Here is a 121896-nt window from a genome sequence, read left to right as displayed (position 1 = left end):
ATATAGTTTAAATTACTTTAAATATAAAATTCAATATAATATCTACCATACTCCTTCAGGATATATGGCTGAAAATATCTGAGAAACATTAAGCATAAGCCTTATCTTAGTTATTGTCACGTTAGTTGCACTGTTCTATTTAATTACCATTTTTACACAGTGCATAAATTCTCAGTACAATTTTGTCTTTTATTCCGTTCATCTTGCGGTGAACATGAAAGAAAATACCATCTCTTAGCATGTTAACAAACATCATATTGTATGAGAGATTTGTGATAATACCAGGTAATCTAAAAGTTATATACATTTCTGAAAAACTTTCCTTCAGGTTTATTTTTTAAGATTTTACTCCACAAAATACCAACCTGTTTGCCTTTTAACTTTAAACATTAAGTTATGTTGCTCAAATAAATGTGTAAACTTGAGTAAAAAACAATAAATTTTTCAAATTCTCTTTTTACATTATCCCCCACCCCCTCCAAAAAAAGGAAAGGATCACAAAGTGATGCCAGCCAATTTAAAAGAAAAAAAAATATATATTTTTTAAGCCTAACTCTCATCCAGATAGGTGTAGACACAACTGTCCCAAACAAGTGAGCATGGAGCCTTAAAGCCCTAATTCCGGTCATTTCCCATAGAAGTTATGGAGACCATTACACTCACTATGAACATAGGTAAATATATTATCCCAAAGTGCACTATATAGCATACCCCACATATAAAAAAGTATGTAGAAATGTATACTTGTGATGGTTTATACATTTTTCTAAAGTACGTATTCACATTCTCAGTTTTTTTCATTTTTCTTTGATAAAGTCCACCTCAGACGAGAAGCTCAACTGACTGTTGTGATGGCTGGAGTCTTTCCACCTTCTTCGCCTTCAGCCCCTGCATCCACCTGATTGAACTTACCAATCTTTTTCAAACTTTCTAATGCAGATTTGAAAGTGTCTGTCAGGCTCTGCTCCAGGAGCCACCCCTCGCTTTCACATTCAGGATCCTCAGGATTTGCGATGCTTTCCAGAGCGGTTTGCAAAAGACGCAAACCAACCATCACAGACACCTGCGTGAGATGCATTGGAAAAGGGCAATGAAATGCAGTAAACCCCTTCTACACCCATGCACAGCTGAATAGCTTCACCCTTTAGCACCACAGAAATAATATTCAACCTGTGAGTTGACTCTTGAGCCCTGCTGGTGGCATATGAGGCTCTGCAGAACTCAACAGCACTCCATTTTCTCTACCTGCATCTCAGCTGATGCCAGTGCAGTGCCAAGCACAGGAATGCTCTCTGACAGGCTCGAAAAGGCTGTGTAACCCAGAGCAGTGGTATGAGACTCTCCCAAGATTAAATGAGTTGCCTGAACTCTCCCTTCTTTTGAGTAGCTAGGAGGAAGAAGAAAGTGGAGAGATTCCCTCACCCCAAAGGGTCAGAAGCGGGAGGCAGGATGGTGTAGCAAGGAGTGGGAGGAAGAGTAAAGACCCCAAGGAGCAAGGTGAGGGAATGAGGCAGTAGAAAGGAGAAATTGTATTGCCTGGAATGAGGGAGGAACCACAAAATAACCACAAGATGATGTCCTCTGATCCATGGTTTCTGATATTGGCTCACGGATGGGGTGGTGACATGGAATCTTGCTAAGGGAATACCCACAAAGTCATGAAGCGGGTATTACAACATGTCAGGCTGCTGCCCAATGGTGGTTTTGTGTGTGTCAGAACTCAGCTTGTTATAAAAGTGACTCTCCATCTCATCAGACTGCTGATCTGTGGAGTATAGCCTCTCCAAAGGCAATTGAATGGCAAGTCCTCTGTCTCTGCACTAGACCTTAATAAAACTTTTATGAGCAACATCAGCTTTAATACCTTCAGTCTATTTTAACTAAACATAAATACTCATTTTCACACTGACCTTAATATCTTTGGCAAATACATTAATATATGATCAAGGAGATCGTCCTGAACAAAAAAATAGTCATGAGGTCCAGGACCCTACTGCATTTAGTATGTGGACCATCAGTTACTTCATTTGTAGTTCTATTTTCTTTTTATATTTAAAAAGATAAAGGCAACACAAGAAGCAACACCAGTGTATTTGTCACTATTTAAATCTGAAAAAAAAAAAAAAATTGGGTAAAGTATTTACCAGTTCCAGAAGCCTGCATCATCTATTTTCTATAGTATTAGGGTGGGTTAACACCACTGACACCCACGGAGGAACCCATTAGACCTCAACTCGGACTTCAGATAATACGATGGCTTATGGGAACCTTTTGTTGTTGAGTTCTTCGGTCTCCTCATGCTGTTCTGAACTGCTCAGCTTCCCGCTGTGCTGTATTGATGGGGAAGACTGAGCTGTCTGAGAGACACTACTAAGAGGAAGGAAGCACTGCCTTTAGAAGAGCCAATTTTATGTGGCATAATAGAAGAGCGGGTGGGCTAAAAAGAGGAAGAGAGCACTATAGGGTTAATTCAGAAACAAGGTCTAGTCCACTTATTAAAAAAATCTCATGGTATTGTTTGATAAGAGTAGAGTGTTAGCCCCATTATCCTGCCGAAATTCCAACCGCAGTAACTGCATTGTCTTCCGAAATTCCCCTGCCATTTCAACCCTGTACAGTATTCTTCTTCATCACTTCTTATCCTAAACAGTTATGTTGTGTTACTGTAGGCTGTTAACACATTAAATCCTAATGGCCATATTTCATTGAAGGGATTGCTCTCTGTCTACAGCACAGTTGTAACTTAATGGATATTGGTAAAGTACTTTGAGATTTTATGATGAAAGGAGTCATTGATGTGTAAATATTAGTATACATTAAGAGACACTTTAACTAGAGATAGGGGCAAGTTGCAACACTTCAATCCAAATTTACGTGATGGGAGTGATGAAGATCTGTGATTTGGTTCAGCCCTTTAGGATCAGTTGCAAAGTTCAGATCCAGATCCCTAGTTAAATAAGACTACTTTTAGTTACCCTTCAATTCCACCCTATAAACGCTGCAGGCAATTTTGTCTCCTCTTACTCAAGAACAGAAAGGGGGGAAAAATCTAACACAAACAGACTTCCCCAGCTACTTCACGCATCTCCATCCCCAAGGGCAGCTGGAAAGAAAGTTGGCTATGTACTATAGAGTGCCTTTCATCTCCACTTTAGAATAGGACTGTACAACAAAAAAGTTGCGCGTCATTGCCCGCTACAAATGCTTCCAGAACCTGCTCCTGGAAAGCACTGAGTATCTTCTCATGAATTCACAAAATAAAAACTTTAGCAACTGACACCATTTTATACCAAGATCAAAGTGAACGTTAATTTACTCAAATAACTCTTAGACATTAACTGATTTCTGTCAATCTTGAGGTCAATCCTTCCAATTTTGGATCCTGCCACCCTTACTCATGAAATTAGTGCCATTGCCATCAATGATTTACTGCTGTGAGTAAAGGTTTACAAGAGTGGACCCAAAATGTGGTCTTCATATAACTGTACAGCAAGTGATTTTCACTGTGCTACTCCATTGCTTATGAGCAGATGGTCTTTTATGGCTCGCTCATAAGCGTTCCCACCGTTTTATAGTGCACATCATTCTCCTCAACTGCTCTGAATTGTTTTGATATGGTTTTGGCAGCAGGGTCTCATCTAGTGTACCCGAAACAAAGTTCAGACAAGGTTCCCTATTACATCCCCCAATTTAAGACTCCCTTTTCTAACAAGGTCTGACTTTGTGGTTTTAAAACTCTAGTAATAAAATTCTGAGCCCCCAAACACTTCTCTGATCCGGACTGAGAGTGACTTGCGAAAGAGCCATGCAATTCACATCTCCTCCAGTGGCTGAGCCCACCTTTTCCACCACAGTTCCAGCCTCGACTGTCTCGGGAGCCGGAGGTTAATAGTTGAGAAGTGAACTTGTACGTCCTGTATGATAGCACAGATCAATGGTCCATCTCTTGTTAAACTGAACTATCTGGTAAATTATCTACCATACAGGAGCTTTTGTATAGCACCCATTAATATTATATCAAGGTGCTGAACAGAATGGTTAGTTCAAGTGTCTCTGCATATTCCCACTTATGGGCTCTGTGTCACCATGAGGTGCCTTGTGGTAGAGCCTTCTTTTAACAACATCAGCTAGAACACTCTTGCACTCCCCCCTCCTCTCTTCAGCGTCACTAGTGCTCTAAGGGAGATACTGTATAGGGAGCGGAGCACCCTTACCACCTCAGTTTCTTCCAACTGTGTGCCTGAACAGATGTGATCCTTTCCAGTCTCTTGAGAGCTGGAGCCTTTCTCTTCTAGCTAGTTAGTGATAGCTTTGTTAGTGTAGTGTCTCTTCCCAGTTCTGGGTAATGGTTGAGTCGAAGAAACAGAAAAAGCCAGGATTCAAGCATTGCCTTTCCTGCCCAGTGTCTTCCTGGCATCGGATGACCACAGGCAGTGCCTCAAGTGCCTGGGAGAAGGATACTCACCTTCTGGATGTTCGGTTTGTCGGACCTTTACTCCCAGAGCCTGCATGGGTAGGAGGATTTGTTTGCAGCTCCTCCTCCTCAAGAAAGCTCTTGATTCTAGATCCTCTGGATCTGATCAGTCCTCAGATCCAGGGTCTAAGAGGCCAGTCTCAGCTCCTGGGGCGTCCAGTGGCCCCAAGTGACTGAAGGATTCCAAGTAGCTGCAACCCCTGTTTGGGCCAGATTTGATTCCTGCAACTCCCCCAGTCATGCCCCTGAGGCTAACATGTCTGAATCAAGGGCCACGTGATTGGTTTGATTGCCCCAGCTCTGGAACGGAGGTTGAGAGATGGTTCGACCACTTTCACCAGAGCCATGCCTCACAACTATTCGATCGTGACAGAATCCCTGTGGCCGTGAGACCAGGGTCAGTTCCTACTTCCATTTCAGGATCCAGGATGAGTGATTTGAATGGTGTCAGAACCAGGGCTGTCAGCACCTTCGGTTCTGGCTGTTATGGTTCCAAAGAAAAGGAGACATAGGGACAAAGCAGCCACTGCTGGCAGTGCCAGCTCCCCTGAATCAGAGTTATCAGAGCCTTCCAGTTCTGACAAAGCAGTCATGGTTCCACATCCAGCTTCGGTAGCAAAGGAGATGGATTTGTGTATCATGTCAGATCCAATGTCGTCCAAATCTTCAGACCTGCTGACTATTCCTGCTCCAGTTCCTGGGCTGTTCTGGCCTCAGGCTCGGTTCTGTAAAGCTCTGCCACTGTGGCAGCCCACGTTCACCCTTTGGCTCTGGTTCATGCCTCAGATCCAAGTGTGAAATGCAACGATTCTAAAAGGAGGCATGTTTCCCCGGTTCTAAAGTCGTCTTCCTCATCTCCTGTTACGAAGAAGAGGCCAGAAGGTGTCATTTGCCTGTCCCCACAAAGTTGGATCTCCATACATACCTCTGGATCCATTGTTATCCCCAATGCATTTTATCTCTGATCCAGAGCAGGATCCTTACCAGGAGGAAAACAGGGGAAGAATGAACGTGGAAGAAACTTCTCACCTGGTATTTGATATCCTTGGTGCTACTTAAATACAGAATATCCCTACCAATTTTGGATGGTTTGCTACAGCTGGCTAAATCTGTGTGCACCATGCCTGCTCCTTGTCAAAATGTTTCTAAGAATGCTCACAAGTTGTATCATATTCTCTGAAGGGTTTTCCTGCTTTCATATGCACCCTAATTCACTGGTGGTGGCTGCTGCCAGAAACAGGAAAAATCTGGACAACCATGCTCCACCCCAGCTGGCAAGGAAGAGAAAAGATTGATCGGTTGGGGTGAAAGGGGGTCTTTTCATTGTCCTTTGGTATTACGACAGTGAATTCTCAGGTGGTCATGGCTTGCTACCAATTCCATCGATGGCAGAAGATAACATTGTTTTTACAAGAATTATCTGACAACAGAAGAAGGTTGGCAAATGTCATTTTAATGTAGGGCCAAAATGTAGCCAAGCATTCCCTGGGGGCCTTTTTTGATGCTTCAGACTCTGTTGCCAGGGCATTGGTGCCTGCTGTGACCATGAGGAGGCATGCTTGGCTTTTTTCATCCTCCCTAACTCTAGATACTAAGCATAAGCCGGAGGAACTCTCCTTTGAAAAGGGAGGATCTTTTCAGTGATGAAAAGACAAAACACATGCTGGAAATACTAAAGGACATGAGATTAGACGGCCCAGTTTCTAGGTAGATTCCCTCTGTTAGGAGGAGGCCTTCTACTCCTTTCTGGTACTAGAGACAGTACTCCCCAATCTTCATCTTACTTTTCATCCAATCAGAGATGTCAACAATACCAGCAGCCTTCTGCCTTCCAGAATCAACATAGAAAAAGGCCTTTGAAGCCATTGTTTAAATCTAAACCACGTGCTTCCTCATTAGTGTCTTTGTGGGGGAACAACAAGCAACATTTTTGATAAGATGATCAGGAGTCAAGAAGCAGCACATCAGGACCAAACAACCCCTTTCTCTGGAGACAGACTAGCCTACATTATCAATGCATCAAGGCAAGTTACATAGGATTTATGGGTACTAGAGAGTGTAGCCATACAGTTTGAAAAACTGCCTCTCCCCAATTCACCCTACCCTTCCCTCTTAAGGGACCCCTCTCATGGGACTATTCTTCTTGCAGAAGTAGAAAAGTTCCTATGGATAGGAACAGTTGAGGAGGTTCCCAAATGCTGGAGGGGTCAGGGCTTTTACTGCTGTTACTTTCTGGTGCAGAGAAATGTGTCAGACAAAATCTCTCTAGACTCAAGGGACTTGAATAAGTACATTCAGAAGCTTTGGTTCCATAGTACCTTTGCTGTCAGTCATGCAGGGCCAGCTCTAGGCACCAGCAAACCAAGCACGTGCTTGGGGCGGCACATTTTCAAGGGCATTTTTGTTTGGGGCGGCAAAAAACCTAGAGTCGGCCCTGCAGTCATGGATTGGTTTTCAACTCTTGATTTAAAGGATGCATATTTTCATATATCGATTCATCACAATTATCACAATCAAAGCAAATACCTTTGATTTGTGCTGGTTGAGTGCCATTTTCAATACAGGGTGCTCTCATTTGGTCTCTCCACATCACCTGAGAGGGAGTGAACTGAATGTTCTAATGGTTGATCCACCTTTCACTTCTTTTCCTAAGGCCCAGGTAGTTCTCAGACCTGATTCTAGATGCTTTCCTGAGCTGGTGTCTGATTTCAACATCAGACAATTAATTTGTCATTTTTTTCTTAAATTGCATTCCAATAGGAGGAATCTGTCCTACACATCTTGGATGCCAGAAGGGCCCTAGGATAGAACTACAAGTTTTTGTAAATCGTCTAGATTTTGTCTTATGCTAAACACCACATGGGTTATACAGTTCCTTCACAGATCATGTGTTACTGACTGTTACTAGCAAAAGTTCCTGTATCTACTTGGATTCCACTGCATTCCACTAGAGCTGTAGCTACTTCCTTCACTTCTCTTAGGCAGGTGCCAGTTGCTGAAATTTGAGGAGCTGCAGGCGGGACTTTGGTGCACACTTTCACTAAACACTATGCTTTGGACTTGGCCTCTAGGGTGGATGCTGGGTTTGGCAAGGCAATGCTTCAATCTATTGAATTAGGATCTGTCCCACCTCCAGGTTAAGTTCAAGTACTGTTTATCAGTCTGTCCCATAAGTGGAACTATGCAGAGCCACTGGAAGAAATTAAAATTACTTATTTGTAACTGGAGTTCATCAAGATTGCTCTGCATATTCACACTTCTCTCACCCTTCCTCTCTCTGTCAGAGTCTTTGTTGTTTGGTGTCTCTGGCTTTGTGGTGGAAAGTGGCAAGTGCGCTCCACACCCTATGTAGCCTCAGAATGTTGGTGATGCAGAGGGGAGGGGAAGGAGATGCGAGACCCTTCTAGCAGTGTCAGCACGAGTAAGGTTCTACCACAAGGTGACACAGTGCCCATAAATGTGATTATGCAGAGCCCTCTCAACGTACTCCAGTTACAAGAAACCAACCTTCATATCTCCATGCCAATAAAATGTTCATGTTATCAGCAAAATCAATGTAACTGGAGTAGAGTCTCAACTTCAAAAATACCCTTTTTGGTGCCTCACTGGTATACATTTCAGCTGTAGATCCTTGGCTTATTACAGTCCATCAGAGAAGTAGTGATTGTTGTGGTCTGAAAGCTTCATTGGTTTCATTGATTGTCCATTGCCAAGAGGAGATCAGCAAACATTTGTGATAAATATTAGTTTAATTAGCACCTTTGATGTCATGGATAGCAAAGCATTGTTAACTTGCTGCACGATCTTATGCCTAAAGCCATCCCTTGACTGGTTTTCTTGTTTCCTTTTTTAAAGTTCTGAGTTGTTTAATCACTGACTCTTTCATCTGGTCATCATATATGTGAGATTGCTCGGTGAGGAGGTGGGGATGGTCTTGGCTGCAATGCCATCAGTATAATGACAACATTCAGCTTTAAATCTTCTTTAATTCCAACTGTGCGGAGTCTCTTCTTTCTCACAGCGGTTGACTGAGCGAGAAGGCATACTCAGCTGACTATCACTTCAAATGAGATAGGTATCATGCTGGTGGGCAGGGGAAGTGTCACGTGGCTCTCATGATGGCAGGGCCGGCTCTGGCTTTTTGGCCGCCCCAAGCGAAGAAAAAAACAAAAAAAACCTGCGGCACAGCCGGAGCCAGGGTGCAGGGGGACTCCCTGCGCTGCAGACAAAAAGCGGCAGAAGTCGATTTTGCCGCCGTCCTCACAACGGGGTAAGTCGGCTGTAATACGTAGCTGAATTTGCGTATCTTAAATCGACTCCCCGCTGTAGTGTAGATGTACCCTCAGAGTCTTAGATATCAGTTGAGCCATCTCTGCTGGTAATCTTTAGTTTGCATTCCCTGGACAGTCCTTAGGTCTGGAAATTGCTTTGTGTACTGGTTAAAACAGGTAGGAAAGGTCACCAGAGTTTGCATTAGTTGACCTTTTAGAGGCTGCTTTTAATTTTGCTTCCACGGAGGTAAAGCCCATCGGTTTACCTGGGATTTATCCTGAAGCAGATTAGCCAGAAGGTGGTTTGAACTTTTTTTGTTACATTCAAGATTGTCAGTTATGTAGAGAGTCTAAATGTTCCCGGAGGTTATGGCATGTCACATGTTTTTATAAACAAAGGAGCTTTAGTACTTAACAATTTATTCACTCTTAGCTTCTAATGTTTCCCATAGAAGCTTGAAATCAAATGGTATTTACAGTACTTGCTAATGGTTCTAAAGACAAATGGAGTCAATGCTGCTTTGCTCTTTATTCCTCTCTCCGAGTACCAGTATCACTGATACAATCGGAGGGAATGCACACAGCTCTGAAAACCTGGCATGGTGCTTACTAGTTAGGTGCCGTTGCAGTGCAGCTAGTTTGAACTCTCACTGTTTCCAGGTACAAAGCAAAATAGGGAAGCTATGGTGGAGTTTTTATTTGGCTTCTCAGCCACCTTGGCGTAGATCAAAATGAAAGGAAAGAAATGGCTTTTGTAAAGGGAAGTCATGTCTCACCAATCTATTAGAATTCTTTGAGGGTGTCAACAAACATGTGGACAGTGGTGATCCAGTTGATATAGTGTACTTGCATTTTCCAAGCCTTCAACAAGGTCCCTTCCCAACAGCTCTTAAGCAAACTAAACAGTCACAGGATAAGAGGGAAGATCCTCTCATGGATCAGAAATTGGTTAAAAGAGAGGAAATAAAGGATAGGAATAAATGGTCCATCTTCCCCAGTGAAGAGAGGTAAATATCAGAGTCCCCCAGGCATCTATACTGTGTGACATTCGTAAATGATCTGGAAAAGGGGGTGAACAGTGAGATGGCAAGGTTTGCTGATGATAGAAACTTATTCATGATAGTTAAGTACAAAGCTGACTCTGAAGAGTTCCAAAGGGAACTTATTAAACTGGGTGACTGGGTGACAAAATGGCAAATGAAATTCAATGTTAAGTGCAAAGTAATGCATATTGGAAAACATAATCCCAACTATACATACAAAATGAGGGGTCTAAATTAAAAAAAAAAAAAAAAAAAAAAAGGATCTTGGCGTCACTGTGGTTAATTCTCTGAAACCATCTGCTCAATGTGCAGTAGCAGTCACAATAGCTTTACAATATTAGGAACCCTTAGAAAAGGGATAGATATGACAAAAACTATCCTAGTTCCACTATATAAATCCATGGTATGCTCGCATCTTGAATCCTATTTGCAGTTCTGGTTGCCCCATCTCAAAAAAGATATAGTAGAATTGGAAAAGGTGCAGAGAAGGGCAATGAAAATGATTAGGGGTATAGAACAGCTTCCATAAGAGGGGAAAATAAAGAGATTGGTACTGTTCAGTTTAGAATAGAGACACCTAAGGGCTGGGGATCTGATAGAGGTCTATAAAATCATGAGTGGTGTGGAGAAAGTGAGTAGGAAAATGTTATTTACCCCTTTGCATAATACAAGAACTAGGGGCACCCAATGAAGTTAATAGGCTGCGCATTTAAAAAAACAAATGGAAAAAAGTACTTCACGCAACACCCAGTCAACCTGTGGAACTCATTGGTGTCGGATGTTGCAAAGGTTCAGAAAGAATTAGATACATTCATGGAGGATAGGTCCCAGGGCCAGCTCTAGGCACCAGCGCTCCAAGCATGTGCTTGGGACGGCACTTTCCAAGGGGCGGTACTCCGGCTCAATTTTTTTTTTTTTTTTTTTTGCTTGGGGTGCAAAAAGCTGGGAGCCGGCCCTGAGCAGAGGTGAGCTGCGGCGGTGGGGGGCGCAGGGAGGGCCAGGAGAGGCAGAGGAACCACTCCCTCCCAGCTCATCTCTGCCATCTCCCCCGAGTATGCCGCCGCTCCACTTCTCCCCCCTCCCTCCCAGGCAAGGTAGGGGGGGAAATGCTACATGCCTGGGGATTTGGGGAAGGGGTTGGAATGGGGCGGGGAAGGAGCGGAGTTGGGGCGGGGCCGGGGGGGGCATGGGAAAATTTTTTTGCTTAGGGCAGCAAAAAACTTGGAGCCGGCCCTGATAGGTCCATCAATGGTTATTAGCCAAGTTGGTCAGGGATGCTACCCCATGCTGAATCCTCTGACTGCCAGATGCTGAGAATGGATGACAGAGGATGGCTCACCCAAAATTGCCCTGTTCTTTTCATTTCCTCTGAAGCATCTGGCATGGGCTACTGTCAGGATACTGGGCTAGATGGACCATTGGTCTGCTCTAGCATGACTATTCTTACTTAGAATTTGAAGGATAATTCCCTCTCTTGATTTCAGTTTGTAGGTAGGCTGAATTCTCACCTAAGCTAAGGGGTCAATGTCCCTTTAGTACTATTACTCAGTACAGAATAGTCTTCTCCTTATTTAATACTGACATGAATTTAAAGAAAGAACTGGCATATTATTGTATAAATTGGTGACTGCTTGTTTCCTAGATTGAACTCTTCTTTTAAGGACGCCATGTAACGATAGCCTTCCCTTTGCTAAGCAGGGGGATGATCATAAATGTGATTCTTCATCTGGTTAGACAGGGACTTAGTTCTTCCAGAGCATCCTGTTCTTGGTAGCAGAGGGAGCTCAAGACCCAAATCTGGATCCCCAGCTCTGACACTACAACACCAGGCCAGCCACATAGGAGGTGTCCCATCTTAAAACTATAAATAGAGCCCAGTATTGCCATTGCCCTCGGTTGTATTGTGAGTCTCACGCTGTTTGGTGTTTTTCAGGAGCCCCAGTTCCTGGCATCCTCTGATTGTATGAAAATCACACCTTTCATATAAAAAATGAAAGAAAAAACATTCCACCCCTTATTGCTACATAGAAAAGCTTGAAAATGTGACTTGGCTGCACCCTGAAGACCTGGAAACTAAAAAGCAAATAATGATTTCAGTCAATTTCAATATTTTTGGGGGCCTGATTCATGATTTAATTTATATTTAATTAGCATTACCATATGGTCTGCTCCTCCATCCTGTAATTCCCTGACTTTTTTCATATACATCAGTATAAATAAGAAATGTATTTCCACCCCCGTTTGGAAATGTCTCTTGGTTTTGATTTTCCATAAAGGTGCTGGTTGATTTCCCCCCAAATTATATGTTTTTACAAGGAGCGTCAATATCAGCCATGGGTGGTGATTGTTAGTTTAAAAAAAAAAACAAAAAACACTTCATGTTCTGCTTTTCCTTTGGTTATGCAACTAATTTTTAGAGGTATGAAGGAAATTGAAGGTTTCAACTGTATTTTCCAAAACCCAGCAAATTTAGTCTTTTAGAGAGGAAATAAAATATGTGCAGACGGCACACCACCACTTTACATTAGGGCTGTAATAAGTCTTTGATTTGTATTTATTTAAACTTAAAGTAACTCTGCATCGGAATGAAATATTTAAAATGGCTGCTCCTTGCTGGCAGCAGCCATTTTAGGTATACTGCAAAGTACGCTTCCTCATATTTCCCAACCTGAACTGCACCCTTCCCTGCTGACCTGGCTCCCTCCTGCTATCCTGGCAGACTCCATACCCACTCCCTCATACTAATTCCAGCTATTTCCATACCGTAGCCAATTAGCTGGCATTCACCCAAATGCAAATTCACACTACAGAATGTAGCTTAAAAACAAAACTCCACTACTGGGAATGGTGTCCAGTAATAATTGCAATGTGCTGTTTTTAGACACCTAATCAATACACGTTATGATTTTTAAAAGCAGAATGGAAATTAATTCCTGTTCTATATTTAGCCACTTCAACTAACCTATCCTTTATACCCAAGTAGTTTGATAGAATCAGTCAGGAGGCCTAAACAAAAATCCTGGACCTGAACACCACTGAACCTTGTGGTGTTTGGACTCTGAATCTGGCTCCAGATCCAAATGTTGGGGATGGCTTGATCTCTTCACTGAACGTTACTTTCAGTTTCTGCTCCAAAATACACTTGCCATTTTTGACTTATGGGTTTAATATTTTTGACTCTCAGTTGTGTGTGACTCTCTCTCTCTCTCTCTCTCTCTCTCATTATTTTCTCCTCAAACTGTATTTTGTATTGAAACAAAAAAGAAATCTGGTACCTTTTTCTTTCTGACTATTTGTGCGCTAGCATCTTCCATGATATCTCAGTACAACTCTGGGAAGAGGGGTGAGTGGTATAAATTAACCTGTTCCTCTGATGGCTGGCTAATTCTGATGCACAGCACAAAATATTGTAGGCCACAAAACAAGCATTAGCTATTATTTTAGTTTTGCTAGCTATAGATTGGTGGATTATTTATTTTAAATAGCTATTTTAAATGGGAAGTACATTTTTCAATGGATAACAACACTGTTTCTACAATCACTGTTCTAATCAAACAGACATAGATGGAGAAACTGCCATGTCAGCATGTTACCTCAAAAAGCCAGACAAAGAGGACAACACCACCCATGGAACTCATCATGCTGCTGTAGTAGAGCAGAAGTGCCTCCCTGCAGCCGCGGTTCCACAGGTTGAGCTCCTCTGTTTGGTAGTCGTAGCTGTAGTGAGCCGAGTTGTTAGTGACTTGGTACTGGATGCAGGGTCTTGGGGAACTGGGGTTGCAGCAACTGAAGGGGACTCCGTCAACCAAGTACCTTCCATCCACATTGCTTTTAATTCGACTATGAACAGGCAAAGGGCAGAAGAAAGTGTAAATACATAGATAATATTCAGCTGAGTGGTTCCCCCTTTCTCATGTATTAAAATTCTCAAAGGCAAGATAATTTCCCCAGAGTTTTATGATCATGCACTTTCTAAAGATGCTGCCTACATCCTCCATATATACACTCATGTACACTTACCATGAAAAGCCTGAACCTATTTTTCCTCTCCATAGACCTAGGCCTCTTGTTTGTTGAAATAGCAATATTCCAGCTCCAGTAATATGGGAAATTAAACAATGTTAAAGACAGAGGTAAATTTCATGAGAGGCAATCGAAAAGGATTACTACCATCCATGGCCATAGATAAAGATCTACCCCAGTCACTGGGGCAGTCGTACCCAACAAGACCACTAATCCATCATCTTTTCTTTGACAATGGCCAATAGTAGGGTATAGTAATTAACTTAAGTGAAAGTTACCCAGGATTTAAAATAAGTGTGCTTTAGCAATGAGATGCACAAGAGTGTTTGAAGTCTGTGCAGGAGCTATTGACCTGTTGTACTCCATTTTTGAGTTCAGCACTCAATAAAATAACCATTTCATCTAATTATTTGTGCCTCGGTGTGTCCAGCTAGATATTTATAGAGCACCCAATCACTGTAAATATCTGTGCCCATTTCCACCAAAAATTGAGAAGGGCAAAAATACTTTGAGGGCTGGGACTCAAGGTGGGGTTATTTGCTGATCTAACACCTTAACATTTGGTGCCCACATGAAACAGACTTTGACATGCGAAGTGTGTAAAAATCTTTTGGGAAATTTTAAAACCCTGAAATATCCTCCTCCATCACCTAAAACAGCCAATGAGGGCTATATTTTCATAGCTGTACTCCATGAGGGTGACTGCAAAGTGTGTGTGTGTGTGTGTGTGTGTGTATGTGTGTGAACTGACAGCCAAATGGGTAGCAGCATGCCCAAATGAATGGGTTTGTAGGTGCAAAGCTTTGAAACCATAGCCTAAATGTCTCTGAATACCAAACAGAATCCAGTTCTGAATGTAGCATGTTTAGGTTCTGTTCTAACTCCCATTGAAACGAACACCCAGAATCCTATTAATTTCAGTAGACCATGAATCATGTTTAAAAAGAAAAATCAGACGCTGTGTGAAATCCTAGCTCCATTGAAATCAATAGGAGATTTGCCGTTGACGTCAGTGAGGCCTGGATTTCACCCTAGATACACGTCCTGTGACTTTACTGAGTCCTCTGCAATACACGCTTCTGAATTAAAGATCAGAATTGGGCCAACAGACTCAACCTGGTGGGTAGCTGAATTCTTTTTTTAAATTATTTTACTTCCCACCTGAGTGTTGGGCAAGTCTACAAGACCCTATTTTTTAAACACAACATAATCCTGTTTTCTCCCAGTACTTTGCCCTTCTGTTGTTGATGGATTAAGTTACAGCTCACAAATCTTCAGATAATGCTAGCAGGGCGAACATCTCATTATGCTTTCAAGTAGTTATTTATATCTAAGGACATTTTCCGCAACTCAAAGTGCTCCCAGGTTAAACAACAAATAAAAAGTGTATTTGTTATAATGTTACAGTTCAAAATGCTACAGAATAATAGTTGTGTGTGTCTTCAAGATTTTAAAAAGCAGCCAAAATAGCAAGCAAGCAAACAACAGATCACTCAGGGATCTGGCTTGGTGCATGTGAGAATATATATATATTTTTTAAATCACTTCAGTCATTTAAAGTTACATAAATTATTTTTAAAAAGACTTTCTGGCTTAAGGCATTCTTTGTGAATCAGTAAAAGATTATAAATTGATTACATTTTAATGAAAATTCCTAGGCCACCATTCTTAAATATTTAACTTAGCAAAGAAGTTGCTGGGTGTTCACACTGACATCTTTTTTTAATTCAAAAGTTAATTTGTTTGCATTTTTTTTTAAGAGTGGAATTTATGTGCCTGAATTGATCTGGAGATTAAGACCTTCCTATACAGTGACCTCCAAGCCATGAAGGTGTTTCTGGTCAATAATCTGTTCCGTTTTCTATGAAATATTGGAGCCATATGAGGTCAACATGAACTTAACAGCAGTGTGTCGTATACGTTCACCGAGATCTCAAGGACATATTTATTTTATAAAAGAAAAACAGCAAACAACATTAAGGGCTGGTTGATTTTAGTTTTCATTTGGTCTGAAGTATCACCAAAGTCTGAAGTAAATTAATAAAAGGATTGCTGTGTCCTCATTTCAGATTCTTGGAGTGATCTCATGTAACTTTTACCAAAATTCAGTGGAGGTTGACAATTTACCCTAGTTGATGGTTTGCCCCCTGTACCAGAGCTGTAGCCATTAAAGTGCAGCACTGGGAACCCCAGACAACTGTATTCTACTCGTGGCTCTGCCAATGACTCACCAGGTGTCCTTTGGCAAGTCACTTAACCTCTCTGTTTCAGTTTCTATAACTATAAGTAAGGATTAATATTTCCAATTTATCCACCTTACTTGCAGGAATGGTGTGAAGGTAAACTCCCTAAGGTTTGCAAAAACAGTTTAAATACTTAGAGAGCTGTATAAAGTCTAAGAATTATTTAATCTTATTCTCTCCTCCAGTCATAAGGTTTTATAGGCTTCATTTTCTGTGCATCAAGAAAATCTGAGTACCTTCACTCTGATATTCTCACTTTTGTTTTGTCAGATACAACATGATACTCATAAGTTTTATATTTTAAAAGCATTACAGATAATGTTAATCATTGTATTCAGTTACCTATTTCATAAAGAATCCAGTAGATTTATTCTTTGTATTTTCCCTTTAATTTCATATAATCTGAGGGTGGGGGCAATTTGTTCACATATTAAAGCACCCACACACAAAGCCGACTAGTTGCAAGTACTTCTACTAAAGGACAAGCACCGAACCCCAAAAGTCGACAAAGGTTAATAGCACAACATTGTAGAGAGAATATAATAACCCATTAAGGGAAGTAAAAATTATAATGCTGAAGGGATAAACAACCTTGTAGTTTTGATTTTAAAAAACAGAGTTAATAGTAAAGGAAATAATATACTTCAGTTTGCTTTCATAAAGATGAAGTAGTGATACAATGCCAGAGTCTAACAATTCCAACAGTTCTGCAAGACAGGGTCCTTTTTAACAGTAAGTCAGTATTATTCAATGGAAATTCTCTTCAAGACAGAGTTTAATACTTTGTTATTCAGGTACCCGATTTTTGGAGAAGGCAGGGAAATGCTCTATGCACCTGGGTTTATGACGTGGAAGAGCTGAAATATACATAGGCTTGGAATAAAATGTCAGTAAACATTGATTTCACTATACACCCATCCACTGATGAAAAAATATTTCCATTTATAATAATCAAAATGTACAAAGAGGAAAAGTAAGAAATGCTGCCTGAGACCATGTTAGAGTTTGATTTAAGGATATTTATTTTGTATATTTTGACATGGGATGTTGACCATTTGTGTTCCAATGGTTATAAAGCTTTAACTTTTTGAATCAACATCTGTTATTAAATAATTATTGTCTGGCACCCCCGCATAATTTCCTGCAACTGTGAAAATTTAACTTTTTAAAAATGATTAAACCCACTATTTTGTGCAACTGTGAAAATTTAAAATCAATAAAAATGCTTAAAAATAAACAATTGATAAAAAAATAAAAAGTGAGTTCTTCCAAGCCTAAATATACAAAAGGAAAGCCTGTTGAATGGCAAATAAAACTTAAGATGTTTTTTATATGGTCCTTTTAATATTTAAGACTGTATAAGAAGAGGATAATATCTCAGAGTATTACGTTTTTATGTTCCAGATAATGTGGGGTGAACTTGTCAGGAGATAGTCATCTGTTTGAGACCTTGGAATACTGGTCTCCTGATTTAAAGTATAAATGGAGAGAAAACCCATCCTAACCAAAAGTAGTATAGCAACTCTGTACTTCCATCTCTGTTTCAATGTAGATCTTTTAAATGTGAGATGGATTAAATAATGCTAGAATGTAAAATAAACCACATTAAACAACTTACTCTTTCACTTCTTTGGAGCCAAAATCCAGGTATCTGTTGCTGATCCACTGAATCTCAAACCAGTCTCTGAAACCGTTGTTTCCACAGCATCTGAACTCAATTTGGAGCATGTCAATTGTCTTCTTCATAAAGCATCTTCCTGGGGTATCAGTATCCCTGTAGAACTTCATGCCATTCTTTAGCCCATATGCTAATGTTGTCTCCAGAGAACCCCTCATGAGAAAGCAAATCAGAGCAATGAAAAAAATGAAGAAGTTAAAAAAGAAACATAACACCAGGTAAGGTTTCAGCAAAGGCTTCCACTTCGCAAATTTAGTTGGATCTAGAGAATCATAGCAAATTTTGCCAGCAAGAGCATTGAAGGCGCAAGATAATATACCCATCAATATCAAAGAATTGGGCACAAAATGGCTTTCAGAATTGTCCATCACTTCACTTCGCTTCCGGAGCTCAATTTTGAGGAACAATCCCATGCTAAAAACAATGATTCCTGCAAACACTGAAAACCAGTTCATGAGCCATAGTCCCTGAGCTAGTTTTACCCTTTTCTTCTGGTTGAATTTGACTTTTAGTAATGCCATCTTTGTAATACTGGATATTGAAAGATTCCACGGTATTACTCCTTTTCTTGACTGTGAGCAAATTTAGAACTATTCAGGCCTTTAAAAAGACTCTGCGTAGCATATTTTTAAGTGAGCCATTTTTCGGTCCTTCCATCTTGAGCTCCCTAACCTAGGACCCAAGCAAGCAAATAACAAAAGTTTCAACTTAACAATTGCACATTAATAGAGATAATTTGCAAATAGCACCGACACCTATTTCTGGTGGTCACTTCCAGCCAAAAGAAAAACAGTCTCAAAATTTCAAACGAGTTGATCTGGATCTACAAGACGTCATTCTAATACCTTTAATCAGGTTGATCCAATTTAGAAAAATCTCTGCTAACAGATGAGCAGTGGAAATAATCCCTCATTTTATTATTTAGTGGATTTGTGCCTTCATATGATAGGTTACATTGTACTAGAATGTCAAAGCCCAGAAATATAAAGAGATGCTTGTTACCAGATGAATATAGATCCAAAAGAAAAAGCTGTATTAACAAAGAAAAGTATTTTGTATATGACAGTCTGAGTTACTTGTACCTACAGCTAGAAACACCATCCTAGTACATAGCCTTCTCTGTTCACCCTAAATGGCTTACATGTTTTGTTTTGGGAGCAGTTAAGGACATCATTTTCAGTCACCTAAAAGTTTAAGCTTGTGGAAGCCCTGAAAGAAAGTAGACTATAACTAGCCCTGACAAGATAGAAAAAAGCACCATCAAATACACTCACTAAATAAAACAGCCTAAAATCCAGGAACATTTGTTTGAGGCGTGAGCAGTTTACTGGCTAATCGTGATGGGCCAAGGTGTGGGAGAAAGATTTGTCAAGATGGCATGAAAAATAATTGCCTTTAGTGGAGTTACACCAGGGATGAATTTGGTCAGATGATTAAGAAGGGAATCTCTGCTTCATCGTCACTAGTTAATACATAAGAGCTGTTATTTTAGTCCTTGAGACTCTCTACAGAGCATTTTAAGAAGTATACAGAATGGAATACAGAATCCAGGGAGTCTCACCCATTTTCATTTTGTGGACTAACTGTTCATACAGCGATTTGAACAGAAAGAGAGGTGGCTCACAACAAGATATGCTTACATAACATCCTTGTGGCAACTACAGCACTTACTTACACCGAACAGCAGCATTAGTAATGTATGTATGTAGTTTTAACTGCCTTTTATGCTATAAATAGACTTGGCAGAATTCAACTTTTATAATTTCAATGCATTTTAAGCATTTTTCTATTTTTATTAATTTAAATTTTCACAGCTGTGGGAAATTATGGGGCATTAGACCAAAGAACATAAGAATGGCTGTACTGGGTCAGACCAAAGGTCCATCCAGCCCAGTATCCTGTCTACCGCCTGTGGCCAATGCCAGGTGCCCCAGAGGGAGTGAACCTAACTGGTAATGATCAAGTGATCTCTCTCCTGCCATCCATCACCACCCTCTGACGAACAGAGGTTAGGGACACCATTCCTTACCCATCCTGACTAATAGCCATTAATGGACTTAACCTCCATGAATTTATCCAGTTCTCTTTTAAACCCTGTTATAGTCCTAGCCTTCACAACCTCCTCAGGCAAGGAATTCCACAAGTTGACTGTGCGCTGTGTGAAAAACTTCCTTTAATTTGTTTTAAACCCGCTGCCCATTAATTTCATTTGGTGGCCCCTAGTTCTTATATTATGGGAACAAGTAAATAACTTTTCCTTATTCACTTTATCCACATCACTCATGATTTTATATACCTCTATCATATCCCCCCTTAGTCTCCTCTTTTCAGGGCCGGTGCTACCATTAAGGCAAACTAGGCAGTTGCCTAGGGCGCCGTTTTGGGGGCATGAAAAAGCGGTGCCCCCAATTTATTTTTTACAATTTTATTTTTACCTATGCCCCCTCCCTGAGCGCACGGTAGCCACTCCACTTCTCCCGCCTTCCAGGCTTGCAGCGCCAATCAGCTGTTTGCCACCGCAAGCCTGGGAGGGGAGGAGAATTAGAGCGGGGGCGGCGTGCTCGGGGAGGAGGCGGAGCAGAGGTGAGCTGGTGTGGGGAGCTGCTGCACGGCTCCCCGGGCCAGAGGAGTGGGGAGCTGCCGCAGGGGTGCCTCAGGGCGGGGGGGGGAGCTGCCCCAGGGCTCCCCACCCCAGGGCTCCCCACCCCAGCTCATCTCTGCTACACCCCCTCCCCGAGCACGCCGTCGCTGCTCCACTTCTCCCGCCTCCCAGGCTTGCGGCACCAATCAGCTGTTTGATGCCGCAAGCCTGGGAGGGGAGGAGAATTAGAGCGGGTGCGGCGTGCTCAGGGAGGAGTCGGAGCAGAGGTGAGCTGGGGTGGGGAGCTGCTGCACGGCTCCCTGGGGGTGGGGAGTTGCCACGGGGGGGGAGCTGCCGCAGGGCTCGGGGGGGGGGACGGCGCAAGGTGGAAGTTTCGCCTAGGGCGCAAAACTTCCTTGCACCGGCCCTGCCTCTTTTCCAAGCTGAAAAGTCCTAGCCACTTTAATCTCTCCTCATATGGGACCTGTTCCAAACCCTTAATAATTTTAGTTGCCCTTCTCTGAACCTTTTCTAATGCCAGTATATATTTTTTGAGATGAGGAGACCACATCTGTATACAGTATTTAAGATGTGGGTAGGGGCGGCTCCAGGCACCAAGCGCATGCCTGGGGCGGCAAGCCACAGAGGGCGGCCTGCTGGTCGCCATGAGGGCGGCAGTCAGGCGGCCTTTGGCTGCATGCCTGCGGGAGGTCTGCCGGTCCCGCAATTTCAGCGGCAATTTGGCGGTGGGTACGCCGAAGGCGCAGGACTTGCGGACCTCCCGCAGGCATGCCACCGAATCTGCATTACCAGCGGACCTCCCGCAGGCGTGCTGCCGAAGGCTGCCTGACTGCCGTGCTTGAGGCAGCAAAATACATAGAGCCACCCCTGGATGTGGGCGTACCATGGATTTATATAAGGGCAATAAGATATTCTCCGTCTTATTTTCTATCCCCTTTTTAATGATTCCTAACATCCTGTTTGCTTTTTTGACTGCCACTGCACACTGCGTGGACATCTTCAGAGAACTATCCACGATGACTCCAAGATATTTTTCCTGATTAGTTGTAGGCTGCTAAATTAGCCCCCATCATATTGTATATATAGTTGGGGTTATTTTTCTCAATGTGCATTACTTTACATTTATCCACATTAAATTTCATTTGCCATTTTGTTGCCCAATCACTTAGTTTTGTGAGATCTTTTTGAAGTTCTTCAGTCTGCTTTGGTCTTAACTATCTTGAGCAGTTTAGTATCATCTGCAAACTTTGCCACCTCACTTTTTACCCCTTTCTCCAGATCATTTATGAATAAGTTGAATAGGATTGGTCCTAGGACTGACCCTTGGGGAACACCACTAGTTACCACCTCCATTCTGAAAATTTACCATTTATTCCCACCCTTTGTTCCCTGTCTCTTAACCAGTTCTCAATCCATGAAAGGATCTTCCCTCTTATCCCATGACAATTTAATTTATGTAAGAGCCTTTGGTGAGGAACCTTGTCAAAGGCTTTCTGGAAATCTAAGTACACTGTGTCCACTGGATCCCCCTTGTCCACATGTTTGCTGACCCCTTCAAAGAACTCTAATAGATTAGTAAGACACAATTTCCCTTTACAGAAACCATGTTGACTTTTGCCCAACAATTTATGTTCTTCTATGTGTCTGACAATTTTATTCTTTATGATTGTTTCAACTAATTTGCCCGGTACTGATGTTAAACTTACCGGTCTGTAATTGCCGGTATCACCTCTAGAGCCCTTTTTAAATATTGGCATCACATTAGCTATCTTCCAGTCATTGGGTACAGAAGCTGATTTAAAGGACAGGTTACAAACCATAGTTAGTAGTTCTGCAATTTCACATTTGAGTTCTTTCAGAACTCTTGTGTGAATGCCATCTGGTCCCGGTGACTTGTTACTGTTAAGTTTATCAATTAATTCCAAAATCTCCTCTAGTGACACCTCAATCTGTGACAATTCCTCAGATTTGTCACCTACAAAAGCCAGTTTGGGAATCTCCCTAACATCCTCAGCCATGAAGACTGAAGCAAAAAAATTCATTTAGTTTCTCCGCAATGACTTTATCATCTTTAAGTGCTCCTTTTGTATCTCGATTGTCCAGTGGCCCCACTGGTTGTTTAGCAGGCTTCCTGCTTCTGATGTACTTAAAAAACATTTTGTTATTAGCTTTTGAGTTTCTGGCTAGCTGTTCTTCAAACTCCTTTTTGGCATTTCTTATTACATTTTTACACTTAATTTGGCAGTGTTTATGCTCCTTTCTATTTACCTCACTAGGATTTGACTTCCACTTTTTAAAAGATGCTTTTTTATCTCCCACTGCTTCTTTTACATGGTTGTTAAGCCACGGTGGCTCTTTTTTAGTTCTTTTACTGTGTTTTTTAATTTGGGGTATACATTTAAGTTGGGCCTCTATTATGGTGTCTTTGAAAAGTGTCCATGCAGCTTGCAGGGATTTCACTCTAGTCACTGCATCTGAAGAAGTGAGGTTTTTACCCATGAAAGCTTATGCCCAAATAAATCTGTTAGTCTTTAAAGTGCTACCAGATTCCTTGTTGTTTTTGTAGATACAGACTAACATGGCTACCCTCTGATACTCTAGTCACTGTACCTTTTAATTTCTGTTTAACTAACACCCTCATTTTTGCATAGTTCCCCTTTCTGAAATTAAGTGCCACAGTGTTGGGCCGTTGAGGTGTTCTTCCCACCTCAGGGATGTTAAATGTTATATTATGGTCACTATTTCCAAGCGGTCCTGTTATAGTTACCTCTTGGACCAGATCCTGTGCTCCACTCAGGACTAAATTGAGAATTGCCGCTCCCCTTGTGAGTTCCTGTACCAGCTGCTCCAAGAAGCAGTCATTTAAAGTATCAAGAAATTTTGTCTCTGCATTTCGTCGTGAAGTGACGTGTTCCCAGTCAATATGGGGATAATTGAAATCCCCCACTATTATTGAGTTCTTAATTTTGATAGCCTCTCTAATCTCCCTTAGCATTTCATCGTCACTATCGCTGTCCTGGTCAGATGGTCGATAATAGATCCCTAGTGTTATATTCTTACTAGAGCATGAAATTTCTACCCATAGAGATTCTATGGAACATGTGGATTCACTTAAGATTTTTACTTCATTCTACATTTTCTTTCACATATAGTGCCACTCCCCACCCCCCGACCTGTTCTGCCCTTCCGATATATTTTGTACCCCGGAATGATTGTGTCTCATTGGTTGTCCTCACTCCACCAGGTTTCTGTGATGCCTATCAATATCCTCCTTTAACAAGAGGCACTCTAGTTCACCCATCTTATTATTTAGACTTCTAGCATTTGTGTACAAGCACTTTAAAAACTTGTCACTGTTTATTTGTCTGCCCTTTTCTGATGTGTCAGATTCTTTTTTATGTGAATGTTTCTTGTCTAATCTGGCCCCTACTTTATCCTCTTCCATCCTCTCCTCCTGACTAAAGAGAACCTCTATCAATAGACTCTCCTCTAAAAGAAGTCTCTGTCCGATCGACGTGCTCCTCTGCAGTAATCGGCTTTCCCCCATCTCTTAGTTTTAAACTGCTCTGCAACCTTTTTAATGTTAAGTGCCAGCAGTCTGGTTCCACTTTGGTTTAGGTGGAGCCCATCCCTCCCGAATAGGCTCCCCCATCCCAAAAGTTTCCCCAGTTCCTAATAAATCTAAACCCCTCCTCTCTACACCATCGTCTCATCCACGCATTGAGACTCTGAAGCTCTGCCTGCCTACCTACCTGGCCCTGCACATGGAACTGGGAGCATTTCTGAAAATGCCACCATAGAGGTTCTGGATTTCAGTCTCTTCTCTAGCAGCCTAAATTTGGCCTCCAGGACGTCTCTCCTACCCTCCCCTATGTCATTGGTACCTACATGTACCACAACGACTGGCTCCTCCCCAGCACTACACATAAATCATGGCTTGAATAAAGACTGGGAGTGGATGGGTCATTACACAAAGTAAAAACTATTTCCCCTTGCTAATTTTTCCCCTACTGTTACTCACACCTTCTTGTCAACTGTTGGAAATGGGCCATCCTGATTATCACTACAAACGTTTTTTTTCTCCTGCTGATAATAGTCCACCTTAATTAATCTCGTTATAGTTGGTATGGCAACACCCATTTTTTCATGTTCTCTGTGTGTGTGTGTGTATATATATATATATCTTCCTACTGTATTTTCCACTGCATGCATCTGATGAAGTGGGTTTTAGCCCACGAAAGCTTATGCTCAAATAAATTTGTTAGTCTCTAAGGTGCCACAAGTACTCTTCGTTTTTTGCTGATACAGACTAATACGGCTGAAACCTCAGACCTCAGTGGTTCAGGAGCCAAATGAGCTATCAGCATTACCTAAAGAGCCACAGTAGTGTAAATTCATTGTTTCATTTACTATAGTACTATATATTCATATTTAAACAGTATGACAGGGGAAATGTTATATATTATTTTTACAGCAAAATGACTGACCAAGTATTATTTTATCAACTACAGTTGGTTTATAACATAGTAAAAGCATCCTGATTGGTTAATATTTAAGGCAAACAGTGTTTTAATATCATGTGCTGCAAAGAGCTGCAGGAGACACATTAAAGAACCACTTGCAATTCAAGAATCTCAGGCTGAGTATCAGTGTATTACAGCCTAGAAGAACCATATTAAATAGAGCTCTTCTCCCTCCACCCCTCTAAATGGTAGCCAAAAGAACAGCTAAACAGAACTGTGATGCTCTCAGTTTCTGAGGAGGAAAGCCTAGATCATGTGACTTATGTGCATCCTCTAGTGGCTGACAACAGAATGGCTAAAAAGAAAAACAACAGTGTAATGAGAAGGCTGTTCCAGTCATCGTATCTATTAGCACAGAGTGAGTGTCTTTAAAAAAAATTAAGTGTAAAATATAATAACAAAACCACTCAGACCAGAAGCCTACATCTGAACGGTCTGGCATTGTACGGGAAGACTGAAGTCATTCTGATTCCATTTGAAAGCACGGGAAATCAGAGATGATCTCAAGTTGTGAGGGAGCGTTACATTAGTAATTTTAACGACTGCTAAATTATCCCAAGCTTTTTTAAAAACTAGGATGTTCCTTACAAACTCCAATTACCATTGTTTGGAAAGGGGGAGATAGATTCTCTCAGTCCAGCTCTCCATCATGGCTCAGCAGTACACTGCAATATTGTTACAACGGCAGCCCCCCTCTGACAAAGACAACAGTCCCATTCCCTAAATACATGCGGCATGTATAACTGCTAGGAACTAGTAATTAGAATTTCCCTTTAACAGCAGATCTGGTTGTTTGCATTGCCATTCGCCAGCTTTCTCTTGCTTCACAGAGTGCGTGTTTCAGAGCATCGGGGGGAGGAAGAAACGAAGTTACAAGCAAAAAGAAAAGCAGGTCATTGATAAAGTGGAGGGGAAAGGCTGTTTCTTGGACAGCCTGTGTGTCCCTGCAGAAGACATAGCATCGAAGTGAAGACTTCCTTGATTTCTCAGCAAAATGTCACATAACCCCGCAGTGCAGGTCACCATGTTTCATCGACTTCAACAGCACTAAACTGGAAGCTGCTGTATAGGTTGTTTGGAACATGTATTTCCTTGACAAGCTGAAGTGAGTTAGACATAAATGAACCTGTATGAGTTTCCTGTGCGTCAGTGAGGATAAAATGAAGCTCTGTCATCTGACACAATTTTAGATCAGGAACATAGATTGAAATGACATACAATGAAAATATGTTCTGCTGTTCATTTAGTAGTAAAACCATCAAGTGCACCCCCGAGGTGGCAGGTCTCATGCAGCTCAATGTGGATATTAAAAGTCTAGATTTTCACCAGGAACACAGATGCTCTTAGCCTGGATGAATGCTGATCCAACTGTAGTGTATATGAATTTGATAGTGAGCCCCCTAGCAGCACTCCCCGTGTTCTATGTTTTAGAAGCCACCAGAACTCAGCACAGCAGTGCGTATATGTAGCAAGGCCATGCACGTGCTGAATATACACAAAACATGGTTATTTGAACCGCACCATGCCTTTGTGATTACTGTATTAGTGTTTTATTTATTTATTTGTATTACCATAGCACTTAGGCTATCCTGCTTACTGTGCAAAGAGTAAAAGGCACACCACCAACGTACGCCAAATGCCTTAATTCCATGCTTTCACTTCCAGATCGGCTTCTTTCCTATTCCTGTAACTGGAAAACATGAGTTCAAGCTCACAAAAAGTCATTTTTACTGGAAAACATTTCAACAACCCACCTGGAAGACCAAGCAAGACAGATACAGAGAACAAGATCATGAGCTGTGACTAGAACTGTCAGGTCCTGCAAGCCTGCACAGAATTCCTTGGTATGACCATATCCACTGAATTTGTCAGAGACTTTTACTATATATACTAAAATATACATTTAAACAGCCAATATTATTTAGTAATCACACACCGCACATAGTTTGTGTTGGTCCTGCTTTAAGCAGGGGGTTGGACTAGATGACCTCCTCAGGTCTCTTCCAACCCTGATAGTCTATGATTCTATGATGTACAATGTCAGCAAATTAAAACTGCTGTGAGCACCTTAACCTTAGATTTACAGGCTTAAATTGTAAATATGCAAACTAAACATTGTGGTAACATAGTTTTTATGTTTTAAGAAAATGGCAAAAAAAGAAAAGAAAAAATAGAACGAATGCTAGAGCCTGAGACAGCAGAAGCAAGAACCATAGAGACACTGGTGGTGTGAAGCTGAGACACAAAAAGTTTGCTGACACAAAGACTGTGTCAGCATTATTTCAGGCTGGGAATTCTTCTAAGCTTGGAATCTCACTTCTTCAGTATTTTCCTATTTCCCACGCTCCAGTTGTCATAATTTCAAAATGACTTGGCCTAGATGTGCTGGTCTTGGCAAGGACTGCTGCCTTTGACTACTTGGGGAATAGTGAGGGGCTTACGAGAATAATTTAATTATTAAAAGCAGTTTTCACATACACTATGGACTTCACAGAACTGATAAACATCTTATGACCCTGGCCCAGATGGCCACAAAAGGGAAGCTGCATACAGGGAATCCCACATAGAAAAAATATGGTCAGGGTGGGGGCAAGCAGGAAGGAAAGAGTGTCATGAAGAGTAGGGAGCTTGAATCTGTCATAGAGCAAGAGAAGGAATGGCACAGAAGGGAGGAGGGCAGCTGGGAAAGAAAGGAATGGCTATATACATATATGTCTAAACACAATTCCCCAAATATTCCTTACATCCATTGCCCTCCAGATTCCACTTCAGTAGGAAGGGGAGACTAGAGGAGGAACCCACAGAGAAAGACGAAGGAAAGCAGCACAGGGAGAAGGAGAGTCCATAGAAGCTCTACACAAATTCCTGTGCCTTAAATATTTTTTGTGAAACCAGAGGAAATTCTCAGGCAAAAGCTTGTTTAAGATGTTATGGTTGCCTGTATTTAAGCAATTGGTAAAAAGGACACCATCTTTAAGAAAAAGTTGAAATTTTCTCAAAACAAACAAAAACCACAAACCTAAATAATACAGAGTGCACAACTGAGATTGTCCAATAATCTTCACTGTGTCCCCAAGCGCTCATTCACATTTCACTCTGTCCATCTGTTAGATCTTGCTTATAAGATGAAACTTATTTAGATGAATCATTTTTTTGTTAAAGTTTTCATAAACCAATGTCATTTTTGCCCCGACCTTAAGGGATTCATAATCCCACACATCACATGGAAGCTAGCAGGCCACTTCCTGAGTACCTATCCCAGGGCAGGACTTCTCCCTGGCTTCGAAGCTCACACTTCCATACCCAGTCTCCTTTAAGATTGTGTTCTTCTGTTGGTTTATTTACCTGTCTTTTAACAGTCTTTTAACTCACTTCTTTTCTCTCAGGCTTCAGGGCCACCCCTCCCAGGGGTCTCTGGCACTCCTGCTCCTAGGAACGTCCCAGTTTTAGTCCCACGGCTGCTTCCTTGAGCATCTGTCCCCTTGCTCCAGGGACTCACCACCAGAGGTAGCTCTACTCCATGGTGGGTTTCCATTCCCTAGGCACAACTTATTTTAATCACCCTTTCCTTCACTTCTCATTTCCTGCCTTTTACAGGCCCAGGTGTAGCCCAGCCCCCGTTAAGTGGTTGTATTGGCTTCCCTTGCTCTGAACCAGGATGGCAGGGCCCAGCTTTGCTCACAGAGGCCAGGTGCCCTGTGGCAGCACCCTAAATTTCCATTGACTTCAGTGGGAACTGGGGATGGTCAGCAACTCACAGGATCCAACACTACGGAAGAAATTCTGTGTCCAAAACTCCCTTTGGCTTCAGCAATGGCCAAGATTTCACTCTGTGCATCGTATGTTAATCTTACAGTATGATAACCAAACATTGGTGGAGATGCATGAAAATTTATCTTTTTGTGTGTGTGAGAGACTATATGGTTTTACTAAGTCCAGAGTTACCACTGCTGCAGCAAATTAAGGTAGGTGGACTTTTTTTTTGAATGTTACTGCTAGTCTATCAACAAGAGTCAAATAGTTCAATTATATCATCTTTTATTTTTTTGGAATTACCCTTTGTAAAGATGTTTGTTGCTTAAGAAGATTGTTTCCAGCTCTTTGGTTATTTTGGCAGCAATGATATAGAGCCAGAGTTAAAGTTCTTGGGGAGACGTGAACTGTTTGCTTCAATTTTATTTTATGTTTGCATTATGAGTGCCTTTGGTATGACCCTAAAGGCTGTTGTAATGGTAAATGGTCTCCTCTCGCTCAGGGATGAAGATCAGGTGTCCATGCCAATATTGTTAAATCTATCAGCTATGGAGCTGTGTGAATAACTGATATTTAGGTTTACTGGCAATTTCAAAAAGCGTTGGAGCCCGTGAGAAGCTGACCATCTTCAGTTCCCATTGAAGTCAATGGGTTTTGGGGCTGACCAAAACCAGAAGTTTTCAAAATATGTGACTAATTGAAAAGTTGAAAAATAAAATTGTTTTGGGGCAAATGAAATGTTTTTGTTGAGATTCAGTATTTTTTAACATTTTTGATTTTCTTTAAAATAAAATTAAAGGAAATTTCAAAACAGAGATTTATTTTGAACCAAATAATTGAACTGTCTTGTTTCAAAAATTACATAATGAAACATTTTGATTTTTTTTAGCATTTTGATTTGGTTTCAAAACCAATAATTTGTTGAAACCAGCATGAATTTGCCAAACATTTTGGTGTCACTGAATCTGCATTTTTTGCCAAAAAAAGCTGCAGTAAAAAAATTTCATCCAGTTCTAATCATCTACGTTTGATACCCAGGGCCGACGGGCGGGGGGGGGGGGGGGGGGGGGAAAGCCGGTACAAATTACTGGGGCCCAGCAGTCTGGAAGGGGGCCCGGGGCCCGGCTTCCCACCCCATCCCCCACCCCGGTCGGCCCTATTTAGCCGGTCCGCCCTTGCTGTGGGGCCCGAAAAAATTCCAGGCCCGGCTTCCCCCCCACCATCGGCCCTGTTTAGCCGGTCTGCCCTTGCTGGGGGCCCGAACCCACTCTCGGCGGCCCTGTTGATACCACTGATAATGAGCTGTTGTTGACTGTGGGCCACAATGAGTATGGACAGGGCTGCTTTTGGTAAGCTCCTTTCCTTTCTTACTAAGTGTTCTTTAATAGTGATGGTGGACAATTTCTCCTTTTTCCCCAAGAGTACACTTCAGTGGGGTTCCATCTCATCTCTCTTCTTTACTGAATATATATTTATGGTGAGCAGTCAGGTTGTGGTGTGTACGGTGACACCTCACTCTGTAGCTCTAGCTAGCAGTTGACCTAGGCAACACTTACTGTTTTACACAGTATTTGGTCTATGTTGAGGTATCGACGAAAGCCAGCTGGCTAAGGCTATATCAATATGTATCAGACTGAAGTGATTTTGGCTGGTTAGGGGAAGCAACTGGGGGACATGGCAAGGATAATATTTGCCTTCTTGACTGAGAGTGTGTGTCTGCATTTGCTTGTTTAGCGATTGCAATCTTGCTACTAGATGATCAAGTGGCAGCAACATCTGTGATTTTTTTCTATTATGAATAGCCAAGAGCTTGAAATCATTTGTTTTGGATGCACACCTTACTACTCACCCATACTATAGCAGAATGCAACCCTGAGCCTACTCCTTCCAGCTAGCCCTTTAGAGTTCTTCTGCCTAGCTCCATTCAGAAGCATCTCAAACAAAACAAACCTTCACAACAAAAAGTCCTTTTCTCCCCAGCTGTCTTTAGTGGGGTGCGTTTTCCCCAGAGCTCTGCCACTGTTTGGAGACAGCATAAAAACAATTCAGTCTCATTCTCCCTGCCCCAGGAAAGGTTAGCAGGCAATTCTCTTCCTGCCGGTGTCTCTCCCTGTTATGAGGGAAGAAGTAGATTATATGGTGCGCTCCTTCTTGGAACTTGTCATGGTTGGCTGAGAAAGGGTGGAACAGGACACTACAAGTCTCCTGGTCCCAGGCCAAAAAGAGACAGTAGCCTGGGATGTTTCCAGACTGTCTGTTACCTTGGGACCAGGAGTCATGCTCTCACCATCTGCTTCTGTCATTTCCAAGCCTCTGTCTCCTGCAGAACTCCTGGGTCCAAGTAACTTGGCCCCTGTGAGTTCCACCTCTGGCCTGAAAGGACCAGTATATCCCCTTACACATACCTTTTTGTCTCTGAGATTAGGTTACTGCAATGTGCTATACATTGGGCTCCATCATAAATCAATCTAGACAGTGAAGAGGGTACAGAATTCAGTACCCTGCTTATTAAAACTCATATCTCTGTAAGCATATTACACTAATGCTGTTTTATATACACTAGATTTTTGTTTCACTGGATGGAATTTAAGGTGGTCTGCTTGACCTTTTGAGCTCTAGCTGGCCTGAGGCCTACCTGAGACACCACCCTTCGCCTTGTGCCACAACTGCAGTCAGAAGAGGTTGTGCCAGAATGTTCTCTGAGATAGGTTCTCTACATAGGTACTCCCTCCTGCATCCAAAGTAGCTTGAAGCTGTTGCTTTTCAAAGCAAAGCACATCTCTTCATTCTTCCTCTTGGAGAAAGAGAACTAGGAGAGGGATGTGTGTGTGTGTGGCTAGTGTTGGCTGAGGGGGAAGAGTTAGTGAAATTGACAGAGTTCTAAATATTGTGTGTCAGACTCCACCAGTCTTATGCACAGTGGAGGATAGGTCCATCAATGGCTATTAGCCAAGATGGTCAGGAACGCATCCCTGTGCTCTGGGTGTCCTGAATCCTCTGTTTGCCAGAAGCTGGAATGGGATGACAGGGGATGGATCACTTGATAATTGCCCTGTTCTATTCATTTCCTTTGAAGCATCTGGCATCTGCCACTACTGGAAAAGAGGATACTGGGGTTAGATTGACCACTGGTCCCACCCAGTATGATCATTCTTAAGTGTAGCACCTTATTCAACGCGCAGTTCTATTGAGGCTGTTATGGAGTAAATGTGGCAGACTCTGGCCCTGTAATTTTTCAGTGCTGTCTGTGGGCTTGCCTAGATGGCGAGTTTGTGCTTGGCAAGCTGGGGGTAAATCTACAGCACACTAGTGTGCGGTGCGCTACCTGGCCACATGGAGCCTGCTACTGTGCACTATGCATGGTAGCGGTACCACATACCCAGTGGGCCACATGCTCGTGCACTTTCGATTTCCACCCCAGCGTGCAGTGGGCTAATTCTGTCCAAACAAGCTCAGTATATTCATGTACCTGCTCATTTCCCCTAAATAAATAAGGCATTTTAATGAGTCAACTTCAGTGTTAAAGTTTTCATGAAAAATAAGTTCACGGTTGACAGATGGAATAGTATTGTGTTGGGAGGAATAAGTTTTACAGTGCAGAAGTTTAAAACGGGTTATTAACCTATGCTTAAAATGTTTTATTAAACTTCTTTTCTCCCAACACCATTTCACCTTGAATCTTTGTGAAACCATAAAATGAACAATATTTATATCATCATAATTACATCTCTTGCCATTTTCCATTTGATTTTGAAGAGACATTTGTTTTCTGACAGATTATGGTAACTACATTTCTGGGGTCTCAGCTGGCATTCCCTCATTCATGCTGAAAGGTCCAGCACTGCAGCACCTCTCCTTCTATGTCCATTAATGCTGCTTGGAATGCCAAAGGTCACAGTATAAGACAGTAGTGGGAAATGGCCCTTTTCCTGACTGGCTGAGCATGTTACCTTCAGGACAGAATGCTTTCTTCAGGGTCACGAATGCCCCGGACTCAGTGCATGCAGTGAGACATGGCCATACTACCCATAACACACTACCACAGTTGAATGAGCCCAAACACCCCTTCCACCAACACTCAAATCTCTCTACACTGCAATAGAACACCTGTGAATGGCCCTTGTCAGCGGGACTCCAGCCTGTCTGCATGTCTATACTGCAACTTTATAGCCCCCAGCCGGACCCCAAGTCAGCTGACACAGGACAGCTGCGGGTGTTTTATTGTAGTGTAGACATATCCTCAGACTTGGGCTCAGACCCAGGGTCCTAGAACCCTTCGATGAGTGGAGGGTTCGATCCCAAGTCAAGCCGGGACCCAGGTTTCAAGCTCTATTGCTTTGCAGTATAGATGTAGCCCTCACCCATGACTCAGGTCCTGGGAGTCTGCCAAATCCTATGGGCCAACTTCCTTTGTCCTCTCTATCTCAAGAATTGCCAATTGACTCCAGGAAAACAAAAGCAAGCCCCTTATTGTAATGCAGCACTCAGTCAGAGTTTAACCCTTCCATTGTTTTCTGACCGCAGAGCTGCAAACACACCTTCAGAGAAGCTTCTGTGTTTGTAATGGAGACTGAACAGAAGATGCCCTTTGCAAAGGTCTCTGCTTCATGGCTGTTTTGCTGGCCCCCCCACCAGAAATTCACCAAAATGTGGCTGGACCACAGCCAGATTTTGGTGAATCTCTGGTGTGAGGCCAGCAAAATGGATTTTACTAAGAGTACTAGGAATGACTAGGGTCAATGGTGAACTTTTCACGCTGCACTGTGGATGCCAGAGCCCTGACTTCGAGCCCAGGGTAGAAAAGTCTTAATCTAGACTTTACCAGTGTAGATACTCAGCCCCAAATTCTCTAATCCTGGGTCTACTGAGTTGAATCCCATTAACACTGGGTTTACATTGCAACAGAAGCATACCCTTTTTTCCTACACAAGACCTGAAGTATGGGTAACCTATGCTGGGGAAATAACGGGGCTCTTTATGCCTCCTCCCTCCTCTATGTGGGCACAAAGTGGCTTATGCCTGTGCCAAAAGTTGTCACTGAAAAATGAGAATGAATTTTTGATGAGTATTTTGCATTATTCACCCAATTCTAATCTGCTGTTTTACAGAAATTAAAAGGCATTTAATTTGACTTCAAGCTGCTCCTATGTTGACAATTTTGTATCCACCAGATACAGAAACTAAATTTGAACCTTTATGTTTATATACACTACACTGATCATTAAACATTAGTGCAGCTTTTTTAGACACAATACTGTTGTTCATTCAATTCCCTTACTTAAGAGTAATTCCCAGGCAGGAAAAGAAGATTCTACATACAGTAGAGACAGCCTCTGGGAAGGGCGAGGGGTTGTGAGACTAACCATATCACTTTTATATTTATATATACACAGAATTCTTTGCATGAGTGAGTGATCTCTTAAACTCAGTCCCCAAGATAATCACTTCAAACTGAATTATGATGCTTCATTTCATACTGCCAAAGCTATGTGCCCTAGGCAGTGCAATCATTATGGCAAACCTTTAGAGGGGGAATAGCAGTTTGTATTCAACCACATTACTACTAATTGTCTGAAAATTCTCTACTGAAATTTTAGCTTTCCTCCATGATTATAAGACCCAGAATTTTCTTAAGAGTGAAGCACTTTACAGAAGAGAAGGCATTGAGAATTGGCAACTCACTTCAGTGATTTCTGAGAGGGTGCCAGTCTCTGTAATCCATCTTTAGGCTTTCCTCCCTTTGTTGATTACTCCTGGGGGAATTCTGCACCACTGTGCATGCACAGAATTAATGTACCCCCCAGATTTCTTTGCAGAAAAATGACTTTTTGACAGGGAAGGTGCAAGAGCCGTCACGCACCACTCCCTAGCTGAGGAGGTACCTCATTTCAGGCACCCAACACAGAACTACAGCAGGAAGTGAAGAGGACTTGCTTATTGTCAGTGCAAAACTAAGTAAGTAAATGGGGGGCGGGAGGGGGAGAACAGCACTCATAATAAAGAGCAAATGTGATTCTTTACCACAAGTAGAGCTTGTTATAAGATGTCACATCTTAAATTGTGTAGTCTTAGAATGTCCTTTACAGTAGATACAGACCCCTAAGAACTATTTTCTTTGAACATATTTATTAGACTGCCAAAAGTTTTCACATCAGCAGAAAATTAGACAAAAGAAGGACTGAGTTAAATACAGTTGCTAAAGTACATTCATGGTATTATACTTGAAACTGTGAGCCAGAAGATGTAAGTTAGTACAAGTAAACAAAACTGCAAAGTTGTGAAAATACCCCCAAACCCAAATTGTAAATGAAAGAGGGTAACAACTTTATTCTGGAAAGGAAACAGTGAATTGGTGAGACTATATTTGTTCTTGAAAAACAGTCAAGAATACCTTCAACTAGACACTGCTTTACAGTGATTATGAATGTGTTTGATGTTTTAAAACATTGCACTTCAGCCCGGAGAGCATAGGTTTTTTTCCCCCCCAAGTAGGCAAGGCAGTGTTTATATTTATCTACACTAATATTTTAGATTAGAGATGTTACAATGGAATGACTTTTGAACAAGGCAGTTGTTTCAAATTTCCACACCCTTATACCATCTGTCCTACTTGTAAACACAATGAGCACTTTCAAGGGAAGTTCCTGTATAGTTTTTTAAAAAACTAAAGGACAAAGGCTTGCAGACTATTCCATGTTGTTTTCTAATTTAAGTACATAATGCTTATTCCTGTGGAGTGCTTTCTGAAGGGCTACTGCCACATCTTCACCAAAACAGACTTTGGTAAACACCTTCTCTTTTGTATAGGCAAGTTGCATAGGCTATCAGTACAGACAATAGATTAAGAGTTTGTAGTTAAAATTCTTTGTTGGGGGGGGGGGGGAAGGAGGAGGAGAGGAAGCTCTCTAAACCAATCTCCTCCCCAAACATTTCACATCAATTCAACCCCTTTAGGCAACTAAATATAGCCTCCCACCAGGAAAAGAGGGAGGTTCTTAGGTTGGTGGCTAACATATTGTAAAAGCCTAGGGAGGACAAGGCAATTTGTGGTTTTCACCCATGTTAGCAGACCAAAGTAAATCCTAGGCCTGGCATATGCTGAAAATTTAGGCTGATTTAACTACATAGCTTAAGGGTGTGAATCTACATCTCTCAGGAGTGTGAATTTAAATCAACCTAAACCCCAGTGTAGACAGCACTAGGTCAACGGAAAAATTCCACCTCTCTAAAAAACTTTTACCACATTACCTACCATGAAGAACACACACTAGTGAAGACAGGGTTGTAGATTGTAATATGCTATAGAACTCAGGAGTCTGAGCATTAGATTTCCTGGTCCACTGAAATGTACATTACCACAAGGCAATTCAGATTTTATCCAGTTGAACAACAAGCAAGCAGCAGCATACCTTTATTTAGAGGCTCACTGCCAGTAAGCAGGGAAACAGTGTACAAATCACAGAAGCCCTAAAGAGTTGTCACCGGGATACTGCAGTGGTTACCAGCCTCTAGCATAGCACATCAATTTATAGCAGTTTAGAACAAGTAGTTTAATCCCACATTATAATTCAGCATTTAAAGACCCACAAACTGCTATTGATTAAGTTGTTTTAGAATGAATCAAAGTTAGTTTTATTTGCAGCTATGCTGGGACCTGCTGATCAATCACAAGTTTCAAGTGTTTCCTTTGCAGCCTCCATTCAGTCCCACTGGGTGATTCTGTCCTGCTCAGGGATCACGCTCCAGTTGGGCGAGGGCTCATCTCTGGCCAGCCAGTCAAAGTCATCCACCAGGTTCCAGTTGTTCCTACCTCTGTCCAGCCCGGAGGACTCGTAGTCGCCCTCGATGCCTGGGTAGCTCCAGGTGTAGGGGGCGAAGCGGACGCCACTGCAGTCCTCCACGATAGCCCGGCTGGTCACCTGCACGTAGATCCGGGTGTCCCGGGTGCGGTGGGTGCGGAGCTGCTGGCAAGCCAGGACCAGGAGACAGTCACTACACCCGTCCACCAGCACCGAGGTGGAGACGGGCCCACAGAGCACGGTGCAGCCCCGGCAGTCCCGTACCCGGAGCGTGTTGGGGTTGCCGCGGAGCAGTACGCGGCAGTCGCTCAGGTCGGCCAGGAGCACGTCGCGCTGCAGCAGCTCCGAGGGGCCGAGCTCCAGCGTCTGGGCCTCGGCCTGGCTGAAGCCGCACAGCGGGGGGCCGCTCCCTTCGCCCTCCGCGGGCAGCTGGCCGGCTAGGGCTCGCGGCGGGACGGACTCCGCGGGCAGCTGGCCGGCTAGGGCTCGCGGCGGGACGGACTCCGCGGGCAGCTGGCCGGCTAGGGCTCGCGGCGGGACGGACTCCGCGGGCAGCTGGCCGGCTGGGGCTCGCGGCGGGACGGACTCCGCCTCTTTCCTGCGGGCCCGGAAGGCGAATCGCTTCTTGGGCTGCAGCTGCTGGCGCTTGGCCGTCAGGGCCCCCTGGAGCCGGCTCAGCGCCTCCTGCGCCTGCCGCACCTCGTACGGCGCCAGGAAGCGGACGCTGTCGGTGAGGAGCTTCTGCAGCCCTTGCAGCCGGGCAGCCGCCTCCTCCAGCGACTCGGGCCGGCCCGCCGCATCCTCCTCCTCCTCCTCCTCCGCCGCCTGGCCCGGGCCGGGCCCCAGCAGCGCCTCGATGGCCGCCCGCTCCCGGGAGAAGGCGGCCACGAAGAACCCGCTCTGCTCCTCCTGCACCGCCTGGGCCGCCTTCTCCTGCCGCCGCCGCTCCGCTTCCCGCTGCCGCTCCGCCTCCCGCCGCTGCAGCCGCTCCGGCACCGCCGCAGCCCGCGGCCCCAGTGGGGCAACGCCGCCGCCAGAAGCTGCCGGACCCCGCTCTGCGGCTGCTGCCTCCATCTTCTCCCCCGTCCCGCTGCTCCGCCTCTCACTAAGCGGCCTGCTCATTGGCTGCCGGCACCCCGGGCTGGGTCCCCGCCCTCGATTGGCGGCCGGCCTTTCAGGAGGGGGGGTGGGCGTGGCCTCGCGTGTTTTTAAAGGGGCCGGCGCCTCTCTGCGGGAAGGGTGAGTCTCCGCATTAGACGTGCCCGCCTGTGGGTTTGTTGTTATTGGGCTTCCGAAATTAGAGCCAGGCCGTAAATAACCCCGCGTGACCCCCTCCCCCACTCACTCACCCGCGCGCGCGGGGCCGGTCCCCTGCTAAGCCTGGCGGAGGAGGAGGCCGCGCGACCAGTAGCAGCAGGTGCGCGCGCTACTCGCCGGCAGCGCGGCGTGGCCCTGCTCCTCCGCCCGGCAGGGGGGCAGCCTCGGCCGCGCCAGGCTTCGCCCGTCAGGAGAGACCCCGCGGGGGTGACGGAGCTTCGGCTCCCCCCTCTGGCTGGTCCCTTCCCTCTAGGGGCTGCGGTCCCCAAGCCGGGGCCTTCCTGCCCCGCCGCAGCAGCGGCCCCCCCAGTGGGGGAGGGAGTCTGCTGAGAGCAGCCGTAGGGCAGTGGGCCTGGGACGGGTCCCTAGGAAGGCTGGGGCTGCGCGTCAGGCGTGGGCCGGGGTAACCCAACACCAGGAGCAATAAGGGGCCAGGGCCGAAATAACCCTGACATCGTCTGCCCTGCCCCCGCAGCCTGTTCCCTCCACACCGCCTCTTCCGTTCGCCTGTCGGTTCGCTTTGAAGATGGGCTGCAGGGAGGTTTTCTTCCCGCTTCCTGTTTTCTTACTGCCATGACTTGTAAATAATTTGTGGTCTGAGGCTTTGTCGTGACTAGAATGTATTTGACGTTCAAAATAAAGTCTGGCCTAAGCGAGTGATGGCTGCCCACTGAATTATGTTATGTTTATTGTGAATTTCTATGTATTATGAAGGTCTTGGCCCTATAGACTACAAAGAGGAAGACCTGGGCTGTGCCCCTGAAGGAACTTACAAAATAAATGGACAGGTATTAAAAGTACTGTCAAAATTAAGACAGAGTACACTGGATACGTAGGTCTTAAGGAGGCTCCAGTATCAAAGTGGTATAGATAAGACAAACCTTGGTAGTACTTCCTGTACTGAATTTCATTTGGTGCAGATATGTGGTGCTGGCTGATTGTAGTACACCTGCTCCTCAGAACTATTCCTAGGGATCAAGTGACTTTTTCAAACAGTCAAATTTTAAAATGGAGTATTTGGATGCATAAATAAACAGGGATCTAAGTAGCCATTTATATGTGCAAATGCTTGGTTTGACTGCACCATTGCAGTTGTGTTTTTCATGATTGTGCATCTGACTTCTTGATTGTCTGTTTTATTCAAAAGGGAAGGGTACAGGTGAAGGGTGTGCATGTGGGTCCTAATGTGTTTAGAGGTAAGAAGCTGTTGGAAAAATTTAGACCTACCAAGGATTTCTCTCACTCTGTTTCTGTTTCTTAAATTTATTTTACAGTCAAGACATATTTTTAAAGTATGTTTGCTGAAGCTACAGAAATAAAGTAAGCCTGCTGGCTTCACAGTAGAAATATAGTCAGCTGTCGCTGTGAGTTGGCAATTCTCAGCAGAACATATATTTTTTTGGTTAAACTAATGTTCTATAACACAAAGGAAGTTTATATAGTATGAGGAAGATTGCTTTATAAAAAATAAATCTTAATGCCTGTTCAATTCTACCATTTGTCATCTTCCTCTTTGCATGTAGAAAATGCATAAAATAAACAATTATCAAATCCCCCCAACAACCTTAGAAACAATCCATTAAAATGAAAAAGTGAAATATTCAGAGAAAGTGGTCTGGGTTTGATATCTTTTATTTGGACAATATCTGTTTTTTATCTGCTATAACCCTGTTACAGTTAGGAGTGGGCATTGAATCTGACTGACTTCTTTGTAAGCTATAATATTTTGTTTATTGGAGAGACTGGGTTTGATTTTTGTGTCAAAAGTAAAATTACAGTATTAGCTTCTATGGAGTATTTGTATGGGACCTTGCAGGTAGTAAAGACAGTCCATTTTGGACCATGGAGGAAGAGGCAGTAAAGAAGGAAGGCAGTGAAATGCCCTTCTTTCTTGTTTTGCAAAAGCTTAAGTTTTTAAGGGTTCTGCATTGCAATGGAGAGGGGGTATTGGTGGAATAACTTTGATGTTATGATTTAAAAATTGAAGGATGAATGTTTGTCTAGTAAGATAAGTACTTCACAGCAGGTTTGTAAGCATGGGGCGAAAGTAACACAGTAATTGCAGTGGAGTCACATTGCTTTCTTGTAATTGATTTCCAGCATACCAGAGGTAATAGTCTATTCAGATGGAATATAGAAGGGTAATGTAGTGTTTAATGCATTCCAGCACTTAGCTATCTCAACACCGCAAAGTTAATGGGTCCAGAATTCTGCTTGTAAAGGAAGAACATAAGAGTTTTTGAATCTTATAAGAAATATCTCTTAGGCTTTGGAAAAGGAGAGTGCTGACTCATGAAAACTAGAAAGAAATTCTGAAAGCCTCTCATTCCCCCCCCCTGTTTTGTAGGAATTATGTCAGTATAAAACATAAGTTAACCGAAATACATCAAGATGTCCTAGAGAGACACTTATGCCAATTAACAGCAGAAACAAATCCATCCCTGGTGTAACTGCTGTGGAGTTACATCAGACATTAATTCGGTGCAATGAGCTTAGTGTAAAAATAAATAAAATTTTCCTTCAACATTGTTATTTTTTCTTGTTTCTCTTATTAAAAATAAGAGGTAGATGTATGTTGTGTCACATGACAGGCAGAGTTTCCTACCTTATGCTCTCACTGATGTAGGCAACACAAATAATGCAAGTGTACAATGATGAAAGCACTTATCTATGAACACGATAACTTTGACAAAAAACAGTTTTGTCCCATTTCTCAGCATCTCAGGAGAGAGCTTTTGAGAATGCTGTATTGAAGTCTCAAGTTACAAATACTTCATTACCTTTACAAAATTGTGTACAATCGTTTTGTGCTAGAGGAAATGTCAGAAATAACCAGACACTAAATTACATTTGTCAAAATACATTAAATAAGTACTTCTTGTGATGCAATTTAATTTTTTATTGTTGACTCATAAAACTTGATAATCTTACCGGGGAGCTTCCTGCAGTTTACTGATGGTACAAAGTAGCAAGAGCCAACTGTATTTGTGAGTATGAGATTCACATAGAGAATGGAATTTTTTTGATTCTGTTAAGCCACACAAATGATCTATGGTGTTAAGAGGCTAACCAAAGTACTTTTGTACCAGTGAGTTACATGGATATCAGAGGGTGACACTGTAGACTAGTAATGAAAGATTACAGAGAAAGGAGCAACAAAATCCTTTCCTTCAATTTTCTCATCTAGAAGTTACAACTTTCCTTTCCTCATTTAGAATTTCAGATTTCAGTAAATAATTATTAGTACAGTATTTTTTGTAGGAGCACTGAGAAACTCAAACTTTTCCCGTTATTCAGACCTGTCTGTGACACCTCTAATTAAGGTTGCACTTTCTATTTTAAGCCCCTGCTTTCTGTTTATAACATTGCCAGACTTTAACCATTTGAGTTGAAATTTTCCATGCGTGTTCTTTGCCTCGGACTGAATTTTGGGGGGAATTTTCAGCAAAAACAGTTTAGCTGTTTCTGAGACCATGGTTGGCAAAACTACCTATTTTTTTCTAATCTTATTTTTTTGTAACTGTTTCATTGAAGAGTTCTAGCAGCTTCATGCTTTTGAGGGGGAACTTGGCAGGTGGATGGGCCTGTGGTTAGGAAGACGCCTTTTGTTATCTCTTTTTGACAATCCTGACTTGGTTTAGTTCTAAGCTTCTGAAATTACTGAGCATGTGCAAATAGCAGAGCTTTTTAGATGCTGCTGAAGTCTTTGAACACTCTGTTAACCACAAAGCTGTCGGTGCTTTAGACAGACCTTCATCTGTACTGAACATGCACCAACCCTATGGAGCTCTTAAATGTCACTTGTTTTAAACATGCTCCCAGGCCCTGCTTAATCTTTATCACATTGTTACAGATATAGACCATTATCTACATTTGAAATGCTCTGATTTGTTTTTTTTGATTTATTGATTCATGGCCTCTTGAAGAAAGAACTAGTGAACAGAGAAATACGTTAGAATGTTGATTCCACTAGTACAAAAATATTAGACTATGTCCTTTGTGCACGTTAATTTGGATAACAATTAATCGAGGTTACATTTTTTTAGGGAAATATGTTCTTAAAAATTAACCTTAAGGTAACAACGCTCTTGCTTTTGGGTAAGAAAGTCATTATGGGTATGTCTACACTGCAGCTGGGAATAAGCCTCCCAGCCTGGGGAAGACAGACTTGGGGGCTTGAGTTAGCATGCTAAAAATAGCAGTGTGGTCATTGAGGCTTGGGCTCTCAAGGCTAGGGGGTCGGGTGGGCTTGAGAGTCTGAGCTGCAGCCTGACCAACAACGTCCACACTGCTATTTTTAGCATACTAACTCAAGTCCTGCTGGTGTGAGTCTGTCTACCGGGGCTTGGAGGCTCTCTCCCAGCTGCAGGGCCCAATTCTCTCCTCAGTTACCCTGGTACAATTACTACTGAAATCAGTGGAAGTTGCATCCCTTTATTTGAAGGGAGAATTAGGTCCTGGGTTCAAGTTCCATGTAAGAAGTTGGGTTCATAATTTGCCACTATTACTGTGCCATAATGTTCAGGTGAAAATTAAAGACTGCATTGCACTTTTGTCACTACTTAAAAACTATAGGGAATAACTTGATAAATCTGTCCAACAGTATCTGTCTGTCAAATAGGATTGTTTTATCCAAGACCCAAAGCTGCCCCACCAAGGAACACGGATAATGTGGCTCTGTGTGGACATAGGAGTCCTGCATTGTTCTGAGTCTAGGGTTGGGGCATGACAGTGTGTGAATTGCTGATGGCTGCATAATGGATGCTGCATTGGTCTACACAACCATTGCACTACAAGGGTCTGATTCCAGTTTACACTAAGGCCCTTTTACACAGTTCTGGAACTCTGATGGGGCCTTAAAGTGAGCATATGAATTATATTTAAACTCACTTTAAGACATTTTTACACTGCACACTTTACATACTTTAAAAGGGCCTTACTGAAAATGAGAATCAGCCCCCTAGTACATAACACATTATTGAAAGCACTTTTGGGTACTTTGCATGTGAAAAGCTCTATATAAAACTAAAATTCTATTCTATTTTAATGCAGTTTCATATTTTGTTTTGTAAATATAATTTATTAAATCTTTTCAAAAAGCCAAAGTGATCACATGATAGAAGCAATTATAAAGACAGTTCCTGCCAGCATATGTATAATTAGGATATTGTGTTAACATTTCCATTATTACCTGTTTCCAGAATTTTTAAATTCATTATAATTCACTGTGAGCTGAGGTCTCCCCCTGGAAGCACTTTTTTTTTCTTTATTCCTCAAGGGATAGAGACTTCAAACCCTTCTATTGGTCCTGTTGACACCCTGATTTTTCCCACTTTCTCTTCCTTTTGGATATGTATATCTTTGTCTGTGTAATGTACGCTTGAGGGATAGGTCCATCCCCACTGGTTCTTACTAATCAAGTTTCTGTTTCTATGTCTGCATGGCCAGGCATGTGATTCTTATGTTTTGGCTCTGCAGAGACAATGTAATGAAGAGGAATATGCCCTAGCCTTTTCCACATTACTTTTTGTATTTTCTCCTGAGAAGCCCTGCGCTCCAGTAGTTCGTTTTGGTGAAGGTGACTTTAATGTACGCTGCTTTTTCAATCAACTAGAATGTGACACTAGGATTTGACATAGGATACCTATTTGTGCTGCTTTTAATGTTTTAGGGTTTCTGTTTATATTTCTAATTTAAAAGGATTTAAAATTAAAACTAAATACTGAGGACCAAATTTTTTTCTGATATAAACAGGTGGAACTTAACTGAATCAAATGGAGTTGAATTTAAAATGTTGCAGGTCATTAGTCTGTAATATGGGCAACTCCCTTCTAATATATATTGGAAATTTGAAAAAAACCCTAAAAGAGTGAATCTGAAAACTGTCTACTGTCTATTCCCATTACATAAGTAGTTCCATTGATTTCAAGTCTGGCTCTTGCTTCTTTTCATTCTGATTTTTATTATGCATAGGGAACAGAGTGGCTTAGATTCTCCAGTGCAACAGTGAAAGCTCTCACAGGTACTGTAGATAAGCCATAAAAAGCCTAAATTGCTAGATAAAATTAGATGAGTGGTAATGGGTTATGAAATCTTTCACATGTGGGTCCTTGGTTTAATCTGGCCTCAGTAATGACTGAAAGTAGTTACCAATTTACTATTGGTTTCTGTATGGAATACATGAAATTCAGCCTAGTTTCTAGTGGTGAAAACCATCATCACAATATTACCTGGCAACATGATGATATCATTGAAGAAGCCAAGGATTGAATTGGAATCAAGACTGCTCTATGCTTTTAGCCCTAGAAGTGTTTTTTCTTGTCAAGGAGCATCAGCAGGGCAATATGGGAAAGATTGCATTATTACCTTCCATGCTGTAGTGAATAATGGTAGACTAGAGATTTAGCATTCTGTGGATTAAACTTTTAGTTCTTGTTATTTAGCACTTAAATTCAGTTAATTTTTGAAATCAGACTTTACCTGTACATTTAGTGTTATGAAATTTTAAACATTTGTACCACTGTTGAAACCCTTTATAAATAAAAATAATCTAGTATCTTCCATTTTATTATAGAGTTTTAAGTGGCAAACATTATATTAAGACTGAAATTCCACTTTTGTTGTAAACCTGTGTTTCACATGCTCAAATCTCTTTCAAAATGTTTGAGGTGAAACTTCATGTTTGCAGGAAGGGAGTTAGCACAGATCTGGGGCTTAGCAAAGGTCTGGAAGACACAAGATGTGTTTCTGTTCCTGGCACTGACTCGCTGTGTGATTAAGTTGGTTAATTCCCAAATTTTTAATTATCTCTGCTAATTTTGAGTGCCCAACTTGTGATACCTGGGGACTGATTTTCAGATACTGAGCTCCTGCAGTTCCCACTTCAACTGGAATGAGTGCGCAGCTCCTCTGAAAATTTGGTCTTAGGTGTCTAAAGCTGAGCATCCAAAAACGTAGGCATGCAGAACCAGAGGCAACTTTTGAATGTTTGCCCCTAAACTTCTCTGCTACAGTTTCTCCTTCTGTAAAATAGTTAGAATATTCATCTGCTTTATAGGTGTGTTGTGAAGGTTAGCTAATTGTCTCATTTGTAAAGCACTTTGAGATCCTTGGTTGATAGACTTGATAAGTACGAAGTAGTCAGATATTTGGTCTCAACTAAAGATTGTGTTTTGAATATCTAACCTTTTGTTAAATAATGAAGACAATGTCAAGGCATTTATTTATAAATAAATAAGACCCAACCTCCATGCCACTATCTTAAATGCAGGTTCCATATCATGCATGTGGAACAGATTGGCCCTACTGCAGTATTTTTCAAGTTAGTGCTATCATGAAACATAGATTGTCCGGTAGCTTCACATCTCCATTTACAGGGATTACACAATGATTCTCTGCTATAAAAGCTGAAAAAGATAAGAGATGTGTGGCTCATTGAGAGCTAGTTATCATACTTGGCTCAAAACAATGGCCCAATCTTGCATAGTTTTTTACAGGAAAAAATTTCTTACTTTTTTTTTTTTTGCCTGAACAAGGACTGGGCCAGAATAAAGTGTAGGGATTGGGTCAGAAAAGTACAGTTTCTTTTGTCTGCCAATGTTTGTTTAATTCTATAGAGCCCAATGTTGCAACCCTTATTCATGTTGAGTAGTACTTGAAGTCAATGGGACTTTACATGTGACTACATGGTTCATGTGCGTGCGCACTGGGCCTCAGCCTAGAGCAGTGGTCCCCAACCTTTTTCGTCTGGCAGGCGCCAGACGACGAGCCACGGAGGACCATGGCGGTGGACAAGCATCTGCCGAAATGCCGCCGACAAGTGGCGTCAATAGGCGTCGCCACCGAAATACTGCAGGCAAGCAGCGTCATCGAGAGGTGTCGCTGCTGAAATGACACCGAAAATCAGCGGCTTCTCGGCGGATGCCTGTCTGACGGCCAGTACGCGGGTGCACTTAGATGCCCCGGTGGGCGCCATGGCGGGGACCCTTGGCCTAGAGGATTCTGTCTTTTAATGAAAGCCTTAAGATCCATTGAAGACCTCTGAGAATTTATGGGCCAAATCCCCTGGCACTTCTGGAGCAAGGGCCAGGGTAAACCCTGTCTCCCAGATGGAAGAATTAGAAGGGAAGCTCTCAAGTAAAAAGATGCAGTTTCTATTTTCCTCAGGATTATTCTCGCTTAGGAGAGAAAAGGATCCAAAATAATTTAGCAGTGGAAGTATACTACAGCAATTACTACTTTGCATTTATTCAAAAGTATCAAAATGACTTAAAGGTAGGTAAGTGATATTGTTCTCTTTTAACAAGTGGTGAAACTGAGGTCAGTGTGATTGTGAGCCAAATTTTTGAAAGTGGCCTTTAATTTTGAATGGTTCCATTTCTGGCTGCACAACTTCAGGCACATTGGTCCTGATTTTCAGAAGAGTTGAACACCTAAAACTCCAATTGTGAGCAGCTCGTGCTCAGCACCTCTGAAAAGATACTGTGTTAATAGAGGGAATCATAAGTACCTAGATAACTTGGAAATGAGGGCTTAGGTGTTTGCAGTTGGACACCCAAAAATAGAGGCCACTAATAAAACTTGGACCTAAGTGATGTACCCATGATCTCTCACTGAATCAGTGGGAGAGTCAGAAATGAACACAGGATTTCTTTTGACTCCCATTATCTACTGATGTTGCCTCCCTTTTATTTAATGTCTTTCCTGCTACAATTCTACTCAACAGCAGGTGCTCCATCATGTGTCTGCTTTTTTGTTGCAACCCACTGGTGCTTAGCTTCTGAATTACACCTTTAATATTGCCTACTTGAGCTACATCCTGAACGGTGTACATCCTATGTCAAATGCTGATTGTGCCTTTGCTGTGGTGGGCCCTAAGATGTGGAACTTGTTCCGCCTTGGCCTCTATTCCAATCCGTTACCCTCACAGGTCAATTCTAAATATCTTACATCTTTTTTTCCAAATTTCTTTTGTATTACTTTTACATAACTGTTGTTGGCCTCTTATGTGCTTATATCCTTATGCTTTTCCTATTTTTCCCTAGGCGGTCAGTGTTTTAAGGAGGATGCTTTTATTCATTCTCTCACTGTAGTTTTATGTGTTTGTTTATTTTATTTGCCAATTAAAAGGAGTACTTGTCCATTGCTCTAGGTGTTTTTTGATGATCCTTAAATGTACAGTTGGGAAAGAGATTCTTCCAGTAATCAGCCTTGAGCCGTTAATGGTGATAGTCACAACAACCAACAATAAAACTGCGGCAAAAAACATGCTTAAGCTATCTGGCCAAAGCCTTACTAGTCCTTTGCAGCTAGAGAAAATAACATGGCCCTTGCAGTATGCCCTGAACTTCAATACATTCTGACTATTTCAGACATTCAGGGGAGGGGAGGGAGTTCCAAAACTAAGGGGGCCTCCTGGTTAACACCCTGTCAGCAGCCCCCTCTCTCTTACAGTAGTGGGGCTCTAGCTCAGGTGCCCCCACTGATACAATTTTGACAGTATAGTACAGGGAGAGAGATGGTCTCTCCAGTAAGTGGCATCTAGGTTAAGTAGGGCTTTCCAGGTTAAAATCAACATTTTAAATTCTACCTATTATTTAACAAGTAGCCAGTGTAGATCCAAAACCATGAGCATAATGAGCTCATGGCAAGATATCTAAATTAGCTGCTGAGACCTGCACCAGCATCAGTCTCTGGATAGATTTAAAATGTAGTCCCATCAAGAGCACGTTGGAGCAGTCTAATCTGGAGGTGGCAAAGGTGCGGAAGACAACTGCAAAATCTAAATCTGATAGAAACAGTTTCAATTTTTTAGCTGCGTATAATGGGCAGGGTAGGGAGGGGACAAATCTGATTTGGTTGTAGTTGCTGCCTGATCTTCTGATAGCTTGGAATCTAGCCAGACTCCTAGACTCTGCACCTGTTCCACAAATGATCAACATCAACAATTTGCCTAATTCAGGCAGGCAGAAATTATCTTTGCCATCTCTTCTGGTTGTTTCCTCTAACAACCAACATCAGTCTAGTCTAAGCAGATAGCTCTCATCCACTAAGATAACACTGCTCTACAGCCAAAATGCTTCTGAAATAAATGTAGTCAAACTTTACTAATTCTGGGTCACTGGGAACGAAAATGATGCTTAAAATTGTTGATTGGCTCTAATTTTCAAGATATGCTATTGGGTCAGTATATACGACCCTTGACTTGGGAATGGCGGAGGATAAGTGAGTTATAAAGGGAAGGGATCTCAGTTTAAACCAGAAATGACTAAAATACATCTTTGACTGGATCTATGAATAAATCTATGACTGGGTTTGGACAGTACTTGCTTTTTAGGCAAAACAATGAATGATGCAATCTGAAGCTGGTATTGCATCATACATGATATGAATTGCATCATGTTATTCCTAGAAGTCATGGATGATGCAATCATAACGAAGCTTACATCACTCTGCTGAACAAATGGCCCTAGATCAGCTCTAGAAATCATACAGGGTCGTACTCTCTTATTTGTCAGTGTTTGATTTTACAAAGGGACACATTTCTGTTTAGCCAAAGTGAGCAGAGATGCCTCGTACTTGTGTGAACAGTGCAGATAACTTCTGATATGTTTGTGATGAAGTGACTTTTGCATCACAAAAGCGCTGTATAACCACTATGGTTAAGAAAGCCTATCCCCTTTATTTTGGCTGCAAAATTGGAGATCAGGACAAGAGGTGGGCCCACACATGTGCTGCAACACTTGTGCAACAAATCTTCGCCAGTGGTTGAACAGGAAAAGGAAATCTATGTCTTTTGCAGTGCCAATTATTTGGAGAGAGCCAACAGATCATATCAGCAATTGTTACTTCTGCACGGTGCCTCCAGTTGGGAAAGGTGTGTCAAAGAAGAAAAAGTGGACTGTGCTTTATCCAAACATTCCATCAACTATACGCCCAGTACCCCACGGAGAAGCACTGCCGGTTCCTGATGCACCAGAATTATTCTCACTTGAGTCAGACGAGGAAGAGGCTGAAACTTCTGGTCCTGAACCATCAATGTCACAGGACCCACATTTTCTCCCATCCTCCTCCTCTGAACCACACCTCATAACACAAAGTGAACTGAATGACCTTGTCAGGGATTTGGAACTACCCAAGAGTAAGGCAGAGCTGTTGGGCTCCAGACTACAGCAGTGGAATCTCCTGGCAGGTGATGTTAGGATTTCCATGTTCCATGACCGTCAAAAGGATCTTGTCCCATTCTTCTTCATGGAAGGTGATCTTGTAGCCTGCAACAACATCGATGGTGTGATGGCAGCCCTCAACATCGTTCACGATACAGATGAGTGGAGACTGTTCACTGATTCATCGAAGACGAGTCTTAAAGCTGTTTTATTGCATAATGGCAATGTTTTGCCATCAATTCCAGTTGGTCATGCAGTCCATATGAAGGAAACCTATGACAACATGAAACAACTTTTGAGGTGCATAAACTATGACCAACATCAGTGGCAGCTTTGTGGCAATTTGAAGGTTGTTGCTCTCTTGCTTGGTCTGCAGACTGGATACACAAAGTACTGCTGTTTTCTATGCGAATGGGATAGTCGTGCAAGAGATTCCCACTACATCAAGAAAGATTGGCCACTCCGACAGTCATTGGAGCCTGGGAGGAAAAGTGTTCAGCATCCACCACTTGTTGAATCAAGGAAGATTTTGTTACCACCCTTACACATCAAGCTGGGTCTGATGAAGAACTTTGTCAAGGCCATTGACAAAACACAAGCAGCTTTCAAGTACCTCCGTGGAAAATTTCCAAGGTTAAGTGAAGCTAAGATAAAGGAAGGTGTCTTTGTTGGTCCTCAGATTTGTAAACTTCTTCGAGATGATGCATTTGACCATGCACTGCGTGGCAAGGAAAAGACGGCATGGAAAGCCTTCCAGTTAGTGGCAATAAATTTTCTTGGAAACAACAAGGCAGACAACTACAGGTTGTTGGTGGAAAACCTCCTCAAGGCATACAAAAGCCTTGGTTGCAACATGTCACTAAAGATACATTTTTTGCACTCTCATCTAGATTTTTTTCCACCGAACTGCGGAGCAGTGAGCGACGAGCACGGCGAGCGATTTCACGAGGACATTGCAACAATGGAGAAACGCTATATGGGCAAATGGAGCCCATCAGTGCTTGCAGACGATTGCTGGACAGTGACAAGAGATGCTCCATTTAATGAATACAAGAGACAAGCCAAGAAGCGCCGAGTAGACACTGAATAGGACTAAACTATGTACATAGTAGTTTTTTGCCTTTTGTTTCATAATAAATTTTATTTATATAACCCTTTTGCTGATTTTTAAAGTGTTACATAAACAGGACAGGTAAAATATTATCATGTAAAGCAACCATAAACACTAAAAGACCTAGGTTTACAATTTATGATTAAAACTCTACTATCTACACAATATACATAGACATAAATGTAAAAACTTAAATATCTTAGAAACAGTAGCCAATCAGTTGTTTTAATTGTCGTATTTGAATTCAGCACATCAAAATACATAATAAATAGCACATTTTATCTCTGAAGCAGATGACTTCTCAAAAATTGAAGACCAGTATAATTGACCACTCTGGTACTCCTATTCCAAACACCATATCAAGAGTACTGCCCAGCATGAGAGTTGATCCAGCAACCATCTGGCATAGATTTACGATTGTCATGATGGCCATGAACTCTTGAGTTTATTCAGAGAACTTGTCATCCACATGGAGATTGATGTACTCTAATCTCTTACTATCAGCTTTGGTGTTTTTAAACCCACAATGGTGAGCAACCTTAGCAGCTCCTAGAAGGATTCCATTGTGCAGCAGGGTGAGTAACAGATTAACACCAATCTCATTGTAACACTGTTCCAGGACTCTCAGAGAAGCAAGACATAGGCCGCTATATATGTGATCTGTTTTGGAGTAGATTTCTTGCATTTTTGGTTGGATGTAAACAAAACAGTTACACCACACTGATCTTCCTTCATTTCATGCTGGCACTGAATACTCAGCTGAAGTATTGTCCAAGCATGTTTTGGCAAACCTGCAAAGTCAGAGGCCTCATCTTTCACTGAATCCTGAATCATTCATTCAAAGTTGAACCTGCAATAATCGGTAGGACAAGATCATTGTCCATTGATATCCTCTCCTTTTGAGAACAATTTTGGTATAGCCAAAAAAGTCAAAGTCAAACATCTCAATAATATGTATTTTCCCCTCTGTCTCCCCCTTCCCACTATCACAGGGTTCAAGGGACCATCCCCCAGGCCTCCAAATCCCAGCCCTTAGCAGCATTGCTCCACCTCCGGGGCCACCCTAAAACAACCACTTAAGAAGGGAACCAGATGCCAGAGCTAGATACCCAAATGCAGAACTCAAACCGAACAATAGAATGCATTTTGATACTATTATTACCATCCAAACAGTAAAATTATTCTCATTATCAACAGGCCATTTACCCCTGCCTCCCATCCCCAAGCTGAGTTCACCACCCCAAAGAGAGAAAACAAAAAGAAAATAATTTTTATATGTGTTGTACTATTTATTTTATTGTGAATTGTTATACATCATTCTAAGTGACTTGGTGGTGGGTATGGGGAGACACTTCAGAAATAAAACTAGTATTAATTCTGAAAGGACATAATCTTTGTTTTCCTTGTATTACATGTAGTATAATCACCTACTTCTACTTGTCAAATGTTAAGCTCAAGCACATTAATGATTATATGTCCATAAGAACTTTTCTATAATCCAAAATGTAGAGGAGGTTTTACATTTGCTTTTGAAATGAGTTAATCATAGTTGTTTCTTTAAAATTACAGCTAATATACTGATAATTTAAAAGTTTAGTTTTTTGTCTTGTTTTGGATTAAAATTATATATATATTTGGCTATAGTAAAAGGCGAGGCTTTGTATTAAAAAATAGGAAAGAAAAGCAAAAGAAATCACTGTTTAATTGGAGTTTTAGAGCAACAGCTGTAAAACTTGCTTGGCGTGTCTTAATTGCCATGAGTAATAGAAAGAGGCTTCAAAAAGTAATCCTTTGCAATGCAATATAATAATTATATTCCAACCCAAGTGCAGTTGTTTTAAAACTAAGTCTGTACTGAACCAGTTAGAGAGCTGGGTGTCACAAATAACAGGTGTGGAGAAATATGTATCAATGTACGCAAAGAAGAGCTATCCTCAGGAAGCAGGGACTGAATTTAGAGCATGAGAGTCCCCAAGAAAAGATTCCTTAAGGACAATAAACCTCAAGTGCCATCTGACTTTAAATGGGTCATTAAACACAAAGTTTATGTACAAATGATGGAGCACAAATACCAGTTTTCTGTTCTCTTCCAAACATGGCCAGACCTCTTTCCAGACCTGGAAAAATATGTTTTCAGAAGCAGCGTGTTTGTATTTTCAAGTCCTTGTTCATTAAATGTGACAAAAAATATTTTTAGTTTTCACTCTTCGGTATACGTTCCCACACAAAAAACTCCACTTAACACTGAGTTAAGGTTAGACTGCTTATCTCACCAACAAAAAACATGAAACCTAAGGAAGTATACAGTAAGTCATTCAGCAAATCTTCTACACTCCACTCATCACATCCCCTTCTCAACCACAGCTGCCTCCCTTTCACTACCCACACATCTTCATCCTCAACCTGAACAACCAGCCTTCACTTAGCCATATTTATTGGGTTTGTGTTACTTTCATAAGTTACAGTATACATAGTTCTGAACGTGGTTTTGTATTGGTTTGTAACTGTGGCATAGTATCAGATTAACAATAGTGGCTGTGAGGATTTTTAAAAAACATTTAGGAAGTTTTGTGAATGGATGATGTATGTTGGTAATTTTTTGCAATTAGGCAGTAATTTTTGTGTGGAATTATCAATGTGGTATGTTTTATTATATTTATGGTCAGAGTTCAGGTTGAACATTGGTTGTTCAGGGGGATGAAGGAGACATGGATCACGTGTGCTGGATGGGAAGTACTTAATGAGTGGAGTGGAGCTGGGGTATTGAATGAGTTTTTACAGTTTGCATTGGAGGATGCTGCAGACTAGCAATCTTAACTCAAAGTTTAAAACTGGAATTTCCCAGTTTTGTACATGTCAATACTATGTGACAGCTATCCATGTGAACTATCAGGGCCGGCTCCAGGCACCAGCTTACCAAGCAAGTGCTTGGGGCGGCCACTCTGGAGAGGAGCGGCACGTCCAGCTGTTCGGCGGCAATTCGGCGGACGGTCTCTCACTCCTGCTCGGAGCGAAGGACCTTCCGCCGAATTGCCGCTGCAGATCGCGATTGCGATCGCAGCTTTTTTTGTTTTGTTTTGTTGTTTGGCTGCTTGGGGCGGCCAAAACCCTGGAGCCAGCCCTGGAACAACTATCTCAGTACTGATATGTACAATCCTCTGCCTTCCCACCAGAACCCTCTTATGCCTCTTCATAGCTCAGCTTCCCTTCTGAATCCTGTAAAGCTGAAATCTTTTCTTCCATGTCATCCTGTTGAGATCTTGTTCCCCTCCATGCCTGATTATCTGCATACTCTCACCCCACCAATATTCTTGCTTCTTATCATGGCCCCCTACTACTTTCAGCTTTTAACTGTTGATCTGTCTGTACATATAGACGTATTTGTGGTTTCAAGGAGTAGGGATATGGGGCAGGGGTATAAGGCATACCTTTCAACCGGCTAAGCTTCAAATGTACAATGCCGTGTGACAAAGACCCAAAATTAAGGACACATGCAGGGAATTTAGGATGCTGTGAAACTAATTCCTTTTAATGTAAATAGATAATTCGGTAATCTTTTTCTTGTAATTCTGTTGCGTCTAAATAATTTTCAACAATAAAAGTAAAAGGAGATGTCAAATTTGTGTAGATTGTAGGTCACTTTGGCATTAAAATGAGTGACATCAATCAAAATGAGATATTTGAGGGGCAGGTTAGTGGGCCATGGGGGTTGTAGAGGGAAGAGAGCACGTGGGAGTGAATGGGGATGTGGGAGACAGGGGCAGTAGGGGGTAAAGAATAGAGAAATGGGACTTGAGCGCTGGGAGAGACCTGCAGGTGGAAAAGGGGAATGATGTTTCATCAGACTGCAGCTTCTCTCCCCTCTATTTCTCTTAGCTCAAGCTCTACTTTTCACCCCCACAGCCTCTCTTCCCCTGCCTCCCACAATTCACCTCTCCCCATGTCTCCATATCCCTGCACACCTGCTATAGCTCCTTGCCACACCATGCCCTCCCAAGGATTTCTGTGCCTCCACAACCTTGCTCTGCCCTGCTCCCCACATTTCTGAGCATCACTATTTCTCTTGGTTCTCTATGGTGGTTGAGGAAGTTGGTGGAGCCAGGGAGCAATCAGGATGTGTGTAGTCGGGAATTTGGGGAATAGAATTTTAATTGGGGGAACAGGCTTTGGAGGAACCACATTGGCACTTGAAGGTCTTCCCCATCACTGCTGGCTCTGTTCCCTGGTGCACTAAGTCAGCGTGGACATGGGGAGCACTTGATGGGATTATACCTCAGTGCAGGGACACCTGCAATTCCCCTTTCAAAAAGGAAGCATTTTTAAATGTTTTAAATATTAAATTCAATAGTCCTCTGAAAAGTTACTGTTTTAAATCTCAGAGGGGTAGCCGTGTTAGTCTGAATCTGTAAAAAGTAACAGAGGGTCCTGTGGCACCTTTAAGACTAACTTACTTCTGTTAGTCTTAGGGTCCTGTGGCACCTTTCTGTTGTTTTAAATCTGAAGAACAAATTCAAACTTTAAAGTGGAGAACAGTGGGATTTTAGTCCTGCTTTAAGTGCAAATCTCATTATTGTCCGAACTATTGAGTCCTTTCCAACTTCTTGTCTTTATTATAAATTATAAACTGTGTAGGCCAAATTCTATCCCTAAACTTGTTGACCCACATAGATCTTAGGAGCAGTAGTGGAGGCAAGGTGCCTCAGTACAGCCATCTACCACTTCATCAGCTCCCGGACTCTGGACAGCAAGGTTATTGCCCTAGAAACTCCCTCTAAGGGGGAGGAAGTGCAAGTTACTGCAGCCTCTACAGTAATTTACATTGGCTTCCTTCTGTTTTTTTGACAGAAGACCCCACCAAAAATCATTTGACCCGTCTCCCCTTTCTTCTCACTTTGCACTCCCCTTTCACTACCTGTGGAACCCTAATGGTGGTGCTTTGCAGGACTGTGGAAAAGGAGCCAGTACTTCCCTTCCAAAGCCAGGCTCTCCTCTGCTCACCAAATCAGAAGAAAACATAGGGATCTATATTTGGAGCCCAATCCAATAGTTCTTAATCATGCAAAAATATCATTGAGGTCAATAATATTGAATGGGGTGTAGTTCCAGGAAGAGTTTGGTCCAAATTGCATTTTGCCTGAATAAGAACCCCAGAGGTGGTGTGCTTTTGTGTGCTTCATTTTGTGTGGGATAACTTGTGTGGGATAGGCCCTTTTATAGCTTCATTTTAGGGTGGGATAACTTAAACTATTAAAAATAACATTAACCACATCTACATTTAAAATTAGGACGTTTAGATACTATCTGTACATTAATCAAACATGTAATCTGGCCCTTGGTTTCTCAGAGAGGTTCTACTTATATCACCATAAGCATTTTTTTGAAGTTGGTCATTTTATATAAAAACTGAAAATTAGTATTTTCTGGGACTTAAGAAATAATGAAAGAAAAATAGTGCTGCCAAATAAAGTCTCCAAATCCTGGTCTCTAAAGAGCTTTAACAAAATTAATTTTTCAAGAAGGGTGAGGGGAAAAATAATTTTAGTCCACAGCCTATAAACTTTCCTCCCCCTGCTTTTTTTTGTAAATTGCTCATTTATGAAACTACTTTCACGCAAATAAAAAATTCTGAAAACTAAAACTTGCAGCAGAAAAAGGAGAAACTGGTCTTTAAAGAGCGATAATAACGTTACTTTTACATCTTTTCAATGTAAGAATCAGGACGCAATCCTCAATGAGATTTTTGTAAACAAGACTTATACGATCATATCCAAATTTTATTTTGAAGAAGAATTTATTTTAATGTTACTACTTTGTTCTGAAAGAAAACATTTCAGCTATGTTAAATTATATTGTACATTAGAAACCCAGATTTTTAAAAGAATAAAAATTATAATATATTAATACTTTTAAGTGACATAAATAATTACAGAATTCAGTATACCAACAAGTTCACTCCCCGACAAGCTTTGGATCAGATCTTGCCTTTCTAGATTATTCAAAACTTTAAAATCAATGGAAATTCTGCCTATGCAGTGGCTTCAGGACTGGATTTGAATGTTCACTTTATTACTGCTGTCAGACATTTCTAATTAAACTTGCTTTTAATTAAGGTATTTTTTGGAGGTGGGACACAAATCCATAATTCACATTTTTTTTTTAAATATAGAAACGTCAGTAGATTGCAACTTTTAACAGGAAGAAACCTGTTTTATACATCTTTAGATTAAAAATATACAAAAATTGTCCAGTATTTTACAACTTCAGTCTGGAAGAAATCTTGGAGGTTTTCTACATCTTTTTAGGAAAAAATACAAGGTTTTGTTTTTTAAACAAAAATAAAAGAAGTAGATTACAACTTCTAACGGAAAGTGAACAGCTCAGCTATTTCTAGATGGTCAGATCTACAGTTCTCTTTAAAAAAAAAAACTTTTTAAAGTGTCTGACTTTAAAAAATGAAGAACAGAGTGTTAATTAGAGCTTGGAAAATAATAATAACGTCTCTGTGTGGTGGCTGCGTGTGTCTTTCTCTCTCCGTGTGGCTGGCAACTCCTGCTCTGTGCTGTGCAGTGCTCTCCTCTCTCTCTCTTTCTCTCTCTCTCTCTTCCCCCCTCCCTGCCTCCCTCCCTTCTCTCTCTGTCTCTCTCTCTCTCTCTCTTACACTGCCAGCCCCTGATGTGATGGCGAAGAAACCCCGTTGACAAGGCACTGCTTTTTCATGACGGTGAGTTTCCCTTTGAGTGTATTATAATTTTGTGATAAAAATTTCAAGGAAAAAAAAACACACAACCTCCTTCCTCCCTTCCTTCGGGGAGGGAAAAGAGAGGGGGGAAATCTATCTCCAGACAGACAGAAAAGAAAGAGGAGCAAATTAACAACCAGGAGTTGCCAAAACCAGGATATTAGGTTTCAGCCCAGAGAGCTATTGGCTCTGGGGCTATGTATATAAATATATATCTAGAGAGAGCGAGAGGGGAGACAGGGAGAAAGAAGAGGGATATTTTGGTGGGTGGTTGTTGGGCAGATGCTAATTCACATGGAAATGAAATATTTATTTCTTTTTCAGCGAGGCTGCGGTGGTGGCTGCTGAAGCCACTTGGAAAAAAAAGTTGTTTCTTAAAATAAAGAGGAGAGAGGAGAGAGATAAGGTGTCAGGTCCAGGCTGATAACTGCAGAGAGGGGAGAGGTTTGGGGTGTTTTTTTCCCCCTCTTCTTGCTGATGCCATGCAAATGCAGGAGAGGAGGGGAAAAAAGTCTCTTTTAATGACTCATTGATTGAGCTGGTTTAAAATTAGTTGTTGTTGGTCTTTTTTTTTTTTTTTTAATTTTCCGCCCCCTTGATGGCCATCAAGAGAGGGCTAGAAAGAGGAGAGGGAGAGAGTGTGTGTGCGTGTGTGAGTGTGAGAGAGTGAGGAGCGAGGGGGATAGAGAGAGTGTGAGAGGGAGAAAGAAAAATAATCTTTTCAAATCTCCTCCCTCTTTTTTTCCCCCCTCGTTTCTTTGCTTTTCTCTAAAGCTCTCTGGACTGTGAAACACTCTTTCTTCCTCCTCCTCAGGAAAATGGAGACACTTCGTCTCTCTCCTGCCTGCGTGGGGCTGGGAAGGATTTTTCTTTTTTTCTTCACTCCTGGCTTGATTTTCCCCCCGCTACCTGCTGCCACCAGCCTGATCTTGTAATTCCTCTGAATTTGTTTCTCTGATGTGTGTCTGCTGCGGATTTATTTTTCATCTGTTTTATTGTAGCCACTAGATTTTGTGGGGTTCTTGGCAGGTTGCTTCTGAATTTGCCCGTCTTTATTTTTTCCTCGGCGTGGAACTGAGGATCCCTGGGTGCGCGTGCGATTTTGGGGCGGTGGATTTGAGTTTAATCGTCTTTTTTCCCCCTTTGTAGGATCAGCCCCCCCCCCCGAACGTATTTTCCTGTAATCTATTTTAAAACGTAATAATAAATTGACTCTCTCTCTAGTTACCCTTTGGGGTTTGCATTTTAAGGGCTGTGTAGCTGCTGCTTGGATTTTCTGCGTATCTGGTTCATCGGATTTTTCCTCTGAGCATTTTCTGAAAAATCTCGCTTTGAATTTGAGCCAACACCGAACAGTGGTGGCGTTATGGAGGGGCTCCATTGAAACCTTCCCAGCTGAGGAAGGGCAAAGTCGTTGTGGGGGTTTCTTTTTATTTTTCTTTGGGGGGGTGGACGGTTGCTTAGTGTTACCCGTTTTCTCCTCCAGCCTTAATAAAAAAAAAAATCATCACGGGGTTGTGGGGAATGTGCAGTAATCTGGCATCGCATTTTTAAAAACAGCCTCTACATGCAGGGGACCGTTTGTGTCTGTAAAGTGTTATTTAATAAGCGGCGGGGGGGGGCTGAGGCCTGACACACTCTCTGCTCGCCCCGTCTCGTCAGGATTGCAGTGAAAAGGCGCGAGCCCCGCCGCTGCTGCTGCTGCCTGTGGACGGGGCGGCGTGTTTGCCGCGCCGGGCCGCTCGCTGTGTGTGACTGGGAGAGCGGGAGAAGATGGCGCTGGCTGGCTGCCTGCCAGCGTTTGTTGCGCAGTTTCACTGTGACTCTCCTCCCTCCTGGCCTCCTCCCCCACAGGCGCCATTTTAAAGCCCTGGGTGGTGGTTGGGGGTTTTCATTCATGTTTCATTCCACTGTGTGGGGCGCCGCCCTCCTGTGCCTATCTCAGGCCATTTCCTTTGCTCATTCAGCCTGTTCAAAATGCTGCTGGTCCAGCAAAGAGCACTTCAGTCCTGCTTTCGCTGGTCTCCTTCACTGTGGGGATGGGTGTGAAAGCGCTCGCCCTCTCTGGGGGGAAGGGGAGATGGAAGAGCCTGTTGCTGAGTCTGTTAAGGAAAAATGACGCGGGTATTTATTTCGCTCTCAGTAGCTGTTTCAGGAAGGGGCCCTTACACATCTCCAAGTCTCTTCCCTGCCTCCCCCTTTCAAAGTGTCCCCACAGCCCTTGACTAAGCTGCCCCAGCTAGGGGTGCGCTCCTGGGAGGTGTGAAGTGCTTTCAAATCCAAATGACTTCTGTGGGGTGTGAGGGAGTTTCTGTGTCCCAGAGGGTGGAGACCTTGTTGTTTAAAGGCTGGTAATGTGAGTGGAATATTTATTTGTTTACCTGTGAATCCAAAATGTGTTCCAAACTTGGGGAGGGAAACACTCCCTCATTCGAAATTCATTTCACAGCGAGATTAAAAGCATTTCTTTCCTTGTGGTGAAAGCTGCTGTCTCAGGCTATGATAATAATCAAAACAAGGCATGTTAATAAATAAAAAAGTAATAGGAAGAGAGCTTTTTGAAATGTCTCAATACACATGACATAAATTCTTCATCACTAGAAAGACGATAAAAACCACCTTTAAATAGCCTTGCAAAATTCTACTTAGCCACATGCCTAGGGCAAGTAACCCATTTGGTGGGTGAGTAAACAACAAATTTTTATTATCCTCTGCAACATAGACATGAATGAGTATTTTGTGGGTGGGGTGGGATGGGGAGAGGGCTGGTATGTTTTCATGATCATTTTTAAGACTGATTTTAAAAGAATTTCCCAATGGGAAGGCTCCCGCCCACTGGCTGAAACATGGTAGTTCTGTTGTGATATGGGTTTAGTTTTTTGTTTTGGAGTGTGTATTTCAGTGAGGCCATTGAAATCTCCCTCCTATTTAAAAAAATAAAACTTTATTCAAATTCTACACAGTTTAAGGTGTACCCATTAATGTGTGCATTTAGAAAAAGGATAAAATCTCTATTCAGGACAAATGAATGAACTGTCAAACTGTAAAAAAACTACTGAAGCATGTGGCATATTGTTTATTTCCCTTTGAATTTTATGCTTTTTGATATATCACTGTATGTCCCTGTCGAACTCAGACCTCTCATTCTTTTATGATGGTACTGAAAGACTTTCTCATTTGGGATTAATTTTAAGTCATTTTAAAAAGCCTTTGCCTATTGGTGATGAAAGGATTTTGTGTTGTATTTTCAGTGAGAAATTAAACATTTTCCTCATTTAATTTTTTTTTAAATCTCTCCCTTTATATAAACTATAATGTCTAGAGCATATCTTGATACAGCCCTATTAATGCTTATTTGTTTTTTTGAAGACAATCCATATTAATGACAGGACAATAAACTCTTCCAAATTCATTATTTAAAATCAATTAAAAGGGAGTGGAATTCTTGTTTGCTTACCTCTGAATTTTATATTTTTTAATACATGAAAATGTGTCACTTTCAGAGCTGTTATTTTACATTATTTTGCTAAGAATAATATTGAGGGCGTGAAGGAGGAGTCATTTTATTAATAGTTCTGATTATTTACACTACAGAATATATCTGATTTGCACTAATGATTGGGAGATCCCTTGTGGATTATTGTACTAATTTGTGCAAATTAGTAAGTAAGTGACAAAAATATGGTAACAATACCAAGGATACTGTGTCAGTAATTGCTCAATCCTGCAAATGCTTAAATACATGCATATGTTTACTTGTGAGAAGTTCCAAACATTTACAGGATTGGGACCTAAATGTACGAACGGCATTTTAACAAGCGTCATTTTGGCCTGGACTCCACTTGAAAGTTTTGCTGGCACAGCTGTGTCAAAAGTGTGGAAAATTGCATTCTTAATTAACCTACCTGTGTTAGCAAAAGCCCCTGTATAGCAGAGGATTCAGGGGGACTGGGGTAAAGCAATTTCGGGGGCCCCTTCCATAAAAAAAAAGTTGCAATACTATAGAATACTATATTCTCATGGGGACCCCTGTGGGGCCTGGGACAAATTGCCCCACTTGCACCCCCCCCCCGCCCCCGGCGGCCCTGCAGTATAGACGCAACTATACCACTAAAAAAAAGTCCTTTTGCCAAGGTCTAGGCTCCAGGAAAAATAAATAAACCCAGTAATGATAAGTAAATAAAAAGATTTCAGGGTCCGTTCAAAAGTGTCTGCTGGTCTGGATTTGGCCTGTGGTCACCTATTGACTACCCGCAGTATAAGCTATATTCGCAGAAGTGTTCTTTTGACAGTGTAAACTGCTTCTCTTCTACCAAGATAAAGACAAGATACTGGTGTAGATTGTTGCTTATATTGGTAAACTGCATCTTTGCTGGTATTGCAGTGCACCCTCCCAAGTAAGATTAGTGATAGCAACAAAAGCACATTTTTTCTAGTATAATTGCGTCTATGGTAGTGCTTGTGTTGGCACAGCTATATAAGTGGGATCACACTCTTTTACACCCTTAACCAACATAATTTTGTTAACAAGAACATGAGGGTAGCCACAGTTATACCTGCAAAAAAGCCCTTTTGCAAGTATAACTTATTTTGTTTGGGGAGCTGGTATAAACTATTCTGGACAGTATGAAATGCGTCTCCATTAGGAAGCTTTATTGGTATAGCTATATTAGCATAGCTGTACCAATAAACCCTTTCTAGTGTGGACAAGGCCTTTGTGCTTGCTTACTTTAGGGCATGGCTACACTGGAAACTTAAAAGCGCTCCCGCGGGAACGCTCCCGCGGCAGTGCTTTGAAGTGCGAGGGTGGTCACGCACAAGCACTAGGGGAGAGCTCTCCCAGCGCTCCTGGTAATCCACCTCCACGAGGGGATTAGTTCAGGGCCTGTTTACACTAGTGCTTTAAAGCGCTCAGACTTGCTGCGCTCAGGGGAGGTGATTTTTCACACCCCTGACCCAGCAAGTTAGAGCGCTATCAAATGTAAGTGTAGACAAGCCCTTAGAAAGTTTTGAGTCTTATTATATCAGTATAAATCAGCAGAAAAAAACCCTCTAGTGTGGATGCAGTTATACTGGTTTAAAAGTGCTTATTCTGGTTTGGGAAGTGAAAGTTAGATGGGTAAAAGGCACCTTTATACTGGTATAACTGCATCCTCCACACAAGAGCTTATGGTGGTATAACTATGTAGGTAAAAAAAATCACACCCCTAAATGACATAGTTATACTGTTACGACTTTTCTAGTGTAGACCGTGTCTTTGATTTAGTTATAGAAACCCGGTTTTGCTTTGTTTTTTCATTCAGAATAATTGAGTTTATAGATCAATGAAATGAGAATTAACAAAAATAATTAACACTATATAATACATCCTTTCCCCTCTTAACTGGATTCCTCGTCTAGATGATGTATCTTCTAGAATTGTTTCAAGAAGCATTTGGAATGAGGAAAAGTTTTTTAAAAATGTCAGCGAGACCAAACTTCCTTAAAATACTTTGCAAAGTCTTCATCACAAGGTGATGTTTAAAAACCAAACAAACGAAAAAGCTTTAAAGTTCATTACAACTGGAAGGACTAATGTTGTAATACTTCACTCACGCAAAACTCCTATTGACTTTTGGCTGCCTACACTGTATTTTTGTCAGTAAAACTATTGTCGGCTGGGGTGTGAAACAAACACCCTCGATTGACAAAAGTTTTACTGACAAAAAGCGCCCGTGTGGACAGCGCTTTGTCAATGGGAGACACTCTCCCGCTGACAAAGCTACTGCCCCTCATTGGGGGTGGTTTTATTTGGTCGGCTGGAGAGCTCTGTCCTGGCGACAAAGAGCGGCTACACTGCGTACCTTACAGGGGCACAGCTGGACCTCTGTAAGGTGCACAGTGTAGACGTAGCCTTAGTATGAATTTTGCCTGAGTGAGAAGTTACAGGATTGGGCTCTAAGAGCTGAGTTTATTAAGAACTTTGTGGACTGTGGGTGAAATCCTGGACCTACTAAAGTGAATGCCAAAACTCCCATTGACTTTTGGCCAAATGTCTTTCTTGATGATTTCCACTCTAGTTTTCTGGGGCAAAGTACTAAGTACTGTTAGTTCAGTGTGTTCAAACATTCGAACTGTTCATTCATCTATTAGTTCAATGTGTTCAAACATTATTTGGTTTCTAGGACAGGATAATTGAAGGGGTACATAGTGTCATGTTCAGCATGAGTTATCACCAGTAATGCAGTATTACTTCATACATTCCTCTTTACTTTAAAGGTGTTCTTTCTGTCTTTTCCAAGATACCTGATTATTACTTTAATTACTAGTCAGGTGTATTGACAGGAATGCCATTGAAAATGTCTGTACTGACCCTGTTTTACAAGTAAATTAAGTAATCAAATTCTGTTCCCAAAATCTTAAAATCTGGGATTGCATTAGGTCACTTTCTCTGTCCAATATCTTTAAAAAATATGTAAACATAGCAAAAGAGCATGAGATACAGTTGTGAACAGCAAATTAAATAAAGCCAACTGAAGAAACTGGTACAAGAAATTATTCATAACCGTATATTGCAATATAGCAGATACTGTAACATGCTATGATACTGAATATGGTGGTGTTTTGAAATATTCAAGAACATCTCAGCACATAATAGAAAAAGAAGTACCAGTTTTAGGCAACAGCACTGGGAGCTTTAGGAATCTATACAGACTTTAGACCAGAGGGGGGCAAACTACGGCCTGCGGGCCACATTTGGGGCCTGCAGGACCCTTCCCTCTAGCCTCCAGCTGCTGCTGGGGACAGGGGCAGAGCAAGCGAGGGCCCCCCTCCATCCCCAGGATGCTTGGCCCCTGTCCCCAGCAGCCAAGCCCAGACAGGGAGCGAGCCGTGCCCTACTGCCAGGGAGAGCAGCCAAACGAGCAGGGGAAACGCACAGGGAAAGGACTGAGCCCACCTTTCCCCCGTCCCACACATAACGTGGGGCGGGGAGAGCAGGGAGGGTTGGATGGGTGGGGGGCGGTCAATGGGTGGGGAGCAGGGGAGATTGGATAGGCACGGGTCCCAGGACTGGTCAAGGGGTAGCGAGCAGGGGGGATTGGACAGGGGACGGGCGTCCCGGCAGGATGGTCAGGGGGCAGAGAGCAGGAGTGTTTGGATAGGATGTGGGAATCCCAGGGGGCAGTCAGGGATGGGAAGCAGGGGGGGTTGGATGGGGGTAGGAGTTCCGGGGGGCTGGGTAGGGGGCAGGGGCTGGGCCACGCCTTGCTGTTTGGGGAGGCATAGCCTTCCCTACCAGGCCCTCCATACAATTTCTGTACCCGATGTGGCCCTAGGGCCAAAAAGATTGCTCATGCCTGCTTTAGACAGTAACTTAGTTTGACTTTCATTGATGTGCATATTCTTAAAATGTCAGCACATGTTTTACAGTTTTCACAGTACTGTACATCCAACCCTCTATGGATATATTTAGGGCCTTAGTACAAGTACATGAAATTCAGAATGGTTTCCCAAAACTCAGATGACGCCTCCTTAGTTTTCTAAGCTATATTAACAATGAATGAAATTTAAGGAATATTTGAGTACTGGATGAACAGCCTTTATCTTTTTTTCCTTTGTACAGTGCTTTAGTGTGCATGTATTACTTGCCCTTCCAGTGAAGAGAGAGTCTATGTCACTGTAAAAGGATACAATCCTCTAAAATGATTAATGTCTCCTGAAAGGGCATTAAAGTGTAGTGGGAGCCGAGGACACTTGCAGAGGTGTCCAGCAGCCCACCGGAGGTAGTACTTTATGTATTTAATAGGTGATTGTAGTGATGTATGTAATTTATAAAACTACTCTGTGATGTTTAGTATACATAATGTTATATACCACAAAGTACTTTTCTCATCTTTTATCAACCATGGTTTTTCAGTAAGTTGGCATTAATATGCAAATTGTTCTAGTGCAAAATTTAAATTACACCTTTCTTGTATTAGAAGTACTTTGAGAATATTATATATTTATTTATTTCCAGAATCACACAATTGATTTGCAACCTTATAATCTAATCTTTTAAATAAAATATTCCTCAATATGAGACCCCTAGATCAAAACTCCATTTTATAACGAGAAAAAAGTTGAGATTTTAAATAAGTGCCAATGAAAAAGCAGATGTTTGGGATTCTATCTTAAAAATATAGAATGTAATTTGGAGTATAAATAAAGTACCATAGTTGTATAATTGCTGAGGCTTATCTTTGCCTGGGCCTGGGGAAAATATTTACAGGACACAGTTGTACCTTTATTAGAATCTGAACAGAAAATACTGTTTGTGAGTGGATGGCTAACTGAAAAAGTTTACTGTACTTTTCTCAAATTAGTTTCACTTGCTAGTTTTAATGTATAAAAATGACACCTTGATAATAGTTCATCTATTTTTCCACCCTACTCTTGATATACATTTCATATTCTTAGTTTTGGTGTAGTCAATCAAATTCCACAACGTTGGCCACTTTTTCCAATGAACATTCTCTAGCAGTTCCTGGTGCATAATTTTCAAACTAACTGGGGTAGGGAAGAGAAATATATTTTAATAACGTTTTCTATACTCCAGTTGTGCAAAAATCGAAATTTGCTTCTTGAGAGCAAAAGGCAGGCAATGTGGGGGAGCAGACTCCACAGCTGATCATTTATTTGCCTGGTAAGTTTTTGGGAGAGTCAGATAATATCCCCTTGTTGGAAGGTTCTCACAATGCCATTTTTAACAACATTTTGGAAATTTAAAAAACAAAAAAAAATAGTAATAAGGGTTTGAATTTATTTTTCTTTATTGTTTCTGTATATTGCAGAATTCTCAGACGATACAAGGCAGATTCCTTGCAGAGCTCCCTTCAATTACATTTGGGGCCTTGTTTCACTAGGAAGCTAACATATAGTAATTAACACATTGAAATGCTAGTATGGACAAGGCAGTTGTAGTTTTAATGCATTAGCAGGTCTATGTAAATGCATGATAAAATACTTTTTTTTTTCCTGATGTTGACGCACCCTCAGGGCAGTCTTGGCCCCATTGAAGTCAATGGGAGTTTGCCATCAAATTTAGTAGGGCCCAGATTTCACTCTGGGGGTTTTGCCTGTGCAAACACTGCAAGATCCTACTTATTGTGTTACACACAGCTTTGATGTAATTATGTTAATGAAGGATATAGTGGTAGTCTTGATTCAGAATTTTCTTCTTTCCATTACTTTGAGTTGTGCCATAGTAAGTTTTAGGGCTATCAAGCGATGAAAAAAATTAATCGTGATTAATTGCGTGATTAATCGCACTGTTAAACAATAATAGAATACCATTTATTTAAATATTTTTGGATGTTTTCTACATTTTCAAATATATTGATTTCAGTTACAACATAGAATACAAAGTGTACAGTGCTCACTTTCTATTTATTTTTGAATATAAATATTTGCACTGTAAAAACAAAAGAAATAGTATATTTCAATACAAGTACTGTCATGATAAAAAGATTGCACTAAAGTTGAACTTACAAATGTCGAATTATGTACAAAAAAACCTGCATTCAGAAATAAAACAGTGTAAAATTGTAGGGTCTACAAGTCCACTCAGTCCTACTTTAGCCAATAGCTCAGACAAACAAGTTTGGTTACATTTGCAGGAGATAATGGTGCTTGCTTTTTGTTTACAATGTCACCTGAAAGTGAGAACAGGCGTTCGCATGGCACTGTTGCAACTGGCATTGCAAGATATTTATGTGCCAGATGCGCTAAAGATTCATATGTCCCTTCATGCTTCTACCACCATTCCAGAAGATATACATCCATGCTGATGACGGGTTCTGCTCAATAATGATCCAAAGCAGCGCAGACCGACTCATGTTCATTTTCATAATCTGAGTCAGATGTCATCAGCAGAAGGTTGATTTTTGTGTGCGTGTGTGGTTCGGTTTCTGTAGTTTCCGCAGTGGAGTGTTGCTCTTTTAAGATTTCTGAAAGCATGCTCCACACCTCATCCCTCTCAGATTTTGGACGGCACTTCAGATTCTTAAATCTTGGGTCGAGTGCTGTAGCTATTTTTAGAAATCTCACATTGGTACCTTCTTTGCATTTTGTCAAATCTGCAGTGACAGTGTTCGTAAATCAAACAACATGTGCTGGGTCATCATCCGAGACTGCTATAACATGAAATATATGGCAGCATGCGGGTAAAACAGAGCAGGGGATGTATAATTCTCCCCCAAGGAGTTCAGTCATAAATTTAATTAACGCACTATTTTTTTAAGACCATCATCAGCATGGAAGCATGTCCTCCGGAAAGGTGGCTGAAGCATGAAGGGGCATACAAATGTTTAGCATATCTGGCACGTAAATACCTTGCAACGGCGGCTACAAAAGTGCCATGCAAACGTCTGTTCTCACTTTCAGTTGACATTGTAAATAAGAAGCAGGCAGCAGTATCTCCCGTAAATGTGAACAAACTTGTTTGTCTTAACGATTGGCTGAATAAGAAGTAGGACTGTGTAGACTTGAAGGCTCTAAAGTTTTAAATTGTTTTGTTTTTGAGTTTAGTTATGCAAGGAAAAAAAATCTACATTTGTAAGTTACACTTTCACAGTAGAGATTGCACTACAGTACTTGTATGAGGTGAATTGAAAAATACTATTTTATTATTTTTACAGTGCAAATATTTGTAATAAATAATATAAAGTGAGCACTATACACTTTGTATTGTGTTGTAATAGAAATCAATATATTTGAAAATGTAGAAAAGCATCCAAAATAAGTAATAAATTTCAATAGATATTCTATTATTTAACAGTGCGATTAATCGTGATTAATTTTTTTAATCGCAGTTAATTTTTTTGAGTTAATCACATGAGTTAACTGCGATTAATTGACAGCCCTAGTAAGTTTGAATTTTTTACAACTGTACTCAACCCAAGGGAATAAAAATGTCGTATACATTTTATCAGAGGAGTGAAATAATTCAGAACTATTACATTGTAACTAGAATTGTAATAGTCTTCCTTTTCACATAGCTGTTATAGTGACAAATTTTTGTTAGGATTTTGCATAATGAAAATACTCAATATTATAATAAGACTGTTATTTAAAATAATGTAAATATAAGTAAGTATGAAATATTTCACGCTGTTGGCTCTGATAGATCAGTTGTATTGTAAATCACATTGAAAACTCTAATTTCAGATATATCCAGATCAGATGCAATATGTAAAATCATATTGAAATTAATGAGATTTTGTGTGGTATACTTTGTATAATTTTAATAATTTTTTAAAAGCACAAACTTAAAAGGTTAAGAAAGTAGCTTACTGTGTGTGCAGTTTGGTGTGTTTCAAACTAAACTGGCCCATATCCTAATTTTAAAAAGTACAAATAGAGCAGTAATTTGTCTTAAGATCTAAAACATTTATAAAGTAATTTTTGTTCTGGTCCTTCTTAAAAACCAAACCAAAGCAACTAATATCAAGATATCTCACTATTTTGTGAATTTTTAAATATTTTAAACTGCCTTTTGCAACAATAACAAAAACCGTGGTATCCAGGCTAAAAATCTGTGACAAGTTTTAGTTTGATGTGATTTGAAATGGGTTAATTTATACATACATAAATCTTTAGCAACAATGGTGCTACTCCAGTCCCCTTTTTATTGGAGAATTTAAAGATGGAAAAGAAACCTGAAAAAGCAAAATCCGGTGATGGTAGTGTAACACTACAAAACTGATTTTAATCTGTAATGTCATTGGAATTCAATGAAATAATGTACAATTTGGAGGGAACAAGGAATTTAAAATGTTTTAAATATAAATTGTGACCTTGATTTCATGCCTAGTATAAAGTGAACAACATTGTCATTTGAAATATAAACAGTGTTCAGGAACAGTTTTTGAGGAAGGTATCATATACAAAGAGATTTACCAAGTGGTGTCCTAATTCTGTGACTATTTACGCACGTTCTTGAAGTTAATGGGACTTTAAGCAAGTGAATAAAGTTTTTACAGGATTAGAGTCTGCCTTAACTTGTTAAAAAAAACTTCGGCCCATTGTTTATACCTTTCCGCTTTGGTGAAGAGTACAAGTAATACCTTTAGTGCAGTGGATAAAGAAACGGGGGGTGATAAAATCTTGTTTCTGTTTGAAAAGCAGTATTGAACACCATGTTTAGTGTTTTTTTATTTTTTTAATTAAATTTTTTAACTCTGAAAGCAGCTTTTCTTCATGATTTCACATAACAAGGAGCTGCTTGTTTTCCTCTGCTTACACTATTGGAGAGGAAGAAAACTGAGTGGAAATCAAGCCAAGGACAAAGGGATCGAGGAGAAGGTTGTGGAACATCGAAGCCCATCTGTTGCTATTCAGTATCGCATGTTTGGGGATCTTTCTATTGGAAGTGGCATATTGGAGCAGAGCTGGGAAGCAGCCAATCTGTGTGGCATGCTTCTGTCCTAACACACAAATTTTCTAATGTTCTATCTGTCCTGACAGCACCTGTAGGAGAGAGAACGAGAGTCTATTCTAGCTTGTACTTTAAAACAAACAAAAAGGTACTAATTTTCCAATTGCAGAACTGAATTATTCTTTCACTTACATTTTTCCAATCTAGTTGGAGACTAACCTACAGAATTTGAAGAAATTGCTATTCTATAGCCGAGGGCAGAATTTGGTTTTCAAAATCTTAATTATTGATCATGTACAGGCTGAAAATATACAGCCTAGCTTTCTGATCTCAGATTGGGTTTGCAGGGCTGACAATTAGAAAAGTCATAGTCTTACTTTTAATCTGAGCAAATTTGATATAGTCAGTGAGAGAGATTAAACATGGAACCTTTATTTAGTCACTTTTCAGAGAACTGTGCTTCAAAAGAAAACAATTTTTTCTAAATAATTTATGTTAATTATAAATATATACATTGTGGGCCAGATCATGTCTCGTGGCTGTATAGGGAATAAGAGTATTTACGGTGCCCCCTTTTCCGCCTGTATGGGCACCCATGCCAAGGGTAGCTGCATGGGGAGGAGAGTAGCTTACATAGAGCTGTTACATTCCCCTCCCTTGTGCATGTGGATGAAAGTAGGCAGGAAGAGGTGATGAATGGACTGAACCTTGGCTCCAATCCACAACATACTGGTCAGCCTGTTGGGGGTTCTAGTCTATGCCATACCTGGCTAAGGATACCTCCTCACCAGAGTAAGGGGGAAGCCAGGAGGCATGTTGTGGAGTGACTCCGGTTTTCCCCTTGTCTTCTGATCTTCTCCAAGGGTAGTGCAACAATATGCTTAGGATTTGTGGCAAAACCAAAATGTATCCTTTCATTAGGTGCATTGGTGACTTCTTCAGACATTTAAATGGCACAACTCCCTGTTCACTGAAGGGGGAAGAAATTGAGAAAGTCCCTGAAAGTTTGGTCTCCCAGGAGATTATGATGGCAATTTGATTACATTGCAATTTTAATGAGATTTGATTATACTATCTCTATATAAAATCACAGTGAGATCATTTTAGTGCAAGTAAATGAGTATATATAGCATTCAAGTGAAAATAACCTCTATAGAAGTGGACTGTTGTAATGTTAGATTATCACTAAGAAGCTTAATGAAGCCAGTATTGGAGTTTAGAAACAGTGTGAAGGTGTATCCAAAACTACCACTGCATATGTAAAAGGAAGATATCTCAGTGCTATATTGAGCCTAAATCACTTTAGCTCTTTCCTGCAAAGAAGACAACATATTAAGATAATCTTAGTGTATTTGTAAGAAAATTGTGCAGCAGCAAGATTAAATGATCATGCTATGTCAGCAAGCCAATATCTATCTGCTGTACCTGTCTTTCTTTGACTACAGTAGTTAAAAGGTATATAATATAAATTTCCCATAAGGATGTTCTAATGGTTACCATATTCTCCTTGGGTCAGTATGACTGTGCCCAAGTGTAGCAGCACATATGGTTTCTCATTAGTGAACCTGAAATCTTAACTTCTTAGTTAAAACTACATTAAACGAGTCTGACTCCGGTAAATGAATATTAAACTGCTCTAATTTCAGGACCTTTGTTCTGACCCCTGACCTTAACTCTGTTTTTGTAGTTCACTATTTTGTGCGCAGATGTTACTGTATCTTGAATGTTCTATGGGCTCAGTCTTGCCCAGTACTGTGTCGGTGTGCAAGGGCATGTAAGGAGTCTGTTTCTGTCCCACCAGGAGGAGGGCCAGGACCAGGACCATTCCATAGCCCACAAGAGTGGGCTAAGAGATCAGAAAAGTAAATACACTCACCTTCCAACTGTCCCCAGTGCCAGTGAGAAAAGGTGGGTGAGGTAATATCTTTTATTGGACTAACTCCTCTGTGGATGAGAGAGACAACAGTGCCAGTAACATTTTCCTAGCAGAGATGTGACTTTCTGATTTCCCAAGAGGGTGCATGACCCCTGCTCTGGCCCAGGACCCACCCCCACTCCAACCCTTCCCTCAAGCCCCCACCCCCACTCTGCCCCCACTCCGCCTCTTCCTGCTCTGTTCTGCCCCCTCTCCTGAGCACACCCTGTCCTCACTCCACCTCTTCCTGTTCCCACTCCTCCTCCAGTGCCTCCTGCCTGCCGTTGAACAGCTGATCCCAGGGGGCTCGTTGGCGGGCAGGGGGCATTGGGGGGAGGAGGAGCAGGTGATCGGCGGGGCCCACCAGTGGGTGCTGAGCATCCACTATTTTTTTCTGTGGGTACTCCAGCCCTGGAGCACCTATGGAGTCAGCGCCTATGGTTCCTAGAGTAGTTATTAACAAGTAGGCTTGGAAGGATTAGATTTTTATTCATAAATGTCAGTAAACATCAATTTCATCGTACACTCACAAACCGACAAACATATTTGAATTGATAATGAAATTTACAGATAGGGAAAGCAAGAAAAATGTTGCTGGAGAACTTATTAGAGTTTGATATAAGGCTATTTACTTTGTATAGTTTGACATGTCATGTTGACAGTTTGTGTTTTAAGTATTAAGGCTTTAACTTTTTGACTCTGTCTACTGTCATTAATTATTGTCTGACTCTCCCATAAGTTCCTGCAACTGTAAGCATTTAAATGGATAAAATTGAAAAAAAAAAAGCCACAATTTTGCACAACTGTGAAAATTTAAATAGATAAAAATAGAAAATGGTGCTTAAAATAAACAATATTATCTGTTGAAATTATTTAAAAAAAAATCAAATTTTGCCTAGCATCATAAGACATTCAAAAGTTACATGGTGTGTCTTTGTTTGGCACTGACGATAATGGTGATGGTTAAATGTAAGCAGACACCACTCTGGTGAGTTAGTTGTGTTGCACCTGCTTAGAACAGGGCCACATTTGGTGTGATGATGATAAATTGATTTTTGACAGATTAAATTGTGTGGAGGTAATAACAATACTTACATATTTGACATGCTACATTGCAGTGGCTCCCCAAAAGGTTATGATGCATCTTGTCAATTGCTTGGAATTTATTCTACATTTAGTGCTTGCATTATAACTTCTATTGATGTTAGTAGGTACTTTGGGTGTGCATTCATGAAAGGGTAATTTCTGCTTTAAAAGTTTTCACTAGATACATAGAGCATAGTATAGCATGTTAGACAATCACCTGGAAGCACAGAAGAATACCGTATATATATTCCTATTTCAATAAAGAGGTCAGCCCACTTTTAGTGGATAAATGAATATTTTTAAAGAGAGAAGTAAAGCTTGCTTTCAGGTTATGAACTTGTATGTTATATTTTGATCTGAAACGTAATTTATTGAAGAATGATCAGTCGCTGAACAAGCTGAGAGATGATAGAACAGATCTATTAGTTCATACAGTTCGTCTTCTGTTAGTGCTGGATAAATACTAAACAAAACCAAAGTAAAGACCCTACTTAGCTTTCATTTATTTAATATGTTGAACATGACAGAACACAGGTAGCCCATCCAGCTTTTCTAGTGTAGGTGTTTATTGAGATTAACTACATCCACAGTGTTTTTCTGTCATGCTCTGATATCTGTATCTAAATTGATTAGTTTGTAGTATAAGCTGTTTAAATGTAAATACCTGTCTCATGAAACTGTGAAGTATGTCAGATTTTCTGTGCTCTTTTTCTTCTGCTGTCCCCCTCTTTCCTTGGACTGTCTCCTGGGAGTGTAAGGCTTGGATCTTTAAGAAATGTTAAATAAAATTATAGTAATTAACTATTTGATAATTTTTTTAATGTCCAATATATAATATAATTTAAAATTATTAGTTTCTGATGGAAAACGCTCTGCAGATTCTAAGTATGTACATATTTTTAATAGTTTGGGAGGTTAATAGATTTTTCAATATTTGGCATTTTAAGAAATGAGTGAGAGTGGTAGAATGCATTGGTGTTTGTCAAACATGTTTTGAAGCCAATTGCAGCCTTTGAGACAAAGTCAGAGGTGAATCAAAGTCTAGAGGGGTGGAGGTTTATATAATTCACATCTTCCAGTTTTCACCCAACACCTCTAGCTTAGACTCACTTAAATGCCCGCAGGTTTATTTATTTTCACATACTCTTACCATTTATATCCTGAACTTACACTCCACTGGCAGGGAGACTGTAGGAGGTAACAACTCAGAGCCCAATCACTGCTATGTTGGAAGCTTGCTTTTAATTGGGGCGTCATTCTTTTTCTTTTGGTTATGTGAAGCTTGGAGATGATGGGCCAAATTCTGTCAGTGTGTGTTGAAAGGCTAAAAGGGAGGAGTGTGGCCAAAAAAAAAAAAAGGGCAAGCAGAAAGGGTTGTATGTTTAAGTAATAAACCCTATTGAAAGTTATAACTTTTCTACAACCTTTTCTAGCTCCTTGTGTTTTAATTAAACCAACTTAGACATCCGTATGCGCACACATTGGTAAATGGAAATAAATATGTGTAAGGGAATTTAATTTACATATTACACATCATCTGTTGATAGGATTGCCAACTTTCTACTGGCACAAAACCAAACACCCTTGCCCCACCCCTTCTCTGAGGCCCCCCCCCCGCTCACCTCCTCCTCCCCTCCCTCTGTTGCTCACTCTCTGCACCCTCGCTTGCTCATTTTCACCGGGGTGGCTCAGGAGGCTGGGGTGTGGGAGGGAGTGAGGCTGCGGGCTGCGGGGTGGGGCCAGGGATGCGGGATTTGGTATGCAAAAGGGGGTTCCGGGCTGCGGGGTGGAGCTGAGGGGTTTGGAGTATGGGGGGGGGTTCAGGCTGGGGTTAGGGTGTGGGCTCTGGGCTGGGAGTGTGGGTTCTGGGGTAGGGCCAGAAATGAGGGGTTCAGGGTGTAGGAGGGAGCTCCTGGCTGGGGCAGGGCCTTAGGGTGCAGGAGGGTAAGGGCTCCGCCTGAGGGTGTGGGCTCTGCTGTGGGGCCAGGGATGAGTGATTTGGGGTACAGGAGGGTGCTCCAGGCTGAGACTGAGGGGTTCGGAGGGCAGGAAGGGAAACAGGGCTGGGGCAGGAGGTTGGGGAGGTGTCTGAGGGCTCTGGCTGGGGGTGCAGACTCTGGGGTGGAGCTGGGGATGAGGGGTTTAGGGTGTAGGAGGGTGCGCCGGGCTAAGATTGAGGGGTTCGGAGAGCGGGAGAGGGAACAGGGCTGGGGCACGGGGTTGGGGTATTGTGGGGGTGAGGGCTCTTGCTGGGGTGGGGCTGGGGATGTGGAGTTTGGGGTGTATGAGGGATGGTCTGGGCTAAGATTGAGGGGTTCAGAGAGTGGGAGTGGGAACAGGGATGGGGCAGTGGGTTGGGGTATGGGGCGGGATGAGGGCTTCGGCTGGGGTGGAGCTGGGGATGAGGGGTTTGGGGTGCAGAAGGGTGCTCCAGGCTGAGATTGAGGGGTTCGGAGGGTGGGAGGGGGATTAGGGCAGGGGCTTGGGGGATGGGGGGGTGAGGGCTCTGGCTGGGGGTGCGCGCTCTGGGGTGCGGCTGGGGATGAGAGGTTTGGGGTGCAGGAGGGTGCTCTGGGCTGGGATTGAGGGGTTCAGAGAGTGGGAGGGGGAACAGGGATGGGGCAGTGGGTTGGGGTATGGGGTGGGATGAGGGCTTTGGCTGGGGTGGAGCTGGGGATGAGGGGTTTGGGGTGTAGGAGGGTTCTCCAGGCTGGGGCAGGCGCTTGGGGTTTGGGGGGTGGTGAGGGCTGTGGCGGAGGGTGTGGGGTCTGAGGTGGGTCTGGGGATGAGAGGTTTGGAGTGCAGAAGGGTGCTCCAGGCTGAGATTGAGGGGTTCGGAGGGTGGGAGGGGGATTAGGGCAGAGGCTTGGGGCATGGGGGGGTGAGGGCTCTGGCTGGGGGTGTGGGCTCTGGGGTGCGGCTGGGGATGAGAGGTTTGGGGTGCAGGAGGGTGCTCTGGGCTGGGGTTCAGGGGTTCAGAGAGTGGGAGGGGGAACAGGGATGGGGCAGTGGGTTGGGGTATGGGGCGGGATGAGGGCTTTGGCTGGGGTGCGGCTGGGAATGAGAGGTTTGGGGTGCAGGAGGGTGCTCTGGGCTGGGATTGAGGGGTTCGAAGGGTGGGAGGGGGAACAAGGCTGGAATGGGATTGGGACATGGGAAGGGATCAGGGTTGCAGTCTTTGGGTGGTGCTTACCTCAAGCAGCTCCTGGTCCAGAGTTCCGGAAGCAGCGGCATGACCCCCCTCCATCTCCTAGGTGGAGGCACAGCCAAGCGGCTCTGCGCGCTGCCACGTCCATAGGCACTGCCCGCACAGCTCCCATTGGCTGCAGTTCCCGGCCAATGGGAACTGCAGAGCCGGGGCTTGGGGTGGGGGCAATGTGTGGAGCCCACTTGCTGCCCCTACACATAGGAGCCGGAGGGGGGACATGCCACTGCTTCCGGGAGCCACGCGGAGCCATGGTTAGCCCCGCTACGCTGCTGATCGGACTTTTAATGGCCTGGTCAGCAGTGCTACCGGAGCTGCCAGGGTCCCTTTTCAGCCAGGTATTCTGTCAAAAATTGGACACCTGGCCACCCTACCTGTTAAATTTGTTCCCTTTTTTAAACAGGTAAGCTTAAGGACTTGCACGTGCTTGCATCACGTTGAATTTGGCTCAGTATCTTTAACTTAGTTACCTTATGGTATTTATAGAGCATCAATCACCATAGTATCTAGGTCTCTATGAGTAAAATTCTGCTATCAGTTACACTGATGTACATCAGGAATATTTAATTGAGGTAAATAGAATTACTCCAGCTTTACACCAGTGAACTGACTAGAATTTAGCCTAAATATCTAATTAGCCTCTAAGTTTCATACTTAGTTCTAAACTTGAACCACTTTTCCACAGACCACATCCTCTATATGCTATTTGCAGATCTTTTGCAGACTCTGTGCGGTATCATTTTTCCTCTTGCAATGCAGTATGGCATCATATTAAGTAGGAAGTTGTGGCAGTCACTTGAGGCTATAATAGTAGGAAGTTGCTACAGTTTCTATTATTTGAATTGTATCAAGTCCCAAGAGCATATGGCCCTTCTAATATATATGGATGATGCCCTCAGTAGAATATAACCATTTTTGGATCCGAGATGTCCAGAAATATGATCTGTGTATTTTTGGCTAGTGTGAAGTACTGTTGCATTGATTGTGTAAAGACTGCTGATAGTAATTTTTTGCATATGTCTATTGAACCAGATCACTGATAGGTTAGAGGGAAACAATGGAATCTATTCTCCTTTCCATACATGCACAGAATTTCTGTTGGCATTAATGGGAATTTCATTAGAAGTATGGAAAAAAGAATAAAGTTGGTCCTAAATCAGGTATCTTACATTGACTCATTTCATCTCTAAAGACCTGTTACGTGTGGATTGTCATCCAGGTTATTTGTATTTTGTGATGGTCTTTTTTTCTGTTTATGTGATGTTTAGAGATTATGGGCCTAATTCTGTCTGAAACCTAGAAATAGGTGTAACAGACCCCTGAACGAGCATGGAAATACACTGCAAAAACAATGTTAACAACCAGGGCCAGCTCTGGCTTTTTTGCCGCCCTAGGCAAAAAAGCCACTCGCCGCCCCCCCCCGTGGCAAGGGAGGGCGCCGAGCCCGGCCGTGGGCCCACAATCCCCGACCGTCCGGAGTGCCGGTGGAGGGCGCCGAGCCCGCCGCGGCTCCGCTCCCCCCGGCGGCCAGAGCGCTGGGAACAGGGCGGAGAGCCCGGCCGGGGCTCTCCGATCTCCCCGGTGGCCAGAGTGCCGGGGGGAGGGCAGAGAGCCCCCAGCGGCCAGAGCACTGGTGGGAGGGTGGCGAGCCCGCCGCGGCTCTCCGCTCTCCCCGACTGGCTGGAGTGCCGCGGGGAGCGCGGCGAGCCCAGTCGCGGCCCCGCTCTCGGGCCGGAGCATCCCGCCGCGCCGCCCCCCTCCAGGTGCCGCCCCAAGCACATGCTTGGTGGGTTGGTGCCTGGAGCCGGCCCTGTTAACAACTGTTCTTCTGATCAAAGCCTAGATTCACACAATCTGTGCCTTCTTACTAACAGAAGAGGTAACTGACTGAAGACTAATGGCTGTTTCTGCACAAAAGCCATTTCACTGTTAGGAACTGTCTGAGCATAAATATTATAGTATGCCACGTAATATGCCTCTGCTACTCATATCTTGAATAGCCTGAGGGGTAATCTCTGTGCTCATATTTCTAAGCCATTTTATGTGTGGTTGAGTTTTTTTTTCATTTTAAAAAGTCTTAGTCCTTTACAGGTTACATGCTTAGGATCCTACGTTTTAAGAGGATAGATTTTACATAGACAACTCCCTGGCTGGCTCAGTTCGCTTCCAGGTGCAGAACTTTGTATTTGGGCTCTTAAAAGTGTACTCCACTGGCAATGAGTCTGTAGCTCACAGCACAATTTATTATTCTGGCATGTTGTAAGCGTGATTTTGTTTGGGACCTTGCTAATCATGGCTGCCCTTGATCTTTGCTGCTTGCTAAAATGTACAGTATATGTATCTTTCTTTTATATTGTTAACAGTATGTTGGGTAGATTTTAATAGAACTTGAGACTTGCAGAATGAAGAAAAACGTATTGGTAGATATTTTTCATTTTGAATTAATCAAAAAATTAGTGTCAAGATTTTATAAAGTTTAAAGATTGTAAAGAAGAATATGAATTACCACTGAAATTTTAATTTATTATGCATTTTCATTCAATCCTACCTTTTCTTTTTTAAATATAATTTGCAGATTTTGACAAATGTTTGAGCTTTTACTGTCAAATTCAGCTTATTTGTTTTAATTGGTTTGATGCACGTGTAAATACTGAAGCTGAGCAAAACTTCTGCATTGTTACTTAGACTTTTATTTCTTTTTTCTTAAAATCTATAACCTTTATTACTTTGTCACAACAGATTTTATGGTCCATTTGGTAAAATATTTCCATCTTTATTTTTGCTTCTTCTCAAGTTCAGTTGTTTATCAGTAGTTGATTGCACAGTAGTGTCCCGTGAAGTAGCTACAGAACTTTTTTTACATAAGAAAATATACTGCCATTATGTTTTTGGGGTGGGGTTTTCAAAAGCACCAATGTATTGCAGCACAAATTTTATTGATTTTCAATGAGAATTGTGCATATGAGGGTTGGTCTACACCGAAAACTTATATCAGCATGGTGATGTGTCTCAGGAGTGTGAAACTATGCCGAACTAAACCTCGGTATAGACAGGGCTAGGTTGATGGAAGAATTCTTCCATCAATCTAGCTATTGCCTCTAGGGCACATGGATTAACTACAGCAATGGGGGAACCTCTCCTGTCACTGTAGTGAGTGTCTACAGTGAAGCGTTATGTGCCACTGTAATAGGGTATGTGTAGACAAGCCCTTAGAAAATCCCACCACTGAAGCAATACTCCATGCGTGGACTCAAAATTCTGCTGTTAGAACAAAGGAAAGAACAACATACTAAAAACACTACTAGGAATAGAGTTAAAGAAAGCTCTAGGCTAAACATTTGTTCTTAATAGTACATATTAAGAGTGCAGTGACCATAATAAAATAGTGTTTATGTTGTAAGTCATTGTGGTTTAAATCCTCAACCCAGCATCCATACTGAATAGCTGGATTTGGCATTGAGTAGAGGGACTAGTCCATAGGGGAAAGAATTCTCTTTCCTAGGGTGCAGAGTCACTCCATGGATGCTACTTTAGTCCAGTAGTTGAAATAGATCTCTGTAGGCTCAACTTGTCTCCGTCCCCTCCTGCACCCAACAGGAGTGAGCACTGAAGGATCCACACAGTGGTGGGCCACCCCTCCCCTGCTTCTGCAAACTAATGCAGAGGGAATTCTTACTGAGTGGGGCTCTGCACTATAGAAGGGCTGCATGCACCCTGCATATCCCCCCCCCCCCAACCCATTTTGGATAACACCTTGTTTGTGAGTCCAGGTGATAGGGGAGATAGTGGAGTTGTCAGCAAAATAGAGAACAGAGGAAATTGAGAGAGATTACTAACAAATTTCATTTTGGACATGTTAAATTTGAGGTGGTTGCAAGACACTCCTGAGGAGATGATATAAAGGCATTTGGAGACGTGAGAGTGGATAGTTGATGGGAGGTCAGGGTATGGAGATAGATTTGGGAAATGCCAGCATAGAGTTTGTATCTTAAATAGTGAGAGCAGATGAGGTCACCTAAAGAGAAAGTAAAGGAGGGCGAGAGAGGCAATGTAAGGATAGAACCTAAATGGGTATCAATGGAGTGGAAAAGGGCAAAGGAGATGGAGCAGTCAAATGAGATGATGATGGTTATTGTGGTAGGAGAACCAGAATCCTACAATCTCAGAAGCCTAAAGAGCAGAGCAAGCAGAGGAGAAAGCGATCAACATTATAAATGCAGAAAAACATCCATACAAAACTGAACAAGCATTGAGAGTAGGGGAGAAGATGGCCATGATGGTTTGGAAGTAGAGATAGGGTGTAACTAATGGTAGGTTTCAGAGTAGCAGCCGTGTTAGTCTGTATCCGCAAAAAGAACACGAGTACTTGTGGCACCTTAGAGACTAACAAATTTATTAGAGCATAAGCTTTCGTGTGCTACAGCCCACTTCTTCGGATGCATATAGAGTGGAATATATATTGAGGAGATATATATACACACATACAGAGAGCATGAACAGGTGGGAGTTGTCTTACCAACTCTGAGAGGCCAATTAAGTAAGAGAAAAAAACTTTTGAAGTGATAATCAAGATAGCCCAGTACAGACAGTTTGATAAGAAGTGTGAGAACTAATGCACAAGTGATTAAATACAATCCAGTTAATGCAAGTGATGGGTGTAGCAGATATTTTTTTAGGATTTTCAGTTACTACTTCTATTACCAAGAGCTTACTGAAGTATGCTTATGAGTGTCACTTAGAAGAAACTAAGAATGGGCATATCTTTAAGGGCCAGCCACTGACACAAATGTGTGTTAAAGGGTTCTGAGAAAACAGCATCCTTCTCAGCCAGCTGCTCAGTGCCTTATGACTTGGGTTGGGCATATAGTGTTCTTTCCAGGCCACTGGGCTGTGGTTCCTACTCCCCTCAGATTACTTCACCTTTGTATTGTGAGTAACAAAACATCATGCTTAGTAGTCCCCAATGTTCCAGGTTTTGCAACGCTCATTTGTTCCCTAATGGGTGAGCTGTTAATGAAAACAAAAATTCCCAGAAACGTATTTTACTGTGAGAGAAACATGAGTCTATAATTAACATTTTTTCATCTACAAAGTGGTCCAATTGGTCAGTTTGGTCAGGCCATTGTCTTCCTTCATTTTTAAAATAACCACAGAATGACAGGATTAAATTACTACATTATGTTTACACAGATAGATACATGGGGCTAAATTCTGCACTCAGATAAGAGTGAAGAACTCACATTAGCTTCAGGACTCGTATTAACCTTAGTGGCAGTTGTACATCTAAGAATGTGGCCGAGAGTAAATATCACACAATTCCCACAAATTGTTTATTGAAAAAAACTGATGTGCTTTGAAATTGTTTTATTGTTGAAGGAAATTTTTTCTCTGATTTTGATGAAATACCAGTCATTTCCTTTTTTGCTTTAGTTGTCATGGATGATGACGACGATGAGTCCTGTCTCCTTGATCTTATTGGGTAAGTTCCCCTTAAGAAATTCTTAAAAGAAAAATCTATGCAAAAATCATTGTACAAAATTAATCCATATAAAAGATGATTAATTTTCAGTAGTCTCTGAAAGTTGGTGTCATGTGATAGTTTGGAGGCCTGTAAGTGAAATGAACAGATAGTCAAAATCAGAGTTTATGCTAATTGGTAGTCCACTGGTTTTTGGCATGACACTGACTTCCCCGCTTGCCCAATGATGGTCCTGTCAGGTCAGTGCTGAGGCACATTAGCAAACAGGGAAACCTGTCCCACACTATTGATGCAAAGGAAATACCTCTTTTTTGGCTAGATAAAGGACTTTAGCCTTCAGGGCTGTCATATAGCACCTTCACAAACATTACCTCCTAAATGAAAATATAATTAAAATATATAGACTGTTTCAAAATACAAGCTACCTAAATTATTTTTACAGAAGATAAAATGCATTTGTGTACCAATTTTATAAGAGTTGAATTGCTACCGGTATTATAAAGAATGACAAACAATCAGGAATTTTAAAGGTTATCAACTTTTGTCCATTCAAAGGCATTTTTATTTTAAATCCCTATTTGTGTAAACAAACAAACAAACAAAAAAAACCCTCCCCAAACCAACCAACCAAAACCATAGTTTTCTTACTTTGCATTATTTCTATTCCATTCTGTACCACTTTTACATGCAAATTGATGTGTATTCTATATAGGATTAAAAAATCAATATTTAGGTACAGTTGCAACCAAGAAAAGCTTTATGTGGAATTGAGGTATATTTACTGTAGGCATGGTGAAATCCTTTTCCCTTGATTGGCCAAAATATCGATATAGTTCTTCAAGAGCAGACATTTATCGTAATACACCTCTACCTTGATATAACTCTGTCCTCGGAGCCAAAAAATCTTACCGTGTTATAGGTGAAACCGCGTTATATCAAACTTGCTTTGATCCGCCGGAGTGTGCAGCTCCGCCCCCCCCGGAGCACTGTTTTACCGCGTTATATCAGAATTTGTGTTATATGGGGCTGCGTTATATTGGGGTAGAGGTGTATGTCCAAAATGTGTAGAACATATTGAATATCCAGTATCTATTACTTTTTTCAGACTCTGAATTTTTTTTCAAATGTTATGCCAGTCACTGCAATAGGAAAGTTTTCCTGCATGATTCTAGGAGTAGATGAAGTCAAGAAGACAAATCTATCCATATATGTCAAGTATAGCGAACAGTGAGCTTTATCTTGCATTGCTTATGCACCCAAAACTTCCACTGAAACCAGTGAGAGCCTTGAATGCAAAAAGAATGAAGTATCAGGCCCAATAATCACTATAATTAGATCAGATTAGTATGTGAATAGCCTACCAAATAACAAATTGTTGGTAGTGTTGCCTAACAGTCGTCATGTACAGTGTTATAATATGAGACTGCTGACTTCAGCCACCAAAGGGAACAGATTTACATCCTGCCTGGAGCATCAGCTTAAGAATTGTCCAAATGGAAACAAAAATGAAAGCGCTCAATAATAAGCCAAGTTACAAGAATTCCAGTCCAAGTCCACAGAATGTTCAGAAGATGAGATCCTACAAATAGGAGGGTGTTGGGTGTAATGCATTATTTGTTGTAGTGTCCCTTTTTACTGCTTGCATCAGCTATCATTCAGAGCATCTGGCAGGACAGAAAAACTGAAGTTTGTCTTCATTAAATCTTTCAGTTTGGTAAGTGTTTTCTAATTTTTATGGATTTATTTTTAGAAATAATAAAAGTTATAAGATAGGATGGTTAGCTAGGATGATGATAAAACATCAACATTTAATTTTGTCATGATCATAAAAGCTGGTAAGCAGTATTGATAGTAAAGGTCTTGGTTATGTATCAGCAAAACCCCATAAACCCAACGCGTCCATGTATGAATGAGACAGTGAAGCCTTTCCCATTTATCTTTTTAATTTTCTGTAATCTGTACTGAAAATGAGATTTCTTTTAAAAATATAGTGTGTGAAGGTTGTAATGTGTGTGAGTAGAATCTGATCTTAGATGCCTAGATGTTAACTGAGTGTCATGTATATCATGCAGTATGTTTAAAATGTGTATAGTATAATATCTGTTTGAGCTACAACATAGCTTTTAGAAATGTATCTAGTCTTAATTTAAAGACTTCAGGTGATGGGAAAATCCACCAAGTCCCTAGCAGTGTTTGTTCCAATAGTTAGTTACCCTCACTGTTAATAATGTAAATCTTATTTCTTGCCTGAATTCCCCATTTTCCACTTCCAGTCATTGGAACTCATTATACACCTTTTTCAGCTAGATTACAGAGCCCCATACTATACTGTATTCATTAATATTAATTAAATAATTAATTAATTAACAGGAATTAGGTTTCCAGCTCTCTCCTTTAAAAAAAAAAAAAAAAACCATTTAAATTAAAATAAATATAAAAGGCATTTCATTAGTGTAACTAGCTAGTAAGCAAAAGCTTACCATCTTATTAGCAGAACAAGTGGCAGGAAACAAATTAGGTCCATTCTAAGATTAGCTCTGTACTTTGCAGTTAAAAATCACTATTTAGTCTTATTATTGCAACGGAGTTTGAACTGGAATGTACTTTATGAAGATTTTGAAAAATATTCAGTTTTTTCCCCCTATTTTCAATCTAGTTTAATTAAATGCCAACTGTAGTTATTTATTCTAGCTAATTAGGCTTGATTTAAATAGATATGACAATTAGCTGAGTAGGAATGAATCAGATATCCAATTCCATGAAAATGTTCTCATACTAAACTAAAGCACTATTCTAGAGGCACAGAGTACAACTGGCTGAACCAAAAGGGTTTAGGGCATTTGTATAGTTGCAGCATGATTTTCTTGGTGTTTGTGAGCTTATGCTAGAAACTTATACGGAAACTTGAGCTGTCTTTATTTTGTTTTCTGTTTTTCTTTTAGGATGATAAAGAAAGAAGAGGAAAATTTTCAGATTGACCCTGGTGTTTATTGGGGAGATCCATAAAAATGTTTTTCAAAATGTTTTATTAGTACTATTTACAAATAAAGATTATTTCTGTTAAATCAAAGAGTTCATGTAACTTTTTGAATTGAATGTGTACATTAATGGGTGTGTCAAGAAAATAATTGTATAATTGCTATATTTAGCAATAACTGCAAAGTAATCTGTGTAACTTAGTCACATATTTGTATGCATACATTGAGAATTTTTACCACCAGATTTGCATTGCATGATTGTGTATTTTTTAATACATTTGAACTGCAAATACTTAATTAATCTAGCTGCACTTCTTTTTTAAATTGTGTATCAATATTTTGTTCAATAAAAGAGTATCTTGAAGGCTCTGAAGCAAAGTAAGCTGTCATGGGAGGGTAACTGGTTAAAAGATAGGAAACAAAGGGTAGGAATAATTGGTCAGTTTTCAGAATGGAGAGAGGTAAATAGTGGTGTCCCCCAGGGGTCTGTAATGGGACCAGTCCTATTCTACATATTCATAAATGATCTGGAAAAAGGGGTAAACAAGTGAGGTAGCAAAATTTGCAGATGATACAAAACTGCTCGAGATAGTTAAGTCCCAAGCAGACTGCGAAGAGCTACAAAAGGATCTCACAAAACAGGGTGACTGGGCAACAAAATGGCAAATGGAATTCAATGTTGACAAATGCAAAGTAATGCACATTGGAAAACATAATCCCAACTATACATATAAAATGATGGGGTCTAAATTAGCTGTTATCACTCAAGAAAGAGATCTTGGAGTCATTGTGGATAATTGTCTGAAATCATCGACTCAATGTGCAGCGGCAGTCAAAAAAAGCCAACAGAATATTGGGAATTATTAAGAAAGGGATAGATAATAAGACAGAAAATATCATATTGCCTCTAAATAAATCCATGGTATGCCCACATCTTAAATGCATGCAGATGTGGCACCCCATCTCAAAAAAGATATATTGGAATTGGAAAAGGTTCAGAAAAGGGCAACAAAAATGATTAGGGGTATGGAATGGCTTCCATATCAGGAGAGATTAATAAACCTGGGACTTTTCATCCTGGAAAAGAGATGAGTAAGGGGGGATATGATAGATGTCTATAAAATCATGACTGGTGTAGAGAAAGTAAATAAGGAGTGTTATTTATTCCTCATAAAACATGAACTAGGGTTCACCAAATGAAATTAACAGGCAGCAGGTTTAAAACAAACAAAAGGAATTATTTTTTCACACAACACACAGTCAACCTGTGGAACTCCTTGCCAGAGGATGTTGTGAAGGTCAAGACTATAACAGGGTTCAAAAAAGAGCTAGATAAATTCATGGAGGATAGGTCCATCAATGGTTATTATGGGCAGGGATGGTGTCCCTAGCCTCTGTTTGCCAGAAGCTGAGAATGGGGGACAGGGGATGCATCACTTGATGATTACCTGTTCTGTTAATTCCTTCTGGAGCACCTGGCATTTGCCACTGTCGGAAGACAGGATATTGCGTTAGATGGACCTTCGATTTGACCCAGGATGTCCTTTCTTATCAAGTTATCAAAGAAAAATGCATTTAGTCAGTTATACAGTTGATTTCATTTGGAAAAGATATAACTTTCCCCCTCCCCGAGAAGATAATGTTGTTGTTCTTGAGAAAATTTTCTTTTTTATGAATAGATTGGCAAGAAAACATCTTCAATATTTAGTTTTTATTTATTTATTAAATATGGTAGCTCTTTATCAGGACACTAACCAATTTGCAGGCAATAGAGCTCATTAGAGGAGATTATTCCTATTTTAGTGCTTACATTTCTTGATCTAATACCATTGTTTGTCCATTTAATGCGAAGTCTGTTGTGTTATAGAATATTGGGTATTTATTTTAACACATGGTGTAATAGGTAGTGGCCTATAGAATGGAAGTAAACATGCAAAGTGATATTTAGATTTTTTTTTTTTTTTTTAGTAATGAATATTAGTAAACACCTGAAATTCTGAAATGTAATGATGAGAATTCCTGTCTTTGAGGAAGCCCCTTAAAAAAAAAAAAAAGGTGAAGAATATAAATTTACATATTAACATGGTTTGCTGAAAACAAGAAAGGTAGATCCTCAGCTGATGTAAATTGGCATAGCTCTATTGAAGTGAGTGGAGCCACACTGATTTACATGAACGGAGCACCTGGCTCAAGGTTTTTATTGTTTTTTGTCTTAATTATGCTTTTTTAACAAATGTAAGTACTTAAAAGTGATAACTTTTTTTGTTTCTTTTTAAAGAGATCCACAGGCACTGAATTATTTTCTACATGGACCTAGTAGTAAATCTGTAAGTAGTATTCTACTATACTATTCTAAAATTACATGAACTTTAGTGACTGCTTTACTATTAGTTTAATGTTACTTTACTACATTTGTGCCTTAACAGAGCAATGAAGACTTGACTAATGCAGGGTACTCTGCAGCCAATTCTAATTCAATTTTCGCCAACTCCAATGTAAGTATTTAGAAGAGAAAATGTGTATTTATTGTGATTACACGCTTTCATCATGGTTGGTTTGTCCTGTGTACAACTAAATGAAGTAGATGTTAATAGTGTTAATAGCTGACATAAAATAGGCACATCTAGACACTGAAAACTGTGAATGCATGTTTAAAGCACCTGTAACTTCTTTGTAGTCGCAGTTTTTATAGAGGCAAATTGACTGCCCTCATCCACTCCCTTCATTATTTATTTATTTTATTTATTAACATTTATATTGCAGTACAAACATGTAGCAAATGACATTATTCCCTACTCCAAACAGCTTATAGTATGAAAGACAAAGGTGGACAGGAGGAAAAGACAAACACGGTGGTTGGATGAAAGTGGGGAAAATGGTTTTAGGGTGTGCACAATTTTCAGCTAGCCAGGAACAATGATCACAATTTGCCACCTTTGTAGCCATTATTAGACAGCAGTTCCCTGTATACATCATGGTAGAGGTGAGTTTTAAGGAGGCACATGAAGGGGAGTAAAGTCGTGGCTTTGTGGATTTCGACTAGGATCTCTTCCTCACATGTCAGAGAGAAAGCAGGAAGGTGCTCATGGGAGAAGTGGGCAACATGTGACATTTCTTTCCTGGGACAGTCATTAGTTGCTCCCTTGGGTCCTGCTGATTAGCAGGAGTGGGGGAGGCAGGATCCTATTTCCCGCATGTCTCAGAAACTGGAGACTTTGGGGGTGCCCATAGGAAACAGGGTATTAAAGGGAGGCAGGAGACGCTGGGGAAGGTGGGTGTTGCTGAGGGCAATGGGATTATTTGGGGGGGGAGGAGTGATCCTTTAGGGGCTTTGGGAGAGGCAGAGAGCCTGCTACAGCCTGACATGTTTGTGAGGGTAGTGGGAGCTGGGACAGAGGGCTTTTGGCTGTAGGTTTGTGAGGCAGTATCCTGCATTCTTTCCGTACTCCCATTTAGAGTAATACGATTTAAGGCCAGGAGTGACCACCAGATCAATCTAGTCGGACCTGTGTATCACAGGCCACCAACACATGCACATTAAGCCCAACAGCTGAAATTAGACCAAGGTGTTACAGCCCACAGGAAACTAAACTATTATAAACCACCAGCAGAGAGTAGGAGGGACTGAGGTGCACCAGTACCAAAGAACCCTTCAGTGGCAGGATATTAAGTGAAATACACCCACATGGACCTGACTATGCACCCGTACCACAGAGGATGGTGAAGAATCCCCAAGGTCAATGTCAGTATGACCTGTGGAAAAATACCTTCCTGACCCCACATAGGGCAACCAGCCCCCGAGTATGTGAGCAAGAACAAGCCAGCCAGCCACCTGAGAGAGAGAATTCTCAGTACCACCCAGAGTCCAATCCAGGGTCCCATCTCCAGCCATGGCCATCTGTGATGCTTCAAAGGAGACAAAAAAGCAAAACAAAAAACCCACAAAAATCCAAACCAACACCAGAATACATTCGAGAAAAAATCACTTGATGACCCCTACAGGTGACAGCTGATGCATGAGCTTTTAAGAATACCTGACATGAACCAGAAGGCATTCTCAGGATTGCTGAGCCTAGCCCCCCACCATCACAATCATGTCATACATCCCACGCATAAATTGGTACAGTTTTCTCTTAAAACTAATTAAGTTGTTTGTCCCCACAGCTCCTATTGGGAGGCTGTTCCTGAACCTCACTCCTCTGATGGTTAGAAACAGTCTTCTGATCTCTAGCCTGAATTTGTTCAAAGCCATTTTATACCCATTTTTTCTAATGCTAACCCATGTCACTGAGCTCTATTTTCAGCCTCTCCTATATTCTCAGCTGCCACCACTGCCTTTTCCTAGGGTGGAGTGCTCCACAATGACCTGACTCCCCGCACATGGACAGGGAGTGGCCAGAGCACAATTCCCAGATGGTGGATGGTCCCTTGGGTAGCATAGTCAGCTGGCACATGTTAGAGCAGACACCAGGCTGTTCTCATGTGGACAGAGAATCTGGGAGATGTAATCAGGTTTCAGTTAGCCCCCCTTCTGCAGTACCTGCAGAGAATCTGGCCCCTAAATTTTAGGTGTTTCTGAAGTGCTGATAAAGTATTTGTGCTAGATTTAATCCTTGTGTTTTCATGCATGTATTGTATATTATAGTTTTACAGGTAAAATTGCAAGGTTTCTGTTACTTTTTTGAAAACCTTTAATAAAATAGCAAAAACTACCCCTCAATATTCCAAAGTGATAGAGATGCTTTCATAAAATAAGCTAGATTCAGTAAAAGGCAGACACAAACGTGAATTGAATAAATAAATTATACTCATGGGGTAGTGTGGCAATCAATGAAAGTGGGACGAAAGCAAACATTGAAGATAGAGGTCTGAGAGTTTTCCAATATGACAACCGTGTCATGCAGCAGTTTTCACAATGTTTATGTGAAACATCCAAAGCCAAAAAGTCCCTACCCTTGAAGGGTGAGGTAGAGTTCAGAATCTGAAACTGGCTCTGAATTTCACCCCCAGACCTTGCATTTATCATGGGCCAAAAAAGAATTGGGTTTTGGAAGACTTTGGAATTTGGCTTTGGGTGGGTTGAGATTTGAATTTTGCACCTTAGCAGTGCTGCCCCAGCCGTCTGTTTTGAGGGCATAAGTGGTACAAGGGCTTTGTGCTGGCCCTATGCATGGGTTGAACTTCACCCTGCATATGTAGCTACAAGGATGTGGTGTTACAGAGGGGCTTTGTTCTTTGCAGGGAAAAATGTAATTGGAAACAGTTTGTATCTTACATTATTTTAAAAATGCAATTTAATTCATTTATTGTTTTTCATTTTAGAACACTGATCCTAAATCCTCCATCAAAGGTGTAAGCAATCAGCTTGGAGAGGGGCCTAGTGATGGACTACAACTGTCAAGTAGCCTTCAGTTTCTTGAAGATGAACTTGAATCTTCTCCCTTACCTGATCTCAGTGAGGATCAGCCTTTTGATATTCTTCAGAAGTCCTTACAGGAGGCCAATATTACTGAACAGACTTTGGCAGAAGAGGCATATCTGGATGCCAGTATAGGTTCTAGCCAACAGTTTGCACAAGCTCAGCTTCATCCTTCTTCATCAGCATCCTTTACTCAGGCTTCTAATGTGTCTAATTACTCAGGTCAGACGCTGCAACCTATAGGAGTTACTCAAGTGGTACAGCAACCAGTTGGAGCATCTTTTGCAAGCAATACAGTTGGTGTGCAACATGGCTTTATGCAACATGTGGGAATTAGTGTTCCCAGCCAGCATTTGTCTAATAGTAGTCAGATTAGTGGTTCGGGACAGATACAGCTAATTGGTTCATTTAGTAATCAACCTTCCATGATGACTATTAACAACCTTGATGGATCTCAGATTATATTGAAAGGCAGTGGACAGCAAGCACCTGCAAACATGAGTAGCGGACTCTTGGTTCATAGACAAACTCCTAATGGTAACTCACTGTTTGGTAACTCAAATTCAAGTCCAGTAGCACAACCTGTAACTGTCCCATTTAACAGCACAAATTTTCAGACATCTTTACCTGTGCATAATATCATTATTCAGAGGGGTCTAGCACCAAATTCTAATAAAGTTCCAATTAATATCCAACCAAAGCCTATTCAGATGGGTCAGCAAACAGCTTACAATGTGAATAACTTGGGAATACAGCAGCATCACGTACAACAAGGGATTCCTTTTGCTTCAGCAAGTTCACCTCAAAATTCAGTAGTTGGTCCTCATATGTCTGTTAATATTGTTAATCAACAAAACACAAGAAAATCAGTTACTCCTCAAACAGTTAGTAATGCTGGCGGTAGTATTGTTATCCATTCTCCTATGGGACAGCCTCATGTATCTCAAAATCAGTTTCTCATACCTACAAGTCTCTCTGTCAATTCTAATTCGGTTCATCATGTCCAGACCATAAATGGACAACTTCTTCAGACTCAACCTTCCCAGTTGGTTTCTAGCCAAGTATCTGCTGAGCATGTTATGCTGAACAGGAACTCTACAAGCATGCTCAGGGCCAACCATTCATATTCAGGACAGATGCTGAATAATCAGAATACAGCTGTTCAGTTAGTTTCTGGTCAGACATTCACAGCTCCTGGAAGTCAAGTTATAGTAAATCATGGAACTTCTCAAATTGTTGGTGGACAGGTGCCATTACAACAGGCATCACCAACAGTGTTGCATTTATCACCCAGTCAAAGTAGTGTTTCTCAAGGTAGATCAGGTTTTACTACAATGTCACCTGGACAGTCTACAGTCTCAAATATGTCAGCATCTAATCGGTTTACTGTTGTAAGTTCTTCTGGCACAGTACATCCCAGCCTGGGGCCACCAGTTCAGTCTGTTGCATCAGGAGGAAATTTTACTGGAGATCAACTTACACAGCAGAATAGAACACAAGTTTCAGTGAGTGTATCACATTGTCTTCCAGTTTCCTCTTCTAAATCTATCAGCACTTTCAGTCGCACATCAGTAGGAGTAACACAGCAACAGTTCACTTTTGCTCAGGTATGAATACCCTTTAAGTACCAACAAAACTGCACAAAAGCATTCTAAATCATTTCCTTTTTCTTTGGTGGGGAAGGACGTTAATAGATAATGTCCTTTAATACTGTATTCTCCAAAAATATTCACAAATAATTTATTATGCTTACGGTAATTGTTTTATAAACAAATATTGTTGATCTACTGAAAAAGTATCTAATCCTGCTGCAACCATTTAATCAAAAAACCTCTTTGAATGTTTCTATAATGTGGATGAATCTATCATTCCCATTAATTCAGACAGTCTTGCTTTTGTTGATTAGTGGTGAAATTTTTAAAAGTGTTCAGCGTGGGCCTATTTCTGCTTCCAGTAAAATCAATAGAAGTTTTACCTTTGATTTCAATGGGAGCAGAACTATGCCAAGTCAGCACTTTTGAAAATCACACTGTTAGAGTCATAGGGCAAAACTCTGGCATGTGCTAATACCTGAAGATCATTTTGACTTCAGTGAGAGTTACGCATGCGAAGGTCCTCTCAGTATTTGGCCCACAGAAATTGGAGATGGAAAAGGGTATATGGTGCTCTAGGCCATTTCTCTGCCAGCACCGGATTATTCCCTGCAGCATATTTTATTTAGTACTCTGTTCAGTATGGCTTTAAATGTCTCAATCAATTTGGATTTTCAGTTTTGAAGTTTGGGGCAGAGACACACTCTTCTGTAAACCATTGAAAGAGTTACAAAGAGCTTAATTTTATGGAGCTCTTTGGAGAGAAAAAATTCTCATATAATAAGTTGTGAAAGAGAAGCCTTATAAATATGCCTTCTTTAGTAAGTGATCAGTAAAATTAAAATAGTGATATTCTGTGTAACTCTGAATCAGAAACTGCATATGTGTTTTGGGATGGGGGAAATAGGCTGGATTGATTTGTGTTGTTGGGGCAGTAAGTGACTAGTGTCACTTGATCAACAGTGGGAATTTACACCACTTCTGAAATCAGCTACAGTTATTTTGTATTTTCCTTAAGCATAATAAATTGGCCTAGTTGCCTGTTCTTCTTTGAGGTGTCCTCTGTACTTCCTCACTTGTGGGATGGGAGCTTTGGAAAGTTTTGAAAAGCAGTGTCCATTGGAGTCACAGAAGTGCCCTCTTGTTGGCACTGAAAATGCTGAGTCATAAAAGGGCTGTTTGGCCCCTGGTACCTCAGTTCTTGTCCATGATTAACTCTAGCTTTTTTCTATGCTCGCAGCCATATTTTTAATTTTAATTAATTAGTCAGTGCTCGGTAGTGTACCATTCTCTGGACCAGGATCCTTGTACAGCTTGAGAGACCCTCACAAGTTAAGAATATGCAGATATGACTTCCAGAGGGAAAAAGGGTTACTTAGTTATCTCACAAATGCTGACTTTCCATACTTGGTCTTCTTCCTTGGCGTTGTTCTCTCATGCAACTCTTCAAATTTGTATATTTAGGACAGTGGCATTTATAAAACCTGTACTGAAGGCACTTATTAGGCTGGGTAGGGATGGATAGTCTTTTTCTGTTTTATGGGGACATGGTACAATAGTCTTGAAGATTTTCTTCCTTTTCTGCAGAAGGGCCTCCCAGAACTTTTCAGCATTCTAATGCTGCCAGTTCTATTAGCTGATAGGACAAATAAGAGCCAGTAATTACACAGGAAATGTGTTACACATCAGTACTCTTTGTACTTCTGAGGACTGACTGGCACAGTGTTGTATAAGATCTGATTATTTATATGTCAGAACACAAAGTATAGAAGAGAAGGGAGTGTAGGGAAATAGTTAATTTCCAACCAGTCAGCACAACATGGTTATTTTTCATGTTTGGGATTCCAAATTTCATTAAAATACCACACAACAGCTATTAGATGCTTTGCGTGCCCGCTCATCTGAGATTTAAATTTATTAATATGATTGCATTGAGTTTCTCTCTTAAAATTTCTAGGTGTGGGGGTCATTGTGTTGGTATTGAGGGAAAGTAAAACTTACTGCTATCATGGCGCAGTTAACCTTGCAGATGATGAACTGTTTTAGAAGATTTAGATTTGGAGGGGGAGTTCTTTGAAGGAAAGTGGCCTATATAGAGAAAATATAATTTAATAAGAAATCTCCTCAGAAGAAGTGAGTATGTAGTGAAAGTTTAGTTTTTGTTCTCATTTTGTTTCTTTGATGCCATTCTTACATAATCACAAGGGGAGAAAGAATTGAGCTCAGTTGTAGGTTTCCTTTTTGCATTGTTATCAGGTCTGTTAAAACTTGCAGTGATTACTAGACTAACCTTTATTTCCCTATGGCATTTTCACAGGCTCAGAAAAAAGTTATGAACCAGTCCTCACCAGTTTCTGCATCAAAGTCACAGGATAGCTTGAGACAACCTCAGCTAACAGGTCTTCTGAGTAACACGTTGCCAGGTCAGATAAAGTCTTTTCATGATGGTTTTCCCCAATCCTTCTGGCATCTGAAGTGGGTTCTCCTTCATTATGTCAGGCACTGACTGATGATTGGTGGTGATAGGGGGTCCTAATGATTATTCTTTTTTTTCTGTTTGAGGAACAACGGTGCTGAGCCCACAGACTTTCTCTTTAGCAATTGGTCATATGGTCTTTTTCCAACGAGAATTGTTAGTAGCCATCTGATTCTATTTGCTGGAATGATAGACAATGAGCAGTCAAGAATCTTTTCCCACAATCCAAATGTGTCATCTGTGTGATGTGTTTAAGCGAAGGAAGTGAGAAATATCAAGTCACTTTCAAACCAAGGTCTTCTGCTGCAGAATTCCAGTTATGTCTTCAAGACTTCCAGCCATCCTCATGTGATAACAGCTCTTAACTATTCACCATTTTGTTTTTCCTGGTTGTGGAATCTAATCAGCAGTTATTGTTTTGCAAAGAGGATGTAAATATAAGTTTTCAGTTAAGGTAGTGATGCACTGAACATGAGAAGATATTATATGGGCTCTTGAAGTGGCACCATCCTAATTACAATTTTAAAGTTTCTAATATAGACTTAAGTCAACAGGAAATGTCACTAGACTTCTAGTTCCATTTTGATTTAATATATTACAATGATTGTACGTGTTCTACACAATGTTTCTGTGCAAAAAGTAACAGTACTATTTGTGTTACATGTGGTGAGTGTGTTGGGCTGAGATGATTCCTCTAAATTATACAGCCAGACAATCAGGTGGGAGGCTACCCATCTGAATCTACAACAGTGTGTGACCTAGCCACTCATTCACAACTTTTAATGGTGCTGCAGAGCCTTGAGTTTATAATTTTGGGGAACTGTTAGTAAAAAGCTGGATAGACTCCAATTTATCTTTTTTCAAATCTCTTTCAGGATGATGCTTAAGATATTTGATTTTTTTTCTTATTTTGGATTGATGTGTTTAGAGATTTTAGACTGATTTTCTTTATTTATAAACAAGTTTATAGTTTTCAGCACTGTAGTATCTGAGTACCATTTTACTATATGTATTGATTTCCTTACATGACTGCAGTAGCAATACTCTTATACACACTGTTATGTATCAACATCTATCGATATGTAATTTTCAGATCAGGACTTCAAATATTATGTGGTGGTTTGTTTTAAGAATCATGAGTAATAGACTCTTTTTAATGTGTACTTTTATAGGACAGGATTCTGGAGGTAAAATCATCCAGCAATCTTTAGGAACAACACAGTCACAGCAGGAAAAAGTAGTAGGATCATCGCCTATCCAACAACATGTGCAGGTAGGGAGCATTTTTCAGTTAATCTGTTTTTCTTAATTTTAATGAAGATAAGGAACCAGGAACAGTGTAGAAATACTAATTAATAATTTCCTACATGTTATTCTCATTGATCCCTACCCTAAACACAATCATTAATCTTCCAAAAGTTTGTTTTGCTGGGAGGAAAGAAAGAGGAATGTCTTCCAACCCCTTAGAGATATTCCAGGAGCCTCTTTAAAGTTTTAAAAGCTTTTAAAAATAGAACCTTTTCCTATTTTCTAAATATGAATGAATCAATATAGCAATCTGAAGGCATGTCTGCTAATTCAATACTGTGCGCTCTGCTCTTGATATCTAGTCGATCATCAAAGTGCTCTAAGGCTACCCCCTAGTTACTCCATTGCATTTTTTATTCTTTATGTAGTGGGACTCAATTGTTAGCATTGTTGTTTACTACCTATGTGGTAGGTTTCTTTTTGGGGGGCTGTGTAAGATGAGATATGTAATTTTCCCCATTGCTTACTTCATTCATGAGCAAAGCAGGAGTCATTTATGGCAGCTCACATTTATGGCAAAGACTTCAAGTAATCTGTTTTCATTGATACAGAAGCTTACAGAAAATAAATGTGAGAGGCAATTGAAAGTATTTTATACTTAATGAGCAGTTTGCGCAAGGAAATTCTATAACTTATTTTTTCTAAAGGAAAAGATAATGCCAATGTAATTGAGTTTTGGTTTGGTCCTAGGTGGATGTTCATACAGTTGGACAAAAGAGGCCTGCTGCTAAACAGCTAACAAAAGGAGCTTTGTAAGTCATTTTTTTTTTTCATTTGTAGTTTTGCTAGAGACATTTCTACTAACCTCTGCCTCTCTCACTCTGTCAGTTTGTAAACTGTAATATAGCCTTACGGTGTTAGAATAAATGTAATTATTGATATTAGTCATTTTCTTTTTAGTATTCTACAGCAGTTACAGAAGGACCAGGCACATGCTGTGACACCAGATAAAAGTCAATTCAGATCGTTAAATGATGCAGTCCAGAGACTCCTCTCATATCATGTGTGCCAGGGATCACTGCCAACCAAGGAGGATTTAAGAAAAGGTAATTTGTTTTAATTTGGTATGATAAAAGTTGTGCTGCTGCTTATTAGAATTTTTAAGCAGTTAAATATTACATGGGGTGCTGAAAAAATTGATTGTGTAAATCAGAAAGACTAAAAAGAAAGGACACTTTTGCGAGTCTGTGCTAGTTATTGGAGAACATTATCTAAATGTATTCTTTGTGTCTTTTTAGTGGACAGTGAATTTGAATCTGTAGCCACGCAGCTTCTGAAAAGGACACAAGCTATGCTAAATAAGTACAGATGTTTGCTCATAGAAGATGCAATGGTAAGATTTATAAGCAAGAAAAAAATTATTTTTGTGAAATGTATGGATCAGTTAATGCAAATTGGAATGGATTATTAAAACAGGTTTAATGGTCCAGAATAGAGTGATCTCAGAGTTGTATTACTTCCCTCTGTATCCACAAGTTATTTTGTGGCTACCACTGCGGACGGTGAACGTAAACAAAATGTATCGCGGCCCGCCAGCGGATTATCCTGATGTGCTGCGTACCGAAGGTTCCCTACCCCGGTCTAAGCGATTGGCTGAGCAAGAAGTAGGACTGATTGGACTTGTAGATAGTGTTCCCTCTTAATGTTCCCACACATGTGCGGAATGAATTTTGTCATGTGCACCAATATGGAGGTGATGTGTGACACATCACCTCCATATTGGTGCACAAAAAATTCATGTGGCGGGGCTGGAGCCGAGGGGTTCGGAGTGTCGGAGTGCTTGGGCAGAGGGTTGGGGTGCGGGGGGTGAGAGCTCCAGCTGGGGGTGTGGGCTCCGGGGTGGTGCCGGGGATGAGAGATTTGGGGTGCAAGCTGCCCCGGGGCTACGGTGGGGAGAAAGGACTCTCTTTACTATGCACCTGGACTTTATTCATAGCTCTGCCATAGACATTCTGTATAGGTATGTCTACGCTGCAGTTAAAAACCCATGGCTGGCCTGTGCCATCTGACTCTGCTGCCGGGCTGTTTCACTGCAGTGTAGACTTCCAGGCTCGAGCTGCTGCCCAATCTCTGGGACCCTCCCATCTTGCAGGGTCCTAGAGCATAGGCTCCAGCCTGATCCTGGAAGTCTACATTGCAGTGAAACAGCCATGCAGCCCAAGCCCTGCAAGCCTGAGTCAGCTAGCACAGGCCAGCCACGATTGTCTAATTGCAGTGTAGACATACCCTATGTGACTTTGGACAAGTCACCTAGGCCTGATGCAGCAAAGCACTTAAGAATGTGCTAATTTTAACTGTGCGAGTAGTCCCACTGACTTTGCTACTCACATTCTTAAAGTTAAGAAGGTGCATAAATGCTGCCATCTGGCCGTGTCTTCACTAGTAAAAACAAAAAGGTTTTAAATTCGTGTTAAACTAACCCTTGTTAAAATCCTAGTGAAGGCAAGGCAGATGTCGTCTGCATCTTCATAGCAAAATATAGACCACAGTTATAACTTCCCCAGAGAGTAAGAAACATATGAAAACAGGCTTACAATAAAAGTGCAGACACAGGTATAACAGGGTACTATAAAAAGGAAAAACTGTTGTCATTTATGTAAATAATAATGTTGGAATCTATTGTGTGAATATCAGGGCATCCTCATAGTTGCTTCAGGCTTGGTGTGCTTTAAAGTCTTTTTAAAATAGTGTGGATTTCAGTACAGTCTTTTATGTTATCCTGAGTTTTACGAACACAAATAATTGTAGGTACATTTGACATAATTTAGGCATCTGACTCTCTGATTAGACTGCTATCTGACTGATATCAAATATACTGAGAAATAATTGTGCATGCAAAAGTGTAGGTGGATATAAAAAAAAATCTATCCTTTATATTTTGAACCAATATACAGTAATTCAGATTCCATAACATTGGAAAGGAAATGCTATTTGGAACAGTGTGCCATGGTGTTGGATTTAATTGTATGGGATGTAATGTAGCAGGCAATGGGTTAATTCTCTAGTGCTTGGTGATGGGTTTTTCCTGGTTTAATCTCATTGTCAGCAATGGATGCAGCAGAGCTGTCAGCACCAGAGAGTTAACTTAAAAAAAAAAAAAAAAAAAAAAAAAGGGGTGGGGTGGGAAACAGAAGTGTGTTGATAAATGCTATAGCATGGGCTCTTCATGAGTATTTTTTCTAACAGAAAGTTATTTCATGCTAGATAATAAACTACATATGTGAATGTTAAGTAATGTAGCCCATCTTGAAATATTGTTATTTGTATAATTATATTGATTCACTGTTAAAACAAAGCTTTAACAACTACAAAATAATAAATGATTGCATTTTATTCCAATAGTGCCTGGAGGCCCCAATCAAGATTGGGGACCCCATTGTACTAGGCATTGTACAAACACATAATAAAAAACAGTCCCTGCCCAAAAAAGTTAATACTAGTGGAATACAAAAAGAAAAAAACCCTAAATTTTTATTTAAAATCCATCCTGTCATGCTCCAAAGCTGTGGCGGGATTGTTTTTTTTATATGAACATATGAAGTGATTTCTAGGAATTCTCTTTTGCAGCGGATAAATCCCTCTGCAGAAATGGTCATGATTGACAGGATGTTTAACCAGGAAGAAAGGGCATCTCTGTCCCGGGATAAGCGCCTTGCACTAGTGGATCCTGGTAAGAAATGTTTAACTTCAGCACTGTGAAGTAGAAAACTATTTGCATAATCTTCCAGATGTTAAAAATATTAGGGGCCAAACTGAGCTGTTGATTTTAAGTGCAGTTCCTCTTTCTGCTTCAGAATTAATGGCTTATGGTGAAATCAGACCTTCAGCTTCGAGAATCTATGTTGGCATGTTTTACATCAAGAAACACTGTAAGGTTAAAGTTGTTCTCAGGAAAAAAATAATGGGTGCACTGGTGGGAAACCATGCAAGAATCCTGTTAGCAACAATCATGTGTTGCTTCTGTGGACAGGACCTTTGAGTCTGCAGCCAGCCAGATACAATAATACTGAGAGAATGTGAATTCCCTCATTCTCTTAATGAAGTGTTATTTTTGGAGCCCAGTGACCACTTAAATTCCAGCATTGACTATACTGCTGATAGACACAACCAGAAATATTCAACAAATGCACTTGTGTAGTATAGGTATATGTTCCTGTTGCATCCTGATGCGCTGTTCATCTTAAAGGACATTCAGAGAATGTAAAATACAAATATTTGGACAATAAAATATTCTATGAAATGATCTTTTAGATATTGTATTCAGACAGTTAGGATGCTTGCAAATGCTTTGGTGTGTTATTTTGAAAAACCTTACTTAATAGAGTAGGAGATGTAGGATATGAGTCCTTGTATTGCTGTCAGGTAAAACATATATGATCCCGCCTGCACTTCAGCATGCAGTAATTTGTGGATTTATTATAAAGCTGGTCTCACAGCAAAGACAATTGGGTTTAGATATTTTGTTAATAACTCTTCTAGCGTCTTACTCTGTTATGCATCAAAGGGGTAGCTGTGTTAGTCTGGATCTGTAAAAGCAGCAAAGAGTCCTGTGGCACCTTATAGACTAACAGACGTATTGGAGCATGAGCTTTCGTGGGTGAATACCCACTTACCCACGAAAGCTCATGCTCCAATACGTCTGTTAGTCTATAAGGTGCCACAGGACTCTTTGCGGCTTTTACTCTGTTATGTAATATTAAATGTAAGAACAGGGAGGGAGAGAATAGAAAATAAAAATAAAACTCCTCAGCAGAATTGGGCAGATTTGGGGGGGAAATTCAGTTTTTTGCAAATATAGGTGATACCTGTCTGTGGTTTGGTCCCTTGGCCTCCTTACAATGTAAACTTGTGAAGCAAGTGGCTATCAATTTAGCATTTAAAGGAGACCTGCAAAGGAAACAATAACAAAAATTGTTCGTTTTGCTTCTTTACCATCTATAAAGAAGGGCTAAAAGGATTTTTTTAAAAGGCTTTGTTTCTTATTTTTACTGTAGAAATACAACTGTATCTTTCCCATTTTTGCCAGAGGATTAGTAGGACTAGATACCTGGAGTGGAAGCGTTTTTGCCCTTCAGTTGAAGGAGTAGAGGTCTTCTTTTACAAGTTTGAGTTAAAAGGTTTTCAAATAGAAACAGAGTTTTGAACAATGTGGCTAAAAATCCCTTCTCCAGTCACTTGCCCAGATTTCAGTCTCCTAGCTTTATTAATCCTGCTTATTATTTCCCAACTGCTTAAAGTATGCTAGGTGCCTCACAGAAAGAATAAGACCGGTTCCCACCTTAAAGCGTTTGTAGTCTAAATAGGCAAAACATATGGAGGATAGGGGAAAGGAACATAATGTACAAGCAAATTGTTGTCCTGATATGGCTAGTTGTCCAGTCTTCCAAGGAATCCTCCTCCAGAAGTAGGGAAATCAGGAAATAATACTGTTAATATATAGCATAAAGGAGAAGCCAAGACAAAATCCCACTGCACAAAACTGTTTTTCTTCCTTTGCAGTAAAAATGTATTTCTCAAGCATGATGCTGTGAAATGTAACATTGATTTAACAAGGAAACAAATGGTACCAAAATGGGTGTTCTTATATTTTTAATATTTTAGCATTAAATTTAGATGATCAGCTCTTGCATGAGTATAAGGGAGATTCACAAGAAGCTTCCCTCTCTCCTCCTTCCCAGAGTAGCTTGTGTAAGGACCAATCACACTGGGGCCCCTGTGATCAGGAACTTCTAGTCTCTTCCTCCTCATGATAAACAAATTGCTCAGAAGAGGGCAGAGAAAAGGTAGAGCATGGCCCAGACTCCCCTCTGCATTACCCCTCAGAGTAGCTCCACCCCATTTCCTACTCAGGTCTGTGTGTAAAGCACGCAATCTTATCCCTAACTTACCTGTTAGCATACCTTTCGTAAGTGTAAGGTCTTCAGACAAGTTTATCTTCTAATTCATTGTTCATATGTTGATTTAACACTCTCCAGAAATGTAATAAAATTTCACTTTTCAGTATCTTTTGTTCCTGATGAACGTAGTGAGTTTTTATTCTAATTAAAAATTTTAGAAATTTAAGTGTGATTGGTTTTTTGTATTCTTTAAATTCTGATGCCATATACCCGAGCAGCAAAATGTTGGTATGTATTCATGATACAGAAAATGAACTTGTACTCAAACTGCCTATTTTGAGTATAATTCTCAGTAGGGTTTAGAAATGCTTGGAAAAATATCAGTAAAATACTTTTTGTCAGAATTTTCCCATTTGTTGAAATAGAAATGTTCTGCCGTATTATGGAGATTTTTGAAAAAAATTCCACCAGAAACCAGGCCTGGAAGCCCTGGGCCTGGAAGTCCCAGGTTCATGGCTCTTTGGCAGCCGGGGTTTTCAGGATCCCTTGCTCTGGGTCATCCTGCCAGGACTTCTAGTAGACCTGAGCAGAGAATGGTAATTCCGTTTGGGAGACCATTTCAAATTTTTTGGTTTTCATTCTGAACTGGAATGAAACCAAATTTCAAAATCTAGAAATGCTCCATGAAACAGAATTACTGAGTTTTCTGCCCAGCTCTAGCACGATGCTATACAGTGCTTGGCAAATAAAAAGCAGAATCCATAGTCATAATAAGATGAGTGCACATTCCTTGTATGTATTTCCAATACCCGAGAACACACATATCTCAATCCCTGCTGTATTCCCTGGAGTTCTGTTCTTATAACCATCTCTTTTTCATGTTTTACTTTCACTACAAATAAATATGTTTTTAAAAGAATAGTACAGTTACATCTTGGCTACACTGATCACCATTAAACAAGATATTTGTCATAGAAAACAGCACATCTCCCATTTACTCAGAAACTTTCAGTAGGGACAGAAGAGCTTCAGACTCCTGGAATAGCCAATACCTATAAGGCTCACAGCAATGATAGAAAGAGTCAAGGGGAAAGTCTGAGACTATTCCAGACACTCAAACTTCCCATCAGACATAATTTGTCCAGCTTGTATCTGGCTTTATCTGGGAGTACAGTGCACTATACTTAATTTGTCCACTGGTTAATTGGATCAAAATCTGAGGTATTAGGCCCTGATCCAGCAAAATATTTAACCATATGCTTATGATTCCATTAAAGTCATATTCTTAAATGCTGACAGTTGCAGAAGTCACTTTCCTTGAGTGCTGTCAACTTATGAATGGACTGTCTGCTGAGTTGAGCTCTGGGTTGCCACAAATGTTTTTGGGAAAGCCAATAAAGACTTTAGGCTCTGAATAGGTACTGTAGTCCAATAAATGGGCAGTAAATATTAGAGGCATTTTCAAACAAGAGAGGGCGATGTGAGCAAATAACTTCTGTTTATTCATGGGTTTTGATGCTCAGTCACTCAAGAATGCTTGTTCTATTTAGCACTTCTTTACATTTTACTGTCTTTGATATTTAATAACTCCAAACTAAAATGTTTCTTTTTAATTTTCAGATGGTTATCTGGCTGATTTTTGTTGTTCTTCTAAACAATTTGATGAAACTGCTGATGAAGCACAGTCCAGTGAAAGTGATCATCAGTGTAGTAAAACTTTGACTTCTCACAGTCAGACTACCAAGATCCAAACCAGAGACCGATCAAAATCCAGCACAGCAGAGTCTACAAATCATGACAAACTTCATTTAGTGCCTAACAACATTATGACACAACTAGAAGGAAAAATTTCTACTAAAAAAATGGAAAGCCTCACTAAAGCTTTAAAGTTTGAGAAGGCTAGCTGTTCTCCTGACAGTCAATACATGGCTGTCTCTGAAGAGAAATTGGCTGGTAAAGATCTTGCCAAGACCAATGAAAATTCTTCAAGTTCTGAAGATCTGTCAAAAACCTTGTCAAGAGCTAATCATGGTACACATAAAATGTCAAGGAATACAGTTGAATCTCACTCAGAGGTAATATGTAATAATAACTCCCTCCAAGACAAAACTCAAAGGAGCTTTCCAAAGAATGAGGTTTCACATCCTGACAACATGAAAGGCTCGGGTGAACCCCAACAGGATTTACTCCTCAGTAAGAGTTTAGAAACTACATTCAAAAACATTTTGGAACTGAAAAAAACTGGGAGACAGCCACAAAGTGAGGCTACTGGTAGTGGCTCTGTAGAATTAGACTTTCCAAACTTTTCACCGATTGCTTCACAAGAAAACTGCCTGGAAAAATTTATTCCAGATCACAGTGAAGGTGTTGTAGAAACGGACTCGATTTTAGAAGCAGCTGTAAATAGTATCTTAGAGTGTTAATAGTTACAGTACCATGGACAAGTTATGTTATGTTTCTCTTAGTAGAAGCAAATGTGAATGACACCACAAGTACAGCCTGACATATGTCAAAGGTTAATCTTTCTAAACTAGATTCTGTTCTGTGTTTGAGAGCAATACTCATTGTGATTACAGTGAGATATCCAGTAAAGTTAATCCTTGTTAGAATGCAGTCTGTTGGGGCCTACACATTTCAAGTATTATAATGATAGTGCTTATGGTAATTGTTTAACACTGCAATTTAATGAGATTGCAGTTCACTAGGCCCTAGGTAATAAGGTAATATACTGACAATCACAGTCATATGAAAAGACCGATTTATTCAAGAAAACTTTAAAAAGACAAATGGAAGCAACAATTTTCCCCCTTCCATAAATCACTAGATTTTAGGTTTTTTCCAGGAAAAGCTCGTGGTTAAATACCCATTGTACCTCTATTCAGAAATGTTTGTCTGTCTAATTTATTAATGAATCCATCTGCTCTAGGATTTTAAGTTGGAAGGATGTCATCGGTACGTTTGTAGGGCTTCATATTTTAAGTGATTTTCTGTTGTCACTGAACAGAAAGTAGTACATGAGTATATCTGTAGTGGGTGAATTTAGTCTGTGGAATGATACTGTATAATGTTAGTCACAACGGTATGATGTGAAATAATATATGGTAGACTAAGGAAAGAAGAACAGAAGCCAGTAAGTGGCAAAGTATGCAGGAGGATGTCATGATAGAGCCATGAATTTATTTATATGTTAACTCTTGAGGAGAAGGTTTTGCATTTTATAATTGGGTATAGTCAACCTAAGTCTTTCTGAAGTGGTATAAATGTTTTTTTGTTTTTTTTTTTAAGACCAAGTGTCAAAAGCACTTTTATTTGAAAACTGTATTATTAAATTAGTAGTTTATACTTTGAGGGGACATTAGCCGTAATCTGAGAAATGTAAAGGCCAGTGTTGTTGCTTGTTTCTGCTTCTTGCTGTCAGAATATTAGTCATCCACCGCAGCAGTCATAACTACCAAAATATGTCCAGACCAAAGTTAATCAGCTATCCCATTGTTAACACATATCTAAACTTGTATAATTATTAATTCACATTTTAGAGCCAAAGGAAACACCTTCGTGGTTTGTATTTGGCTGGTGTTGATGTTGACGAGAATAGAAGCTTGTTATTTTATTTATTTATTTTTAATATGTGACATTTTCCCTTTTATGGCCCATGCTACTTTTTTAATAGTTTACTTTGGTCATTAGTGCTGTTGTGCACATAAGTGTTCTGCCATTACCACGATGAATCTAGCATGTATGTCTGCTCAGGAGGGTAGAGCTGTTGTGGTTTCTAAGGCATGCTCTCTGTCTCTCTTTCCTTCTATCTTCCTCCCTGTTGCTCTCAAAAATAAACAGCCATGTTTCAAAATTTGCTGATTGCCATTATCATAATCTAGAGACTTATTGTGACAAACTGTGGTTGTCAGTCAGATTGCCAGAACTGCCAGGAAAGAAAACAAAAGGCCAGGTTTTGCTGTCCTTTACACCAGTGAGTTTGCACCAGTGTAAAAGAGAGCAGAATTTGGCCCTTGGGCTCTTGACAGCACAAAATTATAATGCACCTCATTTTGTTGAGCTGCAGCCCACCATGTGATAACATAAGAAAACCAAATCTAGTCAACCTGAGAAAGATAACAATAGTTAAGATATAATTAAGGTTCAGTTCCCCTTCAATGTGAATGGAAATATAAATATTTTGTACATTATTAATTGCCATTTTAAAAAATTTGTGCCAATTTTAAAGAACAAATTTGTCAAAATCCAACATTCCCAAATGTCATGTAAAACATTTAAAATAATAACATGGTATTGCCAGTTTTAAATTTCTAGCTGGGCATCATTACAGTAGACTCTCAGGCAACTAGCTATTTTCTAGTTAATGAGACTGACAGTATAGTCTTTGCCAATTGCCTTTGAAATTTCATAAAGATAACGATGGCTGTGTATCCTGAGGATAATGTATCTTATAATTCATTCAATTTCAGCCAGTATGAGCACTCTAGAAAGGAAGGCTGTAAGTTATATCAGCAATGTAAATTAGTTTAATTTTCATCTTATGAGAAAAAGATGCACATTTATGGATCTTGTCACTCTTGGTACCATCTCAAACAGCATATTAGCTTTCAAGCATCTGTACAGCAACTACATAACCTAAATAACAAAATGGTGTGTCCACTATGTAAATTTATTTTCCTGGGCAGTGAATTATAGATTATGACAAATAAAGATTAAGACATGTTTTTTATCATTGTTGATTAGGTCAGACAAAGGTTTGTCCAAACATCTTATGTCAGGAATCCATTGAGCAAAGGCCAGCAAACTTACTGTTGGATCATTAGTGTTCTGTTATTCATTAATTTGAATTCTATTTTAGGAATACTTGTACTTGGTAATGCAGTAAACAAAATAATCTCATATATGAAATGTTGTTTTAATAAAGTGTGAATTGGAATCTGATCCAATGAAATATTTTAACACATGCCTGATTTTAAGCACATGCTAAAATGCTTTGCTGGATCAGTATAATGATTTCCAATGCTCCTGAATACTGCCTAAGGTTAAAATAAATTTTAAACTGGCAATTACAAAAAAAATTTTTAACTTTGAAGAGTTTAGCATAATTTATCTTTTAGATTAGGGAGGCCTTACAGACTGACTTCGCTTAAAGAGGATGTGTCACTTATTGTCAATGTGGTATGGACTTTATTTGCTTAAATACCTTCATTTGTATAGTATGTCTCACTTGAAATTGCTTTGTATACATTTTGTAAAAATATTTATAAAATGTTTTGTAAAAAAAGTATAACAAATTGCAGTTTATTTTGTTATGTTGGATAAATACTGTTAAAAGACACGAGTTGGTAAATATATTGTTAATCCATGGATAGGAAATGTTTAGTTGGAGATTACAGATTGAAACAACCATTGCAATACAGCCAAAGATTTGGGAAAAAAGTATATCTGTGATTGTCTTGATTTAACCAAGATGAATAAGTACATTTCCAAAAGGAGGGTTGTTTTCAGTTTCAAGTAATATGGTTGCAGAACAGTCTGACTTACTATACTTTTTTATAACGCAACTGTATTATGAAATAATATATTTAATAGAACAGCTTTTTCATGCTGTGCATGTAATTTTTTGAAGATATGCTAATAAGCCACGGGTCATGTGGTAGCATAAAAACATTGTTAGTTTTAATCTCTTCTCTCAAAGTGCTCAAGTTGGCTATGCCTTGTTACATTATCACAAAAATCCTGTCTTAAAGTGATAAGGTGGCTGAAAGAAGGAACAATATGGTATTAAGGACTAAATCATCTCTCCCGTGCCGGGGTGTGCTATACAGGGGAAAGGGTATAGGTAGCCCTTTCTCCTCCTCCAGTGCATCTTCACATGATAGAGGCATAAACTACCTCCTAGGACTAAGGAATGCAGGAGAGGGGAGTTGTCTATACTAGTAGCCTTGGAGGGAGCATATCTTGGTGTAGCATGAGTGATGCCATGTCACCTCACTCTGCCCCTGGATGACTCAACCCTTCTCTCACAGCACACAGAAAACATGGTTTTCAGTAACATAATACCTCTTTCCACCTGGGTGGTGTGCCTCCTTGACACTGTGGTTGGGCCTGGCAGAAGATATAATTGAATCCTAAGGTCCTGGTCCAGCAAAATGCTTCGGCTTGGAGCCTGAATAAAGTAAACATTCATAGGAGGGCATAAAGACCAGGGCTTGATCCAGGGAGGGTAGTGAGTATTTTCAAATCACATGAATTGAAAATGTCATAGAATGTTAAGGTGGATATCAAAAGGAAATCAGATGGTAGAAATCTTCCTGATCTATATGATAATCTATTCTAATTTGTGACAACAAGGCAACGAATAAAGCCTAGTTACATGATGCTTTTCATCTGGAGTCATCCTGTAACAAAATGAAGATGACTTTATGACTTGGTTATATGTTGTTTGCATCCTTTTATAAAATAGCATTGGCTAAGCATTGTGTTCGGCAATAGAATCACCAAGAAAGCTCCCCAGACACCCAACGACTGTGAGGTATAGGTTACTACACAGCTGTCTTCACTTTAAAGTACCCTTTCACTGTGATCAGGATGGAATTGTGCTCTGTTTTTTCTGCAAGGATGAGAAAACTCTAGTAGACTTTTTTTAAAAAAAAAATAGATACCTTAGGATTTTCGATCATGGTGTTTGGCATATAGATTCTAGCTTTGGTTTGGATGCAGAATTTCCAAAAACATTATCATCTTGTATATGTATGAATAAGTTATTTAAGGAAGACATAGGATCACAGCCATTTCTGAATTTCTAAAAAGAAAAGATTGCCAGAATAAACCTGGAGCACAGCAGGAGGCATGTAAGTGAACTTCAAATCCTCACAAAATCTGCCTTTCATCTTCCGAAAATATTTCCTCCTCTTTATAAATTTTGGTGTTTTTCCTTTGGAATGGTTCTCAGTCTTCCTTGCAGTTCTCAAACCGGGCCCTTTGTCAGAAAACAAAGAAACAGTTTTACAGGAAGCCATCAGCAAAATCATAGTAACAGGTTCTGTAGAAGAGCCCAACTTCAGCAACCACAAGGTATAATGTGCAAAAATCAACAGAGTCCAGCCTCTAAATAATATCCTTATATTTCAATTTTCTTTATTATTCTCTGATTTGTGAATCCACTATCATTTTTGTTTTCTTTGGTCCCCAAATTCTTGTGCTACAAACCATCTAGTCTTTATGCAACAAATCCATGCGCTGAATTGAGACTAAAGGACTATGAAATTGCAGCAACAATTGTGCTAGCTAATTGGTTGTAAGGATTGCCACTGCAGATTGCAAACTCCAATTTTCAGTTGGCTCAAAAAACTCTTTGCTGGGCCGGAGAGAAAGTTTTCTTATTAACCTGACTGATCCAATAGTTTTCCTATAATAATAATAATTAATTAATAAGACAACTATAAAATTTGAAGGGCACACTCATTGCCTTTTTCTGGAGCTAGTTTTTTTTCGCAATAAAACTTTATGCATCATATGTTAAGTCTTCTCATTTGTTAAGCGTATGTTAAATCTTTCCATTTGGAAAAGAAATCTGCTTATTAGGTTCATATGTGTTGCATAGGTTGATGTAACCCTTTTACTTTTATCCTAACCCTTGTACCCTGGGTGTAGTTTAGGTCAGTATCATTACTCTTGCAGATTATTAGCCTGAATTGTGACATTCCTTTTGTGACGTTACACCATTCCTTTTGTAACTCAAATCTTTGTGTGGCTAACAGAAGAGAGTGCACCATTTTTGGGCAGATCCTTAGCTAGTGTAAATTGTCACACCGTATAAGTCCATGGAACTATGACATTTTATATCAGTTGAGGATCAGTTCCTTTAAATTAAGCAAAGTCTGTACTTTGCCATCAGTGAAATCATATGCATATCACAAATCTTTCTGCTTGTGGGGAATGTTGGTTAGTAGTCAAATCAGCATGCCTATTTTTTATTTTAGGCTGGAATGCTGACACAGTGTATGACCCTAGGCAAATTACCATGGCCAGATTTTTGAGAGCTCAGCATCAACCTTTTGAAAATCTGTCTGTTTAGTGCCTATTTGGGAGTGGAGCCCTTTTGAAAATCTGGCAATTAGGCCTTGAGCCAAACTCCACGGAAATCAATTAAAAAAATGTAAATAAAGAGGAGGACTCTGCTGCTTCAGAGGAATGTGTGAAATCAAGTCATTAATATTTGCAAATATCTTTGTCATCCTTGAGTGGGAAATGCTCTGTGAAGATGCTGAGATATTACACCGATGAGCATCATATAAGTACCTACACAGATAGGTGGTAGTATTATTAATTATATGATTTTATTAAAGTTATCGGGGGGTGGCAGAGAATAAATAAAATGGAACAAGAGTAACACGGCTGCTACTCTGAAACCAATAAATAAAATGTGTCTGATATGCGCAAGTTATTGATTATATATATTGTCTTCTTTAAACAGTGACAATTTTCAGTAATTACATGATTTTGAAAGCAAAGCAGAAAGTTTGAACTTTGGGCCAAATGTTCATCCCAAGATGTAGCACCATATAAAAATGGTCATAACTAGTGACTGAATATAATTAATTTTGGTTGACAAATGGTACGGGGAGAAGAGATGCAGTCAGTTAATGCACTAGCCATTCACCCCGGGCTGAAAGCCTGCGTGGAACACAATTGAAACTGAGTGACAACATTACTGAATGATAAGGTATAATACTTGAGATAGGTGCAAGACTGCAATAGCAGTGTCTTGTAGCTTAGGAATGAAGAGCATAAGCTAAGCTGTAGCCACAATCTTGTGTAGCATCTTACATTGCTTGGCTGCAGGCTCTGATGATTAGTCCCTCCTAATAATCTCTATTATAACACCATTACACAAATTACAAGCCTTTTCGAACATAATTTCACACAGCTCTCAACCTAGTTTCTAAAATTATACTAAGTTTGTTCATGCAACTATTTTTGTGAGCAAACACCTCATTTGCTCAAACAGGTACTGAACTAAGCTGATTTGCAGGCACAGATACCTGTTTTCACACACAAAAATTGCTAGCATTGAAAGTCAGGTTTAGAAAATGTGGCCAAATATGTCATTTCACTGACCTTTTTCATCATTGCAACTTGAGGCAGTATCTAAAACTACATCTGTAGTTAGGTCTTGTGAATAGTATTGCAATGTATTGCCCTGGGCCTGCATTAACGAAGTATTTATTAATATCACAATTTTCTTCTTTAGATCTAGACCACTTTGCTAACAGATGAACACAACTGGGTTACCCCAGTACTAATGCTTGCAAGATATTGAATTTGGATAATTCCGTTTGGTTCTGCTATGGTTCTTAACTTCAGTTGTTTTACAACTTGCTTAATGGGTGATCTGTTAAATTTCCAGGTAAGTTCAGATTTTATGTTACTGTTTATTGTGTGTGACTTATGAAATTTGTGTTTTAAATGGTTGCAACTAAACTGTCTAACTTGTTGCAGTGACAGGCAGAACAAACTAAGTTTGGCTGATAACCCATTGTAGTTCATTGCATGGTCTTAATACACGCATTATTCAGTGTTCCTGTAGCACCATCTGCTGGTAAATAGCAGACAAAATAAAAACATATATGATTAATATCATTAAGAAGGAAGCTTACTTTCAGGGTGAAATTCACCAGAGGAGATGGGTTTGAAAGGCCCCTAGAGCAGCGCAATGGACCTGGCTCGTCTGTGGGTGGGATGTGATGGGTGGTTGTCAAATGAGCACTTAAATGGACTCTGAAACTCCTGTGTACAGGTGAGCTGGGTTTTGTGTTATCCCTACCTGGACAGGTGCTGGAGGGTCTTTGGGGTGAACTGAAAGGTTCAGGCTTCTGGGAGGAGAATACCAAACAGGGTGGTAATTAGTACTAATTGTGGGGTTGAAGGCTTGTGAATTGGACACTGCAACTTGGACTGAGACCACGAAACTCACCTCTTCTCATAGCCACAAAATTTTATATAAAATGTGCCATGAATGAGAATAGCTTTGTGGCCATCTCCAGTAATTCTGCATTAGATCTGATGTTGATCCTAGAAATGAACAATAATTTTCATTGAACAGGTATTTTTTCCTTCCAGTATTACACAAGATTTCAACCTTCTTCCCCTTACCAAATTTTCAGGCTATCTGAATTCTGTAGGTGTTGTCTGAAAAGTAGATTTGACAATTTAATTTTTATTCCACTTAGCAACTCAGTCTGTGCCTAGACACACATTTGTTCTTTTACTTGTAATAAGGCCAGGTTCAACAAACCCTGGTTTGCGAGAGCTGATTGTAAACGAAAATATCTAATATCTCAATGTTAGATTTAAAATCATAGATATGACTATTAAAAACTGTGGTTAGACATCAAAACCTTAGGGAAATGCGTTCAAAATGCTGAACGATATTCTGCAGCAACAGATTCTTCTTTGAGTGATTGCTCATGTGTATTCCACCATAGGTGTGCGTGCTCGCCCTGTGCACCGGTGCCAGAAATTTCCCCCCTAGCAGTACCCGTAGGGGAGCGCCCCAGTGATCCCTGGAGTGGTGCCTCCCATGGTGTGGTATAAGTGGTGCTGCGCACTCCCCCCACCCTCGGTTCCTTCTTGCCGCCAGTGAAGGTGCTTCAGAACTGCTCTGCTCCAGCTTTGCTGTAGCTCATCCCCAAACTGCTTGTTCATTCAGTGTATGGTACTTGCAGTTAGTTAGTTTAGTTAGCTAGAGCGCCCGGGCCGGGGCGTACCCCGTGCCCCGGGTTTTAAGTCGTGTGACACTTGTAGGCGTTCTATGCCACTGAGTGATCCGCACATGGACTGTCTGCGCTGTTTGGCGGAAACCCATCTCAGCGATTTCTGCAAGATTTGCAAGTCATTTAAGCCTCGGACCAAGGGAGAAAGGGACATTAGCTCCAGGCTATTGTGATGGACTTGGCGCTGACCCCGGCTCCAGCCTGTCGCTCCGAATCGGCACCGGGCACTGCGGTGTCGGTGCGCGGTGACCCTTCATCGACTAGTCAGCACCGCTCCCCATCCACGGGGCACGCCAAGAAGACTAGAAAGAGGCCACCTTCGCCGCGGTACCGGAGTAAACCCAGGACAGAGGCTAGACCCATGTCGGGCAGTCTTCGACCCCCACCGGCCACTAGGCCTCCGACTCAGCCCATTCGGAACAGGCCTCCCCAGATGTCCGGATGCCCTCCACGTCCGAGCCCCTGCAGGCGGCCTGGGATGTTATGTACATGCCGGTACCAGGAGCACTGCTGATGTCAGCCCCGCTCTCCAGAGGTAAGCCGCCGCTGGGATCTCCGCAGTCGCCCCCATCTCGGTACCGGTCTCGGTCGAGGGAACATTCCCAATGCCGTTCGCCACCCAACAACCGTTCAGGCAAAGTCCATGTGGATCACCCTCAATGCCCACAAGGCTGTCTGGTTGGGTTCCATCTGACCGAGACTCTCGGCACCGCTCCGTCTCGAGGATTGAACACCAACGGGACTGAGGCAGACGTCGCCAAAGGTCCTAGTCTCGGAGGGGTTATCGTAGCTGGTCACGGCACAGACGTTGACGTCATTCCCATTCAGTGTCCCGCTCCAGGACCCCGACATGGCACCGCCTCCACAGCCCCGAGCATCGATCGCTGGCATCTGACTGTCGCAGGTCTGCCCACTGGAGCTGATCGCAGAGCAGCTGTTACAGACGGTACCAGTCCTCTGCGACGGTATCGCAGTCCCGTGGTTGGCACCTCTCCCGGTCTGGGGACAGCAGCAGGTCATATGTCAGCTCGGCCTCCCTTCGTAGTCATCCATCAATGGGCCAGGCCATCCAGGCCAAACAGCTGGCCCCGTTGGTGCCACAGCAGGTGCAGTGGCACCGGGCCCTGTGGCCGGCCCAATGATACCAGTGGGCATCGTGGTCTCTGATCGCAGCCCCCTGGTGGGGGTTCGCTCGGTGGTCGAAGCCTCAGAAGGACCATTGGCCTCCCCCTCCAGACCTCTGAGGAAGGAGTCAGTGGGACATACATCCTTGGCACCGTGGCTGGAGACCGACCAGGTGGTGGACCCTCCGGTGTCGGTGGACACCCAAAGTACTGTGCTGGCCTCCTCGCCCTCCCTGGATGAGGCGATTACAGCCCCACCTCCCTCCATTCCGCAGGAGGACTTTAGGGCCCACCAAGAACTCTTAAAAAGGGTGGCATCAAGCCTCCACCTCTAGACAGAGGAGATGGAGGAGCCCTCAGACTCCCTGTTTAATGTGCTGTCCTGCTTGGCACCGGGTAGGGTGGCCTTGCCTCCCCATGAAGGGGTGGCAAAAATTTCAAATGCCCTGTGGCAAACACCGACCTCGTTGGGCCCCATCTCCAAGAGAGCAGAACGCAAGTGTTTTGTACCCACCAAGGAGCATACACCCACCCTGCTCCTAACTCCCTGGTGGTCGAGTCGGTCAATCACAGGGAATGGCAGGGCCAGCCAGCCCCTACCCCGAAAAATAAAGATTCACAGAGGCTGGATTCTTTTGGAAGGAAAATTTATTCATCCTCGAGCTTCCAGTTACAGGTGGCGAACCACCAGGCTCGCTTGGGCCGGTATGAATTCAATCTGTGGGGCTCCCTGCCCAAGTTCGAGGACTCCCTCCAGGAGCGCGACAGGAAGGAGTTCAAAGCGCTGGTGGAGGAGGGCACAGCAGCTGCCAGGGCGACCCTGCAGGCAGCTTCGGATGTGGCGGACTCGGCCGTGCGGTCCATGGCCTCAGCGGTGTCCATGAGAAGGGCATCCTGGCTCCTGCTCTCTGGACTGTCCAGTGAGGCGCAGACCTCCCTGCAGGACCTCCCGTTTGACGGCAAAGCTCTGTTTGCAGAGCAAACGGATACAAAGCTGCAAGGCCTGAAAGACTCCCGCACGACTCTCCAGACTCTGGGTCTTTATGTTCCGGCTCCAGCTAAATGTATGTTCAAGCCGCAGAAGACTCCTGTTCAGGCCACCCACCGAAAATATGAGACCACTCATAAGAAGTCACGGGACTATAAGAGGCGCTCACAGAGACAGTCTTGCCCTGCCCCCCAGCCTGTGCCCTCCAAGGGCAAGCAGGCAGGGAAAAGGCAGTTTTGACAGGATGCTTGGGGGTGCCCTGCGAGTTCTCATCAGGGATCCACCCCCAATAAAACTTCCCTTCTCCAATCGGTTGTGTGCTTTCCTCCCGAAGTGGTCGCGGCTGACCTCTGACCGATGGGTCCTCAACACCATCTCCTGGGGCTACACCCTTCAGTTTACTTCCTCCCCGCCCAACCACCCCCCGTTCCTCCTGGGGGACCCCTCGCACAAGGCTCTGCTCGAGCAGGAGGTGGGGCGGCTCCTGGGCCTAGGAGCGGTGGAAGGGGTACCTGGGAAGTTCAAAGGCAAGGGGTACTACTCCTGCTATTTCCTTATCCCGAAGGCCAAAGAGGGGCTCAGGCCCATCTTGGACCTGTGAGGCTTAAACCAGTACATGGTGAAGCTCAAGTTCCGCACGGTCTCCCTGGCCTCCATCATCCCCGCCCTGGGACTGGTACGCCGCCCTTGATCTGCAGGACGCGTACTTCCACACTCATATATTCGAGGGACACAGACGCTTCCTCCATTTCACGGTGGGTCAGGAACAGTACCAATTTACAGTCCTCCCATTTGGCCTGTCCACTGCCCCCAGGGTATTCACAAAGTGTATGTCGGTGGTGGCGGCTCACCTCAGGCACCGGGAGTCCAGATCTTCCCCTATCTGGATGACTGGTTGGTCAAGGGCAGCTCCCAGCTTCAACTAGCGGCACTCCACCTCACTGTGTGGCTGCTCAATGGTTAGTTAGGGAGGAAAGGATGTGCTTGGAAGGGGTTCGGCGCATCTTCCGAGGAAGCAGGGGGCCCTCCATGCGCCGAGTCTACTTGGCAAAGTGATCTCAGTTTTCCAGATGGGCAGACGAGTGGGGTATTTCCCCGGTGGCTGCCCCGATCCAGCTTATCCTGGACTACCTCCTTCACCTTAAAGCCCAGGGCCTGGCGCCCTCATCAATCAAGATGCACCTGTCGGCCATATCGGCCTTCCATCCACCGGTGCAGGGCCACACTGTATTCTCCCATGCTGTGACTGGCCGATTCCTTAAGGGTTTGGTTCATCTCTTCCTGTATGTTAGGCCCCCAGGGTCCTGCAGTGGGACCTAAACTTGGTGTTGGCCCATCTCAAGGGGCCCCCGTTTGAGCTGCTAGCCACGTGCTCCTGGTCACATCTCTCATGGAAGGTGGCCACCTTGGTTGTGATCATGTCAGCTAGGTGGGTCTTGGAGCTTATGGCCCTGACTTCCGAGCCCCTGTACATGGTGTTTCATAAGGGTAAGGTCCAGCTCCGCCCACACCCCTTGTTCCTCCCGAAGGTGGTCTCTGCCTATCACATGGGTTAGGACATTTTTCTGCCAGTTCTTTGCCCCATGCGTGCAGTGAGGAGCATCTCCTCCACACGCTGGATGTGAGACGGGCTCTGGCTTTTTACCTGGAGCGGACTAAGCCATTCAGAAAGTCCTCGCAACTGTTCGTTGCCTCAGCCGAGCGCATGAAAGGTCGGCCGATCGCCACTCAGTGGCTCTCCAACTGGATCACCTCGTGCATTCGTACCTGTTATGACCTGGCGGGAATCCCTCCGCCACCAATTGTGAAGGTGCACTCGACTCGGGCGCAGGCCTCGTCAGCTGCCTTTTTGGCTCATGTCCCCATTCAGGATATCTGTAGGGCTGCCACGTGATTTTCAGTTCACATGTTCACCTCGCACTATGCAATCGTCTCCCAGACTAGGGATGACGCCGGGTTCGGCAGAGCTGTGCTCCATCCCCAAAATTAGTGAACTCCTACCCACCTCCAACAGATATAGCTTGGAATCACCTATTGTGGAATACACAGGAGCAATCACTCAAAGAAGAAAGGACAGTTACCTTTTCCGTAACTGGTGTTCTTCGAGATGTGTTGCTCATGTCTATTCCACATCCTGCCCTCCTTCCCTTCTGTTGGAGTTGTCTGGCAAGAAGGAACTGAGGGTGGGGGGAGAGTGCAGCGCCCCTTATACTGCGCCATAGAGGCGCCACTCTAGGGGTTGCTGGGGCGCTCCCCTATGGGTACTGCTAGGGGAAAAGCTTCCGGCACCAGTGCACGTGGTGAGCACGCACACCTATTGTGGAATAGACATGAACAACACATCTCGAAGAACTCCAGTTACGGAAAGGTAACTGTCTTTTCCTGACATGTTAGAGACTGTGTGATTCCAAATTACTGTCTGTGTGCACAATATATACAAGGGAAATCATTTATTATTTGTGTTAATTTTTAAAACAAGATTATATTTTCCATACTGATAAGAAATATACTCCCTGATAGTGAAAGGCAAATAACCAAGACTATTAAACCTAAGTGATTAGTGTAAGCTTTCCAAAAATGCACTTAAGTTTTGCTTTTGCCTGCTGGGGGGAGTGGCAATCTTTTCACAGCAAATGCAGGGTAAAATATGTTTATTTTCCCAGGGAGTTGTGGTGCTGTTCTTCCCAAGGTACAATTATACTACACTGATTGCTAAAAAAGGCAAGACCTGTTCTTCTTTGAGTGCTTGCTCATGTCGATTCCAAGTAGGTGTGCACAGTCATCGGAAGGCTTTTTCCGTTGGTTCAACTTGGGAGCCCCCTGGAGTCGTGCCTTCATGGCATCATATATAGGTCCCTGCCGCCTCTTCAGTTCCTTCTCTCTTGCCAATGCAAGCAATTCGCTCGTGGATTTTCTCTTTGGACCTGAAACAGTTAACTTAGTATTAGTTAGTGTTTCAAGTAGTTTTATTGTTAGTTAGATAAGTTTTCTGTTGGGGTTTCCCTCCCCCACGTTCTTTCCCTCCCCAGGTGGAGGAGCTGATCTTCCGTCCACCCCAGACACGTTCGAAGTGATTAGGGACCTCATAGCTATGACAGCTCCAGAATCCCCAGCACTGGCTCCAGCACCACAGAGGAGCACCCTGCCTTCCAAGGGCAAACCTGCCATGATGCGGCACCAGTCGCCCTGCCCTCGACACCACTCTCTGGCACCACCCCGTTTGGCACCACCATGGTCACCGAGATCAGAGTCGTCTTTGGACTCAGAGCTAGAGTCATACGTCTTGAAGCTGAGCCGGCACTGCTCTCAGCACCTATCAAGGCAGGAGGAGGGACAGCAGTTCACCATGATGCCCTGGCGCAGGTGTTGGCGCAGTGGCCCTTCTGGACCCCATGGGCGTACCACCAAGTCCAAGGGCCTGGCTCCAGATCTGTCGCTCACCTCCGAAAGGCAGGCTCCCCCGACATCCTCTATGGCCCGGGAACCACCGTGAGTCCCCAACGCTGGTGCCCAGGCCAGCACCGAGGCCATTACCGAGGGGGAACGTTTCCACGAAGGGTAAAACCTTCCGATGACTGTGCACGCAGCGCGCGCATACCTACTTGGAATGGACATAAGCAACACATCTTGAAGAACAATAGTTACAAGAAGGTAGGTAACCGTCTTTTCTTTGGCAAGCCAGATGTTTAAGCCAATAAGTTCAATGAGTATCTTAATATCTCTAGCTGAGACTCAACTTCACCATTTTGTTTCCATGTTGCTATATTCCATCAGACGTAGATTGTTTTTCCTTTCAGAAACCTTATAATTGAGGCATGCATCCATAATCATGAATCACTTCTGAAAATGTTTACTTTTGTGGTTTAGTTCCCCATCTGTAAAATGGGGGTATAATAGTATTATCTTTGTCTTTTTTGACAATTTAGCTTGTAAACTCTCTGACCCAGAGATTTGTTTGTATGTATGTGTGTTTGTGTGTAATATCATGAACAATGGGGTCTTTACCTCATCTGGATCCTGTACATGCTATTATACTACAACTAAACAACCATATAGGTATCGGTGGTAGTTCTATTGACATTAGTGAAAGCTGAATCAGAGCCGTTCAATGCCTGGAAGTTTAGATTTAATTTCTACCTACTTTTATTCATTGGAATTTCAAATGTTTAGAATAGTCTGACTGTTCATTTCTTTGTAACTTCGTTATCTTATTGTGTATGGGTCACAGTGATTGCAAGAATAATTCATGTTTCACTTAGGTTTTTTATTTTTAGTTTTGCTTTTATTGTAAATCAGTGTTAAGAATTAGTAAGAGGACTAATAGTGCTGCATTAAAATGAAAATAATATGAGCTTGGAACACATCTTTTACCTGTCCATATTATAAACTTAATAACTTGATTATAGTCTTCATGTTACATCAGTTACATCTGATCATTGTTTATTATATGTAGTACATGTGTGTGTATAAAAATGGAATATAGTCTATAAAAATCTCTTCATAGATGTGAGAAATGTTTAGGAACAAATTAAATCTTTTGAGTCCCTGTATGACTATATGGTGGTTGCCCCCAAAAGGAAATAATCAGATAACAAATTTTCCATTTGATGGCACAATTTGCTATTTAGACATTTAAGGCCCAGATCCTGCAAAACACTCACTCAAGTCAATGGGGTTCTGGCCATGTTTGGGAGTTCTCTTGTGACAGGATCCCCCCGGGGTGCTACCTGGAACTGGGGTACCACTGAGCCCCCTGATCCACCAGCCTGTGCTCCCTCTCACACTATACTGCTGTGACAAGCTGCAGAGACCTCCAGCCTGCACTTTCACCAGCATACATACAGGTAGGGACACACCCAGTTGCAGTTACATGCAGGCTCTCTGACTAGCCCCTCTATAGGAAGGCTAGAGTTAAGGCAACTCCCAGGTCCCCAGGCGTCCACCCCCTCTGGAGGATAAACCCCAAATTATACCGTCTTGCGCTGTACAGGGAACTGTACAGCGTAAGCTCATAAAATTTGCCTCCTCCCTCAATGTGGAGAGGAATATACAACAGCCTTTGCCCCTGAGTTATGATTCCCACACACTTCACTCCAACTCACTGGTTTAGATAATACGAAAACAAGCTTATTAACTACAAAAGATAGATTTTAAGTGATTATAAGTGATAACAAACAGATCAAAGCAGATTACCTAGCAAAAAAAAAACAAAAACGCAAACTAAGCTTGGTATACTTGATAGATTGGATATGAATAGCAGATTTTCACCCTAAGAGATGATACAAGCAGGCTGCAGATTCTTAAGGGGCAAGCTGCACTTGCTTTACAGCTTGGAATCTCCAGGTGTTTCATTCACAGGCTAGAAATCCCTTTAGCCTGGGTCCAGCACTTCCCCCAGTTCAGTCTTTGTTCCTCAGGTGTTTCCAGGAATCTTCTTATGTGGGGAGTGAAGAACCCCAGATGATGTCACTCCGTGCATTATATAGCTTTTGCATATGGCGACAACCCTTTGTTCTTCTTCGAGTAGTGTCCCTAAGGGTGCTCCATGGTAGGTGTCTGTGTGCCCCTGCACCTCTAATCAGAAATTTTTGGTAGCAGTGTCTTGTTGAGCCCGCGCACGTGCTCTCCCTCCCTCATGGTCTGCCTCGAGGCTATTTAGCACTGCACGGGTGAACCTCCTTCACTTCCATCTCTACCGCCTTTGGCCTCTGACGGAATGAGCAGTCGTCCCTTCCTTATCTGTGTCATTAGCATAAGTAGTGTTTGTTTTGTTACCTTTGTTCTCCTTAAAAGTAGTTAGGCCAGTGTTTCTTTATTTTATTTTATTCCTTTGAGTTAAAAAATAAAAGAAAAGAGAGAGAAAGAGAAAGAAAAAGAACTTAAGTTTCCTGCTGTGTCTGGGGGCATTCCTCCCTCCTCCCCCCAGGCGTCTAGTAGACTCATATTTTTTTTTTCAGTTTAAAAAAAAAAAGTAAAGAAGACGTTCTGCTAGAGGCTGACAACCCCCTGCCCAGGGGCATGCCTGGCTCTCTCTGCTCCAAGCGGTGCCTCTAGTGCCAGAAGTCAGTTCCTGTAATGGCTAGACACTTTCACTGTCCCTGGGAGAGCCTCACAGAAGTGCTTTACTTGCCACAGTTAACACGGCAGCCTCACAGGAGCTGGGAACTGAAGTTAAAATTCCACCCAATGGAGAAAACACTTCAGTCTGCAGGGGACTCCAGTGGTTGCTGATCCTGGATCATCCCCGAAACCTTCACTTCAAACGGGGTTGAGTCGTGAAGAGGAGAGGAGAAGGAGAGAGAGGAAAAAAAAAACAGCCACCAGCAGACTCTCCCCAGAAAGGCTCGTAAAAAGAGCTCCTCCGAGCAACTGGCCAGCCAGAGGGGTTCCCCAGTGCAGCCATCTCAGCACTGATCCCAAAACCTGGGTTCTGAGCAGCTGGCCAGCCAGTGGGGTTCCTCAGAGTGGCCACCTTGGTAGGACGATACCAGCAGCTCTGAAGCAGGCACCTGAGAAGGGACCTGCTGCTGTGAGCGCTGCCATGCTGTGAACTCTGCCCTCCGCACCACCCCCATGGGTTCCTGGAGACACCATGGGCTTCCACAGTCATGTTCTGAGGCAATGGTGCCGCCCCCCAAGGAGAGGGAACAATTACGTTACCATCTCTAAAAGAGCGGCACAGAGAAACCCTTTGGTGCCAGGTGCAACAAAACTCCCATCTAGGAAGTGTTCTGCACCTTCCCAACCATTGATACTGACAGCATACTACAGACGCGCCTCTGTGGTACCACGTGAGCCCATGGCAACACACGTGCTCTGATTCTCTGGAGACCTGTGGTCTCAGTACCCAGGGAGAGACAATTACTGTACCATCTCTAAAATAATGGCACCAACAAACTTTCTGTACTGGGCACAACAAAACTCCCATTTAGGGAGTGCTCTGCCCAACTATTGGTACTGACAATGTACCACAGACACTCCTCTGTGGTACCAAATGAACCCATACTACTGCATGAGCTCTGGTACCCTGGAGACCTGATGATTGGGGAAGATCCACAATCCCCATTACTCGGTACCAGGACCCCGGGATTGAGCACATTCCGGCACCCAGAATTGCTCTTGGCACCGGGCTGTATGCTGCCAATACCCCAGTCAGTGCCACCCTTACCCACTGACAAATCTGACTCTGGCCAGGAGGAGATCATTCCCTGGCCCCTCATCATGGCCCACCATCACACTACAAGGGTCCTCCCCAGTTCCATCAAGCCAACCTACAATCGCGGTACTGGCCCCTGAGGTAAGCCCACCGCCCATGCCCACCTTCCTTTCTCTCTTCCCAAAAGCCATATTGTAACTCTTTCGTGATGTACACACATATGTCCCGACCGTCCCCAGTGTCTCTCAGGGAGAGTCCACCAGATGGTTTGCTACAGCCTGGCTGTCCAGAGCACCTGAGCCAGGGCAGGAGAAAGCTTTTTTTTTTTTTTTTATTTTATTTTTTTTTTTTTAGAACAGGAAAAAAGAACCCGAAGAGAAAGCTACCCCTCCAGCACACTTCTCCTCATCTCTCCCAGATGAGGCTGTGCTGCCCACCCCTCATCACTAGGTGAAGATTTTAAGAACTTTCTGGATCTTACCAAGATGATGGCAGATGAGCTGCAGATTCCCCTACAGGAGGTGGCAGATACACATCACAAGTTGGTGGAAATTCTGCACACCACCTTCTTAACTAGAATTGTCCTCCCAATTAATGAGGCGATTCTAGATCCTACCAAAGTCATCTGACAGACACTAGCCTCCATCGCACCAACCAACAACAGAGTGTAAAAAAACAAAACAAAAAAAAACCCAAAACAAAACAACCCTACGTCTCTACCCAAAGAGGCAGACTTTGTTTTCAACATCTGCAACCCAACTCCATCATAGTGGATGTGGTTAATGCATGAAGCAAGCAACATAATGCCAAGTCAACTCCATACGATCAGGCTTGGCAAGATGGCGGATTCATCAACGACATTACTGTTTAGAATAATAAATTACCAAACTGTCATGGCCAAATACAATTTTATTAATTATGGGAAACCTAGTATGTTTCTGGAACATTACTGGTAACACACAAAGAACAGATTCAGACCATTCTTAGAGACGGTCAGTTAATAGCCAGACTGGTCCTAGAGACACCACTGGATGTAGCTGTTACAGCTGCTCGCCCAGTCTCCATGACAGTGGTACTGAGGCGGGTTGTGGGTTTTTTTTTTTTGTTGGCTCCACCTCTCTAGATTGCCCAAAGAACTACAGACTTCCAGTTTGAAGGGCCAAACTCTTTGCGGAGAAGACAGATTTTCTCTCCACATCCTGAAGGATTCTCAGACCACATTACACTCCTTAGCAATCTACATTGTGGGACAGAAGAGAAGATATACATCTCAACCACACCACAGGTCACAATCTTCTCAATACCCACCATCTCAGTGCTGTTATGAGCCACAGTGTAAGAGGACCTGGGCTCAAAAGAGGGTACAGTCTGCACCCCAGTCTGTGACCTCTCCAATTGCCTCTTATAAGCACTTTTGATG

General features: G+C 41.7%; 3 protein-coding genes across 8 annotated transcripts; 1 reads left to right on the top strand and 2 right to left on the bottom strand.

The window, feature by feature from the left end:
- Positions 1-835: 835 nt before the first annotated feature.
- On the bottom strand, positions 836-18253 carry PRPH2 (peripherin 2). The gene is made up of 3 exons (XM_034766966.1): positions 17673-18253; positions 13382-13628; positions 836-1063 (listed from the first exon to the last, which is right to left on the bottom strand). The coding sequence occupies exons 1-3, from the start codon at positions 18251-18253 to the stop codon at positions 836-838; spliced, it is 1056 nt and encodes a 351-aa protein (XP_034622857.1).
- A 16464-nt stretch (positions 18254-34717) lies between these two features.
- Positions 34718-38215, bottom strand: TBCC (tubulin folding cofactor C). Its single transcript, XM_034764492.1, has one exon. The coding sequence runs from the start codon at positions 37529-37531 to the stop codon at positions 36311-36313; it is 1221 nt and encodes a 406-aa protein (XP_034620383.1). The 5' UTR covers positions 37532-38215; the 3' UTR covers positions 34718-36310.
- Positions 38216-56626: 18411 nt separating this feature from the next.
- Positions 56627-107073, top strand: BICRAL (BRD4 interacting chromatin remodeling complex associated protein like). Of its 6 annotated transcripts, none has more exons than XM_034764486.1 (13): positions 56630-56723; positions 65555-65640; positions 80775-80823; positions 86080-86128; positions 86228-86296; positions 89124-90827; positions 93130-93235; positions 94461-94561; positions 95287-95348; positions 95497-95642; positions 95835-95929; positions 98164-98266; positions 102054-107073. In XM_034764486.1, exons 3-13 carry the CDS (start codon positions 80780-80782, stop codon positions 102854-102856), a joined length of 3282 nt encoding a protein of 1093 aa, XP_034620377.1. In that variant the 5' UTR covers positions 56630-56723; positions 65555-65640; positions 80775-80779; the 3' UTR covers positions 102857-107073. The 6 variants fall into 6 exon arrangements, with proteins under 6 accessions (XP_034620376.1, XP_034620377.1, XP_034620381.1 ...); XM_034764488.1 differs by lacking the exon at positions 56630-56723 and adding an exon at positions 64864-65406; XM_034764485.1 differs by lacking the exon at positions 65555-65640 and having other exon boundaries at positions 56627-56723.
- Positions 107074-121896: the final 14823 nt, after the last annotated feature.

Source organism: Trachemys scripta, chromosome 3 (genome assembly GCF_013100865.1).
Source record: "Trachemys scripta elegans isolate TJP31775 chromosome 3, CAS_Tse_1.0, whole genome shotgun sequence".
In the NCBI taxonomy this organism is placed as follows: domain Eukaryota; kingdom Metazoa; phylum Chordata; order Testudines; family Emydidae; genus Trachemys; species Trachemys scripta.
Note: the sequence above shows the minus strand (reverse complement) of the source record. Positions and strands in the feature narration are given on the sequence as shown.

Excerpts from the sequence above, each read along its gene's own strand:
- PRPH2 (XM_034766966.1), bottom strand. The coding sequence starts at position 18,253 with ATGGCATTACTAAAAGTCAAATTCAACCAGAAGAAAAGGGTAAAACTA. Across the intron at positions 13,629-17,672 it reads GGCTCCAAAGAAGTGAAAGA|TCGAATTAAAAGCAATGTGG; the intron begins GTAAGTTGTTTA and ends GCCTGTTCATAG. Across the intron at positions 1,064-13,381 it reads TCTTTGTCTGGCTTTTTGAG|GTGTCTGTGATGGTTGGTTT; the intron begins GTAACATGCTGA and ends CATCTCACGCAG.
- TBCC (XM_034764492.1), bottom strand. The coding sequence starts at position 37,531 with ATGAGCAGGCCGCTTAGTGAGAGGCGGAGCAGCGGGACGGGGGAGAAG.
- BICRAL (XM_034764485.1), top strand. The coding sequence starts at position 80,780 with ATGGATGATGACGACGATGAGTCCTGTCTCCTTGATCTTATTGG. Across the intron at positions 80,824-86,079 it reads TGTCTCCTTGATCTTATTGG|AGATCCACAGGCACTGAATT; the intron begins GTAAGTTCCCCT and ends TTCTTTTTAAAG. Across the intron at positions 86,297-89,123 it reads CAATTTTCGCCAACTCCAAT|AACACTGATCCTAAATCCTC; the intron begins GTAAGTATTTAG and ends TTTTCATTTTAG.